We start from the raw sequence: 144,179 nt of genomic DNA on the forward strand, positions 1-144,179 counted from the left end.
GCCTCTTTTCAACTGAGATCTGGCTGCACTGTACTGCATACCATCACCGGATCTAAAAGCGGCGTCACGTTGCTTCAGCAGGACCTGGACCTCTTTAGTCATCCAGGGTTTCTGGTTGGAATACACCCGGAGACGTTTGTCCACAGTGACACTGTTGACACAGAAGTTAATATATGAGAGCACTGATGTTGTGTGCTCTTCAAGGTCCTGATGTTCGAACACGCTCCAGTCCGTGTTTTCAAAACAGTCCTGCAGCTGATGTGATGCACCTTCTGGCCAGGTTTTCACAGTTTTTGTGACTGGGGGGGCTCTTCTCCTAATGGGAGTGTATGCAGGGATCAGCAGCATGGACATGTGGTCTGACAAACCTAGATGTGGTAGAGGGGTTGCTCTGTAGCCTTTTTGGATGTTGCTGTAGGCTTTATCCAATGTGTTTTTCCCCCTCGTTGCACATTTAATATGCTGTTCAAATCTGGGGAATACTGACCTTAAATCAGCATGGTTGAAGTCCCCAGCTATAATGTGCACTGCGTTTGGATGGGAGTTCTGCTGGTTGCTTATTGTCTTGTGCAGCTCCTCCATGGCAGAGTTAGCATTAGCATCGGGTGGTACATACACGGCCGTTACCATGACAACAGTAAACTCGCGAGCAAAAAACAACCGTGAGCTAAAGATTAAGGAGCAGGAAATGGCCTTAGCAGCGGTACTCTTGACTCCCAGAGCCAGTTTTTACGACATTACTTGTTTTTTTTATCCAGCTCAGTTTACAGGTTTAAGCCATGCTGGTAAAAATCTGAACACACATCCCACATACGCATAGACACACACACACACAAATACACCCACTCATAAATTCAGATTTTATTGCCTCTGCTGCTATTTAACTCCCCTGTGTGTACACTTACACTCAATAAACCTGTGTACTGCGCAAATAAGTATTTAATCAGGTACCCCATAATATGTGTGATGTGCACGCAAATGGAAGCCATCAATTTAGTTCGTCCAAAAAAAAAAAAAAAAAGTCATTTAAGATACATGCATAGAAACCTGTGCTGTCAAAATTAATTTGTTCCCTCTGGGCCCTCGTCTTCAGAAGGCAGGTTTCATCAAACTTGTTGAAAATCTGCAAGTTCTGTCATTGCGGTGTGAGTAATACATGCCTCCAGTGTGTACAGTAGGCATTACTCACTCGCTCAGTAATTCTATGCAGGATTCCAGACATCTGTCTCCTTGCTGGCACTGCTCTTAATAGGGATGTGTCTTTACCTGTGTGTGCTTATTTCCCATGTTGTTATTGTGTAGTAACTGTGTAGTCTTGCGTATGCATTTGTATACATACACATTGTATAGCTTCTAGGTAAATGGAAAATCTGTACCCGAGTACTTATTATTGCATTATTGATATTACTGTTGAATACTGTCAGTCTCTGCAGCAGTGGTTTGCATCACATTCTGCCTGACTTTCATTTTGAAGCTCTTCTACCCATTTCATTTGTCATTTCACTTTTTGTTTTATTACCCGTGTAACAACCATATGTTTGTGTTGTTGCCTCCATTACACCTGCCACTATGTGAACTTCCTTTCCACTGCTTGTCTGTCTCTGTGTTTTTGTCTTCCCTTCTTGTCCCTTTTTGCATTTGACAAACAGCTCGGATGATTCTCGTGCCAGCTCAGCTTTGTCAGTGCCCAGTTCAGCCGGCGCCTTCTCTGACTTAGCAGAACCGCTACATGTCTCAGTCATGGGACATGCTTCGGAAACACTTAAAGGTTACTAAGTAATTTTTTTATCTGATGTGTTTAAATGTCTGTATCTATTTATGTTCTATATAGAAAGAAATTATTTTTTATATTTATAGAAGCCAAGGAAGGGGTGGTTTAATATGAAAATTATTCTGAAGGAACATTTTAAATAAAATATAATCTTTTAGTATTTTGCTGTATTAATCTCTATAATGAATGGTTTTGGGTAAAATCATTCATTATAGAGATTAAAAGGTTCCTTATGTGCTTTTTGTTATAAATGTGCTTTTTCATTAGATGTTCATATTAAATGTAGCTAATGTTTTGAATAAAGAGTTTTGGAAGCTAGGTGAGGGGCAGCCAATCAAAAGAAAGTAAAGCTTAAAGAGACAAAAATAGAGCTGGAAATAATTGTGACAGGTTATAACAGGTTTGTTTACTGTCTGTGGGAAAAACAGAAAATCTAATGATAAAATAATAAAGTTGGCTTGCTGAACTTCTAAAGATTGTTGATTGATTATTGATTTCAGACCACGTTCCATCCAGCCAAACACCTAATGACCCTCATCCAGGAGCAGATCAACTAGCTGCAGCTGTGTCCCCATGCTCTGATCGACGCCCAGGGTCCAACGTTAAGCCCATCCTGCCCCCAATCCCCACTGGGCGCAGGACCCCTGCAGCACCCAGCCTATCTCCTTCACCCAGCCCCAAACCAGGAGTGGAAGAGGAAGGAAATGCAAACATGGAGGGATAGCTTTAAAGGGATTTTGATTTCTGGCACCTAAATGAAGTAATACATTTTTGTAAGAGTAAGATTTTGTAAGCATTAGATTAAAAAATGAGAGGAAAAGGTTGAAGAATATGTGAAAGTACATAACTTAAAATACAAGCTTGTATTCTGACACTGTAAAAACCACAAAACCACGTTTGTTGCTTTTTTCAGTACACAGACGGGATATGTCGAAGCCAAACACTTTGAGTTAGATTAGCCTGTCACTCGTGCTGCTGCCTCTTTAGATATTTAGATGTACTTCATTGATTTATACTCAATATGTTGTTTATCATGAGTGATGACACAGATTACTATAAACATGGTGACATTATTATTACTACTGTTGATGACACATTATTCTTCAGACTCACTGATTGGAAAGCGTGTTTTTCATGCATGATAAATATGATGTCTGGATAAGAAGCAGTTCTTTTTGTCTTCTCGTGTGAACATTTATATATCCACAGCAGAGATATTTGCTCATCTTTGAAAGTTTATATATACAAACTATGCTATAAATGCCATTTCTTGATATGATATTAATATTTTTGACAGTGTAATAGTAACATTTTATTTCCTAGTGTTCTGTAATCTCATCAAGTACAATTTGGCATCTCGATACTGATCTTTGTGTAGCGTGGAGCTCTTGTCATTGGATGATAAATATATCATTAATCTTTATCTTTTCTGATGGGATTATTTATCTGGCTGAAAATGCATTCATATGGAAGTTGTTGATAGATATTAAGCAGTCCACCATCATAAACATGCTACTATATTTTCAAAGTGTCTGTGTGTTGCACGCAGCCTTGCATGCGCCAACATGTTTGTGGGTTTGGCACAGTGTCTATTAGTGAGTCGTATTAAATAGAAATTGCCATTCGTCACAGATGTGTGCATTGCTTATTTAACTGGTCCCTCAGCCAGTCTTCTTGTAGGTAAATGTAGATTTGCACACACTGTATGCAGGTTTGGTCTCCTGGGTTATACATATGTGTGCAGCGTGTGGGCAGTGTGTGTTCGCTCACACACACACACATATACACAGAACACCTGGCTATCCATCACTGTCTGTCTTCCTCTCAGGCAGCAGATGTTGCAACTCTGTCATAATTCTTTTGGAAGTTTGAAGCCAGACTGTGTCTTTAGGGCCCCTGGAGGTCTAACCTACTTACTCTGCAGTCGACACCTCACTATAGCTAATCGTGGCCTAACATGTTGTCTTCCTGTGCATTAACATTACATTAGATTCGACTTTGTGCATGATATGTAAGGTATGCAGAACCGCGTGCAGCTCATTAAAGTGAAGTTTGAAATGAGGTGAGAAAGAGGGAGTGGGAAGCTACTTCCAGTCTGGATGTATGCCTTTGTTTTTTTGCCTACCTGTTCACAGCATTAGACAGCATGCCTTACATATTTTTTTCCCTTTTTTTTCTGACAGCAAGGTAAATCTACTCTAAACATGCCTTTTAACGTGCTATACAGTTTATTTATCTGTGATGATTCTATACAAAGCAATCCTTAAATAACATTGCATTACCAGAGAAAGCTTAAAAAGGATGCACTGTCTCCTTTTAGAGATGGTTCATTGGGTTGCATGTGCCTGGTACTGCTTGCCTCAAGCACTTGGCTTCTTTCACTTCACCAGCTGCTGGAAGATAAACATGTCCCACGCTTTCATTTTGATGCTTTTATAACTTCTCAAGACACAAACACTTCTTGGTACACAGAAAAAGTGACCGCGTCTGAGATTTATGTCTGGAGGAAAGAGAGAGTGGTTATGGCGATAGATATGCAGAAGCACGTTATCAATTTTCACAAAGCTGAAATAGGCAATGTTATGAATTAATTTTTTATGATATTTGTAAGACTCAAGCAATGAATGGAGAGAGAGTTAATCTATATTTTAATTCCAGAAAGAATGTTGTGAGAAATAATGGAAATTGGAAGCAGCATGGCATCAGAGTGACTGAGGTACTAAAACTCCATTATAGTCTTGGAAAGTTATGTTTTGCCTGAACAAGTTTGATAGAAATAACACTTTATAGAGGTTTAATAAAAAGAAATATGGTTCTGTGCAAAAGCCTTGACCGCTGTCATTTCTTTATATTTCGGTAGGAAAATGGGAAACTGGTGCAACGATTTATTGAAATGTGTAGACATACATGCAAGTAAATGATCCATCCATCCATCCATCCATCCATCCATCTTCATCCGCTTTATCCGAGGCCGGGTCGCGGGGGCAGCAGCCTAAGCAAAGAGGCCCAGACCTCCCTCCCTCTCCCCAGCCACCTCCTCCAGCTTATCCGGGGGAACACCGGTAAATGATATAAGTCAAAAACAAAGTTTTTAATTCTAATGATATTTCATATGAGCGCCTTTATTCTTCAACACAGCCTGCACTTTCTCACAGTCTTCAGTTTTTTTGTATTTTCTTTCAATAGTCTTCAGGAATTGTTCTCCAGGCTTCTTGAAGGCAGCACGGTGGCACGGTGGTTAGCACTGTTGCCACACAGCAAGAAGGTCCTGAGTTCAATTCCAACATCAGGCCGGGGTCTTTCTGTGTGGAGTTTGCATGTTCTCCCCGTGTTTGCGTGGGTTCCCTCCGGGTACTACGGCTTCCTCCCACCGTCCAAAGACATGCAGCTTGTGGGGATAGGTTAATTGGATAATCCAAATTGTCACTAGGTGTGAATGTTCGAATGAATGTGAGTGCAAATGGTTGTCTGTCCCTGTGTGTTGGCCCTGCGACAGACTGGCGACCTGTCCAGGGTGTACCCCGCCTCTTGCCCTATGACAGCTGGGATAGGCTCCAGCGCCCCCCGCGACCCTGAAAAGGATAAGCGGAAGCGAATGGATGGATGGGCTTCTTGAAGGACATTTAAAGCTCTTCGGATGTTGGCTGCCTATTGTTCCATTTCCTGTCAAGATGATCCCACACTGCTTCAATGAAGTTGTGGTCCTGGCTCTGGGGAGGTCAATTCATCACTGATAGTGTTCCACTGTGTGTTTTTTCTATCCAGGTATGCTTTTATTGCATTGTCAATGTTCTTGAGATCAGTGTCATGCTGAAAAATGAAGCTTTTGCAAACAAGACACTTTCCAGATGTTATTACATAATGTATCAAGCTCTGATGATACTTTTCTTTGTTTATTATTCCATCAATTTTCATTTTCCCTCAACTTTCTGAATCTGTACATGTGCTGTTTTTAAGGACACACAGCACACTATGCTGAGATATGCCAAGTCTTCGGCCAGTAGCTCTTTGAGTATCACCTTGTTCCAAAAATACTATCTTGTGTCTGTCAGAGTCTGTTATCATTTGCTTTACTCATAGATTTATCTATATACATGTTTTTGCAATAGGCTGCTAGTAACACTGGTTCATCCGTTCAGTTAGATGCCTCTTTTTATGGTTGACTTGATTTCTGGATCAGTATTAAGTGGCTTAACAAACAAAAAAAGTTTCTGAAAATGGTCAGGTGTGTGGATGGGGCAGAAAATGAGTGAAAAGGCAGGCAATGCCCAAGAAAAAACTTTGAAAGACCTTCAGAAAGCCTGGAGAACTATTGTTCAAGAAACCCTAAAACATCAGGGTTGGCTCAAGAGCTTTGCACAGCTACCATGCTGGGCTGTGATATACTATACGAGTACTGTTAGAAATATAAATTCTATATACAGTGTATAAATGTACTATAAATGATGATAATCTGCAGCATCTTTAGATTCATTTTATGTGTGAGTCTGTATTCAGGATGGAAATTCTGTACCCAGTAAAGCAAAGAAAAAACCTTAAATGATATAAGATAAGATAAGATAAGATAAGATAAGATAACCTTTATTAGTCCCACACGTGGGAAATTTGTTTTGTCACAGCAGGAAGTGGACAGTGCAAAAGTTATGAGGCAAAAATTAGAATACAATAAGAATAAATACAGTACACAGCTGTACAGAATAGAATAAAATAAAATACTATATACAGTAGAATAAAATAAAATAAATATACAATAAGATAAAAATAGAATACAAATACAAATACTATATACAACTGAGTAAAAATACAACGATGACAGAAAGGATTATTGCACTTAGTATTATTGCATATGTATGGATGTGTGTGCTTGATCAGTTAAAGTCTTTATTATGGAGTCTGACAGCAGTGGGGAGGAAAGACCTGTGAAATCTCTCCGTCCCACACCGTGGGTGCCGCAGTCTCCCACTGAAGGAGCTGCTCAGTGCTGTCACAGTCTGCTGCATGGGGTGGGAGATGTTGTCCATCAGGGATGACAGCTTAGCCGCCGTTCTCCTGTCACTCACCGCCTCCACTGGGTCCAGAGGGCATCCTAGAACAGAGCTGGCCCTTCGGATCACCCTGTTCAGTCTCTTCCTGTCCCCAGCAGAGATGCTGCCGCCCCAGCAGACCACGCCATAAAAGATAGCAGAAGCCACAACAGAGTCATAGAATTTCTTCAGGAGTGGGCCCTCCACTCCAAACGACCTGAGTCTCCGCAGCAGGTACAGCCTGCTCTGCCCTTTCCTGTAGAGGGCGTCTGAGTTATGAGTCCAGTCCAGTCTATTGTTCAGATGAACACCAAGGTACCTGTAGCTGTCCACAGCCTCAATGTCCATACCTTGGATGTTCAGTGGTTGCAGTGGAGAATGCTTGTGCCTGCGGAAGTCTACCACCAGTTCCTTGGTTTTACTGGCGTTGATCTGGAGGTAGTTCAGCTGGCACCAGTCCACAAAGTCTTGGGTCAGACCTCTGTACTCCTTGTCGTCCCCATCAGTGATGAGGGACGACAGTGATATATTTACAGTGATATATTTACTTTATTGTGACTTTAAGCAGATTCCTTAATTGCATAAAGACTTTGAATATGATTTACATGTAAATAAGAAAAATCTAAGTATCCAAATCCAAAGTTATGTTTTTACTACTAATTTTTTACTCTTGGGAAGATTAAAAAAAAAACCTCAGAAATGTTTGTGCTGTAAAGTGATGGTCTTTCGACAGCTCATGTATTCAGTCAGCTTCAGCAGTCAGCTTCAGTTAAATATAATGATCCACTCACGTTGCCGGAGCTATTTCCACACTCCATTTCACTGTGCCAACACAGGATAAAGCTCCGGCTGAACTTTCCTGTCATTCTCGCCTCGGAATTGAAGGGAGGTTTTTTTGAATTTTTGAAAAGGCAATCAAAATTGCATCGGTGGGCCCAGTCGGTGGTATTCTGTTCAAATATATTGCTGTTGTTCTAAGTCAAACACAGATTTAGAGCTTAACTTTTCCATAGTCCCATAGTCCACCAGTTTTGACTTCTTGTCTGGGCCCTGCAGTCATATACAGACACCAGGCCTTCTGATCAAGTGGACACAACAAACACTGAGGCTTATGAGCTGCTACAGTATTTCCAAAGCTAATACCCCAGCTTTATAGTGACAGAGATTTGCTACAAGATACAGGGCAGTAGCTACAGCTTACTGAGGGTTTTCCTTGTGAAATGTCTTGTGAAACAAATATAGGGCGGATTATGAGGCTTAGAATGGACTTGAAAAATACTCTGAAAACACAACAAGTGCAGCCGTTACTAACGCACCTTCGCAGTGTTCAGTAAGATGAAGGAGCAGGAACACACCTACTCCTTTCACTGAATTCATCTCTTTTAAATGAGTGGGTGTATATTCAGTGTATACAACAATAAAATATTATTCTCCATCTTTCTTGGTTTTCAGCACAAAACCAGCTGTTGGTTTTCTTTGTTTCTTTTTTCTTGCTACTGGACTTTCTCCCAACATAGGTACTAATTGTGCTACACCTGATATAGAGGTGCTGCCAATTGTATGTTTACATTAGTGATTATTTTTGTGTAGATCCTTGTTGACAGTTCCTTAAAAAGGAAAAGAGTGATTGCTTCAGGGAAGGTCTGTGAGGACGGACAGGTCCCTGTAGTTTTGGATTAGCGTTGAACTTGCTGTTTTGACTGTGTTTCCTGGAAGTACCTTATAAATGGACTTGCTGATCCTCGAACATGAGATGATGAGATGAGATGATATAGCCTTTATTTGTCAGTTGCAGGTCTTTTGCCCACAACCAAGATGACAGACCTTGCCGACCGTACATACAATACACAAACATTACATTGGGGAGACAGGTCAGGCTAGGTAGCGAGGAAAAAGAAACATCAAAATGTGTAATACAAAAGGATAATACAGGAATGCACAGATATCAACACACCATAGCACAATAAACACAGACAAGCAACATGGGAAAGTGTTCCAGTGTGTACATCTGATCTGGGACCACTGCAATCTTCGACTGCGCCTATACCTGACCCGATGTCCACATCAGAGGGGAGGTAAGCTTTGGAGGTGGCGTTGGATCCGGGGTAGGGAGGGTGATGCTTCAGTGAGTGCTTATCAGCATCAGTATATGTATGTGTGTGCGTGTCCATAGTTCAGCTGAGACAGTGTCCTTCGCCCTGCCAGGCTAAGTAAACAGTCTTCCAGCCAACCCAGGTGGCCTTGCACGGAATGGGAAGGAACAGACTCAACACAGTCGTTATCAGGGAGTTTTTGTTCGGCTCCAGCCTTGAGCCCACAGCTGGCGCCGAAGGGGTAGCCGGATTATGATGGTAAATTTTTCTTTTGCAACAACTCATGAGAATTTCAAAGCTGTTCTTTAACACTCTGACACTGGTCTCTCAATCTCCCGTTGGAGAACCGCGAGCTTCCCCATGATGGTATCAAACTTGCTGGTGTTGTCATTCTTTTGCTCAGATAGCCGATTCTGAGACCTCACGACTGCAGTGAGCTGTTCTACGATGTAATCCAACTTTCGCTCAAAGGTGTTATTTTGAGCAGGCCTCTCCTTGATGTATCCCAATATACGTTCAGAGGTGTTATTCTGAGTATTCACGGCAGCTGTAAGCGTCTCCAAGGTCTTAATCATGCTGCTTTCAATGAGCCCTTTCTGAGAAGTCGCGTCTCGTCCCATCGTTTCAATCCCAGCGGGCAGCCTTGGGGGGGTTTGAACAGCCAGTTCCGCTGTCTTAATTCTCCGATAAGCCAGGGCCAAGCCAGCTCCGATCAGCAAGAACCTTGTTATCATGGTTCCGAATAGGTAGATATCTTCAGCGTCCTCGATCGACAGTCCCGCCAGGCACACAATCCTGCATTTCTGCCACCCGTCCATCGTGTATCCGGCAGGGAAAGTCCCTCCAGGGCACTCGGGCTCTCCTGAGCCAGACTTCTTGTTGAGAAAAGGGTGTCAATAGCATTCAGAGACCAGTTGATCAAATCCATAATTCTCTTTAGGTTTTAGAAACAGACTGTGAGAGAGTACATGTGATTGAAACCACCTTTTCTTACCTATAAATTATTTAAGGAATCTCCATTCATAACCAATCGAAGAAGCCCTTTTTCTTTTCGTGGGCTTTGACTTGAAGTGCCTATCTTTGCATGCCAAATATTTTCTTTTAGTATGTAATCTGCCACTTCATAAGCATGAATGATGCTTCACCTCAAGGGTAAGAGCTGCAGATTGGCAACTGTAAGAATTTGGCAGAGATGCAGTGTTTCAGCAGGAAGGCTTTGGATTTATCTGTGCAACCTTTCTCTGTGTGTACTTGTGTAGAGGATGTTTGAATAGGTCAGGGTGGTGATATAATGAAAGCTTAAATGAAGCACACACCTCTGCATTAACTCTGCCGCATGATGTGGCGCTATAGTCTGTAACTATGGCAACGGCACTCTGCACTCCTCCTCCTTACGTGCATCAGTTTGCGCGCGTGTGTGTGTGTGTGTAACTCGTCACTGTGTTCCCTGCAGACAGATTAATTCCCTGCCAGATTCATTCCCTGTCAACTTGCTGAAACAAAAAGTTTCTGTTTTAATTAGTTCGCTGCAGTGTCTCGCTTCATCCGTCTATCTGGAAAGTGTCTCCCTCACATTCACGGTCTCGCTCTCTCTTCCCGCCTTCACTCTTCCTGTTGGTCTCTAGTGTAATTAAAGACAGTCAGGGCAGATAATAGAACCGTAATAGTGTGTAATTGCAATAATCAATACAGAGTGCAAAGTAAGGAACTCACTATTCTTCAGTATAGAGATATACAGAGAGGTGGGAGGATGTGTCTCGCAGCAAACGCCCACTTGAAACTCAGTCATTAACTGATTGTTTTTTCTAATCAAATACATTATAAGCAAAGAAAAGCATTTACAAGGCATTACATTCATTGGACACTTTCTTAGGTACACAAGCATATATCTAATGGGGACAAAAGGTCATTTAAGTGACTTTGAGTGTTTCAGAAATTTGATTATCTACAATTTTACAGAGAATGATCTGAAAAGACATCCTGGCTTGGTGATTTCCTGTGATTTCTGCTGCAACATTTGGATGGTAGCACCAGTAAAACAACATGAAAGCATGGATCCATCCTGTCTTGTATCAACGATTCAGGCTGCTTGTGGTGGTGTAATGGTGTGGGGAATAGTTTCTTGGCACACTTTGGGCCCCTTAGTGCCATTTGAGCATCATTAAATGCCACCGTCTACCTGAGTATTGTTCCTGACCATGTCCATCCCTTAATGAGTACAGTGTACCCATCTTCTGATGGCTGCTTTCTGCAGGATAATGCACCATGTCACAAAGTGTGATGCTGTCATGCCAGTATGGACCAAAATCTCAGAGGAATGTTTTCAGAAACTTGTTGAATCTCTGCCATGCAGAAATAAAGCAGTCCAGCCCGGTCCCAACAAGGTGCACCAAACAAAGTAGCCACTGACTGTAATTCAAAATGGTTCTTTCTCTAATCTTTGAGATATTGTCAGTAGATCAACATTCAACATTATTCAACATACTTAGCCAAATGTATTTATTTATGCCATATTCTAGCCAATAAGACGAAAAGACTGACAATGCCAAGGCTGTAAATATAAGCCTACAGCCAGAAGCCAGTTAGCTAAACATAGCCTAGCTCAGTGGTTCCCAAACTATTTTTGCTATGCCCCCCTTTGTTTTCCAAGAAAAATGTTCGTCTGTTTGTCTCTATCTGCAGGTTTTACACGCTTACATACACACACCTAGTTACTGTCCCTCTATTTACAAAGGCAGAGGCACCGCCGTGTGATTATTTTACGTGTAGTTGTTTTTTTTCCCTGTGTAATAATATTCGATATTGCTATCAATACATTTTTCAATACTGACGGGGAACAGCTAGACTAAAACAAAAATCTAATATTCTGAATTAATTCGGTATCTTGCGCTACACTTTTGGAGCTTTAGGTCTGCTGTTAACATTAAGCGACATATAAACCACTTTACAGATACAGACAAGAGGGTGACCAACCATCCTCTTTTCCCCGGACATGTCCAGTTTTCACGTTCTGTCCAGGGGGATTTTCGACATTGATGAAAATGAGGAGCCATATGTGTGGCGTCATCCCCGGACTGCTGCTTAGTGAGTGGTTGTTCTGCACTTACAGACGGGACAGACAGCCCCTGATGAAAAATCCCTAAAAAATCCCAAAGCGCAAGTGCATCTTTTCAGTACTGGTAATTTTGCTTATACAGATGAGCCATTATTTCTGTGCCATTATTTAATTCCAGAGGCTTTTAAGTTGTTTTTTTGCACTTGTTGACTTGTAAAAACCTATATGACATTTTTTGATTTCACAAATCATTGTGAATTCATTATATATCTGTGGTACTTCTTTTTATTCCCATCCAGATCATTATCATTCCCAACGTGTAACATACGAAAGATTTCTCATGCTCCTAGGCGTCTCATAGTAATGCAACAGGTACCCTTCCATGTCCTTTTGAAACGCTCTGGGTTCTCAGTTGAATCCAATAGAATGCTGCTGGCGACGGTAAGAAACATTTAGACCAAAGGCCCCAGCCGTCCATTCCAGCCCTAACTCTAACCATAACTACAACTTTAACCCTAACACTTAGTGTTTTCCAAAGTGATTCAGGATCATAACATAAAACACATTTATAGATTGATTCCAACTGGCTCTCATGCCTCCGAACACGTAACATATCGACGATTTGTCACATTCGTCAGTATGTTACACTTTGAGATGAGAACGTGTTGCCCCATCCTATTTAAATCATTACTCCTAGGTTCAATGAAAAGCTAAATGCAAAGAGCTATTTTTATTTTTATGTGTGGGACACATTCATTTTTAGATGTGCACTATTTGTGTAGTGAATAATTTCTGAAATTGTAGACATTTATTAGGACATCATCATCATAGTTGACCCTACAAAGTTTTGTTGATAATTTCCACCAGAAGTTCATTTATCCTCCATCAAATGCAGCCGCTCATAGTGGAAACTTTCTGAGTGTTGTGAAAGGCACCAAGTAAGCAAAATGAGATAACAGTAATTTTTTTTTTTTTTTTGCTTAAATCTTTCAACTGTTAGATATCTCTACAAATATTTGGTATGACGGGCCATCACAGCAAAAAGTATGAAAAAAAAGACTAACAGAGGGATTAAAATAACTTGCATGGGCGCACGCAGATATTTCTCTTTCTCCTTCTAATGCTTATCTGGCTGCACCCACCCTCGGGCGTTAGTTGAGATGAAGGGAGCTCTCAACAGGTAAAGGTGGACATGCCTAGGCAAACACCCTCTCTGAAACAATACTGCCCCCTCCAGGGTAGGCTGACCTCACCTGGGAACTGGGAAATGAGTGCCTTGGGGGTAGCAGAGCTCCAGCTGTGCTGACCAGGAAAGGGAAAATTAAATAATCTGATTTTGTCTTTTTCTATGATTGTGTATGTGAGGGGGAGAGAAAAAAGGGGAGAATGTGTGAATGTTTGCTTTATCAGATCTTTCCCTGGTTTTTAAGGGTTTTGACTTTTGATCATGCTTTGACCTTTGCTTTGATGTCAACTCACCAAAGGGTGATGACAGCAGTTTTCTTTTTATAAACCCTTCATCTCCTCTCCCACATAGTGACTCATCCCTGTATCTTAGTCTTTGTTTTGTTTTTTTGTCCTTTCTCTCCGTCTCATCTCTTTCTCTCTTTCTCCAGATGCTATTCCCTGTCTGTTTCTCCTTTTACTGTACGGGTTCATGTTTTCTCCATCACTTCAATTCTGTCTCCCATTGAGAGGAAAATGTGGGAAGCATTCTGCCATAGCGGGAGTATTATCTGACATGCCATATGTTAGAAATTACCTTACTCAATTGGTCATTCTCTTTTTATACCTCTGTTATAGCCCTTTTCTCTGTGTTTCATCAGTAGTTACTTTTCCATGTCAGTGTTTCTCTAGACTCGCTTTGGTATTTGCATTACCGTTCACAGTATCTCCTTCTTTTAATACCTCGTTTCCCCCACCCTCTCCTTTCCCAGACATTGTTGTCTTGTTCTTCCACGGCCCATGAAATCGAGTGATCTGCTGAATGTTTCCTCTTCATAGCATCCTGAGGAGGAATTGCTGTCCTCGTGCCCCCAACTGTGCCATGCATATTAAATTAGACCAAAGAGGTGCATTTCAAAGGGCAGGCCCACTGAGGGAGATGGTTGGATGCATCAGCAGGGATGATGAGACAGAGTACCGGGCTGTGGTCGACTCCTTTGTCACGTGGTGTGAGCAGAATCATCTGCAGCTCAACGTGGCAAAGACCAAGGAACTGATCGTGGACTTCAGGAAGACCAGGAAACACTTGACCCCTGTTTCAATCCAGGGGGTCAGTGTTGACATTGTGGAGGACTATAAATACCTTGGAGTACACATTGACAATAAACTGGACTGGGCTAAAAACACCACAGCACTTTACAGGAAGGGCCAGAGTCGTCTCTATTTTTTGAGGCGACTGAGGTCCTTCAACATCTGCCAGAAAATGCTGAGGATTTTCTATGAGTCTGTTGTGGCCAGTGCGATCCTCTATGCTGTTGCATGCTGGGGGAGCAGGCTGAGGGTCGCAGATGCCAACAGACTTAATAAACTGATCCGTAAGGCCAGTAATGTTGTGGGGATGGAGCTGGACTCCCTCAAGGTGGTGTCGGAGAGGCGGATGCTGTCCAAGATAAAGACAATGTTGGATAACACCTCCCACCCACTCCATGACATGTTGGTCAGTCACAGGAGCTCGTTCAGTGAGAGACTGAGATTACCGAAAAGCACCACTGAACGACACAGGAAATCATTCCTGCCTGTGGCCATCTCCCTGTACAACGCATCCACTTAACACACTGTTTGCTGCTACAACTACACGTTTCTTTTCCAACTATTTATTTATGAGTGACTTATGTATGTATGTATGTATGTATGTATGTATGTATGTATGTATGTATATATATGTATATATTGTACTATTCTTAGTTAGTGTATTGTCTGTCTTGTCTTAATGTTGGTTTAAAATGGAGCACTGTAACAAAAAATAATTTCCCCCAGGGATCAATAAAGTATTCTGATTCTGATTCTGAGTCAAATAAGACGATTACGGCAGAGGGAGGACAGACAGAGGTGGATTAAGAGGACAAAGGTAATGTGACTGTTGTGAAATGCCCCAGGTGTCCCCGCTTTGAAGACCTTCACCTTACCATATGCTCAAGTTTTAATGAATGTGTGATGTATTTACTTCTGGCTAGTCTGTGTTTATATAAGTTAGTGATCAAGCTCGATGCAGAGAAATGCGGTCAGTTTATGAGTTTTACCTCATTTTGTTTTTGCAAGCATCCAAACACGCACATCGTATTACCATATATCTGTTGGCTGACATGTTTCCATGCAGAAGATATTTGCTGAATTTTTATGTGCATACTTACTTTGTGTAATGCACATAAAGCAGTAGCTTTCATAGTGGCAGTCCGCCCCCCAGCCATTTTCCATTCCATTGAATACTGCTGCAGAGCTCCAGTGACCTGCTCACTGCAGACATACAGCAGACTTGTCTCTGCAGGTGTGTGTGTGTGTGTGTGTCTCATCTCGTAACCGGGGCTAACATTCAGTATTGTACAACACAAGACAAGACACATTCCACTGAGTTCACAGCCTGACTGATCAAGGTAGGGCATTCATACATTACACACAGGATCCTCAGATGTGAGCTAATAACCAGGGGAAGTACATGGTAAGCATTCAGCCTTCACAGTATTAACATAACCAAAACTGATAGCTCAAATCAAGATGAACAGTTTAGGTACCCTGCAAAAATAGAGATAAGTTTGGTGATGTGGTGTGTTGTTCTAATTTACCTAACGACCCTCTGGAATAAACAAAACAAGCAAATGATTTGCCCTAATAGCTATTAGGGCAAAACAAATTTCCCACGTGTGGGAATAATAAAGGTTATCTTATCTTATTTACTGATATTGGTACTGCAGATACCAGTATATCAGTAAATATCAATATATCTGATATCAATATATCAGTAAATATTCTCTAAATGCAAAGTATGTTAGGTATGTTGAAAAGCTAAAAATGAAGGGGTCTTATCAGATTTTTAAAAAGTACTAAGTTTGTCAGTCTAGTAACACACTTTAATCAAAGACTGTATATAAAAGATGGACACACCCACCATGTCTTAATAGTTGGTCCTGTTGTGAAGTTTGAAACTGAGCATTTTCAGCTTCAAGAGTGCAGATTTAAAGTACTTCTGTACTGAGTTCACTTTTTAGAGCTAGAAAGTACATCCATCTTTTAAATACAGTTTGACTGCAGATAATGCAAATGGTATCTTTTTTTAAATTCTATATCAAGTAAAAATATTCAGTTAAAATATAGTATGGGCTCTAATTACGAGGATACACTGTGTTGCATATGGTGCTTGGGTACCAAATGTGTATTTGCTCACTGTTGAAAGTCCACAAGATAAACAAGATGAAAGTAAATGGTTGTTAGGTGTTTAAAAATACATTTTGTATATTATGTATGTAAAACAGTGGTGTTGCATGGAATCATACATGTTTAGTTTTATCAATTTCTTGTAATATTGTATGTTTTTACAAGGTTTCTGTATTAACAGCAGCCATTTTTAACAGTTCAATCTTTTCACATGTGGAATATTCAATGAAAAAAAGAGTCCTGTCATTTTCTGTTGTATGTGTTCTTCAAAAGTTGCCCTACCTTAGACCCTGACAGTTCTGTCTCACTAGTCATCAGGCTGATCAAGTTTAATTAGGAGAATTTAGCTAAAATCCCCCCATTTCCCCCCCACAAGCATCATCATTTCACTGAAACACCTGGAGCTTAACCTCTGTTTTTGTGTTTTGCAGCCAAATATTTGGCCTGCCAAGTGAGAGCAGGATGTATGAGGAGGAAGGTGTGCAACATGCAGGCACCCCGGCAGATAAATCAGGCAAAAATAACTCAGCGCGAATATGAATAAAGGTGCATACAGACATCAGAGTGATTATCGTTTCTCATCTTCATATTTTGGACTGATTTTTTCCCCTCAAGCAAAGCATCATTATTATATATTCACAGTTAAAATGTTATTCAGACAAGTTCCGTCCAATGTTGTGTGTGTGCTCAAGTATAAAGTGAACAAAGAGAGATGTTTGAAAGCATGACATCAGGCAGCTTGATTCTTTAATAATTCTCTCAAGCTGTGATACTGGAGATGATTACAGCATTTTAATCAGCAGAAATCCTTTTTTCTGAGTGACAGGCTCAGTCATGCAGACAGAAATATCCTCTGTCTGTACCTGATGAATTCAGAAAAGTTGCTCAGTGTCTTGCCTTCTCTTTTGGTATAAAATTACACTCATTCTCTGCTTTCGATCACTACTAAAAAAGTCTGTTAAAGGTTCAAAAGTTAAGTGTGGAGAGCTGCTGCCCTTTGACCTTTTGGATTTGTCTCAATTCTAAAACTCACATAATCATATGAACCATCTCTCAACATCAGAAAAGCATTCCCCTTTCCTGGGATACAAAGCATTGTCTTTTTTTTTTTTTTAAATCAGCAAACATGACATGATAGATTTTCATGATCTTCTGCTACTGTACAGTGCGATCATGACTTTTGTGTTATCTATAAAGTCATGGCATTGTGTACTGTAGCTGAATAACATTTGTCATAACATAATTTAATTTTGATCTGTTTGGATTGCAGATTAAAGGAAAAAATGGAGACTGGGGGCAGACTTGCTTGAGAAGAAAATGCACCTTTTATTAGGTAAGTGGAAAGTCCATATAAAGAATCAAAATGCAGACTGTATGCAGGGAATGAAAGAAGAAAACCACAAGGGAAGGAACATAAGTGACACTAAACAGACACTCTGATAACTGAACAAATGAAAGAGATGACTTTAAATACTCATGGAGGTAATGAGGGAAATTGAAAACAGAGGTCAGCAAGGAACAGCTGAACATAATGAAGGAAGGCCACAGACACAAAGCAAAACTAGAGACAAAACGCAGGAGCCAGTAACCTATTAAAGTAAAAACTAGAAGTAACGGATAAAACAGAAGTAAGCATGACCTGCCTATATTCCAGTTTTCTTTCTAAGAACGGTAACTGACAGCATATATAAAGCAAAAAACTCAGGTTTTCCTCAAAGTATTTTCAAAATGAAAGGAAATTAATGAATTTTACAATTTCACAAAAACTGCAGGATCTTCTCCCGCATTAACAAAAATAAACTGCTCTGCTACCAGACAGAGGTACAGATAATTAACTGAAATAGGGATGGAGTACACACAATTTTTACCAAACAAAACCATCTACACAAGATTTATGGAACAAAACAAATATTAGTTATTTACATAATTTTTCAATATGTTTATACCAGATAACAGAACATTGACACTTTTATCAGCTCCCTAATTGTCCTTGTTAATGCTTTGATCCTTTGCTAAACTTTGTGTCTTCACTAATAGTGAAGTGCCTCCATGCTAATGACATATTAGCATGTGGCTGCAGCTAGGGTTGGTTGATTGGCGCATGTCTGCTGCTAAGTAACATTCATTACAGTGCTTCAAACCAATATTTGTCAACCAAAGTTTGTCTCTAGGCTTGCAGTCATACCACCTTGAGCACACTTGATCTCAAAAAGTAAGCAGTATTGGGGCAGGTTAGTACTTGGATGGGAAACAGCCTAGGAATACAAAGTGTTATAAGGTTATTCAGGGGGCTGTGGTTTAGGAGTCATCTACTTGTTGGAAGGTTGGTTGTTTCCTCCCTGGTTGCTCCAGTGTGCATGCCAAACTACCTTTGGGCAAGACATTGAACCCCAGCCTGAGATGTTCTTGATGTGTGTGAATGTCACATGAAAAGCATTTAGAAATAGAAAAACGTGCATATATGAATTTGTGTAAATGGGTGACTGAAAAATGTTGTATAAAGTGCTTTGAGTGCTCAAGGAGAGTAGAAAACCGCTATTTAAGCTTCAGCCCATTTAATAACTACAAGTCAGTATTACCTGATTTGAGATCAAGGCATTTTTATTTTGACAAATCCCAGTAAAAACATCTGTAACACATCTGCTTTGCTAAAACAATCAAATATGCATGTCATATCATAAAGTGGCTGGTGTGCTCCCTTTTACGTGCAAATGCCTTTTGCATACTGCATACTCTGCCCAGTCAGCTATGACTGCAGAGCAAACAGAGAAACAAACAAGTTAAGGCCACACATATGATGATAACATAACCATTGTTGATTCTCTTATCAGTGTTTTGACACTGGCCAGTGTGGTAAGGCTGCAGTTTTAGTCCAAAATCCTCATCTTGTACTATATCTTTCTGGTATGACTCACGCTTCACGCTTTCTTTATTGACGTTTCTCTGACAGCATGCGTTCCTGAGTGTGGCGACTTGTTCTGTTCATGATTTTGACAGACTTTGCCAGTTTCAGAGACACACTCACCACTAATTCTATGAGCCCAGACTTCTGCTGCATCTCAATTCTCTGCTCTGCTGTGGCTTGTCCCAACAAACCAGCTATCGTGCTCCGACCGCTGTTTCCTTCTGTTGCCATGACAGCCCATATCTCAGTCAGTGGCAGGAAGTCGCACGGTTTATGAAATGAGTTTATCATGACAAAAACTATCTGTAAGAGCCGAACGCTGCATGTGGAGGCACAAAGGGTACGGATGTATGTGTGTGTGTGTGCCAGCTTTTATCTGTGTTTTGTCACACTGTGGCTTTTCGGTGTATAAGCATCTCAGGCTTGTGTGTACATGCATTCATGTGTTTGTACGTATGTTTGTACTGCTAAAAGGCTTGGCACAGAGCAGACCTTTTGTAGTTGGCAGCAGTGGGCACTCTGCCCAGCTTGTATGGCTTATGGATGTGAGTCAAAATTGCATTAGCCTCCAGCCAAAGAAAGGCTGCCCATCTTCCTGGTGTGAACCTTCAACAAATGTGCCAACGCTGACAGCATTAAACAGAAACTGATACCAGCATCAAATCTGTCTGACACGTCTCATGCTGTCAGCCTATCAATAATTACATTAATGCCACACAAAAGGAGGCAGGGAACCAAATGAAATAGCAGCATGGGGAAAACAAGCCTCAGAGGCCCATTTCACACTGCAGCAGCAGGCGATATGTCCTGATCTTGAAAGTTTAGTTGTAAAATATAGTAGAATGTAGGTGGTCAAAGTTTTGGTCACAGTTTCTGATATATATATTTAAAAACCCCCACCTTGCCTTCATTTTGAGCTCAAGCTAATGGCGCTGCTGTAAAATACCCACCAATTAAACAGAACACTGCATAAAGCAATAGTTCTGAATTTCAACTCAAACCCTCAGCTGAACATAATTAAAGCGCTATGTGAGAAATTGCACAATTAAAGGGGTGCCTTACAACCAGCGGCTAAAACGATGTTTGATTCTCATAACTTCAGTGATGGAGTCGGTGGAGCGAGAAAAGGAGGTGGAGAAATGAAGATTTCAGAAATGCATTAAATGTGTATTTTACCAAATTAGAAGTAGAAGCTCCTTGAAAAGTTGCCACGAGGCATGAATGGTGAATGACCAAGGCGCTTTCAAAAAGAATATTAAAAGGTAATTATGTTCACTTCTATTTCACATATTGGGAGTGGCCTCGGTACTAACGCAGTAGTTACAGAGCTTATAGGGCCTGTAGAAAAGACAACTGTTACAAAAGATGTCTGCGTGGTTTTTAATTTCACCTTTTTCCCATTTGGAGAAAAGAAGAAAGGATTGAAGCATGAGTTTAATCCCGTTTTTAAAGAGGCCGCCGTAAATCCCGGGTTTTGATTACCCATGATTGATATTTGTAGTGGGCTGTCAGTAGTGTGGCTCCCAAGGAATGAGCTACAGAGACATGTGCATACATATTAACATTAAGTTAATTAACTGCCCGTGTGCGCACTTTTTATTTCCATATGTCCTCGTAGTTCCCCTACACACCTTATCGTAACTCACCCAACTCTACGCGCCTTTCTTCTGAACTCCTGATGGCTTTGTTCCTTTACTTTGCTTTCCTCTGACTCTCTTTTATTCTTTTGCTCCCACTGTACATGATTGTTTTCCGGTTAGCCTAAAGCGTAAATTTAATCAAAGCTTACTTTCATGCCAGCACCTCTTGTGACTTGGGGGGATTTTTAGGCCCACTTGCAGACGGAGTGCGATTAGTTGAGACAAGGTTGGTTAATGCTCCCTATCTGAATACTCCCGACAGGTCGAAAACAGCTTTTTATTTCTAATCGCACCTGCTGATGAAAGACAGTGGGGCTCATTCAACCATGATGCAATAGTGCTAAGGAAGGTATCAAAGCTGTAAAGTCTTTAATGTTTGCGCAAGCTTACAGTGTAAGTTGTTGATGTAGCAAGCTTTTAGGATTTGTTTTCCTAGAACACTAAAGTTAAATTAATATTAACATTAGTAGTAGAAGCCTGTTTTTATGCTGGTGCCCATTTTACAGTGTCAGAATCCATGATGTACAAGGATATATCCAGTGAGACATACCAAGAGTTGTCCTGATTGATGCACTCTCCTGAACTTCCTTGCCGTGTGCTCAGGGTCAACATTAGGGCACGTGTAGCTCAGACACACCTCAGGCAAAACTAGAATATAACTCCCTTTACTCTATGCAAGAATATCATTTCTCATGAAGATGGATTCCCTGTTTAAATCCTGTTCTGTGCATGGTAGGTGCATATTGACCATTGGGACCATTCTTAATTTCGTTGTTCTCATGACAATGACAATAAAGTTTCTGATTCTGATATTGGTGCCACATTCTTCAAGAATACAGAAAAGTAGTGTTTAATGCCAAGCAGATGCAAGAAAGAAGGATTTGTATGATGACTTGTCAGAAAGATGCACGGATATTTAGAAACCAGTATATATGGAGAGGAAAATTTCACTTAGCTGGCACTCTTGGTTTTATAATTTGTTTCTGTAGATATTTCTTACAGAAGAGAATGAAATTCTGCTCATGGATAACTGGTTTAAATTGTTAAATGTACAACCCCCATTCCAAAAGAAGAAATGGGATGATGCGTTAAATGTAAATAAAAACAGAATACGATGATTTGAAAATCTCATAAGCCCATATTTTATCTATGATAGATTATGGAAAACATATAAAATGTTTTAACTGAGGCACTATTACTCTTCCATGTGAAATATTAGTTAATTTTGAATTTAATGGCAGCAACATGCCACAGAAATTGCGATGAGCCAAGAAAAAGCTGCATGGGTAAGTTGCATTAAAGAGAAACAGCTGGTGGAACATTTTGCAACTAATTTGGTTAATTAGCAATATGTCGGTAACATTATTGGGTATAAAAAGAGCATCTTAAAGAAGCAGAGTTTGTTAGAGGTACAGATGGGCAGAGGTTTACTAATGTGCAAAAAGCTGCATCTACAAATCGTGGAACAATTTCCTCAACCTAAAATTGCAAAGACTTTGAATATCTCGCCATTTACAGTACATTATTTCATCAAAAGTTTCTGAGAATCAGGAAAAATTCTCAATGGACATGGTCAAAATTAATATTGGAAGCCTGTGCTGTGATCTTTGGGCCCTCAGGCGGCACTGCATTAAAACAGGCGTAGCTCTGTCATGGAAATCACTGCATGGGTTTAAGAACACTTCCAGAAATCATTGTCTGTGAACTCAGTTCACCACACCATCCACAAATGCAGATTAAAGCTCTATCATACAAAGAAGAAGCCATATGTGAACATCATCCAGAAATACCACGATCTCCTTTCTGCCAAAGCTAATTTAAAATGGACTGAGCAAAACTGTGGTCAGATGAATCAAAATTTTGTTATTTCATTTGGAAAACATCAAACTAAAGAGAACATACACCATCTGGTGTGTTATCAGCACTCAGTTTAAAAAGCCTGTGTCTCTGATGGTATGGGGGTGCATTAGTGCTGGTGGAGCTGGAAAAATACCATCATTGCTGAAAGTTATATCCGGGCTTTAGAGGAATAAACGCTCAGCTTGATTTCAGGGAAGGTTTGCGTATTTCAGCAAGTTAGTACTAAGCTATACTGCGTCGCTTTGTAATAAAAGAGTCTAAGTTCTGAACTAGCCTCTCTGCGGTGATGACCTTTAACCAACTGAAAATATTCTGTGCATCATGAAATAAAAATCATAACAAAGAACGAGTGTTGAGCGTTGGTAAGAATGGGACTTGTCTTGTCTGATATAGAACTCCTCGTCTCCTCAACTTGTCTTCTCGGTTCCCAGATGTTTACAGATTGTCATAAAAAGAAGAGACCATGACACCATAGCTAATACTTCTGCTAGCCGTAAGCTTAGCTGTAAAGTTAGCAAGGGGCATCTACATAGTAACTGTGATATCGGCTAGCAAAAAACAAATTGAAAAAGTAAATACACTTTCAATAGAAACTCGAGCAGTTGACTCTTTAGAGTTGCTTATTACAGCTGAACACCAACCAAGACAACAGCATCCAAATGTCATCCAAAACAAAGAATCCAAATAAGCATTTAAGCCTTAATATGTTTTAAAAGGTGATTTTTAACTCACAGTTTTTACTGAGGGTGGAATGGAAGTGGTCTTCAGTAAACATGTATATTGTTGCCCTAACGTTGGCCATTTTAACACTGGAGTTTAGGGAGATAGACTCACTGAAAGTATGGAGCCTCACGTGGCTAAATAAGGAACTGCAGTTATTTGGTTCTGTGTTTTCTTAGGCTACGTCCACACGTATCCGGGCATTTTTGAAAACGCAGATTTTTCTATGCGTTTGCACCTTTCGTCCACACGTAAACGGCGTTTTTGGTCACTGAAAACTGAGATTTTTAAAAACTCCGGCCAGGGTGGATATTTTTGAAAACTCCGTTTTTGCATTTACGTGTGGACGAGAAAAACGGAGAAAACGCAGAAAACGCAACGTCAAAGGTGTGCGCCTTTTTTGACGTCACACTGTGCGCCACGTTATTGTTTCGGTGAAATGAATTTCTACAATACTGTTACTGTTAATTGTACTCTCTGCAGTGTTTAAATGCTTACATATACACACACAGTTACTGTCCCTCCACACATACGACTCAGTTCTGCTTCTATGCCCCATCTTTGTTTACTATTTCCCACCAAGGCTTCTAGACTTCTGATTGGCCATCATTTCTACACGGTTAGGAATATATCGCCACCTGTTGCTTTGGCATGTTCCTAGCAGTGTTTTCCTTCATTTCTGCCTTTACGTGTGGACAGGATTATTTTTTAAAACGAAAATGGAAAATCTCAGTTTTCAAAAATACCCGTGTATGTGTGGACGTAGCTTGAATGTTTCAGCCCAAGACCTTTCCACTTGATCTTGCAGCTGCATGGGATGAGTCATTGTTTACATGTTTGCACTATTTCTACACAAATTCCGGAAGTATTTATTTGGAAATCTTGGGGTGGTGATGAATATACTCTTTATAGATGTAAAAAGATAGATATTACTTCAGCCGCCACTATAATTTTGCAATAGTAAAATTACATGGATGCATTGTACCACCTCTCATGACTGTTATCTGAATGAACTCCGCCTTAAGAGTACAGTATTTGTGTTGAGTTACAGCATGTCAAGACTGCCAGCTGGCTAAAACCTGTGAAATTGGTAACCACATTCCTGGGGTCCATAAAGATGACCCGTTGCCCCTTAGCATACACAGAAACACACACACATCGACTCGCACACCAGATGGGGGGGGGGGGGGTTTAAACATGATAGGTTTATTCTCTTTTCACCCCCCCTTCTGTTTTGAGGAGTTGCATGCTCTACAAGCAATAAAGCAATAACCTCGATAGCCTCTGATGATGGGTCTGTGTGTGAGTATACATAGCTTGGAGCAAGAACTCATGGTTCGACGACCTAACCCTAGCTGTTTTCTGTACTTTTATCATGTTGTGTTTTGTTTATTTGATGTTTCATAAGGAATAATAGGATGAATAGAACATTGTGCAAAGTCAGGGTAGATTTTTGTTGACACTTTGGATGGTTTGCAAATCAATATTTTATTCTGGGAAACTGAAATGCTGCCAAATGAAACACACAGTAATAGATGTGAGACACAGCACTTGGTGTCAAATCCTGAATATTATTTTTACTGACATGCAGAAGTCGTTCTGTTGGCATAAAGACAGTTTTTGATTGATTTTCACAGTCCTGACTGAGGGAAGATTCAACTTGCAGTATGATTGTGGGTTATTGCAGAGTTAACCTCAAAGTACTTAACACCGTTTTTCTTTGCCAGTTATTCTGTCACCTTGAGGCCTCCGTGCTACACACAAGCACTGTTAGAAAAGTAACAATGCAACAGGGCCAAAGCTCCACAGAAACCACCACCTCTCTCTCAGTATGCATCTATGCCTTTACCTCCGTGTCTCTCTCTCCCTCTGAGCCAACAGGTTGCTGCAGCGTCACCCCCACCCCTCTTCCCAAACTTTTCTGTGCCTGAGCAAAGCCCAGGAAAGAAATCCTGCTTCATTCATTCACTCTTACACGCCTACCCCCTCTGTCACTCAGATACACACATATAGATACACACACATGCCAATTTAGTCTCTAATAACTGCCTCTACAAGGATACAACAGAAAATCCAGAATTGCTTTTGCCTGACTCGGATGCAGCTTTTTATATGTATTTTTAGGGGGGGGGTTTCCTCTTTTTACCCTCAAAAGAAAATCACCTGGATTTGGAAGATAATAACTTGTGTGTATTGGTAAGTGAAAATGCATGGGCTCATTGAAAAGCCATTAGCTTAACTGCCTTTTAATATGGTGCTTTACAGGGTGCTTTTGAATTCTTAACTGCTCAGATACCCTTGTTGCACCGTAAGTGTCTGGACTTTTTATACTGAGCCATTATTGCTGCTTTTTACAGTAAAGTTTTTCTTTAATAGCTTAACTTGTCTGATATCAGTGCTCATCAGATACATTATTTGCTGTGAATGGACATCCTCCTCTGTTAAAGAACACTCACTTATATGTACAGACATCCCCATGCAGTGCCAAAGTCCTGCATGCTTTGTTGTCTGTTTTTGGATGACTGCTGTGTTTTTCTGCAGATTTTAAACATTCGGGTTGAAAAGGAGCACAAAAGAAGATGTAATGCATTTTACAGTCATGTAAACTCTTGTGTGTCATGAATAATAAGAGCATACCAGGTTGTTTGCAAGAACATTGTCAGGAGATGAAACTATGTCAAATGAATGCTTGTCGATTTCCCTCCATGCGTAGACATGTCTGTGTTGGCTGCGTGCAAATGTAAAGAGATATTAAGACAGTAGCCATACTGCAGCCTTTGAGCTGTGCATGAGAGTCTGCGGTTTTGTGAGTGTGTGTATTAGCTATAGAAATGATGTGTTGCACCAAAGACATCTGTTATCATACAATGTAGTTCTGAGCTGTGTTTCTGTGTGTGCTTCCTTACGCGTATGTGTGTGTGTGTCATTTCACTGTCACCAGTTTCCCACCTACAAGGATAATCCATCCTGTGAAGTGGTGAGGTGGAAAATGCCATTATGTAGAAATAGCTGACATGCAGTTAGACTTGCAGGCATGTGATGTGTGAGTGGATGTGGGTGAGAAATAGAGATAGGGAACACAGAGAGGGTAGAAGGGCCAGGGACAGTAAACTTCATTTGGAAACATTATTTAATCCTCTCGCTGCAGTGATAAACTAAAGGCCTCTGACAGAAAAAAAGCACATTTTTTTTCTTCTTGAAGGTAGCAAGGTGTTTGTAATCCCAGTGTGCATACCCATGCATCCACTGCAACTGTTTTTATAGCTAAGCTGAGCTTTTGATTGGAGAAATACGAGAAATACTTTCATTTGGATCTATGAAAAATGCCAGTCATAACACAGTTTGACAAGCACAAATTAGTATTTTTGCACCAACAAGGTGATTTCCAAATTGCCATTAGTTGAAAACTTGTTGTGTCGTTGCAAGGTGTGCAGTCTCTCCTTAAAAAGTTTGAGAAAACTGGTTAGTGGGGCACAAAAGAACAAGTGGAAGGTCTAAAAATCCACAGGAGATGAAGAGAGTCTGAAATTAATGTCTTTAAGAAAAAGGAAAAAATCCAGCAAAAACGTCACACCTGACTCAGTTGATCCTTCGAATGTTTGCTGGAGCCTCATCAGAAATTTTCTCTGTGGAACAGTGGCTTTAAGAAGGTAAACAGAGAGAAAAGCCACAATAACTTGACTTTAAATCTGTGGCAGCAGATCTTATAGAGTAATCAATCCAAATTTGAAATTCATGATTCAATTTGGTGTCACTATGTTGGGAGGAAGAGAGGTACGACAGTGATTGTCTAGAGCCATCTGTAAAACACGGTGGAGGCTCTGTCATGGTTTGGGTTGCATTATAGCCAGTGGTGCTAGGATCTTTTATTATGAATGCAGAAAAGTGCCATCAGATTTTGATCCACCATGCAGTACCATCTCTATTCAGCTATTCATTTACAGCATGACAAAGATCTCAAACACACTGCCAGTGCAGTAAAAGCATAACTGCACCGAAAAACATCTAATGGGGAGGCCGATCCATGACTGAGTCATGTAAACAGTTTGGGATCATCTTAACAGAGAATGGAGTCAAAGTCAGCCAGCATCCAAAGAGGAGCTTTGAAATATTCCTGAAGAGAGTTCAGGCTGTGTATGTATATGTGCAAATGTTTTAATCCCTGAACCTATTTCCCATTTTCATAGCAAAATATAAAGAAATGAAACATGGCCTAAGACTTTTGCTCTGCACTGTATCCTGTAGTACTGTTATTGAAAGCTGTGATATTGGGCATGAGAAATTATGGTAGTCATTAATCATGTTTTTGGTCCAATACTGGTTTAGGTTGAAATATCTCAACAACTAATTAAATTTGACTTAAAACCTAATGTCTTCAAAAAAATAAGTCTTACTAAATGTTTAAAACTGCACACCTGATCAACACCGGTTAGCATGATCAGTGTGAGGATGTTTATCTCAAATCATTTCAGAGCTGCTAGGGTGGCCCTTACAATATTTGGAGGAGCACATAATACTTTAATTTCATTCTCATAAAATTTGATTGAATGTTTAAGTAGATGTTGGCACATTTCTGAATATATTTCCATATTTTCTTCTAGAAACTTCTGTATACACTGAAAAGAAAAGGCTTACAAAAGAATTTCACCATAGTGAAGCTGTCACAAGACTTTCACATTCTGCTTTTTCACACCTTTTCCAAGTAGAGATGCAAACCTATTTAGGTCCGAAGGTTGATGATGATGATGAATGATGAATACCGGCTGCCATTCTTCACAACACAGTGTGAGTTTGTCCTCCCTTCACTTCAGTAATAAGAAGATACGTGCAGAGACAGATCTCAGATCTGCATTGGTATGTGAAGGGGCAGCCAGCGGGAGAATGTAGTTTTTTGGCTGTGTTATATTACAGTTCAAGCCTGCCAGCTCTCACTTCCATCTGCAGAGGTTGTAAACTATTCAGCCTTCAGCCATTCTGGCTTAGTCAGACCAGATGGTCAAATCACACTGAGGAATTTTCTGGAATTCAGATTGTTTCATATTGATTGGTTTATTTTTTATGTTATCATTATATACATTTATTGGTGAAATATGCTCTCATGGGGTAAGCATTAAAGTTTATGAATTAGCTCGATGGATGGATTGTAAATGTTTAAAGGTAAAAGAAATTTGTTCTGTTTCCATCTCATGTGTAGAAGTTGAGTGAAGGCAGGTCTCTCTTTGATGTTATGCTTATGAACTTGCACATGCCCATGCAATACTCACGGACACGGACGTACGTGCACAATCCACTATAAAGAGTGTATGGATACAAACCTAATGTAACACATAACACAAACAATGTTCTCTGTGTTAGTCCATGCATTTTAAAGCTTTTATCCGGCATAGAATTAAATGCTAGATTTAGTCTCCTTACATTCTGATGCTGGTCTTACATTTAATCCTTTAATAAAGTAGGTTGTCCATATTCTTTTGTCACAAGTTGAGGTGGTATCTGTGTAGACGCTGACCAATTTGACTTTGTTCATGTAAACTTTTTCAGTTATTTGAAACTGCAGTAAGTGTGAGAGTTGGGGATGGATGGGAGATAATGCATGCCCTGAGTTATGTTTTCAGACTGTTTTAATTTGGGCATGTCTGCACATAGTGTCTGGCCTGTTGCTGAAAGAAATACGTTTTTTCTTTCTTTGTTAGCTAACTGAAAAACATAAAGCAATTATTAGTTGAACATCTGATCTGTTTTCCTTGTCCGTCTTGAAAAGCTGAGCTTGTTGGGGAAAGATGAAGAGGTCTGTGGAAGCATCGGGACTCAGAAGAAAGAAATCTTTGCAGTCAAAGGTCTTTTTGAACTTAACCCATGCTCTCAGAGCGGGGCACACAAGCAAGCTGTCTATTGATTAAGTCTGAGAATGACCAAGGGGTGAAAGAAGTTATGTTAGAAGTGAGATATCCTGGCTTAATACAACCTCAGAGATGTCCGTTGTGGACTGCCGTGCTGGAGCTAGAAGTGGTAATAAAAGGCAAGACAAAATCATGTTGGCCGCCCATTAACAGTGGCAAATATTAACAAGCCCTTTAACTCCCCATTTCTCTTCTTTGTCCAAGGTCTTTGTCATTCGAGGCTTTCTGTTCTTACTATATCTATGAGGACATAATGATAAGAATATTTGGGGGTTGTACACTGCAGTAAATGTGTAGATTTTCCTAGTGTATTTATCTTTTAGAGTCTATTTACTCAACAAGCATTAGTGTAACAAAAGATGCGTTATAAGTAGTTTGACAGCTTTAGGCAAAATGCTAGGAAAAAGTAGCTTTTGGATTTTTGATATGTTTATGTTAATCTTATCCAACTATGAGTGTGATGCATGATGCAAAGATGGCAGACATAAAGGAGACGCTATTCTTAATAAAGCTATTATTTGGGGCCGGATATGTTCCTATTTATGTGCCAAATAAACAGAATAATAGCATCCTGTGTCCAATAATGAAATTGGCCCATATGAAACATGTTTTCCGGGGTTGTTCCACTTCTGGCAGAATTATACATGAATCGTGTTGAGATTAGAGAGATGAACCAAGTACAGTAGTTAGTTGTTAATGAATAAACGCATCCATACATTGTTAATTTTATATTAAATCTGAGGGGATATTTACAAAAGGTTGCCTTATTCTCATAACATTGGGAGTACCTGGGAGTTTTTAAATGCATTAGTCATTTATTCTGACCCAAAGCATAATCAATTTCTATGTAATAATAATAATAATAATGGATTGCGTTTATATAGCGCTTTTCGGGGCCCTCAAAGCGCTTTACAATTCCACTATTCAGTCACACAATGGTGGAGGCAAGCTACAGTTGTAGCTACAGCTGCCCTGGGGCAGACTGACAGAAGCAAGGCTGCCATATCACGCCATCGGCCCCTCTGGCCAACACTAGTAGGTGAAGTGTCTTGCCCAAGAACACAACGACCGAGACTGTCCGATCCAGGGCTCGAACCGGCAACCTTCCGGTTACAAGACGAACTGCCAACTCTTTGAGCCAGAGTACTGGCTTTTAGAGTACTCCCCTACTTGCCTTAAACAGCCTATAATACAGACACAGGCACATCCCCCCAGCTAACTGAGACAGAAAGGAGCATTTCTGAAATAACCAGGTGTACACCACTGTGAGAGATAATATTCCTATAAATCAGCTAGCATACGAATGAAAATCAGACTTGCGGTTTTTGCAGTCAAAAAGATAAGAGAAGGATTTTCTCTATTCCAGATCATTACTGGGCCTCTGTTTACTCTCATAGCAAAAACTATTATTCTCCCTCTATCTAGATTCTTGTGAAGAATGCTTGTGTTTTCACTGGTGAGACTCATCCATCTGAATGTGCCTGTTAGAAATACTGGCCATCTCCACCCACTTTGCCTTTCACACACCCAAAACCAAACTCTGGTAATTTTTTTTATCTTAACATTGTAGCTACAGTCCATATTTATTTATCTTTCTTCTCATTATCTGCTGTCACGTGAAAAAAAACACGTTTTCACAGGACTGCATAGGCTCTTGTGAAAAACTATGATTCAGTAGCTTGTAGAACCAGCTTTTGTACAAATGTAATTGTTGTCTATACAACGTTGTAAGTCTATCATATTGTGGTGGAGGAATTTTGGTCCACTATTATTTACAATGTTGCTTCAGTTAATCGAGGTTTGTAGGCATTGGTTTATGCACAGCTCTCCTGCCACTGTATTTCAGCCATGTTGAGGTTTGGACTTTTTCAGGGGTATTGCAACACCTTGATTATCTTTGTTTTTCAGCCATTCTGTTATAGATTTCTGCTGTGATTGAGATCACTGTTGTCAATTTTTAGCTGTTGGATTTGACTCTAGAATACTTTGGTATAAAGAGGAGGTCATGGACAAGCCCAAATCATCGCTCCTCCACCACCGTGCTTCACAGTTAATATGAGGTGTTTGTGGTCAACATGGTCCTGTGGATTGTGAACTTTAACATATAACATGCTAACAAAGCCTCTTTGTTTTTTGCTATTTTTTTGAGAATGTTATTTTCCGTTGGCCTTGGGGTAAATGTGCTAAGACTTCCACTCCTGGGAAGTTTGTGGCATTGCAATAATACAGATCTGAGTCCTGCAGAGCAGCAAACTGCCAAAACATCTTATTTCGTAAAGATGCCCACACTTGCTGATGAAATTATTAAGAATATATGCCATAAAAACAGGACTCTAATGTTTGCATTTTAACTGCAAATATGACTTATCCAGCACACTATGTCAAAGCCACTGTAATGGCATGTTAGCTTAAGCCATAAAGCCATCAAACATCTTAAAGAGGTAGTTATGATTAGAAATGTACAGTGCACTCCATTTATGACTTATCCTGTCTCTGTTTTGGCTGTGATCAAATGATTTATCGCTGAGTTGTATCCTCAAGGTTCTTGTAACTTTTATACCTTTGAATAGAGGACTTTTTTTCATCACTAAACAGCATGTCATAAACAGTTTTACACATTTACGCCAACCTGTATGTTGAAATCCCAGGAGGATCTGCTTTGTAAGACAGCTACAGTAGATTATCAACACAATAACATTAAATGCTAAGTGCTTTAAATCAACGGGTCCTTATTGGACAGTATAAAAACCCCTTTGATGCTTTAATTTCCTTGGCGTCAGTGGAATTTGTTATAAAAGTGTTTACAGGGAGGCTCCTGCCTGCACCTGGACATATAATAATTATCAAACACATTATGCACTTGTTAAGGACATGGAAGTGTATAAGAAGACATCCGAGTTCATGTATAATATGACATGAAAGTTTCTAACCTGGACCTATTTATTTGATTAGTATGCCAGTCAGTCATTGTTACATGTCTACAAGTCTCTTGAGTACAGCAGAACTACGCTGTTAAACTCTTCTTTGTGTATTACTGTAATTAAAAAAAAATACTCTTAGCAAACACCAAAAGCTTGGCTTCTGCAGAAGAGTTCCAACTCCCTCACAAATGAAAAAAAAAAAAAGCTGATTATGTTTTTATCTTTGAGGGCCTGTAATTACTTTTTTCTTCTTGTTGTTCTTTTGCATATTTTTCAGATAGGAGAAAAGAAAAGGTGGGATTGATGACTGTGAAGTGCAATTTAGGAACTGCATTTGTGAAGAGAGGAACTGGGGAGGAGGAGAAGGTGACTGAAGGAGGAAGACGAGGAAGAGTATGGGTCACTCTTCTGTGTGCATCTTTCTACTGTCCCTTTATCTGACTCATCAAAGTGTTGCAGCGCACGCTGAAGGTGAGTCGTGATATTTATAAACCTGTACTGCATGCTTACAGAATTAATTTGTGTGAAATTTCCCTTCTCCTATAGCACATCAACTTTCCTCCTTACTTTTTCCACCCCCTCAGTTACTTGATGATTGATTTATTTAACTCAGTGACTCATGTTTGCAGTCATTTTTCTCCATTTAATTTTCTGTCTGTGAAAAAAGAGTTAGGTACGTATTATTCTGAGTCACAGCCACGTGTCCAATTGTTAGCTTGGTGCACAGATCTATAAATTAGACAGGTTGGATGATCAGGCCAAGGAAAGGGCAGGTGCTCAATGAATAGAGTCTGTGCGAGTGCTCCATCATTAAATCTCCACACCTGGATTGGTACATGGGGCAGACACTAGCCCAGCTACAGTTTCTCTCCAGACTCTGTCTAGTCAGGGAATTTAAACATCTGCTGCCCTCATGTACAGTACAGCACTCTGTCAGCTACGCTGTCAAACCCATCCCCCTAGATACAGTACTCCAGCCTCAGGTGCTATTGGATGTCACCAAAAGGTCAACGAGCCAATCAAAAGTTAGATTTCCTCCACTTGGATTGTGATTGGCAGAAGGTGATTGGTAAAGTTGTTGGGCAGAATTATGGAAGGTTATAAATAGCCCAAGAATACATTAAAAGCTGTGCTTCCTATGCAGGTCCTCCTACTGTTGATTAATTATAGTTTTAATTGTTAACCCAACATTGTTCTTAAGGTCCTGTGTTTCATAAAACACAGGAAATAGGTTTGTATAATTGTCATTAAATAATCTCATCTCATACAAGCAACAAATAAGCAATAATGTATGGAAGCTGCTTATTGTGAGAAACAATCAGATAACTTTAACCCAACTTTTCAGCATCATTAGTGCTTTGTAGCCTCTTTTAACTCAGTGATTTAGATCCCACAAACTTACTGAGAGAAGCAGTTTCAGCCACTTTTGCCAGCTGTCTTTTCTGCAGCAGTAAGCAGCTGTTCTCATTAAATAAGCTATGACAAACTCACTGTGCATACCTGCAGAGGTGGGACCAAGTCATTGTCTTGCAAGTCTCAAGTAAGTCTCAAGTCTTTATCCTCAAGTCTCAAGTCACTTGCACCTCTTTAAAATGCAGCTCAATTAAACCTAGCTCCAAGAATAATTTTCACCGACAGTTCTGAGATACGCTGCATGTTATTCTTGGATGCGGTTGTAGGACCAGCTTTAAAATCGCATGACAAAAATATCATACACATTAAAAAAAACTGTATCACCAACGTAGCCTGGACAACATTTGCTAGTTAGATGAAGTCAGCTATCTCATCTTAGCATATTTATTTCAATTCAATTCAATTCAATCTTTTTTTTTTTTTTTATAAATTTTATTTTCAGTCACAGCAGCATGTTAACAACAAAACATTGAACATACAGTAGTTTGCTGTTCAGTATTTACAATACCCCAAAAGATAACAGAAATAGAGAAGGAAAAAACAAACAAACAAACCAAAGAAACCCCTACAAAACAACAAAAAACAAACAAACAACAACAAACAAATAGAAAAATAAAATGTATAAGGGACATTCAGCGTACAGTTAGCTATGATAGCGATATAGAGCTATGGTATCTGGTCATGATAAGGTGGTCATTTTAAATGTTTCCATGTACATCAAGAATGGCTGCCATGCCCTAAGAAATTTGGTGGTTGAACCTGCCAGTGTATATCTCATCTTTTCTAAATGTAAAAACCTCATGAGCTCCGCAAGGCACTGTTCATGTGTGGGAGGAGCTTCCTGCTTCCATCTTAAAAGTATAAGGCGCCTTGCGATAAGTGAAGCAAAGGCAATAGAATTCGAATAGCATTTTGGCAAAGTGATGTCTTGAGGTATCACCCCAAAGATAGCCGTTAGAGCAGAAGGCTCATATTTAACGTTATACATCTCTGACAGAGTGTTAAATATAGACACCCAATAGGTATGAAGATTGGGGCATGTCCAAAAGGTATGAAGGAGCGAACCTGTTTCTGCTTTACATCTGTTACACAGAGGGTCAGCTCCTGGATAGAACTTGGCTAACTTTTCCTTGGAGATATGTAATCGGTGTAGGACCTTAAATTGAAGGAGCCCATGCCTGGCACATATCGAAGAAGAGTGTACCCTCTGGAGAAAAGATTGCCAGAGCTCATCTGTTATAGTCATCCCAAGGTCTTTCTCCCACTGTGCTTTAAGGATGAAGAGAGAAGGAGATTGAAGATCTAATAGTATAGCATAGATTTCTTTAATCGCCCCTCTCTTATGAACGTTTATATTAATAATTTTATCCAAAGAAGTTTCCTCAGGTAGTTCCGGAAATGAAGGAAATCGACTCTTTACAAAGTGACGAATTTGTAAATAGCGGAAAAAATGTTGCCGAGGAACATTAAACTGCTTCAGGAGCTGCGTGAATGAGGCAAAAATCCCATCTACAAAAAGGTCTTTGATATTTCTAAGGCCATTACACCCCCATATTTTAAAGGCAGAGTCCATCATGGAGGGTGGGAACATATGGTTTGAGCAGATAGGTGCTTTAACCCTCCTGCCATCCTTTAAAAAACTCACACCCATCACCCTAGGGACCATTCTCAGCCACGCCATAAAAAGACCATATATCCATATTTTATTCCACTTTAAATTAGCCAACCTTGTAAAACTACTTCTCCCTGAAATATTCATGTAAAGTTTTAATTATATTTTCGTTGTTTTAACCCTTCAAATCCCAGTGTTATTACATGAGCGCCCTGTGTTATAAGCCCCAAAAACCAAAAAACGAAACTAAATATTTCCACAAAAAACCAGTTGAAGTAATATGTGATTGTCATTATAAGTAGGCCTTTAGATGGACCAAAGATTGGCACCAACATACATTTTGACCTGCCATTATTTTTTTTGCATTTTTTTTGCAATTTAAAAATTAAAACTTCAAGGCCCTGAGTCTTCATTGACATCCAAGAAAAGAAGAAAAAATAAAATCATATGATGATAATTTGGGGTTGAAAAATAGCGTTTATAATGGAAGTCAATGGGCAGAAAATGGTCCCCAGGGTGATGGGTGTGGGGATTTCTGCTGCTCAGCCATTTTAGGCTGATTTAAGGAATTCACACTGGAATATTAACATTGACAGGTAAAAACTATCCTGTGGCAAGTTTGGTTATATTCCACTGAACACAGTGGAAATGGCAGCCATTTAACACATAGCAGTGGCACAAAAAGGTCCCAAGAAGGCAGGAAGGTTAATTGACATTAAGTGTAACCCCAACCTTTTCCTACATTGCACCCAGATTCTGAGCGAGTCATACAACAAAGGGTTACGTTTATAGGTGTATAGTTCTAATGGGAGAGCTGAACTCAACAAAGCTGATAGGCAAATTTTGCCACAATTGGATGACTCAATTTGGAGCCAAGCTGGAGTCTCTGTAGTAACATTACTCATCCAGTACAGCATATTACGAATATTTGCTGCCCAATAATAAGACTGAAAGTTTGGCAAGGCTAATCCACCCATTGGCCTAGTCCTCTGCATGAAATCTTTACGAATTCGTGGACTTTTGCCATTCCAAATAAATGCAGAGATATGCTTATTCAGTGTTATAAAATACTTATTGGGTAAGTAGCATGGGATACATTGAAATAAGTAAAGGAACTTGGGAAGTATGTTCATTTTGATAGAATTGACGCGGCCAATTAATGACAGTGGTAAATTGTTCCACCTCTGAAGATCTGTCTCAGTATTTTTAAGCAGCGGGACAAAGTTTCTTTCATAAAGATCTTTGTATGAGTGGGTAACCTTAACCCCCAGATAGGTCACATACCCTGATTTAACGCTAAATTGAAAACCTGAAAATGAAATCTTTCTGGCTATAGAGTTGACACAGAGAAGTTCACTTTTATGCAGATTTAACTTGTAACCTGAAATATTACCAAAACATTCAAAAATGGCAAGAGCACGGGGAAGAGAGCATAAAGGCTCTGACATATACAGCAGGAGGTCGTCAGCATATAAGGATATTTTGTGCTCCTGGTCACCTCTGAAGATGCCCTTAATGCAACTGTCAGCTCGCAGTTTAATCGCCAGTGGTTCAATTGATAATGCAAAAAGAAGAGGGGATAAGGGACAACCTTGTCTCGTACCACAGAGAAGTGGGAAATAAGAAGAGAATAACGAATTTGTTCTAACACGTGCCATAGGTGAGGAGTAAAGTAACTGAATCCATGAAATGAAATTAGGGCCAAATCCAAATTTATGCAGAGTATAAAACAGATAATCCCACTCCACCCGGTCAAATGCCTTCTCAGCATCGAGTAATAAGGCAATTTCAGGGGTTGTAGTTGACTTGGTGTGTAATATGTTCAAAAACCTGCGCAGGTTGAAAAAACCATGCCTACCCTTCACGAAACCTGTCTGATCTGGAGAAATTAACAATGGTAGATGTTGCTCTAGCCTGAGAGCAAGTGTTTTTGACAGTATTTTTAAATCTACATTTAAGAGTGATATAGGACGATATGATGAACACTCTAATGGATCTTTATAATTCAATTCAATCTTAATTGGCAGACTTCATGTCCATAAAAACAAGACAAAAAAAAAACCAAAAAACACACACACACAACACTCCCCCCCCCCCCAACACAAGGTATACACCATTAAATATATATATGTATATAAATAAGTATCTAAAACATTTGTAAAAACATAAAACCATAATATACATAAAACACAATTACTTAAAATAAATCAATAAATACACAAACACTTTAACCAGTGCTTTCTGAGACTGGATGAGTAACGGGAACCACTCACTGTCGGATCTGTGAGTGCTAAAATTATACTGTTACTCGAACCATCCAGTCGTTCTCTAAAATTGAACATTAGCTTCCTTAAAAGTGCTTTAAAAGTCCAAACACCCACAGCTACAAACATCTGGCTGGCACTACCACTTCTAGGTATCCTGCAAAGGATTCTCATCGCATCATTATATGCAACATGCAGCTGCTGCATGCTACATTGTTTGTAGGATGACCACAAGGGGGCAGTATATAGCGGTGTGCAATACGCTTTAAACAAAGCCACTTTAACTGGAAGTGAACAAAAGCTGAATTTGCGTGCAATAGTATTTGCCTGCACATAGAGCTTACACCGTTGTCTGTATATGTCATCATCATCATTCATTTGCTCAGTAATAAAGTGACCGAGGTATTTCACCTTTTTATGAACTTCAAGAGTTTTTTGTGCCAGTTTAAACAAAGGGAAATTTAGCTGTTTATCCTGCTTGGTTCTACATATCAAAACAGCACTTTTAGCAGCATTGTACTCAATGTCATATTGCACACCATATTCAGTACAGACATTAAGAAGATCCTGTAACCCAGCACTGCTTGGACTAAAAACAACCAGGTCATCTGCATACATAAGATGATTTATCAGTGCTTTACCTAATATACACCCAGTGTTACAGGCTCTCAGTTGTATGGACAAATCATCAACATACAAATTAAATAAAATTGGAGACAAAATCCCACCCCGTCTAACACCATTGCTGACACCAAAGGGGGCAGAAATACTGCTTCCCCATTTAACCTGCATGTTCTGATGAGCGTACCAGTAAGAGAGAATCCTCACGATGTACTGAGGAACTCCCCATCTCTTCATTTTATCAAAAAGTTTTCTGTGGTTCACTCGATCAAAAGCCTTAGAGGCATCAATGAAAGACATGAGGACAGATGAATTTTTAGCCCTGTACAAACTGACTATTTCCTTGAGTGCATATATGCACATGTCAGTGCCGTGCTTTGAAGCCAAACTGATTATCCAGAGAAGAGATGAACACACTAACTCTGTCAAACAAGATTCTTTCTAACACCTTAGATAAAATACTGGCTAGTGCAATTGGCCTGTAATTATCCAAGCAGCTCACTTTTGCAGCTTTGTCCTTCATAACTGGTACCAGTAAAATACACAGCATTGAGTCTGGTAATATGCCATGAATCATAAACCCAGTGAAACAGAGTGCTAAAAGAGGAGCTAGCCTTACACTAGCATGTTTTAAATGTTCTGCAGTGATGTGATCCAAACCAGAGGATTTATTATCAGACAACCTATGAATGGCTTCATATACTTCATGTGTCCTTACACTTATTGTGTCATTACTCATGTCAAGATTGTCCTCATATGGTTCACTTTTTATACAGTTAAACAACGCACTGTAATGCTGTCTCCATAATGCTGCAATGTTATCTGCCCCAGAAACACCTTCAACAGTTGATGGTAGAGATGGTTTACAGTTATTAAGAGCTTTCACCTCTTTCCAAAAATCTGCTGTATTATTACACAGCATTTTCCTGGCCAAAGAATCTGCTCTTAGCATTTGCTCATTTTTAGTTATAAAGCGAACAGCGTACTTATATCTGGCATTCGCACATTTTTTCTGTTCAAATTCTGGGCCTTGTTTAGGTCTTCCAGCCATGGCCCAACATTTATAAGCTATGCGAGCTTCATCATGGTACATGGATACATGTTCTTTCCAGCCAGGTCTGATGTTAGGTTCCTTATGCTTATATTGTTTATCAAGCAGTGTGCCACTTTTATACAGAGCAGTCACTATATCATCATACATGGAGCAGAGTAAATGTTTATGCACAGCATTCTTACAGTTGACATCTTTGCACAAAATAGCTTCTTTATTTATATGCATATTAATAATCATACGGTTCTTGGAGTGAGTGCATACACTCATGAAGTTTAGTAACTTCCGGTCACTGCAACAAGTCCAGGTACAGTTTACCGACGGATGGGTGCAGGACCTTGAAATGCACCGTGTAGAACGAAAGACCATCGTACGTATCATAAGTTTACCAATCTCACAAATCGTCGTCATAAATACACATTCCTTAACCGTTTATTAATATAACCTTTGAGCTCAACGGTAATTAATTAGTAGTGGAAATAATTTCTGGTTCATCACAGAAATGTAGCAGTGACAATAATACTGTATGCTGTAATCGTACTGGGCAGTTAGTGATACAAAAAAACCTGTTTTATCCTGTGAATAAACGTATATGTTTTTGTCAATGTACCATAATAACAGAAGCGAAACGCAATATTGTGTCAGGACAATTCACTATTTATGCACAATAAATAAAGGAGCATAGCGCCACAATTTCTGTTCAGCGCCAGACTTGCTTGTAACCTATATCACCAATTATGTTATGAAAATGACGTATTAACTACTAAAAAACACTGACCTTCGTGTAAATGCTTGGAGCAGACTAACCTGTGAGCTGGAGGGTTCTGGGACGTTATATTTGATCTTTGAATGGCTGCAATCCAGGCCACCCGTCGCGTCTTTGTTACTTCGGAAACATGGCTCGAACAATTTCTCTTCAACGACGTAATCCGATAACAACCGATCTCTTTACCCGTCGGCTTCCCGTGGCTGTCATGCGACCGGCTATTGCAGTTAATAATACAACAGCTTCTTGACATTTTTGTGTTTCTTTTTATCGCTGTATAACTGATTTTAATTGAAAGCCTGCGTGCGCTAGTACCGCTTGCCACGAGTTCCCAGAATCCTTTGCGGTTCTACCCGTGAATGACGTCACATTTTCAATCTCTATATAATATGCATGTTAAATTTTATATTTGGGGTAAAATATCAAGTCTTTTCAAGTAAACCGGTTCAAGTCCAATTCAAGTCCCAAGTCATTGGTGTAAAAGTCCAAGTCAAGTCACAAGTCTTAGAACATTTTTTCAAGTCAAGTCTAAAGTCATAAAATTAATGACTCGAGTCTGACTCGAGTCCAAGTCATGTGACTCGAGTCCACACCTCTGCATACCTGCCCAACACCAAACAGCATGCACTAAAAAATTAGCAACTGGCTCATTGGGAAAATGTAATATAAAAAAATCCCATTTTAATCTCAGTAGTTGGTGGAGACCAAGACAAAAATACTGCCGTGCTGCCACAATGACTGATAGCCCTAGAAAGCAAAGGGCCCTTAGGCTTATAATAGGCTTTATTGAGCAACTACTTCCTGTTCTCACCTATGTTCTTAACGATTATTTTGTAGCACAATACATGTTATTGTTAATTGCATTTTTATTGATGTGTGCTCTCTGATGGGTTACATCTTATGATCTCATGTCTTAATCTTGTCAGAGGCAATTGGAGTAATGCATCAATATTTCTGAGGCTTTTTCTTTCTTGGCAGAATTTTCTGCAGCATATGCTCAAGCCACTGGGCTACATCTAATGTGGAAATCAGTGGTGGTCCAACACCAAGGTGTATGCAACCTTTGAGATATCAACATAGATAACCTTCAAGAAAACCATTCCTAATCTCTCAGCATGTTTTGTGTCCTTATCCTGGGCATGTCGATCTCACCTGCAAGCCTAGACAGACGAACTTCTGGATAATTGATCTTGTTTTCCATCCCAGTCTGTGTCTGTCTGACAGACACCAACCTCCAGCTGCTTCTTCGCTCAGTCTTCACAACATTTTATGTGCGTTTACTAAAATCCTTCAAGTGTGAAATGCATCCAGTAAATGGAAAAGCCACATGTTTATTATAGGGTAGGTAGTTGCTTTTATGAGGCACAACTCGGACCGGAAAGTATGAACATTGTTTTATCTCTTCAAAGTGCATCAATGAGTATAATTCCTCGCTAATAGATCTGCTGTTGCTGAATATATGATACTACAGCTTCCAAAGATAATAGCGCTTGAGAGGCCTCCAAAATGCTATTCCCGGTGATATTTTGTTTCCTTGGTGTATGGCCAGAAATGTATAGGTGTGTGAGGAGGAACATAATGTTAGGCCGCTATGGGCTGAAGACATATGTCACCCCCAGTGAATCCTGGGATTGCAGCCAAAGGAAGAAGGGTGAGATAATAGAGGAGAGAAAGCTTGATAATGAAATAGAAGACAGCAGAGAATCGCTTATCACTTACAGAACAATCAGTTGCACCTATCTCCTATTCACTAGCCTAATCAATGCTGTTGTCACTTTGGTTTATTGCATATGCAATACCAGAATATTGACTTACAAGGTGTTTGCAGACACAGCAGTTTGTGCATGTGAATATGTGTCGGTGCACTTGCGTATTCAGTGCACCAGTTCACTCAAAAAAGCATCTAAATCCCATCAAACCCAGCAGATTCTTATTTTAAATGTGTTTGTTTGCTTGGGCAAGGGTACTGACCCTGATTTTGGGTGTGTTTACCTTATTATTCTAAGCGTTTCTCATCGCTGTACTAAAGTTTTATTGCTGGAGTGCTCAGAATATTGATAGTCTCTTTGGCTCACTTGTGTCTCATTAAAAATTCACAAGGATTTGTGTGAGGCTCTGGCTGCATGACAGAAGCAAATGAAAGGAATCCCCTCAGCAAGGTGGAACAAGACTGCTATCTGGTGGTCAGTGTAGGAATTAAAGATGTCTGAAGCAGCAGGAGGCTAAATTAGTGTTTTTGAGGTTTCAGAGGGAAACCCTTAAAGATAAATGTAATGGAGAATTACATTTTGATAAAATGTCTTATTCAAGTCTTGAAACCAGCAAAAAAAGAAAAAAAAAACCCAAATTCAGTAGCTGAAAATGATAGATTGCATTTTTAACTAAAGGATAAAATATTCAAATATGGCTTGGGCAATTTATAATACTAAAAGTTATTAAAGTAGCACTGATAGTGATAGATAATAGATTAAAACATTTAGTTAATGAGCTCAAATGAGGGCAATATTAGTTAAGTAAATTTAAAAAAAGTGAGTTCTGTTTAAAACCTCACTTGGTTTTCTCAGTCGGTTTTCAGAGAACCGATATTACCCTGGTAACCAAACGATATGTGTCAGTAAACCACGGTGTAAAGTGCCATTTAAGTGGTTAATAACAGTTTCTACCAATCTGTAGGCAGCATAGCTTTCAGGAACTGTTGGGTATTTATGTAGAATTAGAATTTGGAGAACTCACAATCCACGAGCCATAAAAATACAAAAAAGGATATAGAGAGTATAGAGATATATAGAAGTTTCACCTTTTTTGAAGTTACTGACGAGGTAATGGAATAATAGCTACGTATTAGTATTAGTGCATTTCTTTTTAATTTTTGAATCTTCTTAAAATATATCTTATTGTGTCTTTCTATGCTTCATGTATATGCTACCATTTTACACATATTAATTAATCTTTTCTTCTTTCCTCAGCATGCAGGACAGTGGTTCAGGCCGACATAGTGTTTCTGGTGGATGAGTCCTGGAGCGTGGGTCATAAAGACTTTTCCAGAATCAAAGACTTCATCTCAGCCATCATCTCCTCCTTTCAGGACAATGTGGTCGGAGCTGATGGGGTCCGTTTTGGAGTCACTGTCTTTGGGGATGTTCCAAGGTAGAAGTCAGTCCTGAGCTTGGCACATCGCATGAACCTTTGTGGCAGCTTGGCATTAATTATATTCAGCTGTCTTTTCTACATGATCACTTTCTATGACCACTGACAGGAGACGTAAATAACACTGATCATCTCTACATTATGGCTCCAGTATCTAGTGGGATATACTAGGGAGCACATGAACCTTTTGTCCTTGAAAGTTGATGTGTTTGATTTGTTACAAGAAGGAGAAATGGGCAAGGATAAGGATTTGAGCAAGTTTGTCAAGAAACAGATGTTGGTGGCTAGACAACTGGGTTGTCTGCAGCTCTTCTGGGCTATTTTTAGTCTGTAGTGGTTGGTATCTATCAAAGGTGGTCTGGGGAAGGAACACCAGTGAACCAGCAACAGGATCATTGATGCACTAGGGGAGCAAAGGCTAGCCTGTGTTGTCTGATCCAACAGATGAGCTACTATAGCTGAAGGAGTTATTGCTGGTTCTGATGGAAAGGTGACAGAATACACAGTTCTGTGGTCTAATGTGGAAAAATGTTTCTATCTGATCCAGTTTTGTGCTTCTATGTCCATGCAGGATGCGGATTGCTTTGACAGACTACAATTCCCTTGAGGAGGTACTCAGAGCCATCAAAGACCTTCCCTATGAAGGTGGATCCAGGAGGACTGGCATGGCACTCCAGTTTCTGGTCGACTCTGTTTTCAGCCCCGTCATCAGGCGGGATTCTGTCCCGAAGGTACGCTGCTTTACACAGCGAGGTGGATTGTTATACACTGAAAAAGAGAAATTTAAATCTTGGTAATTTTTGACAACATGTTGTTTCACAGGCTTTGGGGAAATTATTGATTTGAGATTACTACCCATGCTGCAAAAACATGCATGTACTGTCTGTTTCGGCCCTGTGTGAAAGGAAATGACTAGTCAGGAATCTATATTTCCACTCCACAGGACATGTGGAAAAAACAAATAAACAGGTTTACCATTCTCACACAGCTGTGAATCTGATTAAACCATCGTGTTATATGCTGAGAATACAAATTGATAATATTTGAAAGGTGCAACAGGGAACAGGATTTATTTTGCTTTCTCTGGTGCTTTGGAGGAAAAATAAAAGATAAAGAAAATACATTTTCCACCACAGATTTTCATCGATTATCAGATGGAGATAAGGCGTGACTGCTAAACATCCAACAGATGGTCATCCACAGTGACTCAACTTGGTTTATGCCAATGACCTTAAAAAAACAAGTGTTAAATTGGGCTTGGTGCATTTCTTGGATCCTAACAAAAATGCCACATTCACCAACTTGTCTCAGAAGTTCCTTGTCAAATATCCAGATACACTTTCTTTCCCACAACTCTCCTTTTCTATCAGACACATTTCCCTGACAGTCTAATACTGTAGTGTAGTCATAGTATAACACAGCTGGTTAGCATTCTAATCATTTCTCTATCTCTGTGTGCATGTGTGAATCATCTTGCTACAGCACACTGGATATGGGAAGGTGGAGAATTGAGGATTAGGCTGATATATTGAATTGTACAGCATGCAAAGCAGCAACTACATTCTCCTGTGGATGCTCTCCACCTCCCTTCCTCACTGACTGAGGGGTGAACTTTGAGTGAACTGAGAGAATTTTCCTTAATGGGGAAATTATTAGACTCGGCTGCAAGCCAGCATCCTTGAATTCCACTTTGAGTTTGGGTCTGATTTATTTAATTATGTTTTCAATTATGTGCTAAACTGCATCAAAAGGCTTTGGAGGCTTTCATGAGAATGGTACTGTTTGCATGGATGCTCTTTTAACACAAACAAATGTTGTTTGGAGGCTTGATTTAAGCCTCCAGTGATGCCAACAATAGTTGAAAACAGAGGTTGAAAGAGAGCAGCTGAAAATGACCCGTATGTGTTTAAATATAATACATTTTACTAGCTTTATATTATGCATTCATTTATCAAGAATTAGCAGATCTTCACATTATTGTCTTTTCTTTACATATGCCATTTTCTGTCCTGTGCAGATTGCTGTTTTGATCACAAATGGACAGTCGGACGACCAGGTCAGTGCTGCAGTCAGAGCAGTAGCAGACAATGGAATTACTGTCTTTGCAGTAGGTGAGTGTGGAAGTTGCTATTGTGAATTCTTTCAACATCCCCACTGCAGCAGCCCTTCAGATTTTATCCAAGCTCTGCCCGCTTATCTGCAGTGTTTGCAGTTAGAAATTCATGTCCTGTGCATTTGAATTCATTGGATTCAGTGTGGGTATTTGTGTGTAGGAGTCTTATTTCTGAGTACCTGAGCACGCTCATGCTTCTGTATGTATACACACCAAGTTTACTTGCACATACAGTACCTTGCCCTTTTCCCCCTACTCACAGGCATAAGCACACAAGCCCACAACTTACTCCTCACAGCCTGCAGCGATGCAATAATTACTGCTCATTAGCCAATGGTGTGCTAATCGCAGTCATTTTTCATTAGGCAATTCTGTGCCTTCCCAACCCACCCACCCCCACCACTGACACCGAAACCTGCTCCTCTCGTTCATCACCACCGCGTGGCAGCTCGACATGAATCTTGACCGCTAATGCAAAGCCAATATTACCTGTAGAGCTAGAGCAGCCTGGAAAGCATAAATTAAATTATGTCAGCGCCTCCCTGCTCTATGCAGCCTTAGACCTCGTAAGAAATCAACATGCACATTCATGTTGTTTATGTGCAAATTTCATACTGTAGACAACTTATTCAGAGTTGCAAAATGCAAAAATCTCCCAGTGGTTTTCTTTTGTGCATTAGGAAAACTTAAATACTTCACGCCTTGGCATTTAGGGCCCACTTGCACAAACTGAGATTCGTTCCAGAAATTGAACGACTGTGGTTATTTATATGTAAAATATATGTGTATATGGGCACATATTGGAGCTTTTCATATTGAATCTGTCAAAATGCAACACCTCCCCCTGGTGGAGATCAGAAAAAATACAAACAAAACCATTTAATATCCACACAGTGTGCATTAATCGAGTAAACTTCCACATAATCAAAAATTTGTTAATAATACCTTTAAAAAAATCTTGTCATATGTGCACATTTTTTTTTGTTTATCATCTTGAATTGGTTATGAAACATTTTTATGCACCTTGGCATAAAATACTTTATTTCATTATCTTCTTATTTATACTGAAAACCAGGCCTCACGGGGGTTGATGAGGCAGAGCTTAGGAGGGTTGTGTCGGAGCCACATGCCGAGCATCTATTGCCGGTCACTGATTTCTCTACCATGGACACCATCCTCCCCAAACTGTCCCGCAGAGTGTGCCTCACTGCCTCTGAACCCCCACGTCCTGTGAAAACTTTCCAGCCTAGTAAGTTCTTCGTAATATGCTGAAAAAGCTGCCTACTCACTGACAGCTGTTTGCATTTTCATATTGACGAATTGTATTGCACTCTCGCACTTGAAAGGTATAATAAAAATGAATAATAACGTTCTTTTATTTCACTGTACTCTGCAGCTTCTTTGCTAACATAATCTATCTTGTAGACATATTTTACATCAACTTGCATATTTTCTGCTCCATGTTCCACTTCTCATCCCGTCTGTCTCATCACTCTTTCTACACTTACTTTTAATCGTAGGCGAGGAACGTGTGGTGGGTCCCAGAGACCTTCAGGTTAGCGAACTGGCCCACAGTTCTCTTAGACTGACGTGGAGCCAGGCCACGGGTGATGTCACCGGATATCGTCTCCTGGTCACTCCACTGAGCTCGGAGGGACAACTCCTTCCTGTGCAGCAGAGGCAGGTGAGGAATTGTCCATAGATAAGGTCACTGTTGCATTATTGTTGAGCTAGAGCATGCAATATGTCATCATACTGACTTTCATAGACAGTAAAGCATTTAATTCATGAATTAGTTGGACATGTAGCTTGCCATCACCAGTGTGTGAATGTGTGTGTGGATGGGTGGATGACTGGATATGTAAAGCGCTTTGGGGTCCTTAGGGACTAGTAAAGCGCTATATAAATACAGGCCATTTACCATTTACCATTTATCTCAGTTTTTTTTTTACTGCTGATTAATCACCTCACTCTCCATGGAATTCCTCTTTAAAACACATCGATTACATGAACTTCTCATATTAAAAGTTAAAACAGCTGACAACAGCAGCTCACCCCTGTGATCAGTCTAAGTAGTGGACTCATTTCAGTGAGATTTATCTCTCCTGCAGTCATTGTGTAGCACTCCAAACTCGGTGAAACATTTACAAAAGCAATCAACATGAGCAGTCGTCTCAATGATATCAGTGCTTCTTTGTTTCTGCCTAGATTCTGCATTATGTTATAAAACGCAACATAAAACCTAATTTAATTATCGTGGACAAAAGTCTAAACAAACTGTAAAGATGTCAGTGGTTTTTAGAGTTAGATATATAAATGAAATTGAAGCAATAAAGGCAAAACAGCAGGATATTTATGTAAGCGTACTTCCCAAAAATGTCTCTCTGTTCCATTGCAGAGCCTCCAGGTATGTTTATCTTCGGCTCTGACTTGAACATTCTTCCTCTTAATCAATCGTCTTCTTCTAAACATCATTCTGTCTTCCACTTTATGTCTCAGGGAAACACAACATACACACTCAAACATACACACACTCAGATCCTTTTGTTCTGCTGTCTGTGTATGTAACAGATGGATCTGAAGGCAGATGTGAGCACAGCCATGGTGACAGAGCTGAGTCCCAAAACCGACTATTCCCTCACCGTCTATGCCATGTACCCAGGCCTCATAGGAGACTCTGCGACAATCAAAGTAAAGACAAGTGAGTGTCTGCTCATGCACCTAGTGTCTCTATTTTTAATTGTATGCTGTCATCTTTCCCTGAGCAACAGGTGTCTGTCTTTCAGCGCCTTTGCCCGAAGTTTCAAACTTCCGTGTTATTGAGGAGGGCCTGTTCTCCCTGCGCCTCGGCTGGACACCCCCCCAGGGGAAGCTAAATGGATTCAAGATCTTCATCCCGAGATGTATGCTGACATAAGTGCATGCTAGATGTTAACTTTGTTTCCAGAGGGGTTTGTTGAAAGAAAGCTGTAATGGGTTCTAATAAAGAGGTTTTTTTTAAAGTATTATTTCTTGTGCATTTATGATTGTTCTCCAGCCAACAGACCAGGATTCATTTATGAGCAGCTGCTTCCCAGAGACATTTCCTCTCATGTGATTGACAGTCTGGAGGAGGATAAGAAGTACACTGTCAGTATTTATGCTGTGTACCCTGAAGGACCAAGTAAACCGGTTTCAGTAGTGGGGAAGACATGTAAGTTTATTAGCTTGGCTCAAAACCCCATCATTATGTTCATTTACATAAACAGGAAAGCCAGAGAGCACGCTCCGGCACACTGGAAGCAGTTTATTAACTGCTTTAAATGTCTCTTCAAACAACACCTAAGAGCAAATATTAAAGTGCAGTACCACAATATTTCCACAGCAGGGTGGTATTGTTTTAGTAAAAAATATTAGCAAGCAGACTCTATTCTCTACTCTGTCATGTCATTGTGTATAATTTACCTAAATTTACCTTTGCATGTATGTGTGGGATGTGCTTAATAGTGAAGTTGGTGCCAGTTCATCAGTTTCTGGTCCAAAATGCCACCACAGACACCGTTCAAGCAAGGTGGGCATCAGTTAAAGGTGCTACAGGATACCGTTTGACATGGGCATCTACAGGTATCGTGGTTAAGTACCTTTCTTGCGAAACAGCTAAAATGCGAAATATTTAATTTAATACATCTCTTTGCTTAAATGTCACTTTATATCTTGTAGAAGGCCACATAGAAAACATAAACCTCGGGGACAATTTTAACTTCTACATGATACAGGGCCTCCACACAGGCTCTGAGTACACCATCACCATCAACCCCATCTTTGGAGACATTGAGGGGCCTATCACCACTGCGAAAATCAAGACATGTAATTAAAAATTTTCAAAATAAAATTGCACCAAAGCAGTAGATAAGATGCATAACAGTCCTCTTTGTCTTTCACTATCTCTCTTTCTGTCAGTGGAAAGTAGTTCAGTACAGACTCTGAAAGTATCTGCTGTGAGCACAAGTACTGCAGTCGTCTCATGGAACAGTGTCCCGGGGGCTACAGGATACAGACTGGCATGGAGACCCACCCCAGGTGATTTATTCAGTCACTATTGTCTGCCGCTGTTTACCCTTGTTTTTTGCAGATATTCTCAACTCGGTTATTTTCTCAATGGACACTTTAACCATAGCAACATGACAGTAGCTTGCGATGAAATACAGGGAAAGAAGGAGGATATTTGCCTCTGATACGAAGTGAAAGTTTGAAGTCACTGAGGAATAACAGACTAACTGTAATGTTAATATTATTTCTAGAGTTTGTTGGTCGGGATCGTCCCAGACAATTGGCTCTGAACACCAGCACTACACAGTACCAGCTGAAAAATGTAGCCCATGATACGGAGTATGTCCTGACGCTTTACGTGCTGTTTGGCGCTGCGGTTGGACCTGGCATCGCTGCCACCTTCAGAACTTGTAAGTAACCTTGTTCACCAGACATCATATTCAAATGTAGGAATAAGCCATTTTTTTAATCTTTTTCAATAGACTTTTTTCCCCCAGAAAACTTTTGGGTGTAGCTTTAGTGTTTATTAGAAGGAAGTAAAGATGTAATAAATATTATTTTTAAAAATTGTGTTCCACACTTACCGGAGCAGCTTCCCAGGATGCTTACTGGCTGTTATCAATGAAATCTGACCTCTAGTTGTCTTGTTCCTCTGTGCGGTGTCATCTCAGTCATTCAGTAAGTATAATGGCGAGAGAAAGAGATCTGGTTTTGTTTGATTGGCATGTGGCCATGGTAACAGGAGTATATCTATGTTCTTATGATGCTATGTTTCCTCAGTTCAATATTGCTTTACCATTCTATTGCAGACACACACATACAAAAACACTGGGTAACACTCTATAGAACTTTTTGACGCGTACCCACAATAGCCCATAAGTCATAAGTCACATTAGGTGCTTAGTTAGCTGGAAAATATGCATTTTTCCAGCTTCCCATTATGTGCCTTTTAGAGCTCAGGAACATAGGACCCTTGGGGCACAGGAATGACTCCATTTCAACCACAGTTCCTACTTCTGTCACTTCTCTTAAAGTCTAAAAGGGTTTTTTTCATGACTGAAACTAGAAAGCTAAATAGTTTTTCAAACTTCTCTGTATTACTGAAAGTACTCAGATATGCCAGCTTGCACAGTCTATAAGCAGTAGAGCTGTGGAGCTGTTCCCATTATTGGTTCTCTGTTTTGTCTGTTGTGGGTGCATGCACACAGGTGACGTAATAATGATATCACATCATTCCACTGATATCCAGGAGCACTTATATCAAGCTTTCACTATCAAGCTAACAATGCCTGGGACGAAAAATATTAAAAACTAAACATTAAACCTTATAAAGATGAATGCAAACAAACCTTGAAACCTTGATAAGAAATTTTGATATGTAAATGGTTCATGAGGAGAGAATTGAATTCAGTGGTGCAATGCACAACGAATTTTGGGGGCAACACTACATGCTAAACAGACTTTTTTGTTTGTATTAACCATGACCACACACATCGTCACTGACCTCTGTTACATGTGTAACCACACCCAACGAATTGGTGTCCTGACACTGAAGTGAGCAGTGCGTTTAGTGATCAGCAGACTTTCAGCAACTTCCAAAATGGGCTTTAAGAAAAAAAGTCACGATGAGGAAATCAAAAACGCCAAAGATTTGTGATTCATCTTTTTTACTTGAAACAGGGTATTTATAAGATCAGTCCTTGATGTTTTTTCTTTCATTTTTTCAGCTCCTTTGGGTTATGTCTCTAACTTCAAGGTGACATCCTACACAAGCACCACTATAGATGTGGCGTGGAGTCCCATCGTTGGAGCCACCGAGTACAAACTCTCATGGAAAACAGGTAATATATTTATACCTATTCCTTCCCATTACACCATTTTAAAGCATGCCAGCATGCCAGCCCGATTAAAGACCCTCTATTTACCATACATTATCTTTACAACAGATAGATGGATAATTTGTCTTTTGTTTTGTTTTCGTCTGATGCTTGCAGATAATAGCAAACCCCAAGTCCAGTACCTGGATCGTAGCATCCTCTTCCATCGTCTCAAAGACCTGAATCCACAGTCTACCTACACAGTCACCATCTGTGCAGTGTATGGCAACTCAGAGGGACCAGAAATCTCCTTATCTCAGCTCACAGGTACTAAACATATGTGAAGTCTCAGTGACTTTGAATTTATCATGAGCCATCTTTAGATCTAAAATGGCTCTGTGCAGCTGTGCCCCCATCGTAATTAAATGGGAAGGGTACGGCAAAGTTCCCCAATCTGTGCCACATAAACCCTCGTAAGTGTCGCCGTTTGACTGACATGTCATGTACTTTGGTCTTCCCGTTATAACCACAGTTCCTGCTGCTGTCACTTGTAGTATGTGTCACTGAGTCCAAGTCAGCAGGGCTGCTATCATTCTATCACTGTCACTGTCAGAGTGTTATTCCGAGCTTCAAGTGCTACGTTTATTACAGTCTAAAATAATAGGGAGGGGTAAGTAAAGTCACATCAGCAATTTTTTCAGATATTTTAATCACATATTTTATGATTTCTGGGTCCTTAATGCATTGTGATGTGAAAAAAAAATTGTCACAGCTTTATGGTATAAAACCTGGATTAACATCTCCTGTGGTCATGTTATGTTATGCTTAGCTGCAGTGTCAGAGTCAGATCCAATCCAGCCAGTGAGGGAGGTGAAGGTTGAGGACATTGGAGTAAATTCCTTCACACTATCTTGGAAAAAAGCATCAGGGGCTTCTGGATACAAAATCTCTTGGATCCCATTTCTTGGTAAGAAACCACCCAAATGTGTATTCTAATGCCTCAGGCTATGAACAAGTAGACATAATATACAGTAGAATTACAACTGCATTTACATCTCTGGATCAGAGAAGCTGAGAAATTTTTTTTTCACTCGGGTCGATGAAAATATTAAGCATGTCTTAAATTAAAATATTTGCAGTATTTTCCTATTACAGCATCTAGCAGCATAATGAGTTACCACTCCTCAGTTTAGACTCTTGTGACTCATTGTATAACAGTTTCATCCGTAAATGACTGCAAACACGGTTGTTTGACACTTTCATGCTGGATTTAATTATTCTGTGCACTAGGGGGTGATGAGAAGTCCCATGTGGTATCGGCTGATTTTGCCTCCTACACCATCCGCAACCTGCGAGAGAGCTCAGCTTACAAGATCCAGGTGTCCTCCATGGTGGGCAGCAGGGAAGGAAGCGCTGTCCTGGTCACAGCACGTACCTGTGAGTCCTGCCTGGCCCTGGTAGTAGGGAACAGTCTGAGTTTCAGGGAAATGTTCAGTAATATATGTTTCACCAGTTTCCTTAAACAGATTATGTGTAAATGCCACTACGGTGGCTTAAAATTTAGTAGATTTAAAAGTACCTCGTATTGAAAGTTCCAATGAGCAGCTACCAAAATGCAAGTTAAACACTTTGAGTCAACTCAAAATCTTTTATCAGAGGCTATGAAAAACTTCTCCAATTACTTTGAGCCTCATAAAATCACTACGTTTAAAATGGTTGTATTTCAGGAACAAGTCATTCAAAACTTTTGTCAAACCTCTTGAGTCAAAGCTGAAAGTTTGCACTTCAATCACATATTGATGGCCTAATTTAAAATCTAATGTGGTGGATGCAAAAAAAAAAACTTTTATGTACATATATGGGCCTAATACTGGGAATGTTAAAGTTTATATTCATTAGGACGTATGATATAATAAATCCACCTAATGTCACTTGTTTCTTTATGTCATTATTCATCAGAGCTATTTTGTGTGTTTCAGTGGATCTTCCCAAAGTAGAAGGATTTGTTGCTTTGAATACAACAGATAACAGTACTGTTCTGAACTGGACACGCGTAGCTGGTGCCTCAGGATATCGCCTCTCCTGGAGGCACATCTCAGGTCAGTAAGCAACCACAACTTGATAAAGCACCTTCTTATAATTCATGCAACTTTCTTTTAGGCTCCAGAGATGAATTACATATTATGTAAATGATATTACACTGCATACAGAGACCTGCCATAAACATTCTTTTATTTAGCAGGTCTTGGTCTGAAAAGGCAATATTTGCCTGAATAAAACACAAGTATCCCAGCATGCCAGGAATAATTGTTTAGAGATTTCAAAGTGTTTTAACCATGATATGTCTTTTGTGAATAAAGTGGCAACATAAGCGCCCTTTTGTTAATAAGGTGAAAAGTCTTATTAACAAAATTCCTAAAGTAATATTGTCATAATTGATAGAATCTCCGTACATGTAATTTGTCACCAGATGTTCAGATATATCATTTTTATTTGTAGATTTGACACATTATTTTACAGGTTATTAAAAAAATACTGTTTGCTTTCCTTTTTATACACTCAAATCCATTTTAGTATAAAGATTTATTTTCCTATTTCTTATTTCTTGAATCCATACTGTCACAAGTGATCACTTTGCAACACCATGTTTTCTATGTATGTTTTTTTCAGTGTTTGACACAAAAACAGAAATCCTTGGCCCTGGATTCACCTACTATAAGATCAGTGATCTCTTGTATGGCAGAACATATCTTTTCACCATCAGACCTTTGTATGGAGAAGTGGAGGGGCCTATAAGCACCATGTATCAGAGAATATGTAAGACTCTCTCCAAGTTGTTTGACTGAATGACAGACATACACTTCAGATCCTTCTGTTTACTTTAATACATCCACTGATCAGGCTATAATACCTACAGTCACATCACACTATACTGTGTGTGTATTTTTATTTTTGTAAGCATAAAATTGACAAAGCTCAAATTAGCTTCCTGAAGAAAAGAAATGCTATCTTAGCTAAGTGTTAAGCTATTTAGCACTACATCTCTCATATGGCCATCTTATTCTAAACTTCATGAATGCTTTAAAATGTTGAACCTATTTGTCTGACTACCCATGCATCTTTCTTAGCTTTCTATTGTCAGCTGTTCTGTTTGTTGATATTCAGTGAACACCTACAGGAGCTTTTTCCTAAGACTGGTACAAGCTGAAAACCCAAACTGAAGAATGCTGCAGCAGTGTTTTATTGCTTCCTTTGCAATCCCATTTGTTGTTCCAGCAAAGACTCTGTTTGACTCCAGAGACTTCAAGCGTTTGATTTATTTGTTATGGTTCTGTGTATCACAGTGGGACCAGCTCGCCCAGCGTTAACAGTCCAGCCTGTGCCACCTACAGTGCCCCCCCATTCCCCACCTAACACTGGGGACTCCCAGACTGCCTCTATCATCAACACAACCACTGCTCAATCACCCATGAGGACCACCTGGCACCCTGATGTTGTGCTTCCAACTGAGTCCTTAACAACCAAGAAGCCCCACGTTCAGCCAAGTGTCACTGAGGGCAAGGCAGGAGCAGTCACGTCCTTTCGATTAACCACACTGAGTAGAGTGACAGAGAAAAAAACACCACCACAACCAGGTATTTTAGAGATTCTCTTATATTTTTTCCCTCATGCTAAATAATATGTAGCATATTTTTTAGTTAGAACTGTTTTCTGTCCTGTTTCTGTCCAGTGTGCGGTAAGACCAAAGCGGATATAGTGTTCTTGGTGGATGAGTCGTCGAGCATTGGCACTGACAACTTTAGGAAGATGAAAGACTTCATATTTCGAGTGGCTACATACTTCCCCGTAATTGGTTCACAGGGCACGCAGGTTAGTTGCTCAGTAAAAACTTTTCTTTGTACTGTGCTGAAGATAAAACTTTCAGGTGTTTAATTTTATCACTTTGGCTGTGAGTCTGTTTAGACAATTACAAATTGGACTCGATTGCAGTTTTTGAGTCATAATAGCTGCCCGGAAGGTGAGTCTCATGTGCAGGCTTAGACCATTAGCAGTAACATAATGTGCTCTTCTCCACCAAATGGGCTGAATCAGACTCAAACATTGGCAGAAAGGAGACACATGGCATAATGCCATTTTTTTGTCAGCCAAGGAGGCAAGCACAAGCAAATATATAGTTCTTATGATCTTTGTTTTGAAGAATGAAGTTTCATCACAGTCAGCTGTGATCTAAAAATCCTTTATATTGCTGTTATGATGATGTGCATTTTCTCACTCTCTCAATCTTCTTTCAGATAGCTGTGGTTCATTACAGCGATGAGCCTCGCATTGAATTCCGCCTTAATGACTTCAAAGACAGAAACTCTGTGCTCAGGGCTCTCAGAGCGCTGCGTTATGGAGGGGGCAACACCAAAACCGGTTGGTGATACTCACACAGATGTGCACCATGCTTTGTCTCATTTTGCCAGCTATCTTCAGTGGGCCAGGAGCCTCTTTTACTATTTCCTGTATTGAAAACCATAGCCTTTTTAACAGGTGTCACACTGTTCTGTTACCAAACACCTGCACACTGACTGCTGATGTAGTTAGTATCATATGAGATGATCTTTTATTGTGCATGGGCAAATTGAATTTTGTGTAAAAAAAAGAAAGAAAGAAAAGTTGTTGAATCAGTGAGATGATACAAGAATTCATATGGTCCAGGACCACAAATAATAACATGGCTGAAGAATCTCATTACAGTGCTGGAAAACTAGCAAACATAATCCACCAGAATTTAACCAAAAGTCATATTACTTTCTCTTAAAACTTATTTTTTGTTGTTTTTGTTCTTTTGTTCCTCAGGAAAAGGCATCAGCTATGTTCTGCAAGAACTGTTCCAGGAGGCTCATGGGATGAGGCAGGATGTACCCCATGTTCTGGTTTTGTTTACAGATGGCAAGGCCCAAGACAATGTGGTGCCACCCTCCAGAATTGCCCGCGCCTTGGGTGAGTTATAATATAAACTGTTCAAAACACGTGAACGGATTTTTCACTCATTAAAAGTTTAAACTAAAATATTCAGTTATCATGTTACGATTGTGTCTCTGTAGGGGTCAGCGTCCTGGCAGTTGGAGTTTCGAATGCAGATCGTGAAGAACTGAATAAAATTGCAGCTCCCACCAGCTACAAAAACATCTTCTATTCACCAACTTTTGATGATTTTCCCTCCGTGGAGAGAGAATTTATCAGAAGCCTCTGTAGCGACGAACTCATCACAGAGTTCAAACTACAAGATGAGGTGAGGTAAAAAAAATAAGGCAAAGGTATTGCTTGTCTGTCTGTAAGAAACTAAAACAAATAAATGACTGTAAATGTAGAAAATCTTTGTTCATAAGCGATACATACAAGTATGCGTTGTAGGAGATTTTGTTGTATTGGGACAGCTTTTATACTGTGCCTGTAAAGTGAACATACTTGCACGTGTAGGTGGATCTTCTAAAACACCTGTGGAGCCTATTATTTGTGTCTAATGACCATGTATTACACAGAGGTCCATCCATCCATCCATCCATTTTCATCCGCTTTGTCCGGGGCCAGGTCGCGGGGGCAGCAGCCTAAGCAAAGAGGCCCAGACCTCCCTCTCCCCAGCCACCTCCTCCAGCTTATCCGGGGGAATACCAAGGCGTTCCCAGGCCAGCCGAGAGATATAATCTCTCCAGCGTGTCCTGGGTCTGCCCCGGGGCCTCCTCCCGGTGGGACATGCCTGGAACACCTCACCCAGGAGGCGCCCAGGGGGCATCCTTGTCAGATGCCCGAACCACCTCAGCTGGCTCCTTTCGATGTGGAGCAGCAGCTGCTCTACTCTGAGCCCCTCCCGGATGGCCGAACTTCTCACCCTATCTCTAAGGGAGAGGCCAGCCACCCTTCGGAGGAAGCTCATTTCTGCCGCTTGTATCCGCGATCTCGTTCTTTCGGTCACTACCCACAGCTCGTGGCCATAGGTGAGGGTAGGGACGTAGATCGACCGGTAAATTGAGAGCTTCGCTTTTACACTCAGCTCCCTCTTCACCACGACGGACCGGTGCAGCGTCCGCATTACTGCAGCTGCAGCCCCAATCCGTCTGTCGATCTCCGGCTCCCTTCTCCAGGGAGAAGGTCCATCCAGTTAATTTTAAATTTGCACACAAAGGCTCTGCAGGTGAGAAAACGTCACCATTCTTTACTTGACGTCAGACCGGAGGACGTAACTGCAGACTCAGCCCATTTCTGATGATGTGTTTTGAGAGGCTGGTTTTTCATAAAAGACAATAGACCTGTCCACATAGATCCTCAGCAGTTGGCTCCACTGTCCCCCGTCTTCACACACCTTGATAATAAATAAAGCCTCTGTGAATGCTGCTGATTTGAGCTTCGCATTCAATAATGAAACTCAAAATTTCTTTTCTAAAAATGAGTAGGTGTGGTAGAAACGTCATAGATTTCCTGGTGCAATCAGTAGGAAAAAACGGAGCTCTGCAGTGTTCAAGCAGTTGATTTTTTTCCTTTTGTTGTTTACTTGTTGTCGGGCCAGCACCTGCCCCTCTTTTGTTGTGGATGTACATGTATTTTTCTTGTTCATAACCTGAGGACATGAGCAATCTTGCGGTGTGGTAGCCAGAGAACAATCAACTGCACATTGTAAGGAAAAAAATAAGCAGGTGATTTTTGATTTTAGAAGAAAGGAGGCAAAGACAGACACACCTGTTTTTTTGGGGGTTTTTTTAGGTGCAGCAGATAAACAGCTTCAAATTTCTCTGAATCAATATCACAGATAGAACTTTCCAAGTCACTAAGTCACTTATAGCGACGAGCATAAAAAAGTGTCCTAACTGGGAAATTCAGCAACTGGCACTACATGTGGTGCCTCTGCTGCTTAACCAATTAACTTTGAAGTTTCTTTCTTCAGGCCACAAGACTACACGTGTGAAGCTCTGAGATCCCCCCCCCTTCACTGCAAACAGTAGCTTTACTTTTATGACTCAAATAGTGAATAATTCATTCAGAATTTTTGGTAGCACAAACAGACTACATCTCAAATTTGTTATACAACCTTGTGTTGCATAATAGGAATTCAAATTATTCTTGACGAGCAAATTCAAAGAAGCTTTGTAGTGAGCCTTCTCTGCTTCTGTAGTCTACTTAAAAGTCAGTTGAATAGTTTGTAATGCATTCATTTTTTTTCATTTTCAGGGTGCTCAGCTAGACACCCCCACTGATGACCCAGAGGAGATGCTTAAGCCCGAGGGTCCATGCCTAACTCAGTGCATGAAGGTTTGTTTGATTCTTTCTCCTGCAAAGTTATAATCGTGAGTTGTTAAACCTTGTTATTCTGCAGTGATTAATCATATGAATTTTCTGTTTTTTCAGGGCCAAAAAGGGGAAAAGGTGAGTTACTGTATTTGACTCAGGCAAAACTGATGCATTTTTTCCTGTAACATTTCATAAACTTATTTCTTTATTTTTTGATAATCTTTTATTCTTTCAGGGAGACAGTTTGGGTCTTGGTCTGGTATGTTTGTTCTTACTTTATGTCGCCTTTTAAATAATACGCTTAAACTTTATTCTCCCTTCTATTCAGTTTTTCACTGGCCCCGCTTCTCCCTTGTATATTCAGATACACTTTTTTACTTATCATCAACCAAACCTTTAAAAAATAACAATTATTAATGTTGTTGTAGAGATTCAGACAAAGCCCTGGAGAGTTTGATCCTTTCACATCTTCAAAAGGAGAAAAAGGAGAAAGGGTAAGCATCAGCACATACAGCATATGTTAATTGTATGTGCATGAATATATGTACATAAATAATAATAAGGTTGTTTGTGCACATTACACATAAATGCCTTAGTTATTATTTGTTGTCTTCAACATCTGCCCTTTATTACCTTATACTAGCACATGCAGTATGAGTGACAAAAAGCAAAATAGTTTTAGCAACAAGAGTTGCATGTAAACAAAACATGAATTAAGATGTTTGTAGAGCATTTCAGCTTCAAAAGTATGTGAAACCTCGTCTTTTAAACCATTTGCATTAAATTAGTTCCCGTGTACTGTCTTCTTTGAATTCAGTATATACAATTAGTGTTATGTTTAAATGCTGTATCGAAACCACTAACAGTGCAGTAGTATTTGTGTCCCTCTGCAATTTGTTATTTAATATATATATATATTTTTATTAATATTTTTATTTTCAGGACTGACTCTAATGTCTTGATTTGACAGGGACTTCCTGGAACTGACGGTGTTCCTGGTTTGCCAGGTCGCCCAGGAAGAACTGGACAACCGGGTTCTGCTGGCCAACGGGTACCTAAAGTCATATGAAAATGATTTTACAGCAGTATAAGCAGTCCTGTGCAAAGAGTGTATGCACAGCTCTCTTGAGGTCCAAGCATTTCAGTCAGGTTGTGGTCTGAACTTCGACAGGACGTACGGAGATGGCCTCACATTTGATCTACTTATTGCAAGGAGCAAAGTTATCCCCCCTCCACCACCGTGCTTGACAGTTGGCATGAGGTGTTTGTGCTGATATGCTGTGTTTAATTTGTTGTGCAGTGCATCATAGGTCTGCATATAGTGCTACAAGAACGTTCCTTTTCTCACGCTTGTATATCCATATAGAACAGAATTTCACACTTATCTGATCTGAACCTGAAAATATGATTACTTTCTAAATTTCCAGGGCCCTACAGGTGTTCCAGGTGACATGGTGAGAACAAAATATCTGTAAAAAAAAAAATAGATTGATTAATTGTGTCATCTATATTCTTTGGAGACTGTAAAGGATTTTTGAAACAGTCTTTTCATGGTAGGGTCCACCTGGGCTCCCTGGTCCAAAGGGACAGAGAGGAGAGAGAGTAAGTGTAATCCATGCATTTAATTTTGCTTTCTATTCATGAGACAGATGTTTATGCACTTTTAAGATTTGTATGCTGCAACAACAATGAACAGAGTCTTTTTTTTTTTTGCCTTCCTCTCAGGGAGAGCCGGGATACGTCATAGCTGGTACAGATGCAAATTTTGTGCCCGGACGAAAAGGAGAGCCAGGCTCCTCAGTGAGTTTTCGAGAAGGCAAAAAAAATAAAATAAAAAATTTCCCCAAAAAACAAACAAATAAACAAGTAGTTTTTGAAAGTTAATCTTTAAGGCATTTTAAGATACTTTTAACTGCATGTTACAGGGTCCCCCAGGACCTCCCAGTCTTCCAGGGGTCAATGGAGCTCCAGGTCTGCCTGGTCAGCCAGGATCACCGGGGCCACCAGGAATAGCTGTCAAGGTAACGTAAATTCAAGGGAAGCAAAGAAAAAAAAGGGCATTGTAATTACACCCCACCTTTTTTTAATTCATGATGTTTTATAATGCCTGTCACTGCACATCACATAATGTCAAGACAGCTTGGAGTATTTAGTATGAAGAGTCACAAAGATGTTTTGACAGCACAGTCCAATCAAAGCTGCTTCTACTGTTTGCACTTCGCAGGGAGATCCCGGAGAGCCGGGTACAAAAGTAAGTATGAAGGCTGTCTTCTTGTCGTTTTATACATTTGCTCAAAAAAAAAACCCGAATCCCTACTTTTAATTTACTTTCATAAATGTTGTATATCAGCCTATTTTCAAACCGCTTGGTTATTTTGTTATATAATATGTCTTGTTGTGTTTGCATATCTTATATTTCATTTATTTTTGAAAGGGCTTACGTGGGAAGCAGGGCGTGAAAGGAGACAAAGGAGAGCCGGGAAAAGATGTAAGCACATAGCTGATAAAATGATAGTGTTCGGGCAGCTTAGTTAAGAAAAAAATAAAACAGAATTTGAGACGTTTCTGTGCCCGCTTTGTCTCTCACATCGCAAACTGACACATGTGCAAACTGCTGCAGGGCATTGCAGGTTTGCCTGGTCCCATTGGTGTTGATGGGGGACCAGGACTGCCAGGCCAGAAAGGAGAAAAGGTAATTTTGAATTACAGCTTTTGTGCTTATAAAGACCCTAAGTGCATAATTACTAAAAATACTTTATTGTTTGTAATATTTATTTTTTCTTGCAGGGTGAGGAGGGAGTTGGCATACAAGGTGTTCAAGGTCCTCATGGAGAGAAAGGAGAGAAGGTACCTTACAGCAGACATGAAGGACACAGAGTTTAGTCATCAGCTTGACTTTGGAGAATAGTCTGCACTGCATTAAAGACTGGATTATTTGTGTGTTTGTTTTACTTTTGTCATGCAGGGAGATATTGGATTAGCAGGACCAGTTGGCCCAAAGGTACCAAAATATACATTTTTAAACTCAGATTTTTGCTAATATTCTAAAGTAATCTAAACCCCCCTTATTGTTAAAACTTTATTGTGGGTTCACATGTTTCTTCACTTTGTCTTTTAAGGGTGAGCGTGGAGAGCAGGGCATCCAGGGAATCATTGGACCTCGGGTGTGCACTTTATCACCAACTGAATAGTCACATATGACTACCCTGCATGTTTTATACTTAAATGCATATAAATGAATTGCACTTCCTTCTAATAAAATGAAGCAGATTTATCACAGATAAAAGTGAAGACTGCATAACAATCATTGATGAATTAATTTAAAGCAAGTGATTTATTTATACCCGCAGGGGAAAAAAGGAATGAAAGGGGAGCCAGGAGACAAGGTGAGTTCATTCACATATAAATTCTTTCTGCTTTACAATTATCATGCATATGAATGTGAAGATTCATTTTAGATTAACAAGAATAAGGCTGCTTACAAAAAAAGTGTGCGTTAACATTTTCTTTCTTCTTTAGGGAGACCAAGGAGAGGTGGGACCAATAGGACCACAAGGACCCCCAGTGAGTGAGGATTGCATCTTATACAATGTGGCATCAGATTTATTAGTAATAATGATAATAATAATAATAAAAGTTTAATTATACAACGCTTTTCAAAACACAGTCACAGTTTAAAGATAAATAAATACAGTTCAACATACAGACACATAGTGACACATTCATTTCAACAGACACACTTTTATACACACAAAAAATATAAACTGTGGCCCATAATAATTGCGGAAAGCTAACTTATAGAAATGAGTTTTCGTCATTTTTTAAAAGCAAACCAATCATCCTGATAAGCTAAGAAAGGCTTTTCTGAAACCTCATTAGCGTGATTGGCTCTTGTTTTAAGGTAAGAGCATGGAACAATTAAGAGACCTCGATGAGATGATCTACGAAGTGATAAGTTGAGCAGACACATATATAGTTTATGTCAGAGATCTAAAAGTTTAAAGGTTTTAAGAGGTTTAAAAGAAAAGAGAAAATCTTTATTGTCAGACAAAGACTGAATTATCCTGCTACTACTTTTTGAGGAGTATGGATGAGACTTTCAAACCTAAGAACACTGCACCAACTTTCAAGCATGGTGGTAGCAGCATCATGCTCTGGGGTTGTTTTGTTGCCAGTGGTGCTGGTATATTGCACAAGTAATGGAATAATAAATAAGGACTGTCTCCAAACACAAACACTGTAATGTCCTTTCCAAAGTCCCGACCTCAACCCTTTTGAAAATTTGTAGACTATGCTTAGTCAGGAAATGCCAGAAAACCAACCAGTTTAAATGAATCCTACAAATTCTGCCAAGAGGACCCCAGCCAGAATTATCCTGGCGGGATTTGTGATCAGTTGTCGATGGCTACCTAAAGCATCCCGTCAAACTGCAACTTGCTGAGACACATTTAACCAAATATCAGTATATTAGAATATGCATATATTTGAACCTGTATGTACACCTTCGACTCTGTGGGGATTAGAGAAGATCGAAATAAATTGGAACAGATGTTAAAAGAATTTATCAAAAGCTATAAAGAAATCTAAAAAACAAGGGAGGGGCAAATGCAGTGTTTTTATTTTGCACCAGCTCTGAAAACTAAAAGACTAGCTTTAAACCTATTAATAACTTTTGCTAATGTCTCCAAGCAGACATTTAGATTGATGAATGAACAAATGAGGAAGTCATTTTGTTCTGGGTTTGGAAGATTACACTCTATCAGAGATGGTTATGATTGCATACATCCACGAGCCAAATTGTCAAACCTCAGTGGGTATGTTTTGCAAATGGGTCGTTTTTTTCTGCTTCAGTGATTTTTAATTTGAAGCAGCATAATCTTTTGGAAGAGATTGCTACCGGAAAAACTGTCATCATGAGGGCCATCTTCCTGTGTTTTGTAGTACGCTTTGTAGTCATTCAACAAGATTAGTTTTTATGATAAAAAGAAGAAATTGGTTTTGATTTGTTGGGAACAAAAATAAACAGCTTTTATCAGAGAGGCTTGGAGTTAACGGTCACAACAGAAGTGGCACTGACAGTTCACCTTCACATTTCTAGGGGCCTGCAGGACCGATGGGATTAAAGGGAGATGAAGGTCCAAGAGGACCTGCTGGAGACCCGGCGAAGGGTGTAAGAAAACCATTTCATATATTTCAACCTAGTATATAGAGGTTTTGCTATTAAACTGTCTTTTCCCTGTCACAACAGGTAATTGGTCCAGCTGGGAAAAAGGGGGCCAGGGTAAGTTACCAGTATGTGAGCTTTTTCCAGAACTTTTGCTGATCTGTTTCTATTTTCACCACTGAATTTTCCAATCAGTGTATACTACATCAACATTCTTCCAAAACATTGTTTTCAGCTAAATTACAGACTTCAAATATGTCAAATAGCCTTAAATGTCCTTGAAGAAATGCTTAACCTGTTGGGTGCTGGGGAAGGAGGTGATGGATATTCCAGCTGTCATAGGACATCAAGGGTATGGTCTGGATAGTTCTCAAGTCAATCATCGGGCACTATATATTCTTAATTACATAAGGAAAAGTTAAGAAAGGTGCTTTTAAAGTCACAGCATCCATAATCTACACCTTTATCATATGAGATTCCCCCGTAGTGTTACTAACCGGCCTTTCCAGGCGATTCCTTTTACAGTTTGACTGGCTGACATCTGAAAAGGGAAACTGGTGTCTTTCTCACCATCTACCATATGCTAACTTCAGCCTACCTGATCAAAAGCTGTGGGATATAAAGCACACAAAAGAGAAAAAGCATGTCACCAGCAGTCGGTGCAGCTAGCTACCTGTATAATTCCATCTCAGCCTTCATTTTTGCCATCTTCTTATACATGTTTCACATTCAGGCAGGCACCTGACTGGTAATTGGATGAACCCTGTGTCTCATTGCACTTAAAGAAAAAGTTACATGTTGGTGGAACTGCAGTCATCAAGGAGCAGACGCCAACAATTTGGGGGTTCATTCATTACCTACACTCAGCATCTTACTTTTAGTAAAATCAGACAGTTTTTGTCTGTTTGATTTGAAATACTCCTTCCTTCCTGAGACATTTTTGGACAGTCCAGGGGTTAGCTGGCTAGCAGGATTTTAACAATCCTTTATAGATTTAGAATTCTGAGTTTGAGCTAATAAATTCTGGACAGTGGTACAGGATCCCTTTTTGTAAGCCTAACCTCTATAAACTTTCATTTGTCCCTCTGTCAGTTTAACAGATACAGATCAGCAATAGGGAGGCTGTGATATAGATTAGCTTTCTTTTAATTAGATCTATGCTTACTAGTTACTAATGGTTGTGGTTTTTGATGTACCCATCATCTATTCCAGGGTTGCTTTTCTTTTATGGGAAACAATGAAGTAATCATACTAGTTGCTAACCACGTGTTTCAAACCTGTGAGATAATAACAGATAAGAACCTAATATAGAAGTCATGCTGTGGTAGTTGCAGTCAGCTGTGAAACCTGGATGATTTAATTTTGTTCTTTTTCAGCTGCGTACAAAGAGACGTTGCAAACTCTGTGTAAAGTGCAATTATAACAACTTTTTCTGTTGGTACGAGCTGCTCGTCTGCAGTTAAGGCATTTAAGATTAAAATAAGGAAATTACTATTAGTTCCAGGTAAAGGTTTTATCATTGAGTAAAAGGATTTAAACTACTGAAACTATGGGTGCTGTAACACCTTTTTAAATTTCTTCTCAACCAGACTAAGCTGTGTGCACGTATTTATCTTAAGTGAGTTAAAATAAATCAGCCAGAGGTGAGTAATTGAAAACATTGTTAATTAATTGGTGTATTTTTGCAGACTCAATCTCATGGACCCGCTTATCGAACACAATTAAAAATTTTCTCTCATTAGCTTTTTCAGGGAGACTGAATGCTCTGTTGGATGGCACATAATTAATGACAGTCCACAGGGTCCATTTAGAGTGGAGAGAGGTTTAGCCTTCTCTTATCAATTGATGTACATGTGCTCATGTATGTGTTCTCTCAGGGGGACATCGGTCCAGTTGGTTCTACAGGCCCTCAGGGAATAAAGGGAGAACAAGGAGACAAGGGAGAAAAGGTTGTTATGGAGAGATATTGTCCATCATGGTCATTTCAATTTTATTATTGCAGGATTAGAGCAAATAGAATAACTGAATATCATTTTATGGTACGGTTATGGTTTGTTTTGATATGTGCAGGGTAGTCCTGGTTTTGGGATTCCAGGACAGCAGGGGCAAAAGGGAGAAAATGGAGAAAGGGTGAGTCATTTGATTCTTTAACGCTGTTGCCATCCTGGAATCATAAAGCAGGAAATTGCTGTGTGTTGTTGTTGTTAGATGTTTTATTAGTTTCATTGTTTACAGGGAAATGTTGGTTTATCAGGAAAACCAGGACAAACGGTGAGTCATCACTGGTTACATTAAGTTCTTCTCATGAATTATTTTTTCTGTAAACAATGGGTCAAAATACTACATGCAAGGTGAAAACAAGCAGTAGTATTCAAGAACACATAGACTATAAACACATACATTAATTTTGTATTTTTGGATTGACACCTTTGCTTAATTTTAGTTTTTCTTCTATACTTTTTCACTAATTTCCAGTAATAGGAGGCAGATGTGAAAAAAAAAATCCACACAATCATTCTATGCAGTCTGCTGCATTTGGGAAATTTGCACAGTACGTTGCTACAAGTGAAAACAGAGGTTTTGTTGGTGGGCTATTCAGTGTCATGTAGGGGTCTACCTGAAATTATGTATGATTTGTTGCGTTTGTCCACGATCTTTTTTTTGTGAGCACTTCGCAACACCTGGCTTTTCCACACAAGTGTTTGGCAAATCTTGCCAGATAAATCCATGCCTAGGCAAAACTTCATAGGAGCTAAGGGTAGACATAAACATAGACAAGGCATAGACATGTTAAAAATATTTTTTTATGGCCAAAAATTCTTTTTGGTTTTAGAAGTTTACTAAATGTTAATTTCAGTTAAAGTTTAAAACACTTAATTGAACCACTTGAATAACGTTTGAATTACGCCATATTACTAAACAGGACAAAACAGCGTGTGAGCACAATCCCCAAATAGTACTCATAGGGTGACTTTACAGGTGATTTACAAACATTGTGCTCCTTTTCTAAACATAGTCAGTTAATTTCATTATCAAGTACAAAAAATGGGCTAAATATAGTCTCAATATCGGTGCAATTCTCAGCAAATTGTGTGTTGCAAATCAATTTGTGTACTGATTTAAATATGCTTCTACTTATAATTTACGACTTGAGAAAGGAAGTCCCAGAAATGGAGCAGGATCACTTCCTAAAGTCAGCCCACCTCTTAGATGCAATCTTGCCACTGCACTCTTTGTAAATACAGACAATACCGTTTTTTGTTTGTTTTTTTTACATCAAAACCCAAATTGAGCTGGCCGTTAATATGTTGTACAATTCTACAACAGATTTGTATTAAACAATTAAAAACCCCAATTATTTATTTTTAAAGCATACATTTTTTTTGCTGACATTGTAAATCAGAGGTCATGTCTTTGCTCAGGGGAAAGATGGCTCTAAAGGTGAAAAAGGGAGCATTGGATTACCTGGCAATCCTGGAGAACCGGGATTAAGAGGTAAAGATGTAAGTAAATCCTGAGTGGCCGTTACAGCAACTATGAGTTTTGTTTGTATGGTAGGTACAGTGGAGTTCAGATTTAGTTTGATAAACAGGTCTATTCAGAAACAATGGTGTCAGAAAAATGCTAACAGTGTGAAAAATTTAACTAATGGACCAGAAAAAATGTAATTATTTTATCTCTTCCCTTTTGTTCACACGTATATTGTGAATGTTAGCACATTTGGCTAAATATTTCCTACTGCTTAGATTTATTGTTTAATTTGTGTGTAGGGTGCACCTGGAGCTATAGTAGAACCGGGAATGAAGGTAAAGTCTATTTGTTTGTTACGTGACTGTTTTGTTGACCAGCGCTTGGACTTTTAAACATGTTGCTTTTGAAGATTGTTATTTTTAAAATGATTTAACATCCCTATAATCATCCCCAGCGTCACATATTACCTCCACGGAGTCATTTAATTTGTTTTCGCAGGGTGAACAAGGACCAGCTGGAGAGCCTGGTGAAAGAGGAATCAGGGTATTTGTTCAACAGTTGTAAAGTTCAAATAAGAAAAAAGGAAAAACAATACTTCCCACAAAATTTAGAAAGTAACTTCAAAATGTATTTTGACAAAATCTGAAAATGCGACAAACCAGTATGTAGTATACCGAATGTGTAGTTACAATGCTGGCCAGGCTTTAAATCTGACACTTTTATTTGTGAAACATGAGTCAAGGGCTAAATTCTTCCATTTCTTTCTACTTGTTGATCAGGGTCCATTGGGATTACCAGGAAAACCAGGTGACACTGGAGAAAAAGGTGACCCTGGCAAGCCTGGCCCACCTGTAAGTTCTTTGCCATGATAATTAAACTTCAGTCAGCACAACTGTGGTCAAAAGAAGATTGTTGTTTGAAGCTGTCTTACATTACTCATTAAGTGAGAAACAGCATTAAAAGGAAGAGCTGCGGTAAAGGTGGGTTGCAAAGGGGCTTGGGGGTATGCAGCAGCTGTGCCCCTGCTGAAGCAGCTGAAACACTTCACTGTGTAGAAGGTGGCGAACTGAACCAGCTGATCTGGGCTTGACTTTGTGGCCTTCCTGAGTTAATGCTATGCTTTATTAAATGTACACTTTTAAGAAGATCCACTTATAGGATCCTCATCTTTCTGCTTAGTATGTGTGTACAGATCAGTAGCTTTATACTGTACTATAACTAACTGTAATAATTCAACTGAAATTGCAAAACTTTAACATTACCTGAGATTTCTTTTCTGTTTTGAAGGGTGCCGATGGCAGGAAAGGTGACAAAGGAGAGGCGGTAAGTTTGTATCCACCATCTCTCCCTCCCTCTCTCTCATCAGTGAACATGTTTGGTTTTTTTCTCCTGGCTGCCTGCCTTCTGATTATTCTTCTGTGTCAGTCACTGTTTCATATCTTCTCAATCTGCTATCCTCCTGTGTCATTCCCTTTTGATAAGTTAAGTAATTAACTTTGTTTTTTGTGTGTTTACCATCCTTCATTGCACCAAACTATTTTTCCTTTGTCTTGCAAATATTGGATTTGTTTAGAACTATGACGTTGTAGATTTTAACTGTGTTTTGTCTGTCTTCTTTTCATTGTGCTGTCATCGTCATAAAGGGAAAGCCTGGACCTCCGGGAACACAAGTAAACAAATCTCTATAATTACTTGATCAGTTCAACCATGTTTGACAGAGGCGCTTGTTAAAGCACAGCTTGTAAAAAGCCTCATTCCTCCATGAGACCTTATGTCTGTTTCCAATCAACTGAAACTGTGTTTGTTAACAATTTAACTGTCATTTTATTCAATCAGACTGGTTCAGACAACATACTGACCAGAGTAATTAAGGTAATTTGAAGAATAGCACATTACAACTTTAAATTCATTCAGTTAAGGAAGAATTAAAGGTTTTTGCCCTTTCCTTCTTATCAGGGCGATCCTGGAGAGCCAGGTCAGCCAGGTTTGCGAGGAGAAATGGGCCCGCCTGGGCCACAAGTGAGTATTTTCACCATATGAAGTAACCAACAGGATGTGATACGCAGTGCAGTGAGAAAGTCTTTTCGACTTCCTGTTTTCTTAATGTTTGCATATTTGTCACATTAACATGTTACAAATCATCAAACCAATTTTAATATAAGATAACCTGAGTAAAAACAAGTCTGTTTTTAAAAGACGATTTTTTTTTATCAAAGGGAAAAAAAGCTATCCGAACATATATGAAAAAGTTAACTGCCCCCACATTTTTTGAACATTGAGTTCAGTTTCACTAGCCACACCCAGGAGCTCAAAAATCACGCCATGACAACAAATGAAGAGAAACAGGATATCTGATATCTATCGGTCGGGAAAGCCATTTCTAAGTGTTTGGTACTCAAGTGAACCACGACGAGAACCATTATCCACAAATGGAGAAAACTTGTAACAGTGGTGAACCTTCACATGAGAGGCTGGAAACTCAAAATGAAGCGAAGAGCCCATCAACAACTCATCCAGGAGATCACAACTGAACTCAGAACAACATCTAAAGAGCTGCAGCCTTTGCTTTTCTCAGTTAAAGTTCACGATTCAGTGCCAAAAAGAGGACAAAGTCTCGTCTCACATTTGCCAAAAATGTGAGATATTACATTTTTGTAAAATGTAAATATAAATGTAAATATTACCCGATGAGACTAAAGCAGAACCTTTTGGAAGGTTTGAGTACTTTTACATCTGTTGTAAAATCTCACATTAAAGCAACACAGCCGTTCATTAAAAACAACCAACCGACAAACACACCAACAACAAAAATGATGGTGGTAGTGATGGTTAACAGATGTTTTGCTACTTAAGGACCTGGACGCCTTGCTGTAACTGATGGAGCCGTGAATTCTGAGACCAGAAAACCCTAAAGGAGAATGTCCAACCATCAGTTCACACCCTGAAGCTCAAACACGAGGTTTTGCAGTGGCCAAGTCAAAATCTGGGAATAATCAGAACATTTTGGCATTATCCTTGAAATGCATTGTGCCTTTCCTGCTTGAAAATCCTAAAATCTAACTGAATTAAAACAACTGTGGAAAGAAGAGTGGACCAAACTTTCCTTCACAGCGATGTGAAACACTCATTGCCAGTTACGTCAAACTCTTGATCACAGTTCTTGCTTCTAATGTTGGCATAACCAACATTTCTTCATTGGTTTTAGAGGAAACAACTTTTTGACAAGGGGCCAGGTTAGTTTGGATAACTTTTTGGATCTGTTTTTAATCATCGTTTAATAACTGCATTATGTATTTACTCAGGTTATTTTTGTCTAATATTAACATTTGTTTGATGATCTGAAACATGAAAGTGTGGCAGATATGCAAAAAAGAAGAAACCAGGAAGAGGGCAGTATACAGCACTATATCATTCATGCTAATGACCGTTAATTCTGTTTTTTTTGTACTTATTATTATTTTTTAGAAGTACTAAGCAGCCATTAATTTATGGACAGCCAAAAATCAAGTCCATTAACTTTTACCTTTCAGGACACAAAACTGATCATTAATCTAACTTGGTTAATCTGTTTAAAGGGGCATCCACACAGGAAGTGATCCTAAATTCATTTACGCTATTCTTATCTATTTCTTTTTTTTTAAATCAAAAGTAATATATTTTTCTTGAATGTCTTGAAACATCGTAATGTGTCTGTCCAGGGTCCAGAGGGGAAACCTGGATTACCAGGACAGTCTCTGGTATGCATGTGCATAATTCTAAATTGCACTTACTGTGGTTCTGTTTCTTTTTGTTTAATTACAAAGGTGTGTTTAATGTAACTGTTTGCCTTGCAGGGTGATTCTGGAAGAGATGGATTAGATGGCTTACCAGGAAAAACAGGAATGAAGGTTATAAAAATGTTTTATTGAAATTGCACATTCAAATATTTTGAAAATTTCCATGTAAATGGCATCGCGTGCACTATATTGACAAAAAGTATTAGGCCACAGATCTTCATCTCTGAAATGAGATCTTTTCATTCCCACTGCCACCAAGCCATGCCATATGCCTTTACAAAACTCGGTGTTTTCCTGTAGCAGGGTCTCATTATTGCTGCAGGGCAGTTTTGGAAATTTCTTTAAATAGTATCATTGCAAACATCACATAGACCATGTAAAGTTACAGAGCAGGGGTCATGGAGTGCCAAGGCGCATAGTGCCTAAAGGTCACCAATACTTAATAAAAACTGCGCGCCAGGAGCTTCATGGCATGAGTTTCCATGGCTAGGTGTAATGTGTAAGTGGCCCAGTATATTTGTACATATAGGGTATGCATGTAAGAGTTTGCTCACAAGGTGTCTTATGGTAACCGTAGGGTGACCAGGGACAGAAAGGAGAGCCTGGTCCGGTGAGTGGATGAATTTTTATGGAACTTAAATTCTTGTCATTACCGTATATGGTTTACTGCCCTATTAATATTAGCATAAAACAAGTTATCACTGAGTTACAGTGTATTATCTCACTTAACAAAAAAGAATAATGAAAAGAAAAGCTAAGATGCAGTCATGATTTTCAGTCTTTATGTTCCGTATATCAACTTTATGTGTGCTTATAGACACCTAAGCTTTTAGCATGTCAGCAGCTATTTTGCATTGCTGTGGAGTGTTTTACTGCCTCAGTGATCATTTGTCCAGTTTGTAATAACATTTGTCATTTTAATTTGCTGATATTTGCAAAAGGAGACTTTTTTTTCTATGCTTGTAAACAGAAAGGAGAAAAAGGAGATCAAGGCCGGGTTGGGATTGCTGGGATGCCTGGCTTACCGGGGACTCCTGTGAGTTTCACTCCGGCAAAACCATTATCATCCATTTTTTATACACTTTTAATGGTGACAGTCTTTAGTCATTCAAGGCAATATAACAAAATATATTCTTGCGTCAGGTGTGTAATTAGTGGGAGCCACATGTTTATCCACGATAATGATCAATCTCCTTTTTCATTTCCTCTTCTCTACAGGGGAGACCTGGCATTGATGGGAAGAGGGGCCTGCCAGGAAAAGATGTGAGAAACATTTGACAATTATACCACTTTGCTATTAGATATCACCTGGATTACTGTTTTATCCAATTTGCACATTTGTTTGCTGTTTTCTAGCTCTTTTTAGATGAAATTACTTTTTTTTCACAGGGAGAAAGAGGACTCAAAGGAGATGACGGCAAGAAGGTTCTTAGATTTGCTGCAGCAATCAAAACATTTATGAAGCTTTTATTCTCCATTTACTTGTGTTAACTTCACTCTTCATTTCAGGGGGACAAGGGAGATGCGGGTGCTGATGTAAGTATATTCACATTTATGAAGGAAAACACAACTTAGTGATGAAGTTGAGGCTGTAACTGGATGATGCTGTTTGTTTCCTGCAGGGTAAAGATGGTAGTAAGGGTGAACCAGGGCTTCCAGGTTTGCCTGGGAGGCAGGTGCTTGTCACTCCTGAGGTAAACATGATGCAAAATGACTTCATTTTTGGTGACTTGTTTATGACTACACCTGTAATCACCATTGGTTTGACTAATTCCTCATTTATGCTGGGTGTTGATTCAGAAAAACATCACACAGTTTGACTTAATATCCATTTATCCCTTCTCAGGGTGCTACCATTGATGAAATCCGACAAGCATTCCCAATGCCAATGGGTCCTCCAGGACCTACTGTGAGTTTGATGCTTGTGCACATGTTTCTGCATATGTATAGCTTTCTTAAAAAATGGCACATCATCTCTGCTGTTGCATGGCATAATTCACTTGTCGCCTGCATGAAATCTAAGTCATCATGCAGTGATGACTACAGTGCTTATTTTTATTGTGGGCTACAATGAGAACAGATATGGTGAGCTTGATGTCATGCATTGTAGATGCATGTTCAAATGTCCTGCTCCTCTGTTTCTGTGTGTTTAGGGTTCTCCAGGATTGAAGGTAAGGTGGTAATGGTGCTTATATTGAGGCTGAGTTCTTAAAAAAAACCCTGAAATATAGCCTTGGTTGCTGATTTGTCTTGTTTTGCAGGGTGATAAAGGAGAAAAAGGCCTGAAAGGAGAAAAGGTAATGCTCATTTGACTTATACATCAGAAACATGGGAATGGAAATTACATTATGCTGACTGCATTTTTTTTCATGTTTCTGCAGGGTGACGCTGGAGCTCCAGGAAAATCTCTTGAGATGAAGGTTGAATAAAGGATATAATAATTTCTTCTGTGGCATACATGTTCTCATTTTACATTATTAAGTATCTGAACAACGTATTTTCACTCGACTTTAGGACATTGAGACAATGTTTGAAGCCTACGGTATAAAGGTGAGCTCTTTGCACCACATTGTATAAATATGCAATAGTGTAATAAAAGTAGAGTTCAGCTGTCTAAATAAAAGCTTTTTTCAGCTTCCTTTGCTGAAGGCTTTGATTGACAGGTTGCTGCAGGATGGCATAGAGGAGCTGCTTCATGTGCTCAGCAACTCCAAGAAAACAAAAGAAAACACAGAAAGGCACAACTCCAACGTCATCACTGACTACAAAGTACGTAGACTATTTTTAGACTGTATACTGTATGTTTACATTTCTTGTTTCCAATACCTCAAACTTTTCAAAACGACTACTACTGCTATTCATTTTATATTTTCTCGATAGAGTTCGGAGAAATTTGACATCACCAGCAGACCTTTGTCAAAAGCGGACACTTTTGAGGACACTGATGTAGACGGCCAGCCTCCTGAATCTTTCTTTGTTGTACGTAACCTCAGCCTAATCTAAAGAGAATGCTTGGGAACAATAATGAATCTATTAACCTACCACATATTTTAGTGGGTACACCTGTTCGACTTCTCATTAACGCAAATATCTAATCAGCCAATCGTATGGCAACGAAACACTGCATGTTCAAGATGATCTACTGAATTCAACATGAGCTTGATTTTGAATGTGTTATGGCTGTTGATGCCAGACGGGCTGGTCTGAGTATTTCAGAAACTGATAATCTGCTGGGAATTTCCTACACAACCATCGACTTACAGAGAAGGGTAAAAAAAAAGGAAAATATCTAGCGAGCAGCACTTCTGTGAATGAAAAATGGCTTGTCGATGCCAGAGATCCAAGGAGAAAGGTCACGTTTTGAGTTGATAGGAAGGCAACAGTAACCCAAATAACCACTTGTTTCAGCCAAAGTATGCAGACTAGCATCTCTGAATGCACATCGAAACAGGTACCACTCCTGTCAGCTAAGTATAGGAAACTGTAGGCTACAATTCTCATGGACTCACCACAATTGGAGAAGTGGAGGTTTGAAAAACACTGCCTGAGTCTTTCCTGTGATGTTTCTACTTTGACATTCGGATGATAGGGTCAAAATTTGATGTAAACTGCGTAAAAGCATGGATCCATCCTGTAATCCTGTAATGGTGTGGGGAATATCTTGTAGGCACACTTTAAGGCCCTTAGTACCAACTCAGCATTGTTTAAATGCACAGCCCAACTCAACATTGCTGCTGACCCTTTATGACCATAATGTACCCATCTTCTGATGGCTGATTCAAGAAAGATAACACATCATGCAACAAAGCTCAAATCATCTCACTGTAGCCTACAAATTTGCAGTAATTATGTGTTGTTATCATGTCAGTGTGGTCCAAAATCTCTGAGAACTGTTTGCAGCAGCTTGGCGAGTCCATGCTTCATCGAACAATGTACAGCTCATGTTCTGAATATTTATTGTTCTACTAACAGTCCTTGATATTTATTGTTTAAGGTTCTGTGTAATCTTGAGTTTTTCAGCCGTCTCATACCTTTGTGCATTTTATTTGAGCTTGTGTGGCTTTAAATGTTTTCACCATGATCCTGGAGAAATGAAACTGTGTTTGATATAGTTTATCACCAGTTGTCACTAATATGTATTTTTTTTACTTCTCTCACTGAAGGACCCTTTAAATGAAACTGCAGAGGATCCAACTTTATGGACCGTCAACACGCTGAATGGAGAACTGGAGCATGACACGATTGAGACCAATTTAAAGGAGACAGTAGACAGTACTGGAACTTCCTTTAAAGTTAATCTGACTGTAGTCAATTCTACTTCCAATTATACAATGACCAATGAGGTAAGGCTGTCACATTTCATATTTAGGCACTTTTAGATGGAAGAAAGACAGAGTGTAAACTTTCAGTGCCATTTTTCTTTTTTATATTTTCTATTATTCCCTTTATTTAAAGAAATAAAATGCAAATAAACTTCATAATAATTCCTAAAAAAGTCATAAAAGTAATTAATATATATCTAACATTCACATAATATTTCATAAAATGCTTTGTAAACTCTAATGATGTACATGTCATACGTTAAAAATCTAAACAATCCTACATTACAAAATATTGGTGTTATTTATATTCGGATTGCATTTAAAGTTAAAATTTGTCTGTTAGATGTTTTCAGGGTTACCTCAATCTGTAATGGAGACTGTTCTCCTCACTCAGGAGGACTCACTGAAGAAGAATTCAGGACAAAAGAAGAAGAACAGGGAACGTGGGAAAGTAAAGCTACCATAACTGTCATATTGAGGGTTGGGTTTTAGATAGAGGATGGAAAATGGGATACTTCTCCATCAGTTTACAATGAATGCATATTGCCAAAGGACCATACAGGTGTTTGATGTTTTAGCTTATCTCTTCTACTTAGCATACACATCAGCTTTTACTAAATGGATGCTTCTGTTTTGATGTTTATGCTAATTTTAAGTGATTTGGACTCTCAGTTGTGATATTACTGCACAGTAATGTAGATTTGGGAAAGTGCACTTGTAGCACCAGTGAAACAGGGAATCTAAATATGGAAAATTCTTTAACGTTTACATTTTATTGAGAATGATGTGAGTTTTATTCTTTAATTTTAAGGGCTGCTCTAAGTTATGGTAACAAAGTTAAAGGCATGAAAGAAGTTAATATGAGTCACGTCTAGGGTGCCACAAAAATACCTGAAAGCTGATATTTGTGTCTCTGTTATCAACTGATAATGTGTTCTTTAAATATGCATTGATTATAGTTTGAAGAATCCCTTAAAATATATTTGTCACTAGTGGTTAGTATACACTGCCCAGCCAAAATAAAGTTGCAAAGTCTAATATTTTGTTGGATCCACGTTTATCTTTGATGACAGCATTGCCAAGATATTGTTTCGATAAGCTTATGCAGCGTTATGTGTTGTCGTTCAGCGTTGCATTAATTTTTCTCTAAGATCTTGGATTCAGTCTTCCCCAGCACATCCCAGAAATTCTCAGTGGGGTTAAGTTCTTGACTCTGTGGTGGTCAGTTCATGTGTAAAATAATGTCTCATGTGCCCTGAGCCGCTCTTTAACAATCTGAGCCCGATGATTCCTGACACTGATATCTTAGAGCAGCGGTTCCCAATCGTTTTTGTACCATCGACCAGTTTAACGCTGGACAATTTTTCAGTCACTGTATATTATACCAAGCGAATGTGGAGGGTGTGAATCTCGCGATGAACCTCTTAATTTAAGTATGATTCTTAATCTCTTTCTTTCTTTTGTTTGGCATTCTGAGATCCCTCTGGTGACTCATCTTTGGCTCTTTCTTCCTGTTCAAAGAAGTTCTCCAGTGACATTTGTTTTTGGGTCACTGGGTTTTCAGACTTTGTGATGCATGGAAAAAGAGTTAAGTGCAAGAGTAAGGTTTGGGTGAAAGTGTCATTTTTTGGAAAAATAAAATACCCGAAACTCTATCTATCCATCCATCCATTCATTCTCTGCCGCTTATAACTTTCAGGGTCACGAAGGGGGGGAGGAAGCCAGAGTACTGGAGAGAACAAATTTATTCTTTCTTTGGAGCCCAGTGCAAAATAGTCCTCGGCCTGGTGATCTGGACCTCAGTTTTGGAATATCCCTGGGATAAGTTCATTCTTTCGGCACATAATGGTGGTCAACCATGATCTGACCAAGTGAAGCAACCCAAGGTCAAAAGGAAATGTTCTTACTTTGACTATGATTTGATTTCACCAATCGATCTCCAATTCTCTCACTGATCGCATTACGTCCTCGAAGATGATGGCACACCACTATCCTTTTAATAATGTGTTAGTTAAGTTATTTTTAAAAGTTTCACCTGTCTCCTTAGTTGTTTTCTTTCTCGACGCAGGTCTTTTCCCCGACTGTGGGAAATCATCACGTCTTCTGCTTTGACAAGCTACTCACTGCATCAGTTAGGGTTAAATAAACTCTTGCCATTCATCATATGAGCCTTAGTTTAATCCATGTTTTGCGGGGGATGCAGTGTATATGTGTCTATATATATTTAAATCACATGCGTAGTGTATCATATTTTAAAATGCCAGATCTAGCAAATATGATTCAAATTAAAACTCATATTTGCAAATTACTATTTCATTAAATTTTATAAAAATTGTCACAAGGTTAAAAAAAACACAAATTTTGAGTTTTCTAGTAATTATCTCATGGTTCAGTCTTTAAAGGGATATACACATAAATCGGATGGGCTGAAATATGTAAAACATCAGGTATGGTCCTATAAATACCATAAACAGCTCTAAACTGTTTGGTAAAACTAGATTTCATGTTTTTTAATCATCCTAATTTAACGGGATTTTTATTCATTTTTGATAAACATTAATTACTCATTTCTCTAAACTTATCAGCTGCAGTTTAGAACTTGATCATCAACAACTTCTGAAATATGGGAAACCTTCATCTTTTCTCTCTCTGATTGTGAACTTCTCAACCAGGGCAAAGGAAATAAAGGACGACATAGGAGGCAGAGACAACGCTTGGTAAATGTCCTTGAACAACAGATCAGAATAAACCCAGAAACGTTACTTCACTTCAGCCCCAACTAAATTAAAATGTCTAACCTTGCAAAATACAAACATAACTTTATAAAAAAAAGATTTAATGAAACATAATCCTAAATTAAAAGATTGTGAATATAAACACACTGAATGAACCACGTTTTGCACCCACAATATGCCTCATTTAACTAAAAGCATGCATTGATCCTGATGTCCATCTGCTTCTCACTGTAATATTAACAGATTACATTTGCTTGCTCGTTGATGTGTTCCAGTTATTCCAGTTATTCACACGTGATAAATAATGCTGTGCCACAATTCCTTCCTGTTATAATTGCTATTTCCTTTTTATCCTAAGACAAGTGAAGAGGCCAGGCAAGACGAAGAAGACGAGTTTTATAACGGCGAGGATTACAGTTATGAATACGAGGTAGGCAGCTGCAATAATAAATCAGTAATTGATGCACCATTGGAAGCTTAATTTTAATGTGATGCTGATGATGTGGGGTTGTTCCTCATTTAGAGAATTGTGAGCGCCTTCTTGTTAACAGCCCTGCCAAACTCATCATCCAGTCACCTGCATTTTTTTTTTGTTTTTTCTTTTTTTCTTCGTAGCAGTATCTCTGGAGACTGAATTATATCTGCGCCCACACAAATGCTGCAGAGATCTGATTAATGACACACCCACTACCTAATCTTAATTATTACGAATAAATTAGTTTGTCATTACAGCCCACTTCATCCGCTCTCCACATCATCTACCGTGGGCTTGAGTGTTTAAAAGTTATGACGAGATTTTTTATTATTTTTTTTCAAAATAGGAAGAACTCACCACAATTGACCCCTTAATCCCTCGGGACTTCGGGGAAAACAGACAGGTAAATATTCTCTCATCTGTTTCAGCTGGACTGGGTACAAATGTTATGATTCATTTTTAATGTGACATGTGTTCAATTTCTTTAACATGCGCAGCTTGAAGTCCAAACAGATGAATTTCCCCATCCAGTGGATGATAAGGTGATCATTTGTAGCCCAATAGCTAACTAAAAGTAATAAACATTTCTGTTTTACCTGAACAATAATACATTTGTGTTGCTTTTGATTTGTAAGGAACAATTGCCCACACCCAGTCCTGCCCAGGTCGAGACCTTAAGTCAACCTATAACAGTCTTCTCAGACAGAGAAACGGATGCACAGGTGAAACAAATGTTGTGCTATCTTTGGTATTTATCTTTTGATCATTTTTATTCATTCAAGCACAAAACAAGTCAGGGACCTCTGCCAGGTTCCACTAAGAGTGAAACTACAGAGGGAAGTGTTTTAATTGTATGGACACGCAGTTCTTTATTATAAAGCAGAAAGAGAAGAAATCACCCACTGAGTGCCAACATAAAGTCAGTGCACAGCTACCTGCTGTGCTTCACCTTGCACATTCTTCACCATTTCTCCAGCTTTGCACCTACTATATGGGAGAAAGAAGGATCAGCAGACTAGGTGTTTTTCTCCACCTAGTTGGTGTCGCTACCCTCAACCATCCTGCCCCACCTCTCCCTCCTACAACTGATCCAACATACCAAACCCTCCCACCACACTGTCATTATCCACATATGTCGTATGATAATGAAAAAAGCCTAAAGTCCAGATAACTGGTGCTCACATGACATAAGAATGCCCTGGACAAACAATAAACCCAGGTAGTTCAGTCAGTATAGGCAAAAGAGCCTGAGCCGCATGTTGCATGGACATTTTAGGGATGACTGAGGCTCTTCTGGTAAAAGGGTTTGTGTTCAGCTCCTCTGCAGTTTGCATATTAAAGTGTTGTTATATTCTGAGTGTACTCTGGATGTGTGATAGTGTGAAAAAAGTCCCAATTTTTAGCATTGAGTTTAACAGTAGCTATCCAATCTTCTTTCAATAAACAGAAACTGACATCACAGAGCAACTTTCAGTACTTTTACCTATAATAAAACAAAACATTGAAACCTGCTAGCTTCATATTTTAATGGCAGATAAGTGCAAACTTTCAGAGTAATGACAAAAAAACTCACTTTTTAAAAAAACGTTGTAAAATTTACCAATATGCTGGGGGGTTTGCATTCAGACTTGTGTACTTATTTGTCCCCTCCTAGGTTATCTTGCCAACCACAGAGTCACCCTCTCGACCCTCTGATGATATAGAGAAGGTATTCCTGGGCAGCTCGGTTCTCATGAAAAATATAGGGCATTGTTTACTTTTTCTTTCTTTGTATTTTGCTTGACTTTCCAAGTGACATTTTAACTTTAAAATTCTGATGTGTCTTTTCAGTCTACACCTCCTTCGGCAACAGAAGAACCAGATCAGGTGGAGTTTTCATTTTAAGTTCTACAGGCTTCCGTCTTAAAGATCTTTGCATGCCTTGGACTGAAAAACTTTATTTGCACTTATGCACAAGGGTCCTGAAATTGATCTGCAAGTGCTTGAATAAAACAGCGAATGGGCTTAACTGCAGTTGTCAATAAATAAACCATAAGCAGCACTTTCATCATTTTCAAGACCCCTTTCTTTCTTCTGCTTTTGATGAAAATTTCACCAGTGCAAAATAATGCAAGTGTTTGTTTAAGGCTGATGTGAATACATGACCAAACATGACCAAAGCATGAGCGGCATACTTTTAGCATGATTTCTCTAAAGCTTGTCTGAATGCAAATGAGCAGAAAATATAGTCCAGCTGTTCATGAATGATTTACTGAGAAAAAAAATCCAGAGAGTTACTTTTAATACTTTCTCTCTCTCGTTTTTTTAAACAGGAAATCTCTTAATTCCCGAGAGACTGAGACTATAGAGTCTTAATCATTCATAAGAAAGCACTACACGGAGAGTGCGAATAAACTGTGAACCGTTTTCTCTGGTGATGAACCCTGAACAACGTCGTTTCATGAAGGGGGACTTCTTTCCGCACAGAGACAATGTCACTCACCAAAAAATACCGTATACCATACCAGAGTGTTTTTCTCTTGTTGTGGCTCATAGAAAATTAGGCACCTGAAAACTGTCCTCGTATGTAGGTTGTGTTTTTTTAAGCTTGGTCAGTGTAAAAACCAGTGTAGCTTTACTTACCTGCCAGAAACTCCTAATTTATTTATGACAAGTATTTTTCAGTAAATAAAATAGAAGTAAGCTTTCTTCAACATGACAACAATTTGCATACATACTTCAGGAAATACAGACATTTTATTTATTAAAACATGGAAATACTAAGGGTTTCTTACTTTACCATACCCTGTGAATACCATAGATAATATTTAGAATCTAGTTTTACTATAAACACATATGTAGCCAGATCAAACACTTGTTACGCTGGTGAAATTTATCTTTATAATTATATTGTCTGTGTTTAACCTCTCTGTGCATGTGTGCTTAAGTAAAAGTGACTTTCTAAACAACTCTGTGTCTTCCTCCTTTTTTCTCATCGTACAGTACTCCACAAAAGTCTTGAGCCACCCCTGATTTCTTTATATTTTGCTTCCAAGGAGCCAGACTTTCTTCTCATATTTAAAAGTCCTCTTGAGCAATAGTTCTCATCGCTTTCTGAAGTTTCTTGTGAAGGTTTTCTTTGGACATTGACTGCTTTTTCACTCATTTTTAGTGTAGTCTTGTACCTTAATATGCATTTTTGTTTGTTAAGCTACTTCACGCTGAACTGTTAATTATCCAAGCATAAAATAGCACCGAACTCAAGAGGTGAGCCAGCGTTGTATCTTGAATTTGACAAAATTTGAATATACATAAAATGATAATTCCCGAAGATGTTTTAGTTAAAAACCTGCATATCTTTGCAGTGCAGGGTGTTCTGAAAGAATCTGAGAAACCAGACAAGAAACACACACACACACACACACACACACACACACACACACACACACACACACACACACACACACACACACACACACACAAACTATGCAGTAGATGTCTGTATCTGAAAGTCGTGTCCTTAAGAATCAGGAAAAATCCAGCAAAGACACCTGGTCGTTCAGTTGATCCATCTGTTGAACTTAGAACTTTTTATTGTCATTGTACAGTTGCTTGCACAATGAAATTATGTAACAAGACCACAAGGTGTCAAAGTAAAAGACAATATACAGATATATAAGACAAACTACAGGAACACTATCCATCCATCTGCTTATCCTTTTTTCAGGGTCGCGGGAGCCTATCCCAGCTGTCTTAGGGCACCCTGGACAGGTCGCCACACTGTCACAGAGCTAACGTATAGAAACAGACAACCATTTGCCCTCACATTCACACCAATGGGAATTTAGAGTTTTCAATTAACCTAATCCCACGTCTTTGGACTGTGGGAGGAAGCCAGAGGATCGGGGGAGAACTTGCAAACTCTACATAGAAAGACTGCAGACCGATGGAGAAATTGAATTCAGGACCTTCTTGCTGTGAGGCCACGGTGCTAACCACTGTGCTGCCCTACTATGTACACTAGAGTGCAATAAATAATAAGTAAGGGTGGAAGGGCTATGGAAATTGCAGATCTGCCAAAATATTGCACAAGGGGAAAAAAAGACACATTAACATAATAAATACAGAAAAGCAGCAACAGAATGCTAGTATGATTAAAGAATTGGTTCCGTGGAAGTAAATAAGTAGTTCAGAATAACAAAGAAAGCAGTGAGTATATCTGAAGGGGGCACCCAGATTTGAACTGGGGACCTCTTGATCTGCAGTCAAATGCTCTACCACTGAGCTATACCCCCACCGATACCTGAAGCCTCATCAGAAAGAAGCCATTCTTAAGGGAGGATGGCAAAGAACTGGACTGAAAACCAGTGACAACAGGTCTGATTAAGAGATGAAACAAACTTTAGAATTTTTGGTAAGTAATCATCATTATCTGTGGAGGAGGTCAGGAAAGCAGTACAACAGTGAATATCTACAGCCATCTGTAAAACATGGTGGAGGCTCTGTCATGGTTTAGGGTTGCATTTCAGCCACTGGTGACCTTGTCCGATTTTGATCCACTATGCAATAACATCAGAAGGAAAGTTTCTGATTGGCAAACAGTCATGATTGTCCTTCCCAGAGCCCAGACCTGTTGAAGACAGTAAATATTCAAAGAAGAGCTTTGAATGCTCTTCCAGAAGCCTGGACAATTTCTGGCTGTGTTAAAAAATAAAGATGATAATAGCAAATGGACTTTCACCCTTTTAAGAATTGTACAAACTGAAAACACAATGTCAGATGCTGTGTTTTTGTGTATGCCTGCACATGTTTGTTTCCCATTTTCCTCAAACAATATAAAGAAATTAGAGGTGGCTCAGCACTTACAAAGTATATAAACATCAATCATCATAAATGATTTGCTAAATTTGCTTATGAAGGCTCTGTGGGAGATGGAAGTGCCTCAACCTGAAATCAGGGTGAAAAGAGGAACATTTTGGCCTGACTCCATGGTAGGCATCACCTGTTTTTGTAGAAGACTAATGAATGATTTTTTTTTTTTTTTTAAATCATGAAGTAAAATCTGTATGTTTCAGGCGTTCATGCCAGGTGCCCCAGGAGGACGAAATCGGTTTAAGAAGGCACAGCAAGTACTAATTTTCATCTGATAGTTCCATGTTTTAAAAAATTTAAATCAATTTGCATCTAAAAAAAGTGTTGCTTTGTACTCATTTAAATTACAGCACATCTCCTCTGGAGCTCAGGGTTACAAAATCTGGAGCGTAAGTCTGTTTTCAACAGTAGAGGTCAAGTGTTTATCCAAATCCAGATGGATAGATGACTTACAAATACGCTGATTTGTGTTTTTAGAAGGATGAAAAAGAAAATCCAGGCCTTCAGACACACAGCCGGAGTGAGAGACAAGAAGCACGAGAGAGATGGAGATACATCGATACAGAGACAGAGGTTCCCACAGAAACAATAGGTGGAGGAGAGGAAGAGACAAAAGCGGAAGTGGAAGATTGGGGAATGGAAAAAGAGAAAGAGTTAATGCCTGATTTAAAACCAGTCCCTGATCCAGTCTATGAGGAGGAGGAGAGAAGTGGAGACAATGACTGGGAGACAGAGGAAGGTGTAGATCAAGAGAAGGAAGAAGAGAAGGAGGACTTGGAGATGGAGAGAGAGAGGGATAGGCTGGAGATGGAGAGAGAAAGACAGGAACTGGAGAAAGAGAGGGAGGCCGAGCAGGAGAGGGAAAAAATGGAAAGCGAAAGAGAACTGGAGCGGCAGAGGGAGGAATGGGAGAGGATGAGGGAGGAGATAGAGAGGAGGAGAGAGGGAAATTACGATGAAGAAGCTGGACTGCCGTACCCATATCCCCCGGGGTATTATTTACTGAAGGTAAGGGCAAAAGAGTAAAATGTAAACATGTTACACTTTTCTTGAAATGTTCGATGACTGTTTTACAAATGAGCTGTTTATAGACATGATGATGATCACTGACTGTCTTTTTTGTGCAACAGGGACAGCCAGGTGAAAATGGAAAACCAGGACAAAAGGTGACAAGATTTTGAATGTTATGATAAAACTTTATTGAAAAGATTAAAAAGGGGATAAAGCCATCAAAATTTGCAACAGGTGGCTCAAGCCTTGCAAGAAAAAAATAGTATTATTTAGCTGTTAAGAGTCATTGATCCATCACGTTTGCCGCAGTTGCTAGCTAGTTTATGCCTCTAAAATTTGTTAGCTGTGTGTGACTGATATTCTTCCATCCTAGTGATAAATATTGCCCAACATCAACCTTGAACCAACCCTTTGAAATAAAAGATATCTATGCTGAAATGACCGAGTCGCTGATACTTTCCCACTGATTTCAAGCATTATTTTTATTATCATCTTAAGATCACAAAGCAAGAATGACACATGTCCCCACATGAAATGTTCCACCAGTTCATAAAAATATCATGGATGCTCCCCCTCCTCCCAACACTGCATCTGTAAATGACATCAGAGCTCAGGGAGAGCTTCCCTCCCGTCTCGCCTGTCACTGAATCTGGTTGAGTCCAGGGCTTTGATGTCCCTCCTGCTCTATTTCTGTATGACTTTGAGACAGTAGATTAAAGCAGACATTAATAATTCCCCTTGTTAAACATGCTGACAAATCCTGTTTTTTTTTTTATTTCAAATTCCTCCGAGTTAGTTTATTTTGGCACATGAAAAGGATGTGTCACGGTGCACTCCGTTATTGTAACTCATTTCTATGCACTCTTCAGGGCGAAATTGGTGAAAAGGGACAGAAGGTAAATATATAAAGATTTAACTTTGCTTTTTAAATTTTAATGATGGTGACTGCGCAGATGTGTTCATCTGTTTTGTTATTTTTAGGGGGAGCCGGGCATCGGTCACAGAGGGCCAGAGGGTCAGGCTGGTCCTCCTGGACAGAAGGTAAAATTTCTATTTCTCTGCTCATCCCTTATGGGGACTTTAAAGACTGATTTTAATGTTATTAGACTGACTGTCAGAACTGTTTCAAGTGTGCTAACGTAATAAATAACATAAGTGTTTAATCAACTAGCCTGATAGCTGTCATCCAGATATGGGGGGGGGGGGGGTTACTGATGGTTACTGGTCTGTACACCAGTTGAACTAAAAATCTTAATACATTTATTTGACCACCTGTCATAAAAACATAAAAATACTAATCTTTTAGAAATTTATTTAAAAAATGTTATTACATTATTAGATTATTATATCGTTATTTATTTTTTAAACATAACTTAAAAAACTAATATTTTATATGGCCTCCATTAGTCTTGATAACAGCTTGCATTCTTGATGCCATTGTTTTTATGTACTTGTCCCTTTTTTCGTTGAGTTCCAAATAGTTTCCAGGTGTTAATACGGACTTTGAATGTCTTTGTCTTTGAATCCGCTAGATTATGTCTCGTCTTATGTGTCTAAGAGACCACATCTAGCATCATGAAGTACTTTAATGTGGACTCATTCCCTTTCAGTGAGCATTTTACCAGTTTAAACTGAAGTAAAGAATTTCAAAATGAATTGTTTTAATGAATGAAATGAAATGTTTTAATATCCAAATTTGAGCCGGCATGCTGGACATTCAAGCACTAAATGATTTTTCTGTTTAGAAATGGTAAATGGCCTGCATTTGTATAGCGCTTTACTCAGTCCTTAAGGACCCCAAAGCGCTTCACACTACATTCAGTCATTCACCCATTCACACACACATTCACACACTGGTGATGGCAAGCTACACTGTAACTACAGCTGCCCTGGGGCGCACTGACAGAGGCGAGGCTGCCAGACACTGGCGCCACCGGGCCCTCTGACCACCACCAGTAGGCAAACATGGGGTCAGTATCTTGCCCAAGGATATTTGGCATGCAGCCAGGAGGCAGCCTGGGATCGAACCACCGACCTTCTGATTAGTGCAACTAATGAACTGCAATTTGTCATCTTAATCAGAAAAATAATGATGTTCTTTACTATTTTTCATGTTTTTTTGTAAAACAGTACATTTGAAAATTGGACAACAACAATAATTATATTTTAGCATTCAAAATATCATTTTGATTAAAGAGTTTGTGAATAATGGTGGATTAAGCATTACAAAAACATAACAAGTGGATTTAGTAATTGCCAATAGTTTTAATTTAGGTTAGCATAGACCTTATAATGGTGGGCTGTGAAATACATTTAAGAGCTCTCTCTCTCTCTCTCTCTCTATATATATATATATATACACACACACATACATATACACACACACACATGTCCTAGTAAATTAATTAGCCCCCACAGACTTCCATAGCATTCACTTTGAATGACTTCAATTCACATCACACTTTTAATTTGGAGCATTTAATTGACTCAGTGACTCATTCAAAATTATGTTTGAGCTTTTAATTTGATAAAGGCAAGAAGGACCTTACTTCAAAGCAATTATTCAAAAGTAATAGAAAAGCTGAATAACAACATTACAAGAGACAAGTGACCTCTGATGATGTGCTCATCTTCAAACACTGAATTTTTTCTCTTTTTTTCCTGTATCCTTATTTTCTGCCATGGTGTTGCCTCAGGGTGAGCCCGGCGAGCCAGGTCCTCCAGGTGCTCAGGGCATTCAGGGAATCCCTGGCAATCCAAGCATCCAGGGCCCCACAGGTCTTAGGGGTCTTCCAGGGGACCCAGGAGAGGCAGGTAGAGAGGTATGTCACCATACATTATCTTACAATGACCCTTAAACTCTTTTGAATGCCAATACAATATAATAAATGAAATGATCTAACAAATGAAATAATCTTCGAGAGAAGATTCATTCTCACAAAGATTCGAGAGAATCTTCGTGAGAATGAATTAATAAGAAGAGGTATAGACAGAGAAGGTTATAAGTATTACCTCACTGCTTAAATAATAATGATGAGGTATGATGTTTGTGTTGATATTAGGGCAGCCGAGGTAAAAGAGGGAAGAATGGCTCCCCAGGATCTCCTGGACCTCGAGGACCGCCAGGACCTCATGTATAGAAAACTTAACATATCATTTCTGTCTTTTAGGTTGTTTATTTCTATGCCAACCTTCTACGCTAAAAATCACTGCTTGTTACAATTTTGTTTTTCATTTTATACTTTTGTTTCTCTCTGTTTTATTGCTGGCTGAAAATGAGTCCAATTTCTTTTCGTACCACCTGATAGGGTATTCCTGGCATACCTGGAGAAAAAGGAGAAAAGGTAAGTACTAATATTATGCACAGTTGTGTAAACCAAACTTAAAGGATGGTGTTATTGTTATTTTAACATAAATCTATTTGCCTCATACTACAATTAAGCAGTTTTTGCCACTTCAGAAATGATCATTTTCCCTTCTTCATTTTACCAGGGTGACAGTATACCAGGTCAACCTGGTGAGAGAGGCGTAGTTGGCCTCCCAGGTAAAAGGGTAAGTTCCTTTTTACATATTTGACATTTGGTGACTATGTTGTTGGTGATGTTTAGACCAGACAGGAACTGTAGTTTTTAATCTTTTTATAATAACAAAAAATCAGCGTTGCCATGTTTGCTTATGCAGGAAAATGTTTCTTTTCAGGGTGACAAGGGCTCTCCAGGTGTTAAAGGAGCTCCTGGGCCCATAGTAAGCAACTTTTCAAAACCACACAATTGAGCATGAAGTTTTATATAAAACCCTTAGTGACATAGAAAAATACACTATCTTTCACCCTTCTTATAAAAACAGGGTCTTAAAGGACTGAGTGGGAGCAAAGGTGAAAAGGTGAGCTGTTGCCATGACTGATGAATCAGTGACGTTTCTTGTTTTCATCTTTTTTAAATCAATTTTCTGAATTTTTTTTTATTAGACGTCTTAGATTACAGCTAATGAGACTTTAATATAGAAAATTACATATATTTTATATTTAAAGGACTATACCACCAAGTGCAAACTGAAAACTCTGTGTTGCACTTCATGCAAACGGCACTCAGGCTATGCTGCGTCCAGCTTACCAGGCTCTGAAATACAGTGAACTGAAATTGCTGTCGTGTTGCTTGAAGCGCCTCAAAACTATGTGACACAGTAGAGTCAAAAAATATTATTTAAGTTGATGTGCATCTTTGTTTCTTATCGGCACTAACACTGTTAACAATGTATAATTACAGCAAGAGACACACAGTGTGCATATTAGGACAATGTTTCCATTCATGCATCCATCACTGTTGACTGCAGGGAGGATAGATGGACTCAGTTTATCTGCGACATAAGCATGTTGTAATAGAACAAGATAGCGAGCATATATATTTGCATAAGTACTAGCTGCTTTTATCTGTGCAACCAAAGCAGTGAAATGAGTGACTGGATGTTTTTCTATTTACCCTGAGGATTTCTGTTAAACGAGTGCATGAAGCATGAAGCTGCTATAATTCTCAGGTGCCCGAACATCAATAAGCAGCTGCTTGCGATTTATTTTTACTTGCACATGACTCACTGACATTAAGATGTGAATATTCTGCTCTATTACAGGCACATTTATGTTGCAATTGTAATTTCCCGTTTGTTTTTAAGTATCAGTGGGTACAGGCTGTGTTAAAAGTGGTGTCACTTGTTGGTCAGCCTGCATTCATATTTGTTTGTCTTCTCAGACAGTGTCGTAACTAAAGTTTTGCTGGATGATTTTATTATCTATGATGGTCATGTCAAAAACCAATAAAATCTCATCATGTTGTGCAGAACTAGCGTTCAACATATTTTATACTAGAACTACTACAATGTGCGTGCATTTTTCTTGTATTGAAATTGAAATCATCTTTTTTGAAAGTGGATTTAAAAATCAAGTTTTGTTTTCTTTTAGGGAGATCGTGGATCACCTGGAGTCAAAGGAGAAAGGGTATAATGAGTTTGTCTTGCTCTGTGGTTAAACACATTGAAAAAATGTGTGTCAAACAAGACATATGTAAGATTTACAGCTTTATACAAAGGTTAAAGTTCCAGTAATACTCATAATATAGATTTTTTCTTGTGCCTTTAAATCATAAATCATTTGTTTGCGGAATGCAAACAAATAATCAAAGAATAAAGTTGTTCTTTAAATTACAGCTGTTGTTGGAACTTAATCCTTATTCCTTGTGAGAGTAACCTCTTCTGACTTTACAGCTTTGTATTTACTGTATCTGTGGATATACTGTCATATTAAAATTAAAGTACACCCTCTTTCAGTTCAAAGGTTTTATGTATACATAGATAGGCTTTATGTGTGTGGCTCCATACTGTAGTCGTTTACACATTTGTTAAACAATGCAAAAGATCCTCAGTACAGGACCAGGAGGAAACACAAATCCCATGGGGGCTGCATCGGGATGCCCATTGGGTGTAAAAATGTGCCAAATCATAATACACAGAGCCATCTCCTGCAGCATTCCCTGTGAATAAAAGAGCAGACAAAGAAACTTAGAAACTTAAAAATAATTAGTTCCTCAGCAGCTCTTAATATTATGTAAATACAATTTCAGATGAACAGCAACACTTGAAATGTTACACTGTACCATTATTTATTTAACATATATTAACACATACTAAGCCAGACTGCAAAAGTAGTATGGGAAAAACCAACTATATTTGTTGAAGAACAGCTCTATTAATGTGCTGGCACAGCATTTGAGTCATGGTGAGGTCTGGACTTTTACTGAGCCATTGCAACACCTTGATTCTTTTCTTTTTCAGCACTTCTGTTGTAGATTTGCTGCTGTGCTTGGGATCATTGGCCTGGTGTATGACCCAGTTTTGGCCAACTGGGTAGCTGTTGGACAGATGGCCTCACAGTTGAATCTAGCCTATTTCTAGTCTATCTCTATTTGGTATACAACAGAGTTCATGGTTGACTCAATGACTGCAAGATACCTAGGTCCTGTAACTGTAAAACAATCCCAAATCCTTACCCCACCACCACCGTGCTTGACATGAATATGATGTTTTTGTGCTGAAGGCTGAAACTAAAAGAGGGTGTTCTTTATTTTTGAATGAGCTGTATTTACATTAGTTTCATACTGAGTGTACAACTGAATTCCTTTCTGCAGGGCAGTGTGCTTCAAATCCAAGGACCTCGTGGCTATAAGGGTTCCAAAGGACAGCCAGTGAGATCCCACTGACTTTTTTTCTATTACTCATTCCACTAAAATGAGTTTCAGTACAAAACATATTGAAACAACTCAAGCCATCTAACACATACACAATAAAAAGAGCTGAAAATATAAACTGTAAGCTTAAAAAAATGTGTGAAATTACACAAAAAAGCTTAATAAATTAGCATTGAAGAAGTGTGCGGGCATTTTGTTTCAGGGTGAGCGAGGTTCACCTGGTTTTGACGGGGATAAAGGAGAAAAAGGCGAGGACGGTCCTCCTGGGGTCAAGGTAATGAATTCAGATACAACGTTGTTTAGAGTTTGGAAAAGTTTGCAGGTTACAGAGTGTAGTACCAATCATGTCTTGCTTAAAAACATCTAAAATCTAACTAATTAAATGTTTTTAAAAGGGTGTAAAAGGTAATGCGGGTATAAAAGGTGCAATGGGAAGATTTGGAGCACGGGGCCCGGTAGGACAAAAAGTAAGTAAGTTAGGCATCAACATTAGTTCAAACATTCATTTCTGGCAGCTCTGTGTGTGAAATTGTCACGATTGTCTGCAGGGAGATCCAGGAGATCCTGGAGTCAATGGAGTGATGGTACTGACGTCTACGACATTTAAAGCCAATATTCAGTATTAATTTAAGATGTGATCAAGTGAGATAATAACAATTTAATTTGATTGAAGGGTCGCAATGGGGCTGATGGGCTGGATGGAGCCAAAGGGGATAAAGGAGACAATGGACTCCAAGGACAACAGGGTAATCAGGTACTCTAATGAGCAGTTTATAACTACTGACAGCACCTTTGATTTCTAAACATTCAAATACAGGTAATTTAGTTTGTCATTCTTTTATTTTTTCCATAGGGTGATCCAGGAGAACCTGGCTTACCAGGAGAAAAAGGGGAGAAAGGGGAGAAGGTGAAGAATTTCCATTTTCACATTGATTACTTTTTCCTAATTTGTCACCTGCTTGTGTATCTGTGTTTTAATGAATTAAGTGATGTGTTTCATGCTTTTACAGGGTTTCAGAGGTTTTCCTGGGCGCACTGGGAGCCTTGGCCTGAATGGAGAAAAGGTTATCCCTTAATTTGATTCTTATTAGATTAGTGAGCTGTGTTAGGTTATGTAGCGGTGCTATGTGAAAAACTTTCTATGCATACTCCATATATGTCCCTGCAAAACAGGGAGATATGGGGCTACCTGGCACCCCGGGCATACCTGGACTGAATGGGGTCACGGGACGCAAGGTAAGCGTTTAAGTGTGCCTTTATTTCCCCTACTAATTTCCCAAGCACGCACGCGCGCACACACACACACACACACACACACACACACACACACACACACACACACACACACACACACACACACAAATCAGTTACTGTTTCTCATTTTGTGAAATGTTAGGGGGACAAGGGAGAAGGGGGGATCAATGGTGTTGATGGTGATCCTGGAGTAAAAGGGGAAAAGGTTTGTCAATTCAAAGCCATATGACCTGTGATTTTTTTATCCTAGAGTTTATTTTCATATCTTATTAAAAGATTGTGAAATCTGTTTATATTTATATAATGATGTAACTTTACAGTGGTTTAGTCACTGTGATCAAAATTTTCTTTTAATGAATTCAGGGTGCAGCAGGTTTCCCAGGTTTCCCAGGTTTCAAGGGGTCAGCAGGAAGTCCAGGAAGGGACGGTGATATGGGACCACCGGGACCGCCAGGGCCTCAAGGAGACAAAGGGCCTAAGGTACACTATACCCAACTCTTTAGGTACTTGTACTTGCTGATGAAACACAGGCTCATTATCAATAACACAGTCTAATTATCTCCAAGATACCTGCTGTTCCCCTGATCACGACTTCATTATCTCATGATAACAAATTAAAAGCAGTCTAGCGCTGTCTTTACTTTTCCAAGCACCTATTCACAAGTTACGTGTGTCATCAGTACCGTCATACAGAATCGTCACTTTTGTCTTTTAGAAATGTGATATTCATGAGATGCCCTCTACAAGCTGTCATCACACAATATCGGGGCCAAAAGTTAGAACTTATCAACAGATATTAACTTTTTATTTCAAGACTGGCACGCATTAGTGGAGTAGTTGATCACTACTTTAATGGGGTATGTTTTTACTCAACACTGAACATGAAGGCTACAGTCTTTAACTAAATGATGCAGTCACAATATAGTCACGTAACAAAAACTTGTCTTGGCAGCACTAAAAATGGGGCTAAATTAGAGGCTCCAGACATAAAGGCACAAATACGCAATGAAGTATGCAGTTGAGGGAAACATATTTCTATAAGTATATGCCCTATCAGAGTCTTATAATGTATATGTTTTTTAATTTAGCAGGTTCACTAAATTGGTAGTCCATTTATAGAAAAGAACGGGCACCTGTGCTTCGTACATAGCTTATATCACTTACTCACAAATACATTTTTGAACTTTAAAGCCCAACAAGAGAAGACTAAATATGTGACAGAACACAATGAGCAGGAGCTGAATTGATTACAGTCATCACCGTGTCTTTGTAAGAGAGTGGCACCAGCAGTGGATACAGCAGAGACATGTCCTCAATTAAAACACACACACACACACACTGAGAGGTCTATTTCTGTCTGCAGCTTTCAAGTAATATCTTACTCAATTAGCTCCTTTCAGCTACAATTACTGGACTCTCAGTGTTGACAGAGAGTGGCTGGAAACCTCTAATGAGGATATTCCAAGGATGTGCCTAATTGGTCTGTCTTTCATATTGTTTAGAAGTGAGTGATGAGGTGTGCTGCTATGGACATATTTTCTTGTTGTTGATGATTTAGAGGTGTTGTATTTAAAAATATATATTTTCCCTGTGTGCACTTGCATTTTTTGGTCAAACAGGGGGACAGGGGTAAAAGAGGCAGATCAAAGAAGTGTCAGAGTGGAGCACCAGGGACACCAGGACACAGAGGAGAAAATGTGAGACACACAGCACTCGCATTTCTACACAGCTTTCTTCGAGCACACTTGTAATTCAGAAACATCCCTTCATCTATACTATTTCCTGTAACTTTCACAGAGCTAAAGTATATAATTTTGCTTTATATTCATAATAAACAACATAAATATTCATTTAAAAGTACCATCCACATCCACATTGCTGGTGGTACAGGGTCCGTGTGTTTCTCCTGCCAGAATCTGTGTTTAGTACTTTTGGCTAAACTTGGGAGGCAAAAATAAAACACAATGCTGAAGTACTAGTAAGGAAAACAGGTTGCTTAGAAGACGGGGACGAGGTCTGCGATGGTTGTTGTCCTCAAAGATATTTCGGTGCATAAAGATGGCAATTAAACAGCAATAAGACAGAGTCGGTCTGCTATCAGTTTGCAGTTGAATGCGTCAAGCATCTGTTTCTGATAATATGCCGATTAAGTGTGATAAATTGGGGAAAATGGCAAATCTGTTGCCATCTGTTGCAAATCTGTTGCTGTCTACATCCACAGAAATTCACATTAAACAGAAATTCACATTTACTTCTTCCATTCAGAGTCGAATAAAAACCTCAGATCTGAAACAGAAATTCCTCCACAAATAGTGACGTAGCTGTTGCAGTACGGTAATTTAACTGCAAAATTGTCACGGTCTGGCTGGCAGACCGTGGGGATGTGGGGAAAAGGAGGACCCAGGCGCGGTACTCTGTGTATAAACAGTGCGTTTATTTACAGTGATGGAAAGTAACAATAAACCCCAGTGTATTCCCCAGACTCCCGTGTCGTGTCTCCCTCGTGCTCTCTGCTCCCGTGTCAGCACCCCCCGGTGCTCGCTGCTCTCCCAAGCCTTCCACGCTCCACCTGTGGGAAACAATAGCGGCAGCTGTCAGGACACTTAGGAATGGCAGGCATACACTTTAAGACAAAACCTAGACGGGGTGACTAACGTGGAGTCTCATGCAATGATCCCGCGTCGGTGGGAGCTCCAAGACTCTCCTAAGTAGCTCCCCCGACGAGCCCTGATCAGCGGCAGGTGTGTGGCTTCGGGTGTGGCCAGTCCCTCTGCAGGGCCACACCCCTCAGGCCTGCAGGTGGCCGAGCTCCATCCTCCAGGCACACCCGCAGACATACACACCCATACCTTGCCTAAACATATGAGTGGGACACAGACTAACACAGCACAGAGAAACACACATATGTACACGCACAGAGAAGGGGAAACGACACCAAAAATACATAATAATACACAGGTCCATGACTGCCCAGGGATCCTGGGTCGCCCAGTCCCAGGACCCTGACAAAAATGACATAGGCACTCAGCAAAATCGCTGAAAAGTTACGTTCACCGATGCAGACTGACTCTGATTACTGTCAATCTGATTATGTTTTTAAATTACATGATAGATACAGTCCCGATCAGAAGTTTAAGACCACTTGAAAAATGGCAAAAAAATATCATATTTTGCATGGTTGGATCTTAACAAGAAGAAATGGGAGTGAGACAAAATATTTTTTGGGCATACAGTTTATTGCAAGCAACGCTTAAATTGAAACAGGCTGTTTTACAGCTGATCAAAAGTTTAGGACCACATGCCTTTAAAAGGCCAAATCTGTGCAAAAATGTGGATTCATTGTCATTTTTTGTCAGGTAGTCACACAGTCATGACGTTCTGATGGCATTTCCTTTTTGAATGTGGTCGGGTTGTTGAACTGCATAAGCAGGGTCTCTCACAGCGCACCATCACTGCTGAGGTGGGACGCAGTAAGACAGTCATTTGGAATTTCTTAAATGATCCTGGGAGTTATGGAACAAAAAAGTAAAGTGGAAAACCTGAAAATAATTTCACCAGCAATGAGCTGGAGAATCTAACTGGCTGTCCGTCAAGACACTGGACAATCCTCGAACCAAATTAAGGCTGTTACTGGTGCTGACTGCAGCCCCATAACCATCAGACGGCATCTGAGACTGAAGGGCTTCTTGGCTGTCTTGAAAGGCCTCGTCTCCTTGAACGCAACAGAAATGATCCTTTGGACTTTGCAAGAGAGCACCAAACATGGGACACTGAAAGGGGGAAGAAAGTTTTATTCTCTAATGAGAAAGAATTTAACATTGATGATACAAGCAGATCCCACCTGAGATATTGTCTACGCGCCACAGTGGAGGGGGGCGCCATAATGGTCTGAGGTGCTTTTTCCTTCAGTGGAACAATGAGGTGTCAGGAGGTGCAGGGGCATCAAACACTATAGTTGCTGGCTATGTCCAGATGTTGCAGAGAGCATCCGTCATGACTGAGGGCCCTCGTCTGCGTGGTAATGACTGGGTTTTTCAACAGGACAACACTACAGTACACAATGCCTGCAGGACAAGGGACTTCTTCCAGGAGAATAACATCACTCTTTTGGACCATCCTGCATGTTTCCCTGATCTAAATCCAAATAAGAACCTTTGGGGATGGATGACAAGATGAATGAACACCAGCTCCATCGAGTAGATGCCCCTCATGCAGCCGTCTTCACTGCTTGCAGTTTCCACTCACCTCATGGAAACACTTGCATCAAGCATGCCACAACAAATTTTTGAAGTGATCAACAATAATGGTGGAACTACTCATTACTGAGTTCATGTTTTGAACTTTGATTTCTGTTTTGGGGGGGTGTTACAGGTTGTTTTTGGAGGTGTGGTCCTAAACTTTTGACCAGCTGTAAAACAGCCTATTTCAGTTTAAGCATTGTTTTCGATAAATTGCATGCTCAAAAAAATGTTTTGTCTCACTCCCGTTTCTTCTTGTTGCATGTTGAAGCTCTACTTGGAACCTTGTTGTTTTTTTTTTTTAATTCATATTTTTATTAAGGTTTCAAAAGCAGGCATTCACAGTATGTACATCATGTAAGCATTCTTCATACTTAGGTTATCTGCCTTAAATACTGAAATAGTATTTTAATTTACATCCAAGTCATAAGGGAAGAATACTTACAACGATAGAAGTAATTGAAACCATCACATAATCCGAAAATCAAAAATCAAAAAACAAAACTAACAAACCTAAGAAAAGAGAAAAAAAAAAAAAAAAAAAAACACAGATGTGTTGGTATGGGGTGATCCTATAAATATATATACATACATCATAATTATTGGTTTGTAATAGTAAAATCTGGCCTATGAGGCGTGATATATTTAACCCAGTTTTCCCAATATGATGTAAATTTCTCCAGCTTGTGGTTAACAGAAGCTGTTATCTTTTCCATGTTATAAATTTCCATTGTGATTTCCATCCATGTACTTATGTTTGGGCTCTCTGGGGATAACCATTTTCTGGTGATATTCTTTTTACAGGCCACCAATAAAATATTTATTAAATGTTTATCATATTTAGGCCATTCCTGAGGTATATATCCAAAGAACATAGTCTTACTCTCGAGAGGTATTTCACGTTTAAAGATATCCTGTAAGGCATTATGTATTTCTCTCCAATAATCCCTCAAGATTGAGCAGTCCCAGAAAATATGGTAATGATTTGCACTTTGATTTCCACAGTTCCTCCAACAAGCAGGGGGGTTATCATCATAATGAGACTTCTGAGAAGGTGTTATAAAGTATCTAATTAGGCACTTCCAGCCAAATTCCCTCCACTTTTGTGAGCTGGTACACATCCACTGATATCTCCATATTGCCGTCCATTCTTCCTCTAATATTTTTATCCCTCCTTCCTTCTCCCATTTTGTTCTAATATATGAAGTCGAATGTGGTTTCAAATCCATTAGACCCTTATAGAGACATGATACAATTCTATCAATAGTTTCTGAGTTATAGCTTTTTATAAATAGTTCCATCAAGCGTGTGTTTATCATTGTTACGTTTCTCATCTTCGTGTCGGCATAGTGCCTTAACTGCAGATATCGATAGAAGTCTTCTTTTTCTAATGAAAATGTTTTTCTAAGCATGTCAAAGCTGAACAATTTTCCATCCTTCATTATACTGCACAGGGCTGTTATGCCCTTACCTGTCCAGTCCTTGAATCTAGAATCCAGTTCATTAGGTTTGAACTCTGAGTCGTAAGCACACCATTTAAGAACTGTAATATTGGTCTCGAGTTTATATTCCTTTATAATAGTTCTCCATGTTTTAAGGGTCCTTTTCACCCACATGTTATCAGTATTTTTTATATAGGTTTGTAAGTTATTGTCAGCTAGAGTTGCCTGAATAGGTATAGACAGCATTTGTTCCTCAATGGTTTTCCATTGGGCAGTGTATGATTGGTTACACCAGCATATTATTGCTCTCATCTGCGCTGCAAAATAATAATATCTGAGGTCAGGGAGGCCCCATCCTCCCTTTTGCTTAGCCAGCTGTAGTGTTTTAAGGCGAACCCTTGGTCTTTTACCTTGCCATATATATCTAGATAACATTTTATCCCACTCATTAAATTGACTTTGGTTAATCTCTATTGGTAGGGTTTGAAATAGATACAAAAATCTTGGCAATACATTCATTTTAATAGAATCAATTCTTGAATTAAAACTAAAGAAAGGAATTAAATTCCATCTTACTATATCTTCCTTTATTTTTTTGTATAAGGGTAGGTAGTTCTGTTCGAATAGTTTTGTAAGGTCTTTCGGTAAATTTATGCCTAAATATTTAAAACACTCCGTTTGCCATACCAGAGAGTAGCTACATTTTATTTCTTCTGGTGGGCTGTAGTTATATGAGAGTAGCTGGGTTTTACCTATATTAATTTTATAGCCTGATAGTTGGCCGTATTGTTCAAATGACTGCATCAGCTTGGGTAAAGAATATGTTGGGTGTCCAAGGTAAATCAAAATGTCATCCGCGTAGCAAGCCAGTTTATATTGTGTCCCTTTGATAAAAATTCCCTTAATGTCCTTATTTTGCCTGATGGATTGAGCTAGTGGTTCCAAGTATAGTGCAAAAAGTAACGGTGACCATGCACAGCCCTGTCTAGTGCCCCTTTTTAGGGTAAAACTGTTGGATAGGCATCCATTAATTTTGATCCTGGCTGTAGGATTATCATATAATGCTTGTATCGTTTTAATAATCATATCATGAAAGCCAAATTTATATAGTACCCTGTAGAGGAACTTCCAATTGACAGAGTCAAAGGCTTTTTCAGCGTCTACACTCATCACAATTGCTTTGATTTTGTGTTTTTGTATATGGTCCATAATGTGTAGTGTCTTTCGTATATTGTCCTGTGTTTGGCGTTGATGTATGAAACCTGTTTGATCATTACATATCAGTGTTGGTAGGAACTCTTCTAGCCGTTTGGCCATGATAGATGTGAAAAGTTTATAGTCCACGTTAAGAACAGAGATTGGCCTGAAAGATCCACATTCCATTTTATCTTTGCCTTCTTTTGGTATAACTGAAATAATTGCCTCCTTCCAACTGGGGGGCATTTGTGCCTTTTTCAAAACCCAATTCAATGTAGGCAGTAAGACAGGTATCAGTTCCTTTTTAAATTCTTTATACCACTCTGCCGTGTAACCATCTGGTCCTGGTGATTTACTTAATTTAAGCCTATTAATTGCAGCTTTTAATTCTTCCTCAGTTATATTCATTGTCATTGCTTGATTTTGTTCTTCATCTAGAGTGGGTAAGTCTAGAGAGTTCAGAAAGCTATCCATCTGAGCTTCAGTCCCGCCCGGGGCTTCAGAGTATAGGGTTTTATAAAATCTTTCAAAGGCTTCCTGTATTTCATTTAATTTATTTTTTATCACTTTTGTACTTGGGTCCCTAATTTTATAAATTGTATTTTCCGCTATCTTTTTTTTCAATTTCCACGCCAATATTTTGGTAGATTTAATGCCACTTTCATATTGTCTCTGTTTCAAAAACATTAAATCTTTCTTGATTTCTTGTGTGGCTATATTGTTAATTTCGTTCCTAATGTTTTTGATGTCCCTTAATATATCCTGTGTTAAGTCCCTTTTATGTCTTCTTTCTAATTCCTTTAGTTTCTTACTCAACTCTTCTAATTTTCTATTCTTATCTTTTTTCCTAAATGGAGCTATTGCTATAATTTTCCCTCTTAGTACCGCCTTCAGAGTATCCCATAGTATGGGAGGTGGTACTTCTCCGGTATCATTGAACTCTAAAAAGAGACTAATTTCTGATTTAATTTGTGCCTTGAAAGGTGAATCATTCAATAGACTTGAGTTCAATTTCCATGTATTATTTTTTAACCGTAAGTTAAAATCAATGGATAAATATATTGGTGCATGGTCACTTATATCTATCGTTCCAATTCCACAAGTATATATTTTATCCTTATCTTTACCAAATGTTATAAAATAATCTATCCTTGTATAAAGAGAGTGTGGGGCAGAGTAGTAAGTATAGTCCTTTCTATTAGGAAAAAGGTCTCGCCATATGTCCATTAATCCTACCTCCTCAAAAAGTGCATTCACTTTGATATATGGAGATTTCATATCGTATGTTTTCTTGCTAGACGAGTCTAATTTTGGCTGCAGGTGTATATTTAAATCCCCTCCACAGATCAAAAGGCCTTCTGTTTCTGTTACCATAATATTAATAATCCTTTGGAAGAAGCTAATATCACTCTTTGGTGGGGCATAAACATTTAAGAGGGTGATCAAATTCCCATCTATTTTCCCTTTTACTAGAATAAATCTGCCCTCTTTATCACCCATTTCAGATACTTTTTCAAAGTTTAATTTGCTTGAAATAAGGATTGCAACTCCTCTCCTATGTCCTGATTTGTATGAAGAAAAAAAACAGATTAGTAAAACCCATTCTCTTTAATTTTACGTGCTCCTTATCTGTCATGTGGGTCTCCTGTAAGTAGACTATATGGGCTTGTTCTGCTTTCACTTTAGTTAGGATTTTAGTACGTTTAATTGGATTTAACAGCCCATTAACATTGAAAGATATAAATTTTACTTTATCACTAGCCATATGTAATCAGCGTATGTCCATAAAGCAAGTAAAATTAAACTTATCAGATCTACTCCCTAAACAGACAAACATATCAAACATAAACATCAAATACAGAGAAAAAAAACAAACAAAAAAACTGTGATTCCAAGGCTGGGGTCTCTAAGAAATGACCCTGTGTAGAGCTAGAGAAAACGTCTAGCTGTGGAGGAAAGCCTCTCCCATATATGGGCTGAGGGCCCCCATCATGGCACTTGAGGCGGCAGAAAACAAAGTCGTTGTTCATTTCACAAAAAGTGTGTCCTTATGTGTCTCTCGCTTATATCTGTGTAGTCTCATCCAATTGGGGTAAAGATATTCTCACAAAACATCTTGAAATATATTTAACACCACGTATTTTTACCTCATTTTAACGTCCGACAGTACTTATAGCTCCTCTGGCGAGGGCATGATCTGTCTTCTGAAGGTTCGCAGTCTCGCCCTGATATCTTTCTCTCGCTCGTCGTCTGTCCCTCGCTGAGTTGGACCTCTCGTGGTTTCCCAGGCGGTACGGGACAGCTGCTCGACCAGACTCTCCTTCGGTGTAGTCACATTAACTGGAAGTCCTCTGTCCTTCATGTCTGTAGTCGCCTCCTCCGCCGTCTGATACAGAACTATTCCATCCTCATAAAACACTCGTAGTTTTGCCGGGAACGGAGTATGGAAGCGGATGTTTTTCTGCTTTAACACCCGCTTCGCCTCTACGTACTCCTTTCTCTTCTGCAGTACTACTGGAGGGTAGTCATGGTCAAAGAATATCAATTTCCCATTCAGAAAAACTTTCTTCTTTTCCCAAGCTCTACGTAGGATCTCTTCTTTAACCCTATAGCGGAGAAATTTGACTATTATTGATCGCGTTTTATCTTGCCTGTCTCCGGCGGGTCTTAAAGCCAGCGCCCGATGTGCTCTCTCGATGCCAAACTCCTCGTTAGGGTTTATCTCCAGAGTGTCCCGCAGTAGTTTTTCCACAAAGTCCACCATAGACGAGCCCTCGGCTCCTTCCGGGACATTATAGATCCTTAAATTTTTTCGTCGGGATCTTCCTTCATAGTCAAGTAGCTTATTTTCTTGTTGATGCATGACTTTTATCATCTTATTCAGAGTCTGTTCCAAGTTTTGAACACGGTCTTCCACTTTTTCAATTCGTACCTCTGCCTCTGTTATTTTTTGATTAACGCTGGTAATCTCTGATTTAATATCAGTTAATTGTTCTTTTATGTCTTTTCGGAAGTCCCGAATCTCCTCCAGGATTTTTGTCAAACTTACGTCGGCACTTGAGAGAGCTGGGTTAGCATTAGCTTCGCCTTCTTGTCCCTTCGTAAGAGAGCTGCTCCTCAAATTTTCTGCATCTGCAGTTTCTGCTGCGGTGGTTTCTTTGTTTGCACGCGTCTTCCCCATTCTTGCCCCTCTCATCTATTCGAGTATTATTTGTAGGTCTAGTATTTGATGTTCTGAAGGGACGAAATAACTATTTTCGCGAGGGAGCTATTGCTTTAGCCTGCCATTCGGGATGGTGACGTCACCGGAACCACTAAATCTACTTGGAACCTTGTTAAGATCCAACCATGCAAAATGTGATTTTTTTTTTTGCCATTTTTTTAAGTGGTCTTAAACTTCTGATCAGGACTGTATTTGCAACCCTTCAACAATCTGTTTGAGAATGATTGAGTTAATGCAAGTCAGACTGGGATTGTTTGGAGACAGGTTACCTCCCTCAATGTGTGCAATCACCTTGAACATGGACAACCAGTTGGTTGCTGCAACTACTTGTAGTTGGTTACAGTTTGTCTTTCTATTTTTACTCTAGTGTGACAGAGTCATTAGAAATGTTTAATTTAAATGAAATTATTTAAAATGCATTACACACATTATTGGCTGCCTGAAGATATTTTTCTGGTCACCAAGAAAATATTATCTCTTCTTTAAGATATTTTCTTGTTTGGTCTCCAAAACAGATCCAGCCCACATTAGAGATTAAAAGATGGTCAAGGCTCTGTTTAGATGTGGTGGATTGAAGAGTTGTCTGTTTGCCACTAATGAGTAATCCCTTTGATGTTGCACATTGTTTTTTGATACATTGATAATGTAAAAGTGTGGCTAATTATTTAGTTTTAGTTTAGTTCTGTTGCGCCTTTATTTTGCACAGCATTAAAAGTATTGCAGGTCTGTCTGCAAGAGACTTTTGATAGTCATACTCAGTAGCTAAATAAACACATCCCGTCCAACAGTGTTCTTTTAAAAGCTCTGTCCCAAAGGCACTAATATCTTGGCTATCTTACTAAACTTCGTTTTGAAGGTATTGTGTCTATGTAGTCCTTCGCAAATACCATGATACCATTACATAGAGCAATTAATGACACACCAAATCAGCTGAATAACATTAGCTGTGTTAGCAAACTGCAACATGCAGATTTCAGACTTCAAAAATCACCAGTAGTAACAGACCTTTTTGCCTAATCATACCTCTACTTTTTTTTTTTTAAATGGTCACAGTTAAAACACTCTTGTTCCAGTGTTTGAACTCTCATGTATTCTGTGCACAAGCTCAAATAAATGGTTTAGCATTGACAGTAAATGTCACTTTTTGTTTATATTTAAAGAACTAGAGCCCTGTGCAAACTGGTTTTTTTAACACATGCAAAACACACAGCAATAGAACAATCAAGAGATTTAAGTATTTTGATTTGATTTTAAAAATTGGCTTGTGACCTCATATTTAAGGGCACTATATTCTCTCTCACGTATGTTTTCAGTTCTCAGCCTTGTAGTCTCCAGATCTGTATTTTTGTATTTCATGTGTTCACCAAAATAAAACACATGATTGCTGCGATGTTCACTTCTGTAAGTGGACATTGTGTTAACACACACCTGAATGCTTTCAGTCTGGCACACCACTAAAAACCTTTTAATAGAGGTGGTCACACTTGCTGTGAAAACTTTCCTTTTCACACGACTTTTAGTCCTTGTTAGACCTAAAAGGTGTAATAAGCCAAAATAAGTGAAATTACCTGCATGGCTGCCTTCTCCTTAACTGAATATTGTGTACATGTTAACTTGAGAGAAGTGTGGGTCCAAATATGTTGTTGTGTCTCATCACTTTTCAGTGCAAATGTCAGTAAACTGTCTGAATCTGTCATCCAATATAAATATAACATGTTAATATCTTTTCCTTTTAGGGTAAAGTTGGTATTGAAGGAGCAAAAGGGGAGAAAGGAGAGCCTGGACTCTCAGTACGTCTTAGCACGCTTGCACACTCACACGTGACAAAAGGCTAAAAACTGACTTGTCATTTAAATTATTCACATTCTTGCATTTCTTCGTTTCAAGGCTGAAGAAGTGAAGGAGCTAGTCAACCAGGAGGTGGTAGAAAAGTGCGGTAAGAGTGTGCTTGTGTGCACGTGTTATTCGTTTGTACATTTTCAACCTCCTACAGTACGTGCACTTGTACTTCATCCATGAGTGAATAAACGTGTGCCTCTAGATAGGCCTGCATATTGCGAACGCGTGCTTGTTTGTTGTAGAGCTCCCGTGGCAGCAGCATGGCACCCGTGTGTGTTCAGCCATCTGTTATGTTCTCTCAGAGGAACACGCATCATGGTGCCAGCAACAGCAGAGCCATTCACAAACACAAGACAGCCATTAAGTAGAACGCCTCACCCAGATTCCACGGCACATTCACGATATTTGGAGGCTGATTGTCTGCAACACACCTTTTTCACTGAAGACATTTTGGCATGCCGTATGTATTAATGGAAAGATAGAATGAAAGCTCTGTGACTCAAACCACAATTTGAGATGATCTTAAATTAAACTCAATTTATGTCACGGCTGATGGAAGGTATGGACTCAAGCGCGGAGCTCTGGGTTGAAGCAGACAGTGCGTTTATTTACAGTGCGTGAAAGATAGTCCTTAAACATCAATATATCCAACAATTGTCCTTTTTCTCAGTTCCCAGAAGTGGTGAAGGTGAGTTTTCCCGTGAGGTCTGTGTGCGCTCCTTCCGTGTGAGCTCCTCCTCCCGAAAACACCAGTGAATCCTTTACTCCACTCCTCCGTCCCGTACTTCTCCAATCTGAAAGTCGAGCAAACACAACAACGGATGAGAAGGCTTGCCTGGCCACGCGGGTGACAAGATCACGCGCACACTTAGCTACCGAGCTCCGAGTACAATCCAGCGTCGACTGCCGTCTGGACACATCGTTAAATACCTCCGTCTAGTGAGGAAAGATTAGCGGCAGCTGGAGCCGAAGATTACACTTCCGGGTCAGAGATTGGCCTTTCTCACTCTCTCGGAGACGCCGTTCCTCGGCAGCCAGACCCGCAGCGTAGGGAGGGAGAGAGAAAGAGAGGAGGGCATACACACACATCACAAACAAGCAGGTCGTCCGGGAAGACCGTCCGACCGTGACAATTTAACTGAATTTATTGTATAATATCTAGACTACATTTTGCATCCTTGACAAGGATTGGATTTTCCTGCTGCCTATTAGTAACGGTAACACAGGTTTGCCTCTCAGACATGCTAATTACCCACAAGTGGTTGATGCTTAAATATTATTTAATTTTTGTATGCGATAACAGAAAAGGAACAGTCTATTGATTTATGAAGTGTTCCGAGTATAATCTGTGAATAGATAGTGTGTTTTTTTTATGTGTTTGTTTTCTTGTTTCCTGCTGTTTGTCTTTATTAAACAATAGCACTCCCACATATTCATAGGAACACTTTACAGGGAAATAAAGTATAAACTAATAAATAAAGTGAGCTGAAGGGAATAAAAGAATGCAAGAAAATATTTTAAATACTTAGAATTCTAGTTAAATTATGGTATTATGGCTAATTTAATTACTTAAATTTGATGCATGACAAATATATACAGTACTGTGCAAAAACCTTGTGCCAGCCCTCATTTCTTTATACTTTGCTTCCAAGGAGCCAGACTTGCTTGTAATTGTTTCAGTCCTTGTGAGCGATAGTTCTCCAGGCTGTCCATTTGCTGCTTCATCACTCATTTTCAGTTCAGTCCTTGTACATGACCATTTTGAAAGAAATTCTTTTTCTAAGTCAGCTACTTCACAGTGAACTGTGAATTATCCAAACATAAAAAAGATAAAAGTATTTCTGCCCCAACAAGATGATTCCCAAAGAGGTGTTAGCCATTTCCCATTTTCCTAGCAAAAAAAAGTCATGCTGTTTTTATCACTGCAGGATTGGAATACAAGTTCATGGTAAAATCTGTTGACCCAGATGCAACAACTGCAGTGACTAAGAATGAAAATGACCAAAAAGACGTTGTGAAATCTATCACCCATGACCTGCATGAACAAAGTATGGAAGAAAACATGGCAGACAACATGGGAGAAGGGCACCCACAAAACCAGACTGGTAAGAAACACAAGTAGCTGTTTGCAGGGTCAGCGCCTCTGGCCAAACACACAGATGCCTTAGATAGCGTGTGACCAAGTGTCTAGCTAAATAGCTGCATATATCAACCTTATGTGTAGCAGCTGTGATGCAGGCAATTAAAATGTGCTGTGTCCTGACAAGGACAAAGAAAACAAGCCTGCCTACATGTCTCTGATACTGTATCCATTCTTTAGTTAAACATTAAGGTAAAAGCACCAATGAACATGCTGAACATGTCTGATTAAAGGTGATGTGATTAGGTAATATTTCTTTATGTGCCAGGTCTGTGCCTTTTTCTTTTTTTTTACCTTTTAGGACATCTACAAGTGATGCAAATATCCCAGAACTGCAACATACTCAGTTCAGACACATCTAGAGATCTGTGTTGTGATGCCATACCAGCTTACTTTTTCCATTTTTTCTTGTCAGTCTCACCACTGTGAGTGCTCTCCCAAAAAAGGCTAAGCAATGGACAGAAAAGGAAACCAAAATGTAGTAATTATTAAATAGAGTGCTATTACAGGGAAGCCACAAAGTTAAACCAAAGGTCAGCTTGTACCAGCAATCTCACATGCCGTGATGCTTATTAGCTAATACAGCCACAGGCAGAAATTGCTTTCTGCATCCCAAATTATTGTAATTCTTGCTTCAGGTACATAAACCAGACAGCTGATCAAAGTACAAGGCTGTCATTGCCCTGTGTCAATGTCAACTGGTTTATTTATTCATTTAAATCATTAAATATAGTACTCATCTGTTCCCCAAATAATGATTGTACAAGTACAGCTCAGCATTCACACCTAAATAAATATGGTGTTTATGTTCACTTGTTTTGTTGCACGAAATCTGATGTTTTACAACAAATAATTAAGATGGACAATATTCCTCTAGCGGATACTTACATAAACTTATAAACCTCACGTGAATAGCTCTTCTTATCTGTCCTGAAATGCTAGATTGTGAGCACTCAATGGATAAAATTCTTCACAAGGAATGAAGCATCTTTTTGTAAAAAAAAAACAAAACCCAAGAATGAAGGATTTTCTTCACATGTGGGCTAAATATTTTATTACTTTTGTAGTACAAACATTTAAAACTTTCGACTGCATACCTGTGGATGTATGCAGATGTCTAGGAGAGTGGGTAGTGGATTTTTTTGTGTTAAAACCAGATTGTTTTCATGAGAGGATGCCCAAGGAGTGAAAACGTGTAAGGACAGCAAGACAGTGGCGAGGTGTGCAGTTGGAGTGACAGATGGGTTCAAGGTAGGGATGGGATTACATCAGGGATCGGCTCTGAGCCACTTCTTGTTTGCAGCGGTGATGGAAAGCTTAACAGATGAGGTCAGGCAGGAGTCTCCGTGGACTATGATGTTCAATGACGACATTGTGATCTGTAATGAGAGTGGGGAGTAGGTGGAAGAGAGCCTGGAGAGGTGGAGGTATGCTCTTAAGAGAAGAGTGATGAACGTCACTTGAAGCGAGACAGAATACAAGTGTGTGAATGAGAGGAAGACAGATATAACAGTGAAGTGATAGTGAAGATTGGTGAGTTTAAAATAACTGGGGTCAGCCATCCAAACTCAGTAGAAGTGCACAAGAGAGGTGAAGAAGAAAGTGCAGACAAAGTGGAGTGGGTGGAGATGAGTGCCAGGGGTGATTTGTGGCAGCAAGACTGAAAGGGAAGGTTTACAAGACGGTAGTGAGACCTGCTGTAAGCTGGAGGTGACAGAGTTGAAGATGTTAAGATTTTTTAGGGAGGGACCAGGATGGACAAGATTAGAGACGGGTACATCAGAGCGACAGCTCAGGCTGAGCAGTTCGAAGACAAAGTTGGCAGGCTGAGATGGTTTTGGACATGCGCAGAGGAGGGATAGAGCACATACCAGACAAAAGATACTGAAGAAAGAGGAACAGAGGAAGTCCATAGACGAGGTTCATGGAGTGTAGTGAAGGAGAACATGCAGAAGATTGGTGTCACACAAAAAGTTGCTTGGGATAGGGTGAAATGGAGGCAGATGCTCCACTGGTATTTTTGTATTTTGGTATTATTGAGTTTACTTGTGATTTAAATTTCATTGTGTATTTATAATCAGGGGGTCAGCTTGTGCTTGATTTCTTTAAAAGCCTCCTTTTTATGAAATCCACGTGCAAAAATCATTTGTTGTGATGAAGAATTCCTTTATGTAAGCGTCTCTCTCAGAACTGAGTGTTTATTGTTCACTTTCTGAATATAGTAAAACCCTACATTAGTGATGTTGTTTGATAAATCCAGATGAAGGGAAAGCAATACAGCAGGCCTTGTAGAACAAAAAGCTGAAGTGCTTCAAAGTTCGTTCCAGCTCTATCAATAATTTTTTAATGATACTTTTGGATTTCCCCTTTTATCGTTTAGCTTTAATGATAGCAGGATATGAATTCCCTCAAAAGTTTGTACTTTATAGCTGGCACGAAAAACAGAAAGTTGATGATCGGAAGGCCCAGAACTGTTTCTCGCTAATTTGCTGGATGAGCTAAAATGTCACTGGCACTCGTAATGTCCAGTGAAGGTGGTTCTTTATTGTGTATCAGTAATTGCTTTTGTTTCTGGCTTCAGATACTCATGATGGAGGGACTGTGGAGTGGGGACAAAGGAAGAAGAGAAGGGTATATGGAAGAAACACAGCAAGTGAGTTACCAAGAAAACTGATGTTGTTTGTGTCTATTTCCCTCCTCTTTTGTTCCCTTTATTTGCTTTGTGTATCAAAACAAAATTATAAATTTGATGTCACTCAACACCCTTTTCATAGTAAAGACACTCGAGCTTTTTGAATGTTTTCACATAGACCTGGGAGAACCTGGGAGAAATATTAGCTTCCACAACAAGTTTTCAGTCATTTCAAAATACCCTTTTATCTGTTTTATTTCCCAGGGGTTGGATCGGTTACAGAAGGAAAATAAAGTTTAAGTTACAGCTAGGGTTGTCGCAACAGACACTGTATGATTAATATGGCTACAATTTGCACTAATAATCAGTTATAACAATAAATTTAAAAAGAAATAGTAATCATTATCAGTTACACTGTCCTTTATCGTCAGCACTAGTAGCTAAATAAACTGTATCCGGTCTTTAAGTGATGACGTGATGAATCCTGCTTCTGGGCCCAAACTACCCTGCGTTTAACAAGGCTGTTGTGTATTTAACATGTTTTAATGCTTTGTATCTTGTTCTATTTAACCTCAAAAAGCCCCTAAAAACAGTCAGTGATCACTATCGGCCTCTCTCGGTTTTTATTACCGCTATTCATTTTAAAGCTCAGTTTTTAAAACCTTACATGTAACTACAGCCCAGCCCATGCAGCAGTATATTAATGACTAACCTCGTATTGTGGATGGATGATCTCAGTTGCTCTCCCGAGTCCCGACTGAAGTTTGGTCCGTTTACAGCATCCTGCCATGCGATTGCATTTGTCTCTGACCATCGAGAATCCTCATGTTAACTTTTGAGTGGAAAAGAGTTAGAGTTCCTCCTCAAGCTTCACTGTTTATATTATGCTAACATAGCTGTGTCGCTAGCAATCACGTAGCACATCATTATATACCAGCTAGCCAAACTTCAGTAACCCTAAAAACATCACTGCTGTTTAGTTTTCTGTCTCCATTTATGTTGGAAGTGATAACAGAGCTGTGCATCTTAATTTGTTTCCAAAACCCTGCAGTCAGGACATGCTGTATTATGTTTAGATGGAAACTAGCGAGCTAACTCCCTGCTAACGTCTAACTCCGTTAAATGTCATAAATTCTGTTTTCATGGATGCCTGGATGTTAAACTCAATTGTTACACCTGGTAGAGCAGAACGCTGATCATTTTATTACAGATGAAAGAATTTAGACAGTTTTTCAGCTCTTAGTGAGGCTGCAGTGATCGTTTGACTTATGGACCTGCAGCAGAGTTTGGGCCCGGATATAAAAGATGGATGTTTTAGGCAATCTTGGAATCTGCAGTTGTTTACAAATGGCTCCAAGAGATTCTCCTTATTAGATCTTCATTGAGTTCCTTGGACTTTCCCATTGTTAGTATTGATCAGTTCAATCAGTAGTGTCAAACAAATCCTTTTTTAAGCAGGGAAAACTACCAGTTGTAGTCAATCGTGATGACAACAGAGAATTTAACTGGCCTTGGCTTTGTCAAGTTAAGACATTGTAGAACTTATCACTTATTTAAAGATTTAAGTGAGTATATGTATATATTTGATCCTGCGTGTATACTTTGATCCCTGCCTGGATGACAGAAAAATCCAAGCTAAATTCAAATGTGTGTGTGAACTTCTGACCATAACTGTAGTTAAAGTGAGTATACACTCAACAAAACATATTCTGTGCACTTTGTTGAGAATCTAACACTTGTGAAAATAGAGTCCAGGCCACGAGTGCCGGTGTCTTGCAGGTTTTAGATGTGTCTTTGATCCAACACAGCTGATTTAAATGGCTAAAGTATCTCCTCAACATGTCTTGAAGTTCACCAGAGGTTTGGAAATGAACTAGACACTTGATTCAGATCTGCTGACCCTGGGTGATATCTAAAACCTGCAGGACACCGGCCCTTGAGGCCTGGAGTTCCCCCACCCCTGAAGTACACTCAGAAAAATAAAGGTGCCAACTGGAACCAAAAGTGGTTCTTTAGACTGATGCCATAGAAGAACCTTTTTTGGTGCCACAAAGAACCTTTCAAACAATGGTTCTTTGAAGAACCATTTCTTTCAGTGGTTCATTGAAGAACCTTTAAAGGTGCCCCAAAGAACCATCAAGAAATGGTTCTTTGGGGCACCTTTAATGGTTTTTCAATGAACCTTTTTAAAAATGGTTCTTTAAAGAACCATTTTTAAAAAGGTCCTTCAAATGGTTCTTTAAAAGAACCATTTTAAAGAACCTTTTTTGAGTGGTTCTTTAAAAAACCATTTTAAATCTTTCAAAATAAAATGCATCATAAATTGAATTTGAGTAGGGTAAAAATAAATACGAGCACAGCATAGACATATATTAATGGTTTATTGTCATTTTGTAGTTACCAAAAGACAAAAAGGCATTTTAACCCTCAGCACAACATCACTACTAATACATGTCACATATTAGTGTTTTAAACAGTAATAATTAAATATATTTGCTATACTATAAATAAATATATATAAATACTATAGCTACAGATAACACAACAATACATTTATTGTTTAATTAATAAAACATCAGAAAGTGATAAAACACATTAGAAATAGCAATAGCTTCATAACAGACCAATAAATCAACACATTTTCATCAGCAGATGTTTGCATGTTCAGTAAAAATATTTCAACAACAAGTTTATGATTAAAATGATCAATGAACTTTAGCATTACGCTATGTAATGTACGTTTCATGTTGTACTCATGGTCTTTTGTTAGTCCAGTTTAGGATAATGTCTCTGACGTATGTTTCATATCAAATACAGGGAGTGCAGAATTATTAGGCAAATGAGTATTTTGTCCACATCATCCTCTTCATGCATGTTGTCTTACTCCAAGCTGTATAGGCTCTAGGGCTGCCACGATTAGTCGACTAGTCACGATTATGTCGACTATTAAAATCGTCGACGACTAATTTAATAGTCGACGCATCGTTTGAAGCTTTGTAAGATCACAAAGGACACAGGAATGAGTAGAAGGATTTAAGAGTGTAATAACGGACTGAAACAGAAGATGGCAGCACTGCATGTACAAGGATGCCAGCTGCCGTTAAACCCCGAAGAAGAAGAAGCTGTGTCCCAGAATTCATAGCGCAGCCCAGCATAGTTGTCAACAATGGCGGCAGCTAGTTAGTTTTAACTTTACTCTTATTATTCTTTCTGGGTCACAAAATAAACGTTTAACATATTTTCAGGCGAGAATGTAGCTGTGTAAACCTCAAATATCTGCTCAGTTTATCAAGACACCACATATTTTCAAAAGCGCTCCGACGTTTTCGGAGACGTCTGTTACCCACTAGCTCGTTAGCTAGGCGGGGGCAAGGCTAACTAGAGCCGTGAGAACACCGGACTCCCGGCAAATCGTTTTCAAACCCACCGCCGTCTTTCGCTAGTCAGGTTAAACATATATATGAGTCACTTAGATAACTTAAAAATGTTATTGTTTGGCTTTCTTTAGTATTTTATTTGTTCCTGAGTAAATCTGTTTGGCTGAGATTAAAGTTATAGTTTTTGCACAGCTAAAACTGTCAAGCAGACAGCTGATTATCAGAAGTGTGAGACGCTGGAGAATATACTCCGGTGTCCTGTTATATTTTAGAAAGCAAGGAGTTTATTAAACTTCACCGAAACAATCTGCAAATTTCATTAAAAATTAATAAACTACCATCTTGTCTTTATTTTTAGTTAGCACAAACACTTCAAGCTGTAAGCTAAAGATAGTTATATAAGACCAGATGCTGCTGGTGCAATAAGCTGTACGCTGTACGTCCAATGGATGATGATCTGATTAGTCGACTAATCGCAAAAATAATCGGTGATTAGTCGACTATCAAAATAATCATTTGTGGCAGCCCTAATAGGCTCGAAAGCCTACTACCAATTAAGCATATTAGGTGATGTGCATCTCTGTAATGAGAAGGGGTGTGGTCTAATGACATCAACACCCTATATCAGGTGTGCATAATTATTAGGCAACATCCTTTCCTTTGGCAAAATGGGTCAAAAGAAGGACTTGACAGGCTCAGAAAAGTCAAAAATAGTGAGATATCTTGCAGAGGGATGCAGCAGTCTCAAAATTGCAAAGCTTCTGAAGCGTGATCATCGAACAATCAAGCGTTTCATTCAAAATAGTCAACAGGGTCGCAAGAAGCGTGTGGAAAAACCAAGGCGCAAAATAACTGCCCATGAACTGAGAAAAGTCAAGCGTGCAGCTGCCAAGATGCCACTTGCCACCAGTTTGGCCATATTTCAGAGCTGCAACATCACTGGAGTGCCCAAAAGCACAAGGTGTGCAATACTCAGAGACATGGCCAAGGTAAGAAAGGCTGAAAGACGACCACCACTGAACAAGACACACAAGCTGAAACGTCAAGACTGGGCCAAGAAATATCTCAAGACTGATTTTTCTAAGGTTTTATGGACTGATGAAATGAGAGTGAGTCTTGATGGGCCAGATGGATGGGCCTGTGGCTGGATTGGTAAAGGGCAGAGAGCTCCAGTCCCACTCAGACGCCAGCAAGGTGGAGGTGGAGTACTGGTTTGGGCTGGTATCATCAAAGATGAGCTTGTGGGGCCTTTTCGGGTTGAGGATGGAGTCAAGCTCAACTCCCAGTCCTACTGCCAGTTTCTGGAAGACACCTTCTTCAAGCAGTGGTACAGGAAGAAGTCTGCATCCTTCAAGAAAAACATGATTTTCATGCAGGACAATGCTCCATCACACGCGTCCAAGTACTCCACAGCGTGGCTGGCAAGAAAGGGTATAAAAGAAGAAAAACTAATGACATGGCCACCTTGTTCACCTGATCTGAACCCCATTGAGAACCTGTGGTCCATCATCAAATGTGAGATTTACAACACAGTACAGTACAGTACACCTCTCTGAACAGTGTCTGGGAGGCTCTGGTTGCTGCTGCACGCAATGTTGATGGTGAACAGATCAAAACACTGACAGAATCCATGGATGGCAGGCTTTTGAGTGTCCTTGCAAAGAAAGGTGGCTTTTTTTGTCGCTGATTTGTTTTTGTTTTGTTTTTGAATGTCAGAAACGTATATTTGTGAATGTGGAGATGTTATATTGGTTTCACTGGTAAAAATAAATAATTGAAATGGGTGTATATTTGTTTTTTGTTAAGTTGCCTAATAATTCTGCACAGTAATAGTCACCTGCACACACAGATATCCCCCTAAAATAGCTAAAACTAAAATCAAACTAAAAACTACTTCCAAAAACATTCAGCTTTGACATTAATGAGTTTTTTGGGTTCATTGAGAACATGGTTGTTGTTCAATAATAAAATTATTCCTCAAAAATACAACTTGCCTAATAATTCTGCACTCCCTGTATATGTCATATCAAAACAAGCCCACACCTGCAGTTTCAGTTTTTCACTGGTGTTTCCTGTCAGCTGGTCAACCTCACATCCATATCAGCCAACCAAATGACAAGTTCCTCCCTTTGTGCTTCAAATCCCTCCCACTCTGAGACAAGGAGCTGAAAGAGATCGAGAAAAGAGTCAATTATAAAGAAGAGAAAAGTGAAACCCTCCTCAGAAGGTCTGACTCGCATACCTGCAGTTGACCTGTGATGGACTCCAGTTTGGCGTTCACGTCATCCCTCGCCGATGCCAACAGCCGAGTCTGCAGGGTGCCCTGGAAGAGCTCAGTTAATGTTCGACTCCTCCTGGTCAGGCTCTCCAGCTGGATGAGCCGAGGTCTCCACTCTCGCCGCTGCCTCTGAACACAGAAACACAAATTGCATCTGAAGCAGGAGGTGCAGATTTTTTTTTTGCTATTCTTTTCTAAATCCAGGCTAGATCACGTGGAGGTATTTGGAAAACTTTTTTGGCCAGCGGACAACTGTTGTCTTGCAGAAAGTCAAATCAAACATATGCGATACACAATCAATTCACAAGAACACATAAAAAAATAAGTCCAGTTCTTGCCTGATTTCAAGTGAAATCTGCATCAAAACAGGGTGACAGAAGTAAAACGAGAGCACAAAGCCTCACTTTTTACAAGCCTGCTATTACAGTTCTCCTCTATGCAGACGACTTTCCTGTTTTCAAGGCACAACTTGGATCTGCTGTACGAATCTTATGGATACACACTAAATGAAACAATAGTGTGCATGACTCCAGATTCTGATCCCTCATCCTAATATGGTCCCAACATAGCAACAGCAAGAAAGCAAATGTTGAGGCTTCAAAATACAAAGTCCATAAACCAATGGCTGACATGGGTTTTATCATAAGGGTGATAAATATACAGATTTCAGTCTGTCTTAGAGATTTGATGTTCATTTACCTGCAGATGCACTATACGTACCTGCTCCATGGTTTTTCACAACATTTTGCACATCACTATTTAATACAGGAAGTAGGTGAACTAAAACAAGTCATCGTTCTTTGTGAGAGGACCATATTAATGAAACCAACCTCAATGACATCATAGGGATCCCTAAAGATGCTCCTGCTGCTTTTCTTCCTCCTCATCCTAAGCTTCCTTCTCCTTGTCCTCGCCTTCCATCCAATTGTAATTCAACCTAATTGTGTTTCTCCCCCTCCTCTTCCTCATTTTGTTGGAGCTGTGAACACAATTAATGTGAATCTGGATTAATTTGTGCAAACAAGAAAAATCTACAGCTTTTTGGTCAGAGGTGCTCTTGTGATTTAAGCCGGGTAGAGTAGATTTATGTGTTGATGCTATCTGCTTCAGCTCTGGCTGCTGAGTGATATTTACTCCCTGGCTGGATTACAAACTTTAACCATGTGCTGAACTTTGGCCCAGCGTTGATACCTCTTGTTAGTATAACGACCTCTTCTTAGCTTGTATGTATGATGTATGATGGTGGATAAATGAAATATACAAAAAAATTAACTATATTACAAAAGAACATCTACCTTGGAAACATCAAATGACTGGAGCATAACTTGTCAACTAGTCCGAAACTAAGTTATGCAGGAACAGTCAAAGACGCACCTTCTCATGTCACATTTCTATTCATTTCTATATAATTCGATTAGACAATAAAGAGTTATCTAATCTAATTATTCATTCAAAACTCTTATGCATAGCTGTATTTTATACAGCTCATACAGAATTCAAAGTACAGGTTCATGTGAGTATTTAATGTACGGCTCAGATCTACAGAATTTCAGAGTTTCTAGAGCAGACACAGAGCTCACGTCATAACAGGCTTCAGGCGCCATTTTAGTGACTTTAACAATATATTAAATTTTAATTTCGGTCTAGCTGACATTAGGTTATGTACGCAGCACGCAATTGAACCACATATTTTAGAAGCCAAAGGTTCAAATTAGCTGGGAGCAGCTTCACTTAATTATAACAGTGGTTTTGTTAGGAAAACAGTTGGATACTAAATTGCGCTGACCTCAACGGCTAACGTATCTAGCTAATCGCTACTGTTAGCACAACATTAACAGCAAGCTACAATGACGAGTAACAAAAACAAAACAGTAATAAGGTTTTAATGAAAATGTTTTACCTTTTCTAACAGTCCCAGAATCCACAGCTTCAAAGTCCAGCAGGTACTGAAGACTGTTATCCGTTTCGCTGTCACCGTCCGTGAGTTTTTTTTCCCGAAGGTCAAGGCCCGCCGCTCGCACACTCTGTCTGCGCATGCGCATCCCAACGACTGACCCCCTCCGTCCGCTCCCGGGAGGTTATAGTATGACGTGTTCTCTCTCTCTCCCTGTCATGTATTTGGCTCGAAACACATATTAACAAATTGATCAGTGATGAACAACTACTCAGATCATTTACCTAAGCAGTGTGCTTTGTCAAAACGAAGTCTGTGTCCATTACACTGACATTCTGTTCTGCAGTTGTTATTTACTTGTATTTTATAATTTGACTTTACATACTGCTGGGTGGTTTGTAAAGTTTATTATTATCATTATGCTATATTTTCAAAAATATATAATAATCTCAAAAGTAATGCCTTGGAGTAGAAAATAGTAATGCTTTATTAAAATTTAAAACTAAAGTACAGTATTTGAATGTGTGTATTGTGTCTATTGTTTGCAATTATTTCTAACTTTTATTTGAATATTCAGTTTCCTACCATCTTCTCTTAAAGGGTAATTGCCAGGTATCCCGCCCTTCCCCTTCGCACACACATGCACACAAAGAAAACACACAGTATAATTCACAGCCTCATTATAGTGAATAAATATTTATGCCATTTACACCATCAAACTTAGATTTGATAAAGAACCTTTTGTTCTTTAAAGAACCATTTGTAATAGCTGAAGAACCATCCACAAAATAAAAAGGTTCTTTGACGTATGATGGTTCTTTAAAGAACCATGAAGACATCTGAAGAACCATTTAAGAACCATAATTTTTCTGAGTGTAGAGTGACTCCACAGCATGTCAGTTTGAAGGGCAGCTTTACGCTTTTCCTCATCTACCTGTTCTTTCATTAACAGACCGCTGCCTGGAGCCGATGTCAGAAGGAGCCTGTTCAGACTATTCTCTGGTCTGGTACTTCCACGCCCGATCGGGGGAATGCAGACCGTTTGTTTACGGGGGCTGTGGTGGCAACCAAAACAGATTCTCCTCCAGACATGAGTGCGAGGAATGGTGTGAGGCGGAGAGTCGAGTTATGGGGGGACCAATCAGATCGCGCAGGGAATAATCCTTCAAACAGTTAATCCAGTGACTGAAAAAAAATCCTGCTTTGAAGAGATTTTTGGTTATACAATATGAATGTGCGGATACTATAGATGCTATAAAAAAAAATGTACACCTCCACAGCCGCAGAACCTTGGAGACTGAGCCAGCAACCCCCAAACAAGATGCTTAATTTTGTACATAACTGTGTAAAATGTTATTGTTTTTGCATTTTGCATTGCTCTTATTTATATATTTTAACAGATGTTTTTCAATTTGTTATATATGGATAATGGGATGCGATGTAGTCTAAATGTGAATGATTTTTTTCTTAATTTCACATAACATCTGCACATGTAAGTATGTTTTCTTGCAGCTGTGTTACTAAAATAGACTGACATTGACAAAGATTTTGAATGTAAACGTGCCAAAAATAAACATTACTAAAAAAAAAAATCTTAAATCCACCTCACGATTTGTCTTTTTCATGCCAGCCTCTTTCATTTTCCAGCTCGCTATAGCGTATCTCTTTATATAACTGTCACCTTTCTTATGTTTTGTCAATCGCCCTACATCCTGTGTGGTGCAGAAATGAGAAGCTGATAGCTGACTGCCTGCTGACTCCTCCACCACTACATATGTTTCTTTGGCAGGGGGTGTTATGGGTCAGGCTGGGAGCCAGATGAGGGGCCAACAGGGGCCCAGTGTGGGAGCTCACGCAGGGGCTGTTTTAGAGGACTCTCCATCAGACCGACTCAGCAGTAGCTGGGGATTCCTGTGTGGGTGTTGATGAGGGGGCAGCACGCATTGAAGTTTTTTGGTTGTTGTTTTTTTCTCTTCTGGCAGTGTGACAGATGAAAAAGCACGACACATTTTAGGCTCTCAAGTTGCCAGGTTGTTGCTCCTGGGTTCTTTCATATCTCTAATCTGTTTTTCAGGTTGGTTTGTAAAAATAGTGTTTTTCAAGTTGACAGAGGAAACAAGCCCCAAGAGGCTTCCTTCATATTAGTCACGATTCTGTACTCTGATGTACACCCACACGCAAAGATGCTTGATATGTCTACTTGATATTTTTAGACATAAAGAAATCTCATTATAAAATTAAAAATGTTTAATTTAAGCACAAGGCAAAAGAAATATTAAAACTTTCTTAAAGCATAAGCTTAATTTCATATTTAATAGTTTCAAGTTGCCATTTTTTTTCTTGTAGATTTTGCTAAACTCTTATGTAGACATTTACACTTTTTGAACCAATCCAGTTATAAAGGGACAAATAGAGATGAGGAAAAATAAACAACTTGCTTTGCGAAGACACATGCAGATGCAGGACAGCCTCACTACTTAAGGTTTTCTTAGGCCTTGTGAGCTCAGTGACAACTTAGCTGTTTTTTAATCTTTTCAACCTTTAACCTATAAGTATAAACAGTAGCAAGAAAGTGCTTTGTGGTCAATAGGCCTTCACTCCTAAGCAGAGCAACACAAACCAGCGTCAATGTAATAAATGTAGGATTTTTGTCCCCCTTGATGTTGAAGGGGGCATGTAATTCCATTTCAGAGATCACTTGCGGAGGAAGCTGGAGTGGGAGGAGGATATCTCATTGCCTCGTGTGTCACGGAACGCAATTACTCCAGCTGTGAAGACTTACATTCATATTAATGAAGGTGAGTGAAGTTGCTCATTAGACCCTGACCCAGCGCCCTTTGATGCCGTCTCCCCCTGTATGCTCTTTTTCATTCTGACATTGTAATGTACATCAACTCTGCTGCGTGTCATGTGTACACTCAACGGTAATTAAAACACAGTGCTCTCTAGAAAATCTCAGATATCTCCCGTCTCTTTTGAAGAAACATTTGTGAATCGCGCACAGAAGTTTTTATATGTGGTGTCACTCAACTTATTAAAACTTCAAATGGAACAAATGCTCATCTCTTTATTAATAGATGTGAAACTGATGTCGATGGAGACATCTGAAAGAGCAGGGAAACTTTTAAACTCTGCACCTTTATTCTTCATTCAGTTCTTCGTCTTGTTGAAATTAATATATAAAATGAGCTAAAGAGACAATATTGTATTTGAAGGACTTTAATTTGCTTTGATAAAGTGAAGAGTTATATTTATGACCTGTTCTAGAATCTACAGGTTTACATTTCGCTATAATGAACATACAATGATATATTCATTATAGAAAGATATTGTCTAAAACAGTGCATGTAATGTGAGCGCTTTCTACCTTTATATAATAAGGTTTAATACGCTTTAACTAATGACATTCATAGTTGAATATAACCAGATCAATCACCTTCTATGTCACTTTCTCTCTGGACCCGGGCTGCAGAGCATCTCAAAGAAAATCCAACTTTTCCAGTCCTCTTTCAGCTGACGGTGTGACAGCCCCACCTATGGTTTTTACGCTTGCAGGTTTAGATGTTTGGTTTTCTGTACCTGTGCTGGCTCCTCGTTCTTTCTATCGCCATCCTCTACCCAATTTGGTCTGATTGTTTTTTTATCCTCTCTGTTTTACCTTAACATCCTTTCATCACTGCAACCATTACTTTTTAATTACTTTAAATCATAAATGGATCCGCTCTTTGTGCAGCTTTAACAGCGGTAATTGGGAAACCTCTGAAGACACGCCTAATATTATAATGTGAGACAATTTCATTTAACTATTGATCCACAACCCAAACATATCCTGCCAAGTGCGCCTGAGATAAGCGTCAAATGCGCTCAGCTGAGAACAAACGTGTCAATGGGAGCTGTCCGTGGTGCTGATCAACCGCAAACCTGTCAGTTTCACGCAAATGCTACTGAATGACTTAAAGATGTTGGGACTCTTACAGGCTACCGTGGAGCAGCTGCACATGAAACACTTTTTTTAAAGTCTGATGCGAGGCAGAAAAAAAAGTTTCAATAGTCGTGACGCCTTCGGTCCACCAACAGGAGGCCACAACTTTCTTCTTTTTTTTTTCTTCATTCATCTACCTCATTGCTTCACAGCCAATGGGATGGCTCACTGCGAACCAAAATGTCAACGGGATGACGTTGTTGCTGGCGTAGGGCTGCGTTTTTATGGCTCTACTAAAAGAATACAGTGGGAATGGACGAGCAGGAGACGCTGCTGGTCAGACTGTGCGCACTGTTGACCTCCGCAAACAGTGTTGGTTCATCGGGATTTCTCATAATAACCTCACTTGAGGATTTCGCCTTCTTTGCGCTTTCTTTGAGGGGATAAGTGCTGCTTAACCTCTCCAACTATATTTAATACAAGTATTATTATAACTAAAGGATACGAGTGGTAAGTTGCACGAACATTATTGCTCACACGTTTGTGACCTTTATTAAATATTGTTTTTAGTTTTATGCGCTAAACTTCACATTAAAAACATCCCGGCTTTTTGTGATCCATCGGACTTTAAACTAAATCCTGTACTCTTAGAGTAGATTTTAACAAGATTTGTTAGGGTACTTGTTAATATTTACTATTAATATGCAGAATGGGCATATTAGTAAGGTTTATTTTTGCATCTCAGTGAAGATGAAATTCACTGACATGCGTTGCTGAAGATTAGATGCGAGAAAAACTTCATATTCTCTGGCTTTCTTCACCTGTTTTGGTCCCAGAGGACACAGCATGCTGTCGTCCCTAAAGACCCTGCTGCTGTTCTCGGTCCTGTGCACACCGACCTCCAGCCTGTGCCTCCGTCTCTACCAGACGCGCCCCGACCTCCTCTGCGACGACCAGCTGGCACTCGGGGTCCGGAATGACCAAACTGAGCCTGGTTACTCCACTGGGGACGGCTGGGGGTCCCTCATGCAGTCCGCGGAGTATCTCTCCTCCTCATCCTCCACGTCGTCGTCCTCTTTCTCCTCTGCTGAATCCAGTCGGGAAAAAAGGACTTCAAGTCCCGCAAACTACCGCTTCTTGAGCCAGACCAAGCTCAGGGGCCAGATGCTCCGCAACAGCAACAAAGGGGACCGGAGGAGCAGACTGACCCTGTCCCTGGACGTCCCGACCAACATCATGAACGTGCTCTTTGATGTGGCCAAGGCCAAAAACCTGCGAGCCAAGGCGGCGGAGAACGCGCGTCTGCTGGCGCAAATTGGACGGAGGAAATGAAACATGGACAACTTTCATTTAACAGACAGCCATGACCAGTGTTGGCCTCTCAAAGTCTAATAAATTAGCATCTCTTATCATCCAAGTAAACATCCATTTGTTTCTCCGGGGGAACGATGCCGTGTTTAATAATACACAGGCTTTAAATTCAGCTGTTCGCCTGTAAAAGGAAATAATCTCACGCCTTCTTTTCTCCAGATCAAATCACTGAGACCATTTCCAACAGCAAAGGCACGTTTACTATATATATATATATATATATATATATATATATATATATATATATATATATATATATATATATATATATATATATATATATATATATATATATATATATATATATATATATTCGTAGGAAAGGGAACTTGTGAAAAAGTAGATAACTACTGAAAAATGTTTTAAAACCAAGGTTAAATGTTACAGAAGATATGAGCGGATAAATTAGCTGTTGCTGCCTTCTTTTAAAAGTAATTGATTGATTTATTTTTAGTTCATTAAATATGTTTATTTATGCATTTATTGTACGTGCGAATAATCCACCTATATTAAATTACAAACTTTCTCAAGTACTTTGTTATAGCAGACAAACAAAATGACTAAAACACGTCCTCGGTTTTTCGGTTAAATTAATGTTTAATGTGATTGTTTTGCCCAGACTCAATGAATTCAAATAACTGGACGCGATGAGCAAAGCAGCTGGTTTTGCTTACAGCAATATATAAATAAATATTAAAAAAATGCAGCACTGTTGCATAATCTAATAATAATTTGATGTCCTGAGAAATGTTTTTTTTAATTCCAGGATATGTGGGGTTTTTTTCTTTTTCATTCTTCATTTATTTATTTAAGAAGCTTCGTGTTTAAAAAAAAGTATGAATTCAGATTCAAGTTTTTAACTTTGAATGTGGCCGAAAAACAACACTGAGAAAAAAAAAATACTGTACAAATCATCTGCAAGGTCATGAAATACAGTAAAATGCAATTGCATGGGAATGTATGTGTTCATCAGATGTCTCTTATTTTTATACTCAAAATAAAGGATTATTTTTCCTCAAATAAAGCAGGTGTAACGACATACATTTGCCTCTTTATATGCAATATCTATATCACTGAGATTCATTATATATTCTTAGAAAAGATCTTTTCACCACTTCATTGTTCACAAAGTTAAAGCCCGACTCACACACCTTCATGAAAACACTTTATCACCCAAATTTGTCTCATCATAGATATATTCATGTTTCACTTCATATTGTCAGCAAGTAATACATTACAGTGCAAACATATGCTTAAGGGACAGACTTTCAAGGTATAAACTTTAATTAGTGTTGCTATTGCTTGGCTTTACCACAAGAGGGCACCCTACCTTTCTATTCTTTTATGTCTTCTATTTATAAATAGATAGGATTTTGAAGTTGGGAGATTGCAATAAGCAGTGATGGATAATAATAATAATGTGGCTGGGCAATACGTGTGTCAAAAAACAAACAAGAAATTGGCATATCTGGATTTTGAATTCACCTGCCCCAGAAAACCATTCTTTACAAAGAATAATGTCGCCCTCTTGTGGTCATTTATGAAAGCTACATTCTAGTTTGTGACGGTCGGTAGCCTAAAGAGAGAGAAAAAAAAACAGGACACGTGTGTGAATGAGAAGGAGACAGGTGTGACAGTGAAGATGCAAAGCGTACAAGTAGTGATGCCACGGAGACCGCAGAGAAGAAGATGTAGTAAAGGTGAACAAATGAGAAGGAAAGGTACATGATCTGCCGTGGCGACCCCTATTGGTCTGTCAACACTACAGTTAAGGAGGGTCAGTGGTGCCTTCATTTCCCGAGCTCGCTGAAGAAGAACTGTATAGATTAGAAAGTGGTGGTGACCTTCTATCGCTATCACTATAGAAGCATCCTGGTGTACTGTGGAACAGTGTGGTATGCATGATGCTCTGCAGCAGTTATAACGGCTGTCCAGATGCTAATAAACAGCACAAAATATAACTGACCGTGCATAGAAAACGTAAGATACCACCCAAGAACCTGAAAAATCAGTAAAAAAAAAAACAGTTCTCACCCTGGAAACTTGCTCTTTGACCTGTTGCCCTCTGGTAGACATACCTGTAAATTAAAACAAGGACAAACACATTAAAAAACACCTTTTTATCCAAGTGCAATTACCCTCCTAAATCAAATATGACTACTGTGATGTACCTCAGCACCTTCTTCTAAATTCTTGACTACTTCATACTAAAATTAGAATTTGGTTTACCACGTTAATGACTTTTTTGTTGTTGTTTTTTTTTATACTGTGACACTTGAGATACCCGCAGAAGTAGCACCTCATCGTCACATTCTGATTATGATATATGCTGTTTGTAGCTGCTTAGCTTGAGATTGATCTTCAAGGAGCTTGTGTTTGCTGTGTTTATTCAGTTCAGGCAACAAAGGTAAACTTTTCATGACATATTTTAGTTGTTCTGTGCTGTAGCTGGTTCAGCCCTGTTACCAATACTCTAGTAGCTAAAAATACTGTTAAATAAATTAGTCACCTTCATACTTAATATATATCAATTCAAGCAACTTTTGAAAACTACTTTGCCTGACGTTTCAATAGTCAATTTTTTAAATAAATCTATTTATTTTTGTTGGGTTTTTTGTAATATTAGTATTATATTTATTTTTCAAATCTTTGCCCAAATACACTATTTATATAATAATCAAACTATTATGAAGGCAGGAGATCAAACCCTTGTGAAAGTTCATGGTAGATGTAGTTGTGTAAATAGGGGACGGCAATTTTGAAATGAATTTCTTTTCTTTAGGTAATATAGCTATAGGGTTGCATTGGTTAGAGTAACTCACTCAATCTACTTAGAAAAGACTGTGGAAATACAAAATGTGAAAAAGGACTGAAAAAGGGCCTTTGGTCTACAAGTTGTGTCAGCTAAATAGGTTTTCCACAAATGTCATGGCACAAAGCCTGCAGTGAATAATTACTGTTTTTTAACGGTGATGTTTAATAAATTGGTTTATAATCACTTAAGAGACAAGAGACAAATGTGTTAACAAAATCAAAACAAAAATTGGATTTACTTGTTTATACCTTATTTTTATTATTATACATTAAATGCAATTTGGTTGGGACAAGGATTATTATGCATGGATTGTTGTTTTCGTGGGACTTTTTAATTCGAGTAACCGTCAGGATGTGTCAGAAGCGCCCCCTGCCGCTCCTTACGCGGAAATATTCTGACGTGTCTTCCGTCGACGTGGACGTTGCCACCGGACGTCAGTTTTCACTTCGGCTACGTGGAAGTAGCTTCTCATCTGTTGCGAGATTGAGAGCTGCTTTTGGCCTCATCTGTCAGCTTCGCGCTTTCAAAATGATTAAAAAATTTGATAAGAAAGACGAGGAGTCTGGTAAGACTGCAGAATTGTAATTTTAAACGGTTGTTACCGTTGAATAGTCTTGATTGGACTTTATGTTGTGGAAGCTAAAGCGGTGCTAGCCTGTTAGCTCACTAGCTAGGTAAACCTACGCTACCTGTCAGCTACCTTGAGCGATAAATGTGGTTTGCAAACAAACGTATGATTAAGATAATGGTTTAAAGAGAGTGTCAAAAACTGAGTTGACGTTGCATTTAAATCCACAGCTACTAAAACATCGGTTTTCTGTAGTTCAGCGTTAGCCGACCGTATTAGCATCGTCAGCTGGATGTTGTCATTTCTCTCCCAAGTCCAATTTATATGAGTGGAAGTTGTACCAGTTTCTGTTGACGTTAAGGAAGACTGTTTGGATATTTGCAGATATCCACAAGCTAACATACGCTAATAAGAAGATCAAATTAATATAAAGCAGGATTGATTCTATCTTATTGGTTTCTCATTGCCCATTTCTTCTCTACCCCTTCATATATGTGTTTGCTTTGAATAAGGTTCAGTAAAGTTTTAATGGATTATTTTTCTAACACAACTATTTCAACTCATTAGGAAGTGGCTCAAACCCTTTCCAGCACCTGGAGAAGAGTGCGGTCTTGCAGGAGGTAAAGCCTAAGATCAGTGCTGTTGAAAACGTGTTCCTCGCTCACAATAAACAAAGAAAAAAAAACGGACCAAAGAAAAGAATATTCAGTGTACTGAAATAAAAAGTGTGTTTTTTGTTTACAGGCTCGCATCTTCAATGAGACTCCCATTAATCCAAGAAGATGCCTCCACATTCTCACCAAGATTATCTATCTCCTCAACCAGGTAAAAAAAAAAAAAAAAAAAGGTAGACAAACTATGCTGTCTGTATGGCTTTGAGTTCATGACACCATCTTCTCTCATTCTCATATCTTTGTTCACACAGGGGGAGCATTTTGGGACCACAGAGGCCACTGAGGCTTTCTTTGCAATGACCAGGCTCTTTCAGTCCAATGATGTAAGAGGTCCCCTATTCATTTGATCTCTAATTAACTGGCTAAGCATTTCTTTTTAATTAATTCAGGTTTATGCTATTTCTCTTCTAGCAAACTTTGAGGAGGATGTGCTATCTAACTATCAAAGAGATGGCCAACATCTCTGAGGATGTCATCATCGTCACTAGCAGGTTTGTTCATTAAATGGCTTTTATTAGGGGTGCAACGATATTCGTATCGATATTGAACCGTTCGATACAGTGCTTTCGGTTCGGTACGCATATGTATCGAACAATACAACATTTGTAATTTATTTTATCAACTTTCCTTCTGACGATGCTGTCTGTGTTGAGCGCTCAGTGAATCTGCGTTCGACTACTCCGCCTAGGCTGCACTGTCGAGCGCAGATCCACTGAGCGCTCAACACAGACAGCATAGTCAGGAGGAAGAGCGCAGGGCACCTCCCCCACCCTCATTCAGATGTGGTGTTTGGAATTATTTTGGTTTTCATGTGACGTATGACCCTGAAGGTAAGCGAGTCATGGACTAAAGTAAAACAGTATGTTGGATGTGCCATGCAATGCTTAATTACATTGGTGGGAACTAGTGTGTTAGCGCAGTTAGCTCGTTAACGTGTTGGCCGTCTAGCCCCACGCACGGGGCGATCGGCGGTAGCTCGTTAACGGAGATTTGCCGTGTTGTGGCGTTAAGGTCATTTCAACGAGATTAACCTGAAAGCACTAGTGGGAACACAACGAATATGACTGCACATTTACGCCGACATCATCCTAGTGCAAAGACAAAAACAACAAGCATGCTACTAACTTTAGCCGAGTCATTTAGACAGCTGTTAGCACATGAGTCTCCTTATGCTGCTGAGAATATAGCCCAGAAGAAGCGGATAGTATAGCTTTTATTTTGGAAAGAGCCATTTCTCTGTAATAAACTCTCTTTTCCAAAGATGAGTGATTCCTCAATCAGATACAGGGCTCGCAATATCGCTAGCCCGACGTCCTGGGGCTAGCGATTTTTTCAGTCGGGCTACCAAAATCTATCTCTTCCCTGCCCGTTGGGCTATTGTAGGAAGAAAAATATGTGTCAATGCTTTTGCATTCTTTCAGAAATGTAGCTGGGTAATTATGTCATTGGCATCGGTGAGCCACTGTCAATATGTGAAATATTGAAATCGCGTTTGAATTTGCGCTTGTTTTTTTGCTTTCACTTTGCAATCGTGTGAACTGTGTATAGAGAGCGACAGCACTGATCTGTGAGTGATGATAATTTGCGCACCAATTCCTCTGACATCGTCTTATTAATCGTTAGCTTACTATGCAAACATGACAAGTAGGGCTGCTCAATTAATCGAATTTTAATCACGATTACGATCTGGGCTTTCAACGATCATTAAAAATGACTGAGCCGATTATTAGCCCCTCCCTCATGCTTTACTCTCGCGCTGCTCCGTGTGGCAAATCAAGCGCACTGCTCTGCATTTCGAACACGCGTCACAACAATTAAGAGGACCCGAGGGAAGCTCGGAAAGCTAAGCAGAAGTTATTTGGAGAGGAGAGTGACTGCCGTTGGTTGAAAAGAGAGGTAAAGAAAAAAAACTTCAGTGGTGTGGAAACATTATGGGTTCGCGGAGTCAGACGTGGATCAAGTAGACACAGTGTGTAAACTTTGCTATGGTGTCGTAGCTGCACCACAGAGCAACACTGCAAAGTTCACATTTTTCATTTATTTCTTATATTGCAAACATTTGCACTGTTATCAGTATTTGCACACTATTTTATATTATTTTTTAAAGTCATTATTCAATACATTGTTATTGTTAAACCTTTAAAGCCGGTCAGAGCAGCATCCTCGTTTTGTATAACTATTTTTAAATCCCTGTAGAACCTGAACCGCTAAGCTAGCACAATAATTTTTTTTCCATATGAAATCGGAGGAGTTGTACTTACATCTTATGCCATCAGCTTGTCCTAGGTCACGGTTTCCTTCCACATATAGCTTTGCAAAAATTGCATAAAAAGCGCTTGCAGGAACAAAAACATAATATTCCAGAAACAGCTTTGCCGATCCGATCAGCTGTTCTTAACACTTCCCACATTGAAAAAGACGTCAACGCGAACTATCGCAAGTGACGTCATTTTCGCGGAAAATGTAGTTTTTTACTTGTAGGCCTTAGAACTCGAATTGCACTGCTGGAAATAGTTTATTTTGATGCACATGCACATTCTTTGCAAATTTGCATTATAGGATTGTTTTTTTGTTTTTCCTGCAGTATATAAAAATTGCTGTATCTCCAAAAAAAAAACTATGAAGACACTCAAAATAAATTTCCTGTTGTTGTAAACTATTTTTTGCAACTTTTTTGTATTTAAAGCTTTGAGGGATAAACCTCTTAAATTTCTCCAAGTAGAAATATATGTAAAAAAACAAAACAAAAACGATTTTCAATTTTTTTTGTAGTTTATTGCACTTTTTTGCAATTAATGTAGTTACTATGGACTTAATACATACACATTTTTAAAATATGGGCTATAACAGTTGTATTGATGTATAGCAACGTGAAATGCTCCCACAAATGGCACTACAGCATGTAAAAAAAAAAAAAGCTCTGGCGGACGAAATAAATATCGTCAAATAATCGTGATCTCAGTTTCAGTGAAAATAATCGTGATTATCATTTTTTCCATAATCGAGCAGCCCTAATGACAAGTGAAATCTCCCGCAGCAAGCTTAAACATGTGAGAGGTTGATCGCGCAGAGAATCGCTGAGCTTATGGTGCGTGTGTAAAAGCAGCAGGATTTATATTTGACTATGATGACCTGGATGACTGAGAACCTTCACAGACAGATATATATTTTAGTTCTGCTGAGCCAAATAAGACAGGTCAGGGTGAAGAAGTGACAGCCAAAGAAAAGCTTACCACAAAACGGAGAAGTTATGACAAATCAGACTATAAGGCAAAAAGAAAGTGCAGCTTTATGGTTTCATGGACAAAAGAATTTCTGTGGCTGCAATATGACGAGCTAAATAACCAGGGCTGCACATAAGTGGTCCGCAGGTGCGCATTCGCTGTCAAAATAAAAAACACGCACAAGGGTTAGGGTTAAATTTAAAAACTGTACTTTTGAGTTAAAATATATATTTATAATTTTAATAAATGACAAATTAAGAAGGCATGAACATTTTTTTGTATCGAAAAAATATTGAACCGTGACACCAAAGTATCGAACCGAACCGTGAATTTTGTGTATCGTTGCACCCCTAGCTTTTATGTATACATTTATGTACATACTGATTTCTTATTTCTCAAATAAAACAGAAGAGTAAAAATAAGCAAAAAGTATTTGCACACCAGTTTTATAGTTGTACTAGCAGTGCACCTCTTAACCATTATTACTAGCAAAATGGAATATTTGATGGTATAAAGTCTGATGAGAACAATATCTTAAAGTTGTTTGCAAAGAAAATTATGATTTTTGCAATAGTGTGCTTTTTCTTTTGGCATTCTAGTGTCTTTATTTATTTCTTGCCTGGTATTTTATAGCTTGACCAAAGACATGACTGGGAAGGAGGATGTATACAGAGGACCTGCCATTAGAGCTCTCTGCAGGATTACAGATGTGAGTGCTGCTTAATTTCTGTTCAGAAGAGGAAATTGCTTTTGTCTTTTCTTATTAATGTCATGTTTTTAAGGTAAGAAACTGAAGCATCTTTTAATTTTTCGGTCTTTCCCACAGACGACCATGCTGCAGGCTATTGAGAGATACATGAAGCAGGCTATTGTTGACAAGGTTCCCAGTGTGTCCAGTTCAGCTTTGGTCTCCTCGCTGGTATGAATTGGGCTCATTTTTTTTTCTTTCAGTGTTATTCTCAGAAAAAATCTCTTTTGAGATTTTTCTGACATTTCTACACAATTAAAAGTTTGTTATTCACTTCCTTCATGGTGGACTATAATGTTCTTTCCACTTCAATTCTTCAGCACATGGTGAAGATGAGCTATGATGTGGTGAAGCGCTGGGTGAATGAAGCCCAGGAGGCTGCTTCCAGTGACAACATCATGGTTCAGGTGGGTAGGAACAGAAGAAAAACTACAGAATTAATGTTTTCTAGTGCGGTTTGCTTCATTTGGTTAATATTGAGAATAGTGAATATTATTCCTGAATAGAAATTAGTTTAAAGTGGCTGCTTATTTGTGTCCTGTTCTCTAGTACCACGCCCTGGGCCTGTTGTATCACCTCAGGAAGAATGACCGCCTCGCTGTGACCAAGATGCTCAACAAGTTCACCAAGTCTGGTCTTAAGTCTCCCTTTGCCTACTGCATGCTCATCCGGATTGCAAGTAAACTGCTGGACGAGACAGAGGGAGGGTGAGTAGACCAGCAGCAGTTTGATACACAAAAGATATGTGGGCATACTAAATTTCAGTCTTGATGTCATGTTGACATGGGTTTTATCCTCGTATTTACAGTCATGACAGCCCCTTGTTTGACTTCATCGAGAGCTGCCTGAGGAACAAGAATGAGATGGTGGTGTATGAGGCTGCTTCTGCTATTGTCCATATGCCCAACTGCACTGCCAGGGAGCTGGCCCCTGCTGTGTCAGGTTACTAGTTTACTCACATATTATTCATAAATGTGCTAAAAAGTTTATATTGTAAATGAGCAATTTTTGTCTTACTGCATCAATCTCATTTTAAATGTATATCTTCCTGCAGTGTTGCAGCTCTTCTGCAGCTCTCCTAAAGCTGCATTAAGATACGCTGCTGTCAGGACCCTCAATAAGGTACAGCTGCACACTCCCTTCCTGCAAAATATGGCTTGTTTTTTAAGGTTTAAGTATCAAACACTGATGCATAAACAGCCATGAGTTGTTTAATCACAGCAACATAAAAATAACCTATTACAATTAAAAACATAACTCTGGATGTAGTATAACTACATTAATATAATATTTCCTTTGTGTCCACTAGGTGGCCATGAAGCATCCATCAGCCGTGACTGCGTGCAACCTGGACCTTGAGAACCTGATCACCGATTCTAACCGCAGCATTGCCACGCTAGCCATCACCACTCTTCTGAAGACTGGCAGTGAGAGCAGCGTGGATCGGCTCATGAAGCAGATCTCCTCTTTTGTCTCAGAGATCTCAGATGAGTTCAAGGTCAGGCGCTTTTGTTTTAAATAATGCACATAAATATTCTCAGGCACAAAGTTCTACAATATTTTCTCAATGGCTTAATCACTATACAATATTATTGCAATTTTAAACAACTGCAATATGCTGAGTATATATAAGTTATATTGGGATATATTGTTTCTGCTAGCCATTCCTTGCTAATGTTGTCGCAGGATGGTGGCAGATGAGACGACCCCTCGTGTTTGTAGCAGTTCCAGAAAATGTTATTGCTGTCTGGTGCTTTTAACCCTTTAAAACCGGTCAGAGCGGGCACGCTCCGTTTTGCGTAGCTATTTTTAAATCCCGGTAGCACTGCAACCACATGAGCTAACGCAGTAATTTATTTTGCATATGAAACCGGAGGAGTTGTACTTACATCTTTATGCCATCAGCTTGTCCTAAGTCACAGTTTCCTTCCACATATAGCTTTGCAAAAACTGCATTAAAAAGCACTTGCAGCAACAAAACCATAATATTCCAGAAACACGCTTTGCCGATCCGATCAGCTGTTTGTAACACTTCCTACGTCCATCAGCACGAACTGTCGCATGTCCGCCATGACCTGCCCGAAACCGGAAGTGACGTCATTTTCGCGGAAATGTAGTTTTTTACCATCAAGGCCTCATGAGCCTATACTGGTGTTTTTAAAAGTTATGTTTGACTTTATGACTTTCTGTGTCGTTTCTGGGATGCTTAGGACTCAAATTGCACTGCTGGAAATAGTTTATTTTGATGCATATGCTGCTTTTTTGCAAATTTGCACTATAATATTTATTTTTGTTTTTCCTGCAGTGTATAGAAATTGGTGTATTTCAAAAATAAAACTATGAAGACACTCAAAATAAATTTTGTGTGGTGGGAAACTATTTTGTGCAACTTTTTTGTATTTACAGTTTTGAGGGATAAGCCTCTTAAATTTCTCTAATTAGAAATATATGTTAAAAAAACAAAAACGATTTTCAATTTTTTTGTAGTTTATTGCACTTTTTGCAATTTATGTCATTACTATGCACTTAATGCATGCATATTATTAAAATTTAGGCTGTAATGGTTGTATTGATGTATAGCAACTTGAAATGCTCCCAAAAATGGCTCTGCAACATGTAAACATATAATATAAGCTCTGGCGGACTTGGTTCTATGGTAGGTCTTAAAGGGTTAAATGCCATCAGTGCCCTTTGTCCTGTCCTGGTTAGGAAATCCAAAATAAGCTCATACCTTTGGGTTAAATTTTCGCTGTGCTTTGTTGATTTCTTTTTCCAATATCGCTGTCTTTATCAACTTCTTCCTCTACGCTGAAGGTCACTAGAAAAAACCTGAACAGCACCATCAGGTGGAGTAAATAAGCAGTTGATTTTATAGTACTGAATTTGCGTTTGCGTTTTCTAAAATAACACATCGATATTTGGTGTCCCTGTATCGATATAATATTGCCACACAAAAAATCGCAATATTATGGAAACCAGCCATGAAAACATGCAGGTTGTAGATGAAAAGTGTCATTGTGGTATTACAACTGGATATTAGCTTCTTTTGGGAGAAAAAAGATCAATTTTTAAAATGAGTTTTAGTGCTTTGCTCCTACTTAAAAACAAATCCCATTACCTTTGTTCTGATTTCTGATGTCCTAAATGTGTGTTTTTATTTCAGGTGGTTGTGGTGCAGGCCATCAGTGCTCTCTGCCAGAAGTATCCCAGGAAGCACAGCGTCATGATGAACTTCTTGTCCAACATGCTCAGAGATGATGTAAGTCATATAAAAGTGTATTGTCTACATTGGGCATTTGACTTTTTGAGTTTTCTTGTGTGTTTGTTTTTTTTATAACAGATATAGAATCTGCATACTACAATGAGTCACTGTAATAATATTTTTTTGTAAACCTCTTCTCTCCCTGCAGGGTGGATTTGAGTACAAGCGGGCCATCGTGGACTGCATCATCAGCATCATCGAGGAGAACCCTGAGAGCAAAGAGACGGGCTTGGCCCATCTGTGCGAGTTTATCGAGGACTGCGAGCACACTGTGCTTGCCACAAAGATCCTGCACCTGATGGGTAAAGAGGGTCCACGCACCCCGCAGCCCTCCAAGTACATTCGCTTTATTTTCAACCGAGTGGTGCTGGAGAGCGAGGCTGTCCGTGCAGGTGAGACGAGTAGGAGAGCATGCACCCCAGAAGTTTGACCTTAAATCTGTAACATCCATAGGCAGAGGCTGATACTTCTTATTTTGGCAGCTTTAGTTAATTTTCTTCCAATTTTTTTTTTAGGCTATTTACTAACGAGATAAAACATTTGTTTGTGTCATGCTCCACTTTTAGCTGCTGTCAGCGCTTTGGCTAAATTTGGAGCTCAGAATGATGATCTGCTGCCAAGTGTCCTGGTTCTTTTGCAGAGGTATTCATTGGTTTTGTTTGAGTGTATGTGTGTGCGCGTGTGTGCACTTTTGAAAGTACACAGTGGATAAACTCTTTGTGTGTCAGTGCGGTATAATTTTTAACACAGCTCTGTTTGCACAGGTGTATGATGGACAGTGATGATGAGGTGCGCGACAGAGCTACTTTCTACATGAACGTGCTCCAGCAGAAGCAGAAGGCTCTGAATGCTGCCTACATCTTTAATGGTAAATTGCAGTTGGTTTTCAAAATAAAAGAGCCGTCAAGGCAGTTTGTTTGTCAAGCACTCAGCAGGTGATGTGCTGAGTCTCCTTGTATGTGTGTTTCAGGACTTTCTGTTTCCATTCCTGGTTTGGAGAAGTCCCTCCACCAGTACACCTTGGAGCCCTCAGAGAAACCTTTTGATATGAAGACAGTCCCTCTGGCCACTGCTCCAATCACAGAGCAGAAAACGGGTACGACCACAGGGATTTGTTTATTTTTTTAGTAACCGAGAAACTGTCACGTTCAGGAATCAGATCTTTAAGAACAATTTTATTTGTCCGCTCAGAAATCGCCCCAGTCGCTACAAGCAAGCTTCCAGAAAAGCTGGCCCCATCACGCCAGGACATTTATCAGGGTAAATGAACAGCATCTGTTGTTTTGCGATGATCGGAGATGTGCGTTCACCTTTGTGGTCATTTCGATGTAGCTGATAAAATCCCTGCTTCGTCTTACATCTGTTTTTGTTCACATCATTGCCAGAACAACTTGCGGCCATCCCAGAATTCCAGGGTCTCGGCCCGCTGTTCAAGTCTTCGGAGCCGGTGCAGCTGACGGAGGCTGAGACTGAATACGTGGTGCGCTGCATCAAACACACGTTCGCCGGACACATGGTGTTCCAGTTCGACTGCACGAACACTCTAAACGACCAGCTGCTGCAGAAGGTACCGCAGTTTTGTTTCACAACTACCTGAAGTTTAATAATATTTTTAAACATATCAGCATATGAAACGTGTGAATATGTTTGATTCTTTCTTCTAGGTGGTGGTGCAGATGGAGCCCTCGGAGGCCTATGAGGTCGTACACTGTGTCCCTGCCCCAAGCCTCCCATACAGTCAGCCTGGTTCTTGTTACACTTTGATCCGGCTTCCCGATGACGACCCCACAGCTGGTACGAACATTCAGACATCACCAGTGTTTAAGCTGCTTAAATGCCAAGTTTGGGTGATTTATGCTTCCTGTCTGTTCGCAGTGTCTTGTACGTTCAGCTGTACTATGAAGTACCTGGTGAGGGACTGCGACCCCAACACAGGAGAGCCTGACGATGACGGTTATGATGATGAATATGTGGTATGTAATAGAAAATGTGTGACTTTATTTATATTTGCCCTTCAGCTGTAAAAAGGCAGGAGTATTTTTATTATCCTGCTGCCTGACGTGTGAATGCATTAACGCAAAAATGAGGCAGCTTCAAATCGATACCACAGGTGTATCTACTAAAAATCTTGGACAAGTTTAAATCTCAGTGACCTCGATCTCAAGGTGAAGGTAAGGGGTCAGGTTTTCTGAAAATCGTGAACGAGGGTTTTGAAATTGATACCATAGGTGTGTACGAGGAGGCGGACGGGTAGCGTTGGCGGTTAACATGTTTTAGCATCAAACTAAACCTCTTCCTTTGTTTTGGGCGACTGTCTTTAGTTGGAGGATCTAGAGGTAACGGTTGCAGACCACATCCAGAAGGTTCTGAAACCAAATTTCGGAGCAGCGTGGGAAGAAGTAGGAGACGAATTTGAGAAGGAAGAAACTTTTGCCCTGGCATCTGTACGAACTCTGGATGGTACGGACAATTAGAAGCTAATTTTGTAATATAACCTTTATTTAGTTAGCATGTATAGGATAAACTGACCTAAACCACTGTCGTGAAACTTTTTTGTGTTTTTGTGTGCAGAGGCGGTGGGTAACATTATCAACTTCCTGGGAATGCAGCCATGTGAGCGCTCCGACAAAGTTCCTGAAAATAAGAACTCACACGTCCTCTTCCTTGCTGGTGAGTGTCTGATATCAGGATATTGATAACTGTATGCAAGTTTAACTTCAACTTGATCTATAAAATATTAATACTGTAAATTTCTTTGAGTTGCTTGAAGACGTTTCACCTCTCATCCGAGAAGCTTCTTCAGCTTCTTCATCTATAATCCAGTTTTGAGATCCCTTCCTAGACGCCTTAACACCCACTCACATCCTGGGCCATCCGATCTCAGGAAATCACATATAAGGTGGGGGCCAGGTTTCACAATGAGCTCACCCGAAACCCTGGCTGATTGGGACCCACACCCGCTTTCACACCTTGGCTCAGGCGATTAGAGGATCATCAGGGGGTCCTTTTGTCCCTCTGTGGGGGGAAACTCCCACTGGGTTTAAATCTGGGACTCTCCACCATTTGACCTTAGAACTGAAGAAGCTTCTCGGATGAGAGGTGAAACATCTTCAAGCAACCTAAAGAAGTCCAGACACTTTTCTTTCAAAGCTCCTTTGACTACGATGACCTGGATGACTGAGAACCTTCACAGAAATACTGTAAATATGTGTATATGTTGTGAGTAAAAACTTTTCCACTCTCACTCTAAGGTGTGTTTCGCGGCGGTCACGACGTGCTGGTTCGGGCTCGGCTCGCGCTGGCCGACGGCGTCACCATGCAGGTGACGGTTCGTAGCGGAGACGAGAACGTCGTCGATGTCATCTTGGCTTCGGTGGGTTAAAATGGTCGTCATACAGCTTTGTGCCAACGCGACTAGAAGACCTTTCATCCCTGTTCAACCACCTGAAACGTCACTTAGTTCTTCACAGATCTGAAATTCTATTTCATGAATGTTTTATTACTTCTAGTGTATAAACTAAAAAGTGTTCTCTCGCTGTTTCTTTATATTTTCTGCTGGTCCTCATGTTTTGTTATCTGTCAAAACTACAATAAATCATGACTGTCCAAGTTCTGGCTGCTTAATTTATTCCAGTTGGAAATCAAGAAATTTTTTTTTTTTTTAGAAAACTAGTTTTATTTGAAGAAAAATTGACATTTACTTGCTGACATCGAGAGAAATATAGAAAATTATATAAAAATTCATCACAGCTGATAGCAGGACAGACAACACAAACTGGAAGGAATCAAGAGTGTCCCGCAAATAAACTCAATGATGACACACCCCAACACCAGTTCAAATTACTTGACATTACCGTGCTCCCTCAGTCACCTCCACCTATTTAAATACAATCATTTTTAGCTTGCATTTCCCATTTTCCATGGTAGTAATGAACATTTCAGGGATTGGTGCTGGTAAATTAGCTTTGCTTAAATCGCAAGGCCGATGCAGCATTTCATCTGGGTACAATCATCACGATCGCTCGTTGCACCACGTGTGCGTCTTTCAATTTGGTACGACACATAATCCGATAGTTCTACAATCAGTTGCATTTGGTTTCCTTTCAGAAAGAGTGAATAAAATTGAAATATGCATTTAAGAAGCCAGTGGGATCTTCCAGCTGAGGGTAGTGACTGATGTGCTCGTCCAAAATTGTGACTGTTGACTTCTGGACCAGCTTCCTGAGGAAATGGAAAAAACATGGACTGTTTCAATAAAACATGCCACAAAGGACACAAAGACAGAGCTTTAAAGCTAGTCATTTGTGACTGATCCTCAGCTCTGATGAGGGAATAAATCTAGCACATTTTTCTAACTTTTGGGTGAGAAACTAAAACATTAATAGAGCCATTCTCAGCCTCAGCCTTCAAGGCAACCGAAGCTACTCCCTAATCTGCTGTGCTGCCTAAATGTCACCAGCACATGGTTTTCTTCCTTCTTTAACATAATGTCCTGCAAACTTTCGCAGCCCCAACTGCAAGGTGCACTGAGGTAAATGACATTCCCAGATGGATCACCTGCTAGGTGCTCTGCTTTTTATCTGTCAAAGCAGTTTGGAAACTCAGCACATTTAAGGTTACCCCAGTTTAGGGGGCATTATGGATAATCTGGATTGTCGGGTGTGGGGGTTAAAGAAACAGATGAAGGAGCACTCACTGGTAAAGACGGATGAACTGGGGGTGGGGGTTGACGGGGTCCAGGGGTCCGTAGATCATGTGCACTGAAACACACAAGGAAGACGGTGAGCGAGGGGAAAAAAATGGAAAGAGGAACACTGAGAAATGGAGGAGCGGTACAGGACGAGTGGGATTAAATTAAAAGGCATATACTGGAATTATTTCTCCCAAGATGTTGCATTTCTCATGAGCTCTATGCCACACACACGCACTGAGCTTCCAATCACAGATGGACTAAGCAGCTTAGCATCAGCAGCTCTCTGCCTGAGGCTGCTGACACCGTAAGAAATTGTTTGGCCCATACAAAAGCTGCCCTCTGATTTATTAACACACACACACACACACACACACACACACACACACACACACACACACACACACACACATTGGGATATGTGACGCAACAGTGAACTTACGTGGGACATACGTGGAAGTGAGCACTCCCACCCAGCGCTCTCTGTGTTTCAGTCTCTGGTTGATGTATTGCAGAATACTGCGGAGACAGAGCGGCAAAGTTAGAAGCGAGCGAGCAGGTTACAAAGGCCAAAAGACCAAACAGGCACACGCACCTGTCCAAAACTAAGTTGCCATCATTGTAGCGTAACCCCGTCCACATGTCCCAAAACTCAGCGTCCGTGGGCTGCGTGTATGGGCCGAACACCTCTCCTATCCTGCCGGTGAGGAAACGAATCAAAGTCCATTATCCAATTATGTAATGTCCTAATGCAGGGCTCCAGCTTTAACTCTGGTGCTAAAGGGCTCAGGCTCTCTTACCCTTTTTGAAAGATCACAAAGTTAGTGAGGCGCGTCAGAATCGGAGCCAGAAAACTCGAGTCCTTCAGAAGCTTTTGGAGGACAGAAACAAGGACAGAAATGTCTCTAGGATAAGTTTACCACTCAAACAGCTCCCCTTAAATTTCACTCCATCCTCCTCAGCTTATTTAGTAACATGGGCTGGAAAAAGCAGGATGAAGCAAACAATCGTGACTCACCATCTGCAGCAGCCGTGGGTGGTGCGTTTCTGGGAACAATCCTGTCAGGAAGAAAAGTGTCAGCAGCGCTTGTGACTTTCACGTCGGAACAACATCTGGAATGACGTGCATTATTAACGCTCAAATATCAGGAGCTACATCAACTGGCGATCAATCTGGCAGCTCTCGCTTTCGTCTGCCCTCGTAACCACCCAAGACAGTGTCTAGCAAAACAATCTGTAAGGGTGGAAGCTCCCCTCATAAATGCTGCCCAAGACTGGAAGACGCAGATTGAAGGCTGAAATGCACAGATATGGAAACCAAGGGAGAACAACTCGGCTGGTCTACCTAAAAGCTCCCTGCAGAGGATTTGTGGCCACTGCAACAACCAGGCTCCTGTCACCAATGAAAAAGGGACCAAAACAAGACACCAGTGTCAATTATGTAAGGACCAGGTTCTCTGTGGGCATCTGTGTGGTGTACTGCAGCAGTAAGGGGTTCTGAGCCCACTGCTACGGGCCATCAGGTCCTTGTATAACCAAAGTGAGGGCCGTGTCCATGTCCTTGTGGGTGTTGGACCGTCTATCTCTGATGGTCCAAGGCTGAGTAATGACCAAAAGAGTAAGGTCGTGAATACAAATAGCTTAGTTTCCTCCTGCAGACAGTTTGAGGAGCTCAGATACCCAGACGGATCTTGGAGTAGAGCCGCTGCTCTTGCGTGGCAAAATGAGCCCGCTGAGGTGGTTTGGGCATCTGGTATGGATGCCTCCTGGCAACCTCCCTTTGGAGGTTTTCCAGGCACAGACAACTGTGAGGACACCCGGGGTAAATCTAGAAGATTAGAGAGATTATATATGTCATCTGGTCTGGGAACACCTCGAAATCCTCCAGAAGTAACTGGAAAGTATGGTTCAGGAGTCTGCTGCCACCACGACCCGACTTCAGAAAAACAAAGAGCATTGAATGGATAGATTTTGTAAAAAGCTTAACATATTCAGTTTAAATGTAAAACAAACAGAAAATCTGAGCTGCAGCTTCTGTTTATACTAAAGCCAAGGATAACAGAGCGCACTGTACCTCCATTGGAAAGACACAAGCTGTTTAAAGTCAGATGACCTGTGCGATTTTGGTCACTCCTAGTTTGGAAGAAGGACAGAGGAAAAACCACAGCAGGTTAGCAGTTTATCCGTTTACACTGTTTTGGCAGCCTGCATGAAAACACCACCAACCTGTACAGCAGCTCCAGGGCCACGGTGTCTCCATAGTCGTGGGACACCAGATTCACTCGCTGGTTGCTCAGACCCAAGTGGGCCACCAGGGCTTCAACCACACTGGCCTGCTCGAAGATGGAGTACTTATGGGGCCGCTGGTACATTACAGCACAGTAAAAACACATGTTAGACACGTTTTAATCAGTCGATGTATAATGATGGATTTTCTGTATCTAGCTTTCACCCACCGGTTTATCACTGAAGCCAAAACCGAGGAAGTCCAGCGCAATCACACGATGGAATCGTTGTGTGAGCGGATCCCAGATCTGTATGAGAGGAGGGGGAAAAAGAAAGGATAGGTGGGGGTCCCAAACACACCCTTACAGTTCTCCATTTGTTTATCCACTGGGCATGTGCAGAGAGATGGGCACCTTGCTCCAGTCATAGCTGGAAGTGGGGAAGCCATGGAGTAGGATGATGACATCTGAGCTCCCCAAAGCACCGAGAGAGTCTGAGAAGAGACCACAGATCAAAGACATATTTGTGCTTGACTGGCATGTTATGATAGCACTAAGACTGACGTGTTACCTCTGTAGAAGATTTTCCAGCCTCTGAAGTGGAAGACCTTCCCAGCACTGTGCCACTTCTGCAGCGCAGTGGACAGCTGAGGGGGCGGGATGTGCAGGTACACGGCCACCAAAGGGATGCAGATCAAACCCACATGAATCCACCACTCTCTCATCTTGAACTCAGCCGTGAGGGAGTCGCATTCCTGCCTGTGAGAGATGGACGCATGAGCGACAACACGTTAGATAAGAAACCTGCAAGATTCGCATCGATGCACAAGTTGTCGCAGATGCAAGGGGGGAGGAAAGGCCATGTCTTCCTGCTGCCTGCACTGCAACAGTAATTTATCACTGTGCAACTCATTAAAGGAGACAAACCCGCTGTCAGTTATCTATAAATGATCGATAAGTCATTACAACTCCAACCTTCCACCAGACCGGTTTACTTCTACGAGACCGACGCTGCTGCAGGTTGCTGTACTCTCATAAACACTGTGACCCGTCTTCAGCAGACGTTCGCCCCGTGTTTGGGATCCATTACTGCGGAGGAATTTCCTGCCGAGCGGAATAAGGCGACACTTTTCAAAGATTAAAATAAATTCACTGAGGTCTCACTCTGCCGCTACGTACACGAGGAAAGAGACTGAAGCGAGTAGCTTAGTTGGTTGTGGTTATTGTCAGTCAACACTTAAGTAAGCCATCATCATCTTAGCCGTTATTATACACGATCTTCGATGGGCTGACTGCAGGAGAGAAGCACAGTGCCACCTGCCGGTCTGGATGTGCAACAGCATTTTATCGTTTCTGACTACATTCATTGACTGGAAAACATCTTAAAAATGTGAAATTTGATCCAGCAAGACTGTTTTCTTTTTGTCTTTTACATTGATTTTATATATAAAATAAAGTAAAATTATTTTATTATTATATTGAGGATTTAGTCAGTTCCATAATAATAATGAGTGTCCTGCAGCCAGTGTCCGGCAGCCTCGCCTCTGTCAGTGCGCCCCAGGGTGGCTGTGGCTACGCTGTAGCTTGCCATCACCAGTGTGTGAATGTGTGTGTGAATGGGTGGATGATTGTGTGCAGTGTAAAGCGCTTTGGGGTCCTTAGGACCAAGTAAAGCGCTATACAAATACAGACCATTTACCATTATCATTGTTGTTGTTTTTATTTAATTTTTAAATAAAAAACGTTTTATTTTGACATATTTAGGTATTTTAATCTCTTAATAATTTTATTTTTCACTTCTTCTTCTTCTTTATGTTTTTATCATATTGAAATATTTGCTTCAGCATATTGTGTATTTTAATATAATATTTTACATATAAAATGTATGTATGTCAAACATTTTTTAAGTGCATGTCATGTTCTGTGTACTGGATGTGGATATATGCATGAAAGGGTCCCTTTGGTACATCTTTTAAACCTTTTTTAAGAGAAACGCATCTCCTAAAAATCAGTATAGATTTACAATCATTCTATCAGTCAGTCATTCATTGGCAAAAGTAAAAGTAGTTTTTTTAAAGGAGAGGGGAAGACAAAAACCTCTTCGGGCACCCATATTTTTATATTTTAATTTCAGAGGACCGTGTTTTCTCTCCTAACAGCAAAGATGCACTGTAGCAGATTTAGCTATTAGCTCATTTGCAGTCCCTGGAGATATATATAGATATCTATATCTATCTATCTATCTATCTATATCTATATCTATATCTATATCTATCTATATATCTATATCTATATATATATCTATATATCTATATATAGATATATACACTCAACAAAAATATAAACGCAACACCTTTGTTACTGCTCCCATTCCCCATGGGATGGACGTAGAGACCTAAAATTAATTCCAGATACACAATATAACCATCCCTCCCAAACAGTGGTCACAAATCAGTCCAAATGTGTGGTAGTGGGCACATCTGCTATATTGAGATAATCCATCCCACCTCACAGGTGTGCCACATCAGGATGCTGATCTGACATCATGAGTAGTGCACAGGTGTACCTCAGACTGCCCACAACAAAAGGCCACCCTGGAATGTGCAGTTTTTTGCGCTATTGGGGGTCTGGGGACCCAGAACCGGTCAGTATCTGGTGTGACCACCATTTGCCTCATGCAGTGCAACACATCGTCGCATGGAGTCTATCAGATTGTCAATTGTGGCCTGTGGAATGTTGGTCCACTCCACTTCAATGGCTGTGCGAGGTTGTTGGATATTCGTGGGAACTGGTACACGCTGTCGTATACGCCGGTCAAGCACATCCCGAACATGCTCAATGGGTGACATGTCCGGTGAGTATGCTGGCCATGCAAGAACTGGGACATTCTCAGCTGCCATCTGCCCTGAACAATGTGAACCATGATTCATCCGTGAAGCGCACACCTCTCCAACGTGCCAGACGCCATCGAATGTGAGCATTTGCCCACACAAGTCTGTTACGGCGACGAGCTGGAGTCAGGTCAAGACCCCGATGAGGACGACGGGCATGCAGTTGAGCGTCCCTGAGACGGTTTCTGACAGTTTGTGCAGAAATTGTTTGGTTGTGCAAACCAATTGTTCCAGCAGCTGTCTGGGTGGCTGGTCTCAGACGATCTTGGAGGTGAACCTGCTGGATGTGGAGGTCCTGGGCTGGTGTGGTTACACGAGGTCTGCGGTTGTGAGGCCGGTTGGATGTGCTGCCATATTCTCTGAAACGCCTGTGGAGACGGCTTATGGTTGAGAAATGAACATTCAATGCACGGGCGACAGATCTGGTTGACATTCCTGCTGTCAGCATGCCAATTGCACGCTCCCTCATTGCTTGTGGCATCTGTGGTATTTTGCTGTGAGACAAAACTGTACATTCCACAGGCCACAATTGACAATCTGATAGACTCCATGCAACGATGTGTTGCACTGCATGAGGCAAATGGTGGTCACACCAGATACTGACCGGTTCTGGGTCCCCAGACCCCCAATAGCGCAAAAAACTGCACATTCCAGGGTGGCCTTTTGTTGTGGGCAGTCTGAGGTACACCTGTGCACTACTCATGATGTCAGATCAGCATCCTGATGTGGCACACCTGTGAGGTGGGATGGATTATCTCAATATAGCAGATGTGCCCACTACCACACATTTGGACTGATTTGTGACCACTGTTTGGGAGGGATGGTTATATTGTGTATCTGGAATTAATTTTAGGTCTCTACGTCCATCCCATGGGGAATGGGAGCAGTAACAAAGGTGTTGCGTTTATATTTTTGTTGAGTGTATATCTCTCTCTCTCTCTATATATATATATATATATATATATATATATATATATATATATATATATATATATATATATATATAGAGAGAGAGATATATAGAGAGATCTATCTATCTATCTATCTATCTATCTATCTATATACACACACACACACACAACTAAACCATAGTCTTTAGTTCTTTACTTCAGCAAAGAAAGGTCAGGCCTGGCATTGTTGGAGCAGAGAGAGCTATCTCCAAACATTTTTTCACAAAGCTGCCATTGTACACTGCTCACATTACTCACAATACACTTCATCTCTGAATTTGCCAGATAAACAAACCGACTGTCAAACAGGACTCGATTACCGCAACTAATTTAAATAATATAGTCTCCAACTGTTGCGAAAATTCCACTCATCACAGCCCGTTATTGTCATTGTCCACAAACACAACAGTTATTTGAAGAAAACACTCAAAATAAGCCACACAGCTCTTACCAAGTTAAGCCAGAGTGACTTTTCAATTATGAACACTTGTAGTCTGAAAATCTGTCCAAAAACAAAACAAAGCAACGGAATTTATTTATTAAGACAATGGTGGCCAAGGCAAAGCATTCAATGGTCACTTTGTTAGGTACAGATGTTCAGTTGCTCATTAAAACAACCTTGTAGGATTTACAGATTGATGTGAAAAAGAGAAAATATCCAGTGAGTGGCAATTCACTAGCTGATAGGAAGGCAACAGCAAGTCAAATAATTACTTGTTAAACCAAAGTATGCAGAAGAGCATCTCTGAATGCCCAACATGTTGAACCTTGAAGTAGATGGGCTACAGCAGCAGATGACCACACCGGAAAAGCTTTGAATGATTTTGGCATAAACATGAAAGCATGGATCCACCCTGCCTTTCCAGTTCAGGCTTGTGGTGGTTGTGACGTAATGCTGCAGTGGACGTTTTATTGGCAA

General features: G+C 39.6%; 6 protein-coding genes across 10 annotated transcripts in view; 4 read left to right on the forward strand and 2 right to left on the reverse strand.

Moving 5' to 3' along the window:
• lrguk (leucine-rich repeats and guanylate kinase domain containing) overlaps window positions 1-4,479 on the forward strand; it is a 17,396-nt gene extending 12,917 nt beyond the window's left edge. Inside the window, 2 exon segments of the mRNA XM_080886010.1 lie at window positions 1,650-1,768; window positions 2,272-4,479. Of these exon segments, the coding sequence (XP_080742136.1) occupies window positions 1,650-1,768; window positions 2,272-2,495 (343 nt within the window). The 3' untranslated portion in view covers window positions 2,496-4,479.
• Window positions 4,480-25,411: 20,932 nt separating this feature from the next.
• col7a1l (collagen type VII alpha 1-like) lies at window positions 25,412-117,494 on the forward strand. 5 transcript variants are annotated; one of them, XM_080886005.1, is made up of 109 exons: window positions 25,412-25,638; window positions 32,541-32,734; window positions 42,957-43,137; window positions 43,709-43,868; window positions 45,155-45,248; window positions 46,326-46,499; window positions 46,771-46,934; window positions 47,822-47,951; window positions 48,037-48,153; window positions 48,288-48,443; window positions 48,737-48,853; window positions 48,950-49,096; window positions 49,190-49,309; window positions 49,531-49,689; window positions 51,007-51,120; window positions 51,274-51,423; window positions 51,926-52,063; window positions 52,387-52,533; window positions 53,076-53,195; window positions 53,767-53,913; window positions 54,441-54,731; window positions 54,827-54,966; window positions 55,389-55,512; window positions 55,939-56,082; window positions 56,187-56,374; window positions 58,306-58,386; window positions 58,483-58,500; window positions 58,601-58,624; window positions 58,794-58,859; window positions 59,336-59,416; window positions 59,793-59,819; window positions 59,923-59,967; window positions 60,091-60,165; window positions 60,291-60,386; window positions 60,590-60,616; window positions 60,800-60,853; window positions 60,986-61,057; window positions 61,153-61,212; window positions 61,331-61,366; window positions 61,485-61,529; window positions 61,716-61,751; window positions 61,885-61,929; window positions 63,464-63,535; window positions 63,614-63,646; window positions 65,407-65,478; window positions 65,600-65,659; window positions 65,765-65,800; window positions 66,952-67,032; window positions 67,300-67,335; window positions 67,499-67,543; window positions 67,780-67,851; window positions 68,288-68,323; window positions 68,644-68,670; window positions 68,837-68,872; window positions 68,957-69,019; window positions 70,699-70,737; window positions 70,834-70,887; window positions 71,354-71,386; window positions 71,747-71,812; window positions 71,995-72,039; window positions 72,166-72,201; window positions 72,286-72,312; window positions 72,399-72,470; window positions 72,623-72,685; window positions 72,930-72,947; window positions 73,038-73,073; window positions 73,158-73,196; window positions 73,291-73,326; window positions 73,411-73,545; window positions 73,657-73,755; window positions 74,940-75,119; window positions 75,442-75,549; window positions 77,771-77,815; window positions 78,192-78,263; window positions 78,655-78,711; window positions 78,806-78,850; window positions 78,944-79,030; window positions 79,963-80,016; window positions 80,139-80,174; window positions 83,207-83,278; window positions 83,363-83,416; window positions 83,510-83,548; window positions 83,637-84,167; window positions 84,290-84,325; window positions 85,040-85,066; window positions 85,152-85,211; window positions 86,867-86,992; window positions 87,233-87,304; window positions 87,479-87,514; window positions 87,663-87,722; window positions 87,870-87,914; window positions 88,017-88,052; window positions 89,125-89,160; window positions 90,347-90,403; window positions 90,609-90,680; window positions 90,802-90,873; window positions 90,955-90,990; window positions 91,080-91,160; window positions 91,260-91,313; window positions 91,417-91,470; window positions 91,580-91,642; window positions 91,803-91,865; window positions 92,024-92,140; window positions 93,280-93,357; window positions 103,497-103,550; window positions 103,648-103,696; window positions 105,528-105,704; window positions 108,321-108,392; window positions 116,873-117,494. In XM_080886005.1, the coding sequence occupies exons 2-109, from the start codon at window positions 32,659-32,661 to the stop codon at window positions 117,079-117,081; spliced, it is 9,075 nt and encodes a 3,024-aa protein (XP_080742131.1). In that variant the 5' UTR covers window positions 25,412-25,638; window positions 32,541-32,658; the 3' UTR covers window positions 117,082-117,494. The 5 variants fall into 5 exon arrangements, with proteins under 5 accessions (XP_080742131.1, XP_080742133.1, XP_080742134.1 ...); XM_080886007.1 differs by having other exon boundaries at window positions 75,493-75,549; XM_080886008.1 differs by lacking the exon at window positions 79,963-80,016.
• On the reverse strand, window positions 113,803-116,060 carry LOC308399061 (uncharacterized protein). The gene is made up of 4 exons (XM_080886012.1): window positions 115,927-116,060; window positions 114,857-115,005; window positions 113,991-114,155; window positions 113,803-113,913 (listed from the first exon to the last, which is right to left on the reverse strand). Exons 2-4 carry the CDS (start codon window positions 114,911-114,913, stop codon window positions 113,824-113,826), a joined length of 312 nt encoding a protein of 103 aa, XP_080742138.1. The 5' UTR covers window positions 114,914-115,005; window positions 115,927-116,060; the 3' UTR covers window positions 113,803-113,823.
• Window positions 117,495-120,184: 2,690 nt separating the features above from the next.
• ucn3l (urocortin 3, like) lies at window positions 120,185-121,365 on the forward strand. Its single transcript, XM_080886011.1, has 2 exons — window positions 120,185-120,352; window positions 120,679-121,365. Exon 2 carries the CDS (start codon window positions 120,689-120,691, stop codon window positions 121,172-121,174), a length of 486 nt encoding a protein of 161 aa, XP_080742137.1. The 5' UTR covers window positions 120,185-120,352; window positions 120,679-120,688; the 3' UTR covers window positions 121,175-121,365.
• A 3,077-nt stretch (window positions 121,366-124,442) lies between these two features.
• Window positions 124,443-136,114, forward strand: copg2 (COPI coat complex subunit gamma 2). The gene is made up of 24 exons (XM_080886766.1): window positions 124,443-124,593; window positions 125,164-125,216; window positions 125,341-125,421; window positions 125,522-125,593; window positions 125,682-125,761; window positions 129,128-129,203; window positions 129,321-129,413; window positions 129,563-129,649; window positions 129,792-129,949; window positions 130,051-130,184; window positions 130,297-130,364; window positions 130,552-130,740; window positions 132,406-132,501; window positions 132,653-132,896; window positions 133,071-133,146; window positions 133,269-133,372; window positions 133,475-133,600; window positions 133,696-133,764; window positions 133,890-134,071; window positions 134,169-134,298; window positions 134,380-134,477; window positions 134,826-134,964; window positions 135,076-135,174; window positions 135,756-136,114. The coding sequence occupies exons 1-24, from the start codon at window positions 124,557-124,559 to the stop codon at window positions 135,884-135,886; spliced, it is 2,622 nt and encodes an 873-aa protein (XP_080742892.1). The 5' UTR covers window positions 124,443-124,556; the 3' UTR covers window positions 135,887-136,114.
• A 64-nt stretch (window positions 136,115-136,178) lies between these two features.
• mest (mesoderm specific transcript) lies at window positions 136,179-140,690 on the reverse strand. Its single transcript, XM_080886767.1, has 12 exons — window positions 140,395-140,690; window positions 139,991-140,178; window positions 139,834-139,913; window positions 139,651-139,728; window positions 139,421-139,557; window positions 139,269-139,327; window positions 138,213-138,253; window positions 137,995-138,065; window positions 137,790-137,891; window positions 137,637-137,713; window positions 137,201-137,264; window positions 136,179-136,725 (listed from the first exon to the last, which is right to left on the reverse strand). Exons 2-12 carry the CDS (start codon window positions 140,142-140,144, stop codon window positions 136,608-136,610), a joined length of 981 nt encoding a protein of 326 aa, XP_080742893.1. The 5' UTR covers window positions 140,145-140,178; window positions 140,395-140,690; the 3' UTR covers window positions 136,179-136,607.
• Window positions 140,691-144,179: the final 3,489 nt, after the last annotated feature.

The sequence above is a fragment of the Rhamphochromis sp. 'chilingali' genome (assembly GCF_963969265.1).
Source record: "Rhamphochromis sp. 'chilingali' genome assembly, chromosome: 7".
Taxonomy (NCBI): domain Eukaryota; kingdom Metazoa; phylum Chordata; class Actinopteri; order Cichliformes; family Cichlidae; genus Rhamphochromis; species Rhamphochromis sp. 'chilingali'.

Coding starts and splice junctions, on each gene's coding strand:
- col7a1l (XM_080886005.1), top strand. CDS start 32,659: ATGGGTCACTCTTCTGTGTGCATCTTTCTACTGTCCCTTTATCTGACT. Junction 60,854..60,985: donor AAGGAGAGCCGGGAAAAGAT/GTAAGCACATAG, acceptor AAACTGCTGCAG/GGCATTGCAGGTTTGCCTGG. Junction 84,168..84,289: donor CGGGGTATTATTTACTGAAG/GTAAGGGCAAAA, acceptor TTTGTGCAACAG/GGACAGCCAGGTGAAAATGG.
- LOC308399061 (XM_080886012.1), bottom strand. CDS start 114,913: ATGAGGAGGAAGAAAAGCAGCAGGAGCATCTTTAGGGATCCCTATGAT. Junction 114,156..114,856: donor ATCCCTATGATGTCATTGAG/GTTGGTTTCATT, acceptor TTCTGTGTTCAG/AGGCAGCGGCGAGAGTGGAG. Junction 113,914..113,990: donor CCATCACAGGTCAACTGCAG/GTATGCGAGTCA, acceptor GATCTCTTTCAG/CTCCTTGTCTCAGAGTGGGA.
- ucn3l (XM_080886011.1), top strand. CDS start 120,689: ATGCTGTCGTCCCTAAAGACCCTGCTGCTGTTCTCGGTCCTGTGCACA.
- copg2 (XM_080886766.1), top strand. CDS start 124,557: ATGATTAAAAAATTTGATAAGAAAGACGAGGAGTCTG. Junction 125,594..125,681: donor GGCTCTTTCAGTCCAATGAT/GTAAGAGGTCCC, acceptor TTTCTCTTCTAG/CAAACTTTGAGGAGGATGTG. Junction 130,741..132,405: donor AGATCTCAGATGAGTTCAAG/GTCAGGCGCTTT, acceptor TTTTTATTTCAG/GTGGTTGTGGTGCAGGCCAT.
- mest (XM_080886767.1), bottom strand. CDS start 140,144: ATGAGAGAGTGGTGGATTCATGTGGGTTTGATCTGCATCCCTTTGGTG. Junction 139,914..139,990: donor CTGGAAAATCTTCTACAGAG/GTAACACGTCAG, acceptor GTCTCTTCTCAG/ACTCTCTCGGTGCTTTGGGG. Junction 138,066..138,212: donor ACCCACGGCTGCTGCAGATG/GTGAGTCACGAT, acceptor GTCCTCCAAAAG/CTTCTGAAGGACTCGAGTTT.